The sequence below is a fragment of the Ovis aries genome, chromosome 2, assembly GCF_016772045.2.
Source record: "Ovis aries strain OAR_USU_Benz2616 breed Rambouillet chromosome 2, ARS-UI_Ramb_v3.0, whole genome shotgun sequence".
In the NCBI taxonomy this organism is placed as follows: Eukaryota; Metazoa; Chordata; class Mammalia; order Artiodactyla; family Bovidae; genus Ovis; species Ovis aries.
In genome coordinates this window covers 112,471,010-112,598,948 of record NC_056055.1, presented here as the reverse complement: position 1 = coordinate 112,598,948, position 127,939 = coordinate 112,471,010, and the positions used below count along the sequence as shown (strand labels likewise).

The 127,939-nt window shown below is 43.1% G+C and overlaps 1 protein-coding gene across 1 annotated transcript; it reads left to right on the top strand.

The window, feature by feature from the left end:
• Positions 1-33,110: 33,110 nt before the first annotated feature.
• On the top strand, positions 33,111-119,506 carry ANXA10 (annexin A10). The gene is made up of 12 exons (XM_042243572.1): positions 33,111-33,288; positions 77,581-77,662; positions 86,128-86,222; positions 97,105-97,218; positions 99,061-99,151; positions 100,591-100,670; positions 110,053-110,106; positions 110,191-110,284; positions 111,146-111,241; positions 111,753-111,811; positions 116,553-116,675; positions 119,172-119,506. Exons 1-12 carry the CDS (start codon positions 33,271-33,273, stop codon positions 119,238-119,240), a joined length of 975 nt encoding a protein of 324 aa, XP_042099506.1. The 5' UTR covers positions 33,111-33,270; the 3' UTR covers positions 119,241-119,506.
• The last annotated feature ends 8,433 nt before the right edge of the window (positions 119,507-127,939 follow it).

Sequence of the window (127,939 nt, the reverse complement as noted above, 5' to 3'; positions counted from 1 at the left end):
AAATCCATGTGTTTTCCTGGCAGCTCTGAGGCTGCAATTATCTAGCTTCCACAGGTGGAAAATACAGCTTTGGCCATAAAGGCTCAGTTCCCAGGTTCACAAAAGCATGTGTTTCCTGGCTCTTTCAGAGTTGTGTAAAGACACACTCAGGACACACTGCACCACTCCATGAGAAAAATGGCAGAGGAGAGTGTTCTGTGACTGTTGACTGCCATACCTGCTGTTACTATGATTAGGTGAAAATCACTAGAAATTACTGTCAGATGAGTTCCCAGCCTGAAGTTGGCAGCATCCTTTTTATTTCAGACAACTCAAAATCATGGTGAAAGCTGTTGTTGAAGAGAATAACGAACCAATGTGTTTTACTGCAAGTTTAAGGCTGCAGCTATCCAGCTTTCATAGTGGGAAAATACTTCTTTCGCCATCAGACCTTATTCCCAGGTTCACAAAAACATGTTTGGTGCAGTTTCAGAGCTGTGTAAAGACACTCCTCGGATACAATGTACCACTCCATGAGAAAGGATGTCAGAAGAGAGAGTTCTGTGGGTGTTGACTGCCATACCTTCACTTCCTAATTAGTGAATCTGTACTTCAAATGACTTCCCGGCAAGAAGTGACACGCAGACTGTTCCTTTCAGAAAACTCAAAACTAAACCAAAGTTGTTGTGGTAATGGAGAAAGAAATGAATAAGTGTGATTTTCTGGCAGGATTGAGGCTGCAACTATAAAGCATTCACATGGAAAATACTTCTTTAGTCATCAGAGCCCAATTCTCAGGTTCACAAAAACATGTTTTCTGGTGTTTTCAAAGCTTTGTAAAGACACAGCTAGAAAACACTGTACCATTCCATTAGAAAAGAGGTCATGGGAAGGTGTTCTTTGAGTGTTGATTGCCACGCCAGTTGTTACCTGAGAGGGTTAGCAGCCTCTGTAGGAAGGCCAGAGGTCCCTAATTAGCAGGAGGAAACAAAATGCAAGTGACAGACATTTTTTTCCTTCTCTGTACAAAGTTATAGGAAACTTCTTCTAATCGTGTGTTGCCATGATGACACCTGGTTCCACCTGAACTTAACTTTTCTCAGACCTTCACCTAAACAATGTGTTTTCCTTATGGAAATGTTCTTTTTAAACTATGTAAATAAAACTATGTATTTGCTTTAGAATCTGTCTTTAACATTCATGTCAATTGTTTTACAACCAGAGATGACTCCCCTTGTGCCAATGCTATCTCAAAGTGTATGTTGTGGGAGAGGGACCTAGTGCAACTCTCTTAGTCTCAAGGTGTTTCTTTTATCTGGTTAGCAGCTTGCTAACAGGTATAAAACACCTAAAAAACTAGCAAGGGGGCACTCTTTCTGTCCCCTTCTGATGTCTATGTCTGAAGCTTTCTCTATCTCTTTTATACTTTAATTAAACATTGACACAAAAGCTCTGAGAGATTGTGCTTTGTCTCTGGCTCCTGACCAAATTCCTCTCTTCCAGAGGTCGTAAATCCTGGCATCATTCATGGCTCATAGCCACAACCTTTCATACCCTGATTAGTTGAAACAGTACTGTCAGGTGACTTCCCAGAAAGAAGTAGCAAGCAGCCTATTTCTTACAGATAATCCAAAAACTTGACCAAAGCTGTTGTTGGAATGAAGAGAAAAATGAACAAGAGTGAACTGGCTTCCACAGGCGGAAAATATTGTTTTTCCCATAAGGGCCCAATTCCCAGATTCACAAAAGCATGTTTCTTGGCTATTTCAAACTCTTGGCTAGTACAAACTCTACATCCCTACTTTTGAGGCTGAAATATGGAAAATTTCAAATTTTAGGTGGGAAACTGCACCACATGTTTCTGGGATGAAATATGGAAATTCTCGTTTCGGGCATGAAAATTTGCACTCCATGTTTCTAGGTGAAATGAGGAGAATTTCATATTTCAGACAGGAAACTCTATAGCCCAAGAACCTGGGCTGAAATGCAGAGAATTTCATATTTCAGGCAAGAAATTCTGTGCCCCGAGTTTCCAGGCTGAAATGCGGAGAATTTCATGTTTCAGGCAGGAAACTCAGCACCCCAAGTTTCTGGGCTGAAATGCTAAAGGTGTCACATTTCAGGCAGGAAATTATGTGCCCCAACTTTCCAGGATGAAATTTGGAGAATTTCATAATTCAGTCAGGAAACTCTGTGCCCCCAGTTCCCAGGCTGAAATACGGAGGATTTCATTATTCAGGCAGGTAATTCTCTGCCCAAGTTTCCAGAGTAAAATGCAGATATTTTTAATATTTTATACAGGAAACTCTGTGCCCCAAATTTTGGGGCAGAAATGCATAATGTGTCATACATCAGGCAGCAAACTCTATACACCAAGACTCCAGGCTGAAATGCAGACAGTGTCATATTTCAGGCAGGAAACTCTGTACCCCAAGGCTGAGGGCTGTAATGTGTAAAATGTCATATATGTCAAGCAGGAAAATCTGTGCACCGAATTTCTGAGCTGAAATGAGGAAAGTTTAATACTTCAGGCAGGAAACTGTGCCCCAAGTTTCCGGGCTGGAATACAAAAATTTCATGTAACAGGTGGGAAACTCTGCCCCAATTTTATAAGCTGCAATATAGAAAACCCCATATTTGGGGCTGGAAAATCTGCTCCCCATGTTTGCCAGTGAAATGAGAATTTCATTTTTCAGACAGGAAACTCTGTGCCCCAGGTTTCCAGACTGAAATGTGGGAAATGTCAGATTTCAGGCAGGAAACTCTATGCCCTGAGTTACTGGCCTGAAATGAGGAAATTTTATTTCAGGCAGAAAACTATGCTCCCCAACTTTCTAGGATGAAAGGTGGAGAATTTCGTATTTCAGGCAGGAAAATCTGCACCCTGAGTTACCAGTCTGAAATGCGGAAACTGTCATATTTAGGCATGTAACTCTGCGCCCCAACTGTAGGGTAAAGGAGTCAGAGAAGGCAAGGTTTGGAAAAAGAATGAGAACGACACTGTACCAGAACACATCACCTTTAATGAGGCGAGAAAGAGCAGCAATCACTAACCCAAGAAAAGAGCAAGTATATATAGGCATATATGTAGAAATCTACTGTCTTAAGGGGGCCTGTTCTTCTCCAAAGTTGTTCCGGTTAGTTATCTCTTAAATGGCTGTGGCAAGGAATTCTGGAGATCAGCCAGAGAGGCTGGACTGGCTGGGAGCTGGTCGTAATCAGCCTTAATGTCCATTTTTCTCTTCAGGTGAGAGAGTTCTTTGTTTTGCATAGAATGGTGGGGAGGACCCGGAGGGGAGTTTTAACTCCAGGCGATTTTGAGCCGTGTAACTTTCCTTCGCCTAGAGCCCACAACATGCTTCACAACAACAAAAAAGCAGCCACCTCAAGGAGACACCCACACACTTAACGGGGAACTAGAGAGTAGCCCCCACATGCAGCAGGTAGACGAGGCCTGAGTGCAACAATGAAGACCCAGAACAGCCAAACATAAAGTAGAAACCAAACAAGCAAACAATAAGAGGTCCGTGATATAACTCTTAAATAGCAAAACTATGACTGTCTTGAAAAGAATGAATAACACATTTATTGATTAGAGTGACCTACTGTGTGGATCACAATAAACTGTAGAAAATTCTGAAAGAGATGGGAATACCAGACCACCTGACCTGCCTCTTGAGAAACCTTTATGCAGGTCAGGAAGCAACAGTTAGAACTGGACATGGAACAACAGACTGGTTCCAAATAGGAAAAGGGGTACGTCAAGGCTGTATGTTGTCACCCTGCTTATTGAACTTATATGCAAAGTACATCAAGAGAAACGCTGGGCTGGAAGAAGCACAAGCTGGAATCAAGATTGCCAGGAGAAATATCAATAACCTCAGATATGCAGATGACACCAGCCTTATGGCAGAAAGTGAAGAGGAACTAAAAAGCCTCTTGATGAAAGTGAAAGTGGGGAGTGAAAAAGTTGGCTTAAAGCTCAACATTCAGAAAACGAAGATCATGGCATCTGATCCCATCACTTCATGGAAAAAGATGGGGAAACAGTGTCAGACTTTATTTTTGGGGGCTCCAAAATCACTGCAGATGGTGACTGCAGCCATGAAATTAAAAGACGCTTACTCCTTGGAAGGAAAGTCATGACCAACCTAGATAGCATATTTAAAAGCAGAGACATAACTTTGCCAGCAAAGGTCCATCTAGTCAAGGCTATGGTTTTCCTGTGGTCATGTATGGATGCGAGAGTTGGACTGTGAAGAAAGCTGAGCACCGAAGAATTGATGCTTTTGAACTGTGGTGTTGGAGAAGACTCTTGAGAGTCCCTTGGACTGCAGGGAGATCCAACCAGTCCATTCTGAAGGAGATCAGTCCTGGGTGTTCTTTGGAAGGAATGATGCTAAAGCTGAAACTCCAGTACTTTGGCCACCTTATGCGAAGAGTTGACTCACTGGCAAAGACTCTGATGCTGGGAGGGATTGGGGGCAGGAGGAGAAGGGGATGACAGAGGATGAGATGGCTGGATGGCATCACTGACTCGATGGACATGATTCTGAGTGAACTCTGGGAGTTGGTGATGGACAGGGAGGCCTGGCGTACTGCAATTCATAGAGTTGCAAAGAGGCAGACACGACTGAGCGACTGAACTAAACTAAACAGAACCTACTCTAAGAAGGGAGTTTAAAAATAAATCAGTTTAATGATCTTTGCTAAGTGTTTATCTGCTTTTAAAAATTAACTTTCTGTTCAGCAAATATTTTCTATTGATCAATAAAGTGTGCTATTACTAAATTACATTCTTTACAACAGAAAAAATACGTTCACATGAAATTTATGAAAATGGGAAAGTCTCTTTAGAGTTCTGTGGTAACAGAAGGGTTTGTATACTAGAGGAAGTGTGCATCATCTCCTAAGGTGGTTTCACACCCACGAGATACAGTCCACATGTTCTCCAGCAGCCCCCAGACCCCTGGGCATCGCTAATGTTTTTCTCCATTTGACAATGTGCTCAGTCGCTCAGTCATGTCCAACTCTTTGTAACCCCATAGACTGTACCTGGCCAGGCTCCTCTGTCCATGGGATTTCCTAGGCAAGAATACTGGAAGGAGGTGCCATTGCCTTGGAGAAGGCAATGGCACCCCACTCCAGTGCTCTTGCCTGGAAAATCCCATGGACGGAGGAGCCTGGTGGGCTACAGTCCATGGGGTCGCTAAGAGTCGGACATGACTGAACGACTTCACTTTCACTTTACACTTTCATGCATTGGAGAAGGAAATGGCAACCCACTCCAGTGTTCTTGCCTGGAGAATCCCAGGGATGGGGGAGCCTGGTGGGCTGCCATCTCTGGGGTCGCACAGGGTTGGACACGACTGAAGCGACTTAGCAGCAGCAGCAGCAGCAGCAGCTATTTCCTTCTCCAGGGAATCTTCTTGACCCAGGAATCAAACCTGGGTGTCTTGCATCTCCTGTACTGGCAAACGGATTCTTTACCACTGCATCACCTAAGAAGCCATAGCATTCTGTTAGAAGCTTAACACAAATCCCCTGTGTGACAGAAGTGGAGGCCAAATGTAAACCGACCAGCTGTTTATACGTCGACGAAGTCTCTCTTTACCACCCCCTCCAAAGCCTTCCTGTCACTTGGAGCAGGACCCACAGTCGTCACAATAAATAACCTGCAAGCCTGTGTCTCCTCGATCCTGCTTCCTCTCACTGGCCCCAGACGGACAGGCTTCCTTGCTGGGCCCCTGCCTCCAAGTCTTAGCAGGTTCTGTTCCCTCTCTGAGAACACGCTTCCACAAGTGTCCCCTTGTCTCTGGCATACACGGAGCTCCTACATTCTCAGGCTGTTGTTCAAATGTTACCTTCTTAGAGAGATACCCTTAGCCATCTTTACACTGTATTATCACCAGAAATTCCCCAAATCGCTTCCCTGCTTGTTTTGTTCACAGTACTTAACGACGTATATCTCTGCAGTTTCCTTTGTTTATGGATTTATTAATCCCCCATTTTCTCGTTCTCCCCACTGGACCTTGAGCTCCATGAGGGCAGGTTTTGATTGCTTATCCAATGCTTGCAAACCTAGAGCCTACACAAGTGCCCTATATGCAGTCTTTTTTTTTTTAATGTGGTATAGCTGTCTTACAATGGTGTGTTCATTTCTACCATATAGCAAAGTGAATCAGTTATACGTATACATCACTCAGTCAGTTCAGTCGCTTAGTCGTGTCCAACTCTTTGCAACCCCATGAATCGCAGCACGCCAGGCCTCCCTGTTCATCACCATCTCCCGGAGTTCACTCAGACTCATGTCCATCGAGTCAGTGATGCCATTCAGCCATCTCATCCTTTCGGCCCCTTATCCTCCTCCTCCCAATCCCTCCCAGCATCAGAGTCTTTCAATGAGTAAACTCTTCACATGAGGTGGCCAAAGTATTGGAGTTTCAGCTTTAGCATCATTCCTTCCAAAGAACACCCAGGACTGATCTCCTTTAGAATGGACTGGTTGGATCTCCTTGCAGTCCAAGGGACTCTCAAGAGTCTTCTCCAACACCACAGTTCAAAAGCATCAATTCTTCGGTGCTCAGCTTTCTTCACAGTCCAACTCTCGCATCCATACATGACCACAGGAAAACCATAGCCTTGACTAGATGGACCTTTGCTGGCAAAGTTATGTCTCTGCTTTTAAATATGCTATCTAGGTTGGTCCTAACTTTCCTTCCAAGGAGTAAGCGTCTTTTAATTTCATGGCTGCAATCACCATCTGCAGTGATTTTGGAGCCCAAAAATATAAAGTCTGACACTGTTTCCACTGTTGCCCCATCTATTTGCCATGAAGTGCCATGACACTTACCAGATGCCATGATCTTCGTTTTCTGAATGTTGAGCTTTAAGCCAACTTTTTCACTCTCCTCTTTCACTGTCATCAAGAGGCTTTTTAGTTCCTCTTCACTTTCTGCCATAAGGGTGATGTCATCTGCATATCTGAGGTTATTGATATTTCTCCCGACAATCTTGATTCCAGCTTGTGCTTCTTCCAGCCCAGCGTTTAGTGTACTTGTAATAATTCAACAGTCATATACAGCAATTCAATAACACTTTAAACTTTGTTCCATGCATTATAATAACTCCATTAGACTCCAAAGCAGCAGTCTAGTGAACAGACTGAAATAAATATCATCCTTAATAAATGTGGTGACTGTGATCTAGTTCTTGGTGCCTTGGTTTCCTAGTCTGAGACATGACCATTCCCATCTCACTGGATTGCATGAAGATTAACAGGATATTTAAACCTCTACCTTTCCATCTTGTGTAGAAGTGAAAACACACATGCCAGTCACAATGCTCATGAATGGACATTGGTCAGCTGAACACACCACATTCTCCATGACTCCCAAGGTAGGAGCCGGGAGCATGCTTTGTGTAATGATGGACTTGTCCCATGCCTTCCACTCCCCACTCCACGGCCTGGTCTTGAAAACTTGTCCTCAACCACCTCCAGGCAGCAGCAGCATCTGTTAGTCATGCTTTAATACACCTTCTCACCATCTCAGATTCACATGTAGATCAACATAAATCCACCCCACCAAGATTCTGTGTTTGTTGTCATAAATGGAAAAGAGACACTTTCTAACAGGGTTACATGCGGTGATCAGGAATATTCTAAATAGGGCTCTCTCATGCCCACAGTCCCATACCAGCCTCCACAGAATGGAAGAACAAGAAAGACCTCAGCTGCAAGCAGGACTGCCTAATGGCAAAAGTGAGTATCTTGTTCACCAGCAACCGTGTTACAACAGACTGTTGGGGCAGTGACATAAACTACATTATGGTGCACATTAAACTGGAGGAGGCAATGGCACCCCACTCCAGTACTCGCCTGGAAAATCCCATGGATGGAGGAGCCTGGTGGGCCACAGTCCATGGGGTTGCTAAGAGTCGGGCATGACTGAGCGATTTCACTTTTACTTCTCACTTTCATGCTTTGGAGAAGGAAATGGCACCCCACTCCAGTGTTCTTGCCTGGAGAATCCCAGGGATGCAGGAGCCTGGTGGGCTGCTGTCTATGGGGTCACATAGAGTAGGACACGACTGAAGTGACTTAGCAGCAGCAGCAGCAGCAGTAGCACATTAAATTTTAAAAAAAAAATCTCTTCAGATCTACAAGAAATATGGTAAGAAAAATGGGCTAATCATATGAACTATTCATATAAGTGCATGTGCGTGCTCAGTATCTCAATCATGTCTGACTCTTTGTAGCCCCACGGACTGTAGCCTGCCAAGATCCTCTCTCCATGGAATTATACTGGCAAGAATACAGGAGTGGATTGCCATTTCCTCCTCCAATTCATACAAGAGTAAAAATCAATTAATGTGAAAGTGGAAAATTGATACACACAATTTCAAAATGCAAATAAAAAGTGCAATGATATACAGTTTGACTCAAATTTAATTAGAAGGAAAACACCCATAATAGCAAGAGTGTCTTGAAGGAAGATAGATTCAGTTCACTAATTGTCAGATGGCAAAAATTTCAAAAAAAAAAAATAAAAATTGTTTCTCTTATACAAACAAATAAAATAATGTACCCTATGACTTAGCATCATGCTTGTAAGAACTTAACCTAAGAAAATAATATAAAAAGAAAGTTTAGTCAAACAATATTTATAATAGAAAATGTGCTGGAAAAAAAGAGTAGTCTAAATATTATAAAGTATATGATAGAATATTACTCAACTATTAAAATAATAAATATAAGACTCATTTTGGAGCATGAAAAGTATGTGTGTCATATGTTAAGTAAAAAAGTAAATGTTTCCCTAATTACCTCTATAGAGAATAATATGTATCCAAGAACAAAACAGGGAACAAAATATACTAAGATGTGATTAGAAAAAAGGACATGGAAGCAACCTAGATGTCCATCAGCAGATGAATGGATAAGAATGCTGTGGTACATATACACAATGGAGTATTACTCAGCCATTAAAAAGAATATATTTGAATCAGTTCTAATGAGGTGGATGAAACTGGAGCCTATTATACAGAGTGAAGTAAGCCAGAAAGAAAAACACCAATATAGTATAATAACACATATATGTGGAATTTAGAAAGATGGTAACGATAACCCTGTATGTGAGACAGCAAAAGAGACACAGATGTATAGAACAGTCTTTTGGACTCTGAGGGAGAGGGAGAGGGTGGGATGATTTGGGAGAATGACATTGAAACATGTATAATATCATATATAAAATGAATCGCCAGTCCAGGTTCGATGCATGATACTGGATGCTCGCGGCTGGTGCACTGGGACGACCCAGAGGGATGGTATGGGGAGGAAGGAGGGAGGGGGGTTCAGGATGGGGAACACGTGTATACCTGTGACGGATTCATGTTGATGTATGGCAAAGCCAATATGATATTGTAAAGTAATTAACCTCCAATTAAAATAAATAAATTTATATTGAAAATAATAAAATTTAAAAATATTTTTTTAAAAAAGGATAAACATTATGTTGCTACTTCAAAATCCACAAGAAAAATAAACACAGTATTTGTTCATAAAGACTTTCCATACAGTTTAATATCTTGAGGGTGTGGGGTGCCTATTACAGCACCGACCATGTCTCAATTGACAGCACGGAGTTAGGAAAGACTTCAGGTCTGTTATGACTACTCAGAGTTACATGTGTTCTACACACTTTGGTGGCCTCAGAAGTGCTGCACTCTCTGACGGTGGGTCAGGACAATTCTCCCTTCCCTTAGCAGAGATTCATACAGGGGTGTGCCCTCTGCATCACGGCAGAAACTGCAGGAAGTGGGGGCCGTGGGCACAGATGCACAGGCTTCTGCTTGGACAGTGTCCATGCACAGCACGTGGTCCCCAGGGTGGCTCAGAAGTGAGCATGTGCCCGTCTGCGCAGCACTGTAACTGTGCAGCTGGCTGTCCCTGGGTTTCTGTAGTTACCCTTCCCCCAGGTGAGCAGAGACTGACTTCTGCTAGTGAGGTTATTTTGACAAAACAAGTATTCCCCCAGCCCACTCTGGCATCGCAAGCTGAGCTATGTGTCACAGTCTGTGGCCCCGAAAGCAACAAGCTGCTTCTCTTCAGTGTTGTTTTCTCCCCAAGAGACAAAGCAGCCACGGGGGCGACTCAGACCCATCCAGCTGTTCGCCGGGGCTGGGATCTGCCCCCCTGGTCACTGATAGGCATCCTCCCCACAGTGGGTGCCACGTTGGTGCCAGTTCCTGCCAGGGATGTGGAGAGAGGGCATTGGGTTCCTGGCCCTCTCTTCTTCGCTGCTTATTTCCCCAAAAACAGACGTCTCTGTTAATTAAGCTCTAGAGTGGAGTTTGCCAGCTGCACACGTTGCAACTGGTTACATAACTGAGAGGATTCAAAAGAGGCCACAGAACACACACCCCTCCCCATAGGTTTTATTTTTTATTTTGCTTTAAAGTTTTTAATTTGAAATATAGTTGATTTGCAATGCTGTGTTAGTTTCTGCTGTAGAGCAAAGTGATTCAGATATATATATATGTGTATATATATATATATACACACACACATATGTTCTTTTTCATATTCTTTTCTGTTATGGTTTACCCCAGGATATTGAGTATAGTTCCCTGTGCTGTACAGTAGGACCTTATTGTTTATCTATCTTGTATACAACAGTATGCATCCGCCAATCCCAAACTCTCAGTCCATCCCTCCTCACCCCCCACCTCTTGGCGGCCACCAGCCTGTTTTCTGTCTGTGAGTCAGTTCCTGTTTGTGAACCATACTTGAAACAGAAACAGGTGTTAATAAAGGTGAGTTGTTGTTTAGTCATTCAGTTGTGTCCGACTCTTTGTGACCCTGTGAACTGCAGCATGCCAGGCTTCCCTGTCTGTTACCATCTCCCACAGCTTGCTGAAACTCATGGCCATTGAGTCAGTGATGCCATCCAACCATGTTGTTCTCTGTCATCCCTTTCTCTTCCCGCCTTCAATCTTTCCCAGCATCAGGGTCTTTTCCAACAAGTCAGTTCCTCGCATCAGATGGTCAAAGTATTGGAGCTTCAGCTTCCACATTTGTCCTCCCAATGAATATGACTGGTTTGAGCTCTTTGCAGTCCAAGGGACTCTCAAGAGTCTTCTCCAAAACCACAGTTCAAAAGCATCAATTCTTTGGTGCTCAGCCTTCTTTAAGGTCCAACTCTCACATCCATATATGACTACTGGAAAAACCATAGCTTTGACTAGACCAAACTTTGTCAGAAAAGTAATGTCTGGTTTTTAATACACTGTCTAGATTTGTCATAGCTTTTCTTCCAAGGAGCAAGTGTATTTTAATTTCATGGCTGCAGTCATCATCTGCAGTAATTCTGGAGCCCAAGAAAATAGTCTGTCACTGTTTCCACTTTTTTCCCCATCTATTTGGCATGAAGAGATGGGACTGGATGCCATGATCTTAGTTTTTTGAATGCTAAATTTTCAGCCAGCTTGTTCACTCTCCTCCACCCTCATTAATAGGCTCTTTAGTTCCTCTTCATTTTCTGCCATAAGGGTGGTGTCATCTGCATATCTGAGGTCATTGATATTTCTCCTGGCAATCTTGATTCCAGTTTGTGCTTCATCCAGCCTGGCATTTTGCATGATGTACTCTACATAGACATTAAATAAGCAGGGTGACAATATACAGCCTTGATGTACTGTTTTCCCAATTTGGAACCAGTCTGCTGTTCCATATCCCATTCTAACTGTTGCTTCATGACCTGCATACAGATTTCTCAGGAGGTGGGTAAGGTGGTCTGGTATTCCAGAAAATTCTTAAAGAATTTTCCACAGTTTGTTGTGATCCACACAGTCAAAGCCGTTAGTGTAGTCAATGAAGCAGAAATAGATGTTTTTCTGGAACTCTCTTGCTTTTTCGATGATCCAACAGATGGATCATCTGTTTTCCAGTCTTGTGGCCACTGCTGAGTTTTCAAATTTGCTGGCATATTGAGTGCAGCCCTTTAACAATGGATTGAATTTGAGCAAACTCCAGAAGATAGTGAAGGACAGGGAAGCTTGGCATGCTGCAGTCCATGGGGTCACAAAGAGTCAGACATGACTGAGCTACTGAACAACAGCAACAGGCAAAGGGGGCCACAGTGAGGCCCTGCCTTGAAAAACTGTCTCAACCTGGGCAGATCTGGAGAGGAGTTTTATAGTGACAGTTCAAGGGGGGGGAGTGCTGACAAGAATCAGACTGTGTACAAGGACTGCAGTCCTTTAATCTGGCCTCAAGTGGCCTCCTTAAGAGCTTCTCAAGGTCATCAATCTGTGATGTTCTCTGAAGTGAAGAATGCTAACATATTATGTCTATTGGGAGTGCTAGGAAAGATTGAAGGCAGGAGTAGAAGGGGCAACTGAGGACGAGATGGTTGGATGGCATCACTGACTCAATGGACAAGAGTTCGAGCAAACTCTGGGAGATGGTGAAGGATAGGGAAGCCTGGCATGTTGCAGTCCATGGGGTCACAAAGGGTCGGACAGAACCCTGAGTGACTGAACAAAAAATGTTCTGCAGAAGAGCTCAAAGATTGTTATCTGTATCCCTTGAGGGGAAACCAAGACCTGCTCCAAAGCTGCTCCTTTGTTTCTCGGCTGCTCCTCCCTTGTCTCTACATCCACCCCCTTCCCTGAACAGCATCTGTTTGTATCTTCCCTGTGGGACTCAGGGAAGGTCATGGAGGCTGGAGTCTGTTCCCTACAAACAAGAAACGGGGGGACCAAGAAAGGCTTCTGTGCACAAGAGCTCCCAGGGTCTTGCTCATTTCCTGTTACAGATAAGAGTGTGGCTTAAACGCAGTGATGTATGAATCAAAGGGGTGTGTGAGTGTGTGTGTGTATGTCTGGCTGTTTCATCCACCAGACTGTATTGCTGGAACAGACGTGATGCTGGAATGGAAGGTCTTATCTCACCTGAATGACTGGGGGGGATGGTATCCTGCCAATCTGGTCTTCATTCTCATTTAACAGGGCTGGGTAATGGTAACTCTGACAATTCTCTCAGCCCACTCAAGTGGCTAATTTAAAACATTTAGGAGAGACCAGGGTTGGACACCTGAGGGGCATACAGAAATTTTGATTTTAATTAAAGTTCTTCTAGAGGCAGGTACATCAATACCCCAAAATTCCTCATTTAATGTTCTGTGAGAAAAGCTGAAGAACCCTGGATGTGTCATCACTGAAGACGACACAAATCTTAATAAATACTGGCCCCTGGGCCACAACAGTGCAGAGTGTGACAATGAATATTCAAACTGGGGGACGTGCTAAAGGAGACTGTGGTTCTCTGAGGAGGTTGGTCAATGCTTTCTCTCCATTTCTACTCACAGAGAAATTCAAAGACAAGCTGCATTCATGTGAGATGGATGGGAAAATACACTTGCACTGTGTTTCCGTGAGGGTATTTAAATTGTCCTGTTTCCAGAACTTACTCATCTTAAAGCTGGAAGTCTGTACCCTTGAGTGACATCCCCTATTTCCCGCTCTCAGCCCTGCAATCACCATCCCACTCTCTGGATCTCTGAGTCCACGCACGAGATCGTGCAGTGTGGGCCTCTCTCTGACTTACTCCACTCAGCAAATGCCCTTTTGCCAAAATGGCAGAGTCTCCCTCTTCCTCGTGGCTGAATTATAATATTACATATCACATCTTCTTTACCCACTCATCCATTGACAGACTCAGGCAATTTTTTATTTTGATCACTGTGAATAAAGCTGCAGTGAACGTGGGGGCAGGTGCCGGGAGCCAGCGTGAGGAATCCCACCCGTGATAAGGTCATGCAGCAGAGGCCTGATGGGCAAGGCGAGTCAAGCCTCAGGGTTTCCCCCTGGTATTTCCTGAGCACGTACCCCCCCCCAAAATAAGAATCTGCCTGCCTTATTGTACTGTACTTTTCCACTCTTCTGACACATTCTGGAAAAAGTTAACTTAGGGCTTTAGTCTTCTGCATTTGAAAGGGATGTTTCAGTTCAAACCCCCTCTGATAACTCTCTAGTTTGCCTAACAGGTTCCCCTGGACTTCTTACAGCTTGTGAATTGCTTACAGCCCCCCAACCACGAGAGGCACAAAGCTTAAAGCATCTTAAAGATACAGAGCATTTTCTAAAGAGCTAAAAATCATATTGGTGACGGATTTCACTGTTGACTCAATGATTGCTGCCAGGCCTCCACATTCTTTATCTTTTAGGCACCTGGGAGGATATTAATCAATGTAAATGGGATATAGAAAAAGGTATATAGTAGTTTTGATGTTAGCAACACTAGACTTTTGAGTTAATTACTTTTCTTTTGTTATAAATCACTGTACTCCTTTCACGTGTTATAAATTGCTGTATCTTTGCTATGTAAGAATGTAACTTTATTTAGTGTTTAATGAGAGTGGCACCAAACTTTGGGAAGATCAACACAAATAAGTCTTCTGGTTAACAAATCCTTATCAGAAAAAAGGCTGTAAAATGTTAATTGGCCCTTTTGGCCGGAAGATGATGTAAATCACCTAAGACTTGTGTATACAACTAGGTGTGCGGAGAGAAAAGCCTGGTTTTGATAAAAGTCTGGGCTGCTAACGCAGCATAATTTTGTATTATCGATTGATCTCTAAGTACAATCAAAAAGGTATAAAAGGCCTTTCTAGACAATAGAGGCCAGGCAAGTCATTGGAAGGACTGGTTTCCCCGTGTCTCCTCTTTACTCTAATTTCAGGCTGAATTCCCATCTGGGGTGTGGAGGCTCGCTATGTCTACTTACTTGCCCTGGCTTCTAAGATCCACATGAGAGGGAGCCCAAGGTGGGGCACCCCCCGCTATTCAAGAGGATGCTGGTGGCCTAACATAGATGGTGCAAGTTCCTTGTCTGGAACTTTATTGGCTTTCCACATAAACCAAGTTATTCAGCCTCTTTTCTCCACTAATTTTCCTACTACACTATTCTTTCCTAATCTAATCTTATATTTCTAATTAAATAAATTTTTCCTCGCCTACTCCATCTCCCCTTTGAATCACCCTGGATCCACCAGGGCTGGACCCCGGTAGGCAGATATCGCCTCGATATCTATCCTATTTTCATTTCTTTATATGTGCACCCAGGAGTGGGATTGCCGGGTCATACGGTAGCTCTGTTTCAGTCTTTTGAGACGCCTCCACACTGTTCTCCATGGTGCCTGCACCAGTCTACGTTCCCACCACCAGTGCAGGAGGGCTCCCTTTCTCCACACCCTTGTCAGTATTCATTACCTCTGGTCTTTTGATGATGGCCATTCTGACAGGTGTGAGGTGATAGCTCATTGTGATTTGGGTTTGTACTCACCTGATGATTAACAATGTTGGACACTTTTTCATGCACCTCTTGACCATTTCAAAGAAGGCAATGGCACCTCACTCCACTACTCTTGCCTGGAAAATCTCATGAACGGAGGAGCCTGGTAGGCTGCAGTCCATGGGGTCACTAAGAGTCGGGCATGACTGAGCGACTTCACTTTTGCTTTTCACTTTCATGCATTGGAGAAGGAAATGGCAACCCACTCCAGCATTCTTGCCTGGAGAATCCCAGAGACAGAGGAGCCTAGTGTGTTGCCGTCTATGGGGTCACACAGAGTTGGACACGACTGAAGCGACTTAGTAGCAGCAACAGCTTGGCCATTTGTATAATTAACTCTTTCAAGAAAATGTCTATTCAGTTCCTCTTTCCAGTTTTTAATCAAATTGTTTGCTTTTTTCCTGCTGAGTTGTATGAATTCTTTACATATTTTTGCCATTAAAGATAAACTTGATTCAACTGAAAGTACAGTTATTTATTACATTATTGCTATGTGTATTTCTCAATCTGATCACATCTCCTGAACCCTACACTAAAACTAAATTAGAAGTACTGGTTAGCCATACAGTACCAGAAGAGGCTGGGTAAACCAACTAAAGAACAGGGCTCAGTAAAACCCATGAAATGCTCAAACATCTCTAAGACGGGGGTGACTAGGGCATGCCTCAGACAACCAGAAATAAGTTATTGGTCCTGCCAACTGCAAAATCAAAGTGAAGGCCACGAAAATTGATTGTGTGGTTTCTAGAAAAACCACATAATAACATCTGAGAGATTTATCAGCCCCTATTCATAACACTGGGACTTCCCTAGGAGTTCAGCTGGTAAAGAATCTGGCTGCAGTGCAGAAGACCTGGGTTCGATTCCTGGGTGAGGAAAATCCCCTGGAGGAGGGCATGGCAACTCACTCCATTATTTTTGCGTGGAGAATCCAATGAACAGAGGAGCCTGGCAGGCTACAGTCCATGGGGTCACAAAGAGTCAGACACAATTGAGCAACTAAGCACAGCACAGCATTCATAATATCCTGGATATAACATCCCTGGTGGCTCAATGGTAAAGGATCCATCTGCCAAGCAGGAGATTCAGGAGACACGGGTTCAATCCCTGGGTTGGGAAGATCCCCTGGAGAAGGGCATGGCAACCCCCTCCAGTGTTCTTGCCTGGAGAATCCCCATGGACAGAGGAGCCTGGCGGGCTACAGTCCACGGGGTCACAAAGAGTCAGACATGGCTTAATGACTGAGTACACATGCACACATTCATAAAATTACCAAGGGAAAAAAATCAGATTTGAGTGAGGCTTTGAGAAACAAGACGTTTTGCTCTTTTTCTTAGGCCCCCAAAGAACCACCGCACAATCAAGCCCTCTGTAACTCTGCTCTCCCACTGTTCCCTGAAAGCTGGCTGGAACAGAGATGACGCAGAACAACTAGAACTCTTACGCTCTTGGTGGAAATACCTCATGGCACTGCTTGGGACGACAGTCTGTCAGACTCTTATAAGCAACTACTTAGGTTTTACTCTAAGATTTTACTCAGGAGAAATGAAAACTGATGTTTTCACAAAATCCCATGTATCAGTGTTTTTTGGGGGGGCCGTGCCATGCAGCACACAGGACCTTGGATTGCCAGCCAGGGCCTGACCCCAGGCCCCGCACTGGGAGCTCAGTCTTCACTGCTGGACTGCCGGGGAGTCCCATCAGTGTTTCAGCACCATCATACTAGCCAAAGCTGTAAAGAAGACATATAGCCCTCACTAGGTGAAAGGGCCAGCAAAGCCTGGCACATCAATGACAGAACACTCAGCCAGAAAGGAGTGAACTATTGATACGTGCAAGAGCATCCCAGAAGGCTACACACTGCGTTCATTATCCCACTTACATAGCGTTCTGGGAAAGGCAGCACTCCAGTGATGGCTAACAGGTTAGTGATCGTCAGAGGATGCTGGGAAGGAGGGAGACTTTTGAGGTGACAGATTTAATCTCATTTGTGGTTATGGTTACCTGACACTGCACCTGTCAAGTATAGTTCAATATTCGCTGGCCTACACACCAAAAGGAGCAAGTATTACTGTATATAAATTTAAAAAAAAAAAATCTGTGTTATGTGCTAAGTTGCTTCAGTCATGTCCAGCTCTTTGCGACCCCATGGGACTGTAGCCCGCCAGCCTCCTCTGTCTATGGGATTCTCCAGGCAAGAATACTGGAGTGGGTTGCTATTTTATTCCTCAGGGGATTTTCCCAACCCAGGGATTTAACCTGTGTCTCCTGCTTGGCAGACAGATTCTTTACCAGTGAACCACTGGGGAATTAATGTTATGAACACTGAGCTGTGCTTAGTCGCTCAGTTGTATCCAACTCTTTGCAACCCCAGGGGCTGTAACCTGCCAGGCTTTTCTGCATCATGAGATACAAGAATACTGGAGTGGGTTGCCATGCCCTCCTCCAGGGGATCTTCCTGACCCAGGGATCGAACACACATCTCTTAGTCTCCAGCAGTGGCAGGCCAATTCTTTACCACTAGCACCACCTGGGAAGCCCAGATAAATCTGGTAACATGGATATTACCTAAAAATCAAAGCTGACTCAAGCACTTGGCAAAAGCTTGACACTGCCACCCAGTGGTGTCCACCGGTACTTGCACTAGACAGTAACCTGATGTAATTCCCCAGAAACTGTGACAACCCCTGGACTTGCTTCTGTTACCAGGGCCCACTACAAAGGACATACATGCATTAGGAGACTTGAGGTGTCCATCACTGTGGGTTATGTCACATCGTCATCCTACAGGGAGGGAAAGGGAGAGAAGGATTTAATGAAATTCATTGTCTTTGAAAGAAAAGGTACATTCAAGAACATACAACGGGGTTCAGTTCAGTTCAGTCGCTTAGTCGTGTCCGACTCTGTGACTCCCTGCACTACAGCATGCCAGGCCTCCTCCCTGTCCATCACCAACTCCTGGAGTCCACACAAACCCATGTCCATTGTGTCTGTGATGCCATCAAACCATCTCATCCTCTGTCGTCCCCTTCTCTTCCTGCCCCCAATCCCTCCCAGCATTAACATCTTTTCAAATGAGTCACCTCTCCACATCAGGTGGCTAAAGTATTGGAGTTTCAGCTTCAGCATCAGTTCTGCCAATGAATTCCTTTAGGATGGATTGGTTGGTTCTCCTTGCAGTCCAAGGGACTCTCTCAAGAGTCTTCTCCAACACCATAGTTCAAAAGCATCAATTCTTCAGCACTCAGCTTTCTTTATCGTCAAACTCTCACATCCATACATGACCACTGGAAAAACCATAGGCTTGACTAGACAGACCTTTGTTGGCAAAGTAACGTCTCTGCTTTTTAATATGCTATCTAGGTTGGTCATAAATTTCCTTCCAAGGAGTAAGCGTCTTTTAATTTTGTGACTGAAGTCACCATCTGCAGTGATTTTGGAGCCCAAAAATTTAAAGTCTGACACTGTTTCCACTGTTGCCCCATCTATTTGCCATGAAGTGCCATGGCACTTACCAGATGCCATGATCTTCGTTTTCTGAATGTTGAGCTTTAAGCCAACTTTTTCACTCTCCTCTTTCACTTTCATCAAGAGACTCTTTAGTTCTTCTTCACTATCTGCCATAAGGGTGGTGTCATGTGCATATCTGAGGTTATTGATATTTCTCCTGGCAATCTTGATTCCAGCTCATGCTTCTTCCAGCCCAGCGTTTCTTATGATGTACTCTGCACAGAGTATCAGAGCATCGGAAAAAGCAATGGCAACCCACTCCAGTACTCTCGCCTGGAAAATCCCATGGGCGGAGGAGCCTGGTGGGCTGCAGTCCATGAAGTCGCTAACAGTCGGACACGACTGAGTGACTTCACTTTCACCTTTCACTTTCGTGCATGGGAGAAGGAAATGGCAACCCACTCCAGTGTTCTTGCCTGGAGAATCCCAGGAACGGTGGAGCCTGCTGGGCTGCTGTTTATGCGGTCGCACAGAGTTGGACACGACTGAAGTGACTTAGCAGCAACAGCACTCTGTGTATAAGTTAAATAAGCAGGGTGAGAATATACAGCCTTGATGTACTCCTTTTCCTATTTGGAACCAGTCTGTTGTTCCATGTCCAGTTCTAACTGTTGCTTCCTAACCTGCATGCAGGTTTCTCAAGAAGCAGGTCAGGTGGCCTGGTATTCCTATCTCTTTCAGAATTTTCCACAGTTTATTGTGATCCACACAGTCAAAGGCTTTGGCATAGTCAATAAAGCAGAAATAGATGTTTTTCTGGAACTCTCTTGCTTTTTCCATGATCCAGTGGATGTTGGCAATTTGATCTCTGTTTCCTCTGCCTTTTCTAAAACCAGCTTGAACATCTGGAAGTTCACAGTTCACGTATTGCGGAAGCCTGGCTTGGAGAATTTTGAGCATTACTTTACTAGTGTGCGAGATGAGTGCAATTGTGCGCTAGTCTGAGCATTCTTTGGCATTGCCTTTCTTTGGGATTCGAATGAAAACTGACCTTTTCCAGTCCTGTGGCCACTGCTGAGTTTTCCAAACTTGCTGGCATATTGAGTGCAGCACTTTCACAGCATCATGGGGATTGGAGGGGGGCATATTAGGGGACCTCATCACGTGGATGTTCAGGAGGCTGGTGTTCCTCCAGGTCTTCCATTTCCCTGTGGACTGTTGAAAGAATGTCACCGAGTGGTCCCTTTCCTGTGACACCAGCAGAGACACTATCCACGTGGCATGGATGGTGGACAGTCATTGACCATCTAGAGGGGGAGTCCCCAATCTCCAGGCTGTGGTTCGGCACTTCCTGTCATCATCAGTAGTGGGATTAGATTAAAAATAAGGTGCACAGTAAATGTAAAGCTTGAATCATCCTGAAAACACCCCTTATCCCCAGCTGGTGGAAAAACTGTCTTCCAGAAAATTGGTCTCTGGTGCCAGAAAGGTTGGGAACCACTGATCAAGATGACAAACCTGTGCTCCATCTAGAAAACAGTGCTCTGCTGACGTGCTGATGGCATTACACTAACTGAAGGGGTAAAAGAGAAACCCTCTGTGTGGGCAAAATTAAGCAGTGTTCCTTGCACCATCAGAGGAAATCGCCAACAGCAGAAGCGGCTTTTGCCACTTGTTGGGGAGGAGCCATGAGGTTGTGATGCTGTCTAGAAAATGGGCCTGGGACACCTGAAAGGAAAAGAAGCCCGAAGCAGGGGCTGCATTATGAAACTCCTTACTGCATCGCGGGCGGGAGTCCCGCTGCAGAACTTCCAAACTAACCCCAGACAACGCCCACAACAACCAGGAGCTGCTGGTGCAGGCGAGTCAGCCTGGCTCGCCTCCATAACCAGAGACAGACAGATCTCACCAGAAACTTCTAGCAAAGTCTCCCAAAGCAACACACATCCACAGGTGATGGTCCCATCTGTGGGTGTCGCATCCTCCCATGTGGGGGGCCTCGATGGAAGCCCATAGTTTGCCTGGACTCTCCTGCCTGACACTCCAGGTCGTTATCTTCACTAAAACCTCATACAAGGATGCTCCACAGAGCATCAACCATCTGAATCTCATTTTCCATCTATTCAACCCCAACTGTATTATGGAGAAATAATAAAGCCTACTTCATAGGGTTGTTTATAGGAACAAATTAAACTATTTAAAGTGTTTAGAACAAAGCTGGCACATTTGGTGCTGAAAAATATTCACTTTTATCACTGAAACAAGGGCATCACTGCCATCATTAATAATCTCCCAAGGCAAACAACAATACATGCCTAGATATGTAAATTCCAGCTTGTGTATTTCTTAAATACTTCACAGTCACACATCAAAATGAAATATCATTTTGCAAAAAACATATTTGCTATTTCAATGGATAAGACTAGTGTGTGTGCTCAGTCGCTCAGTCATGTCCGACTCTTTGCAACCCCATGGACTGTACCCACCAGGCTCCTTTGTCCATGGGATTTCCCAGGTAAGATGCAGGAGTGGGTTGCCATTTCCTACTCCAGGGGATCTTCTTGACCTAGGAATCAAACCAATGTCTCCTGCATTGCAGGTGGATTCTTTACTGCTTGAGCCAGCAGGGAAGGATCTCTATATGATGCCATGAACTTTATTTACTGATTTCAAGAAAAGTTAAGTCATGGTTATGGCTCTGCTTTGTCCACATCTGCTCCTTGAGAACTGATACTCGTCCCTAGGACCAGCTCCAGCATTCACATGGGAGTCAGACGCATCTTGTGTTTCCATTTGAAAACAACCAAAAAAGGTACTGGGGCTTCCCTGGTGGCTCACTGGAAAAGAATCCGCCTACCAGTGCAGAAGACGAGGGTGCAGTCCCTGGTCTGGGAAGATCCCACAAGCTGCAGAACAACTAAGCCCGTGTGCCACAACTACTGAGCCTGTGCTCCAGAGCTCGGTGCCGTAGCAAGAGAAGCCCCTAAAAAGCGAAGCCTGCACTCTGCAACAGAGCGGGGCCCCCACTCTCTGCAGCTCAAGAAAAGCCTGTGCAGCAACGAGACCCAGCACAGCCAAATAAATAACAAACAGTGTTTCAAAAAGGTATTGATAAACCAAAAGGAAAATATCCTCCAGAAATACCTGATACCGCTTTTCAATACACATTGCTTTTAATATTAATTTCACATGAGACCCATTTACCATCATAATATTTCTCCTTCTTTAATGAAAATTATTCTCTGACCTATAATCTCTGTGAAATATATGAAAATTACTATTCCAGAAATTTGAACTTTGTTCCAAATTAATATATATAACAAATGTGTTGCTGCTGCTGCTGCTGCTAAGTCGCTTCAGTCGTGTCCAACTCTGTGCGACCTCACAGACGGCAGCCCACCAGGCTCTGCCTGGGGGTTCTCCAGGCAAGAACACTGGAGTGGGTTGACGTTTCCTTCTCCAATGTGTGAAAGTGAAAGTGAAGTCACTCAGTCGTGTCCAACTCTCAGGGACCCCATGGACTGAAGCCCACCAGGCTCCTCCATCCATGGGATTTTCCAGGCAAGAGTCCTGGAGTGGGGTGCCATTGCCTTCTCTGAACTAATGTGCTAGAATCTAGTTTTCAAAGTGGTAAAAATAATTTTGTAGTATGTTACTTTTTTCTTTGAGTTTTAACTAAATTTCTTATAAGGTTTTGAGTCTCTGATTTGAAAAATAATTTAAAACAAGTTATTTTTATTCATGAATTCTGTTGCTATAAAATGGAAAGGGTGAATGCAAATTTCCAATTAGAGGCAGCCTTAAATGGACATTTGAATATTAATCTATGTCCAAAGTGCAGAGATAAAGATAATTTTTAAAATCATATTTTTTCATTTATGCATGACATAGATATCTATTGTATATTCTATGTGAATTCGCTCACAAAATTGCTTTAGATTGAAGAACAATACTCTGTCCATATATGAAATTGACAGTGACATTTAGAGTTGGACAAATGCAGTTTATACAAGGAAAATCTATTGTTATAACTGATAAGCAACACAATTCAGGAAAGCTAATATTTCCTGTTTTGCTTCAGAGAGAGTCTTGAGGTTTACAAAGATGGAGGTTTCAGGGATTGCTAGCTAGTATAACCAATGATAACATTTTTAAAGTCCTGGAAAAGAGTATTCCTGAAAAGTAGACGAATTTGGATGGCCTGTAACTTTGGTCTTTACACTAACAGGTGACCCGAATGTACCATACCTGGTGAGAGCACGGCCACACGGGGGCATCCAGCGGCCACCAACAGGACCAACTGCCTTGCCCTCGGTTCCAAATCCTTAGAAAAACAAATTTATTCATTCAAAAATATTTTGGGTGCTTTATGTATATCATATATAAATATACATGAGCTTTCCTAGTGGCTCAGATGGTAAAGAGTCTGCTTGCAATGCAGGAGACATGGATTTGATCCCTGAGTTGGGAAGATTCCCTGGAGGAGGGCATGGCAACCTACTCCAGCATTCTCACCTGGAGAATCTCCACGGACAGAGGAGCCTGGAGGGCTACAATTCATGTGGTCACAAAGAGTCAGACATGATGGAGAGGCTAAGCACAGCACAGCACAAGCTTTATACAGAGGATGGATAAACAACAAAGTCCTACATACAGCAGGGGGAATTACATTTAATATCCTGTGATAAGCCAAAATGGAAAAGAATATAAATAAAAGGTATATGTATGTGTGTGTGTATATATATATATATACGTATGCACATATGTATATATAACAATCACTTTTCTGTACAGAAGTAATTAACACAACACTATAAATCAACTCTGAAAAGTGAAAGTGTTAGTCGTTCAGTCACTGCCGACTCTTTGGGATCCCATGGACTATATAATGCCAGGCTCCACCGTTCCATGGGATTTTTCAGACGAGAGTACTGGAGTGGGTTGCCGTTTCTTTCTCCAGGGTATCTGCCCAACCTAGGGATTGAACCTGGGTCTCCTGCATTGCAGGTAGAGTCTTTACTGTCTGAGTTGTACTCATTATTATACTACTTCAGTTTTAAAAAATCAAATTAAAAAAAGAAAAAGAACAGGTTGGCCGGGTTAAGATATTATCAGGAAGCAATGTTCAAGCAGAGGTCTCAATAAGAAGAAAGAACCATGCTTGCCCAATATGGGCACAGGGGTCCACATAAATGAAGAACAGCTTTGCATGTCAAGTTAAGGTTCTGAGCAGGAGGCGAGTTTGGTGTCCACAAGCCCTCCAGGAGACGGCCTTTAGTCTGGAAGGAAAGGTGGATGGGCAGGCAGAAAGGCTCAGGGCAAAGCCATGCACAGCCTGGCAAGACGGGGGCAGAAGATGGGTTTCATTTGAACTGTCAGTCAGGGAAGGCTCTTAAAGGGGTAAGAGAGGGATCTGACTCTCTGGTTCAGCATGCAGACTGGACCCTGCAGAGCTGAGCAGGTCATCAAAGCCACTCTGTGAGGATGAGGAAGCACAGGTCTAGCTGGCGTGAGGGGAGATGCCGACCCAGGTTAGGACACACGGCAGGGCGGTGTCAACAGGACCTGCTGGTGATTCAGGGTATGTACACAAGGGCTCTGAGGGTGAGACCCAGATCCTGGTTTGAGCAGCTGGTTGGGTCATGGGAGGAATGTGTTGGCTTTGACTCATATGGGAGGGTGGGCTGCATTGAGGTGAATAAAAATGCCTGGCCCTTCTTGATACATTAAACAAATTTATTGGAGTATAGTTGCTTTACAATGCTGTGCTAGTTTTTGCTATACAGCAAAGTGAATCAGCTACACGTATACACATATCCCCTCTTTTTTGAATTTCCTTCCCATTAGGGCACCACAGGCTTTCCTGGTGGTTCTGACAGTAAGGAATCTGCCTGCAATGCAGGAGACCCAGGTTAAATCCTGTGTCAGGAAGATCCCTGGAGAAGGGAATGGCAACCCACTCTAGTATGCTTGCCTATAGAATTCCATGTACATGGAGTTGCAAAGAGTCGGACACGACTGCATGACTAACACTTTTACTAGGTCACAGAGCACTGAGTAGAGGTCCCTGAGCTATACAGTACCTTCTCATTAGTTACCTGTTTAATACATAGTGTCAATAGTATACGTGTGTCAATCCCAATCTCTCAATTCATCCTCTCTCCCCCTCTTTGGTGTCTATACATTTGTTCATTTGTTCCCTATGTCTGAATATATATTTCTGCTTTGTAAATAAGATAATCTATATCATTTTTTTCAGATTCCATATGTATGCATTAACACATGGTATTTGTTTTTCTCTTTTTTAGACATTCAAGTGAGGGTGTTGAATAAACATTTTGGAGTTCAGGGCCAACCCGAAAATTGGGACTCCTAAGTAGATAAATGGTTTCAAAGCTCAAGGAATTAAATGAGATAAATTAGGGCAAGTGTTTACACAGAAGCAGAAAAGGACCTAATACTAATCAGGGGACATTTCCAAATAGGGAGGTGGGGAAGAGGAGGTGTTCACAGAGCTGGAGACTGAGACAGTGAGACCTGTGCAGAGTGAGGCAAAGTACCCCTCACTGCAGTCAAGGGGTAACGCCAAGGGCTTTGGAAAACCAGCTTCACTGGGTTAAGATTAATTACTTTCTTGCAAGTGTTCACTGCTGTTCTAATTCTGTGAAAGTCTAAATTATATGCTTGTTTTCAAACATTGTATTTAGCTACCAATACATCTAGTATTACCAGTGTCTGATTTCTGTCCAATTTTCAAGTACTTTCAAGATTTAAAGATAACCAAGAAAATTAAGCATTGTTATATAGGTCTTTGATACCAGGTGACAATTTGAGTGAAAATTTTCCTACTTTTCCTATTTGTAGCATTGTGTTTCCCCAGTTATGTTTGATTTTAACTCTGACAACAAGATATATCTAAGAAAGTAAGAAGAGCAAAATTAATAGTCATTAGGGAGGTCTCGCTTTTCAGTGTATTTATTAGGAACTGAGATGATGATAATAATAATTGAAGAGCAAATCCTTCTGAACCAAATTTGTCAACGTGTAAACTGGTAAATATTTCAATGAGACATTCACAATGTTCACATTACTCAGAGCTTCACAGCAGTAAATTACGTTCTTGTAAAAAAAGCAAACAAACAAACAAACAAACAAACTTCTCTTGTTCCTACTACAATACAGATATGAATATGCTTTGCAAGGCTTACCCTCTTTTAAAACATTGGAATGCTTGCTGGTTTACTATTATTCTCTCATTCCAGCTACCAGCAACATTCACCCACAGGGATTTGAGAAAATCATTTATTTATCTCATTATAATACAATATACCTGAAAAATATTTATATTTTTGACCAATTATGCACTAATACTCTAAGGAAATCTCTTTAAAGAAAAATTTTAATATTTAGATTATGTTCACAGGATTTTTACTGATTACATCCTATGCATAAAGAGAGAACATCCAGGACTTTCCTGCTGGCCCAGAGGTGAAGAACCCACCTGCCAACGCAGCAGACACAGGCCCAGTCCTTGGTCTGGAAGGATTGCACATGCTTCAGAGCAGCTAAGCCTGGAGCCACAACTCCTAAGCCTGTGCTCCAGAGCCCAGGAGCCACAGGAGATGCCACAGAAATGAGAAACTCACATACCACAACTTCAGAGTAGACCCTGCTCACCACAGGTAGAGAAAAGCCGATGCAACAAAGACCCAGAACAGCCAAACATGAATAAATAAATAAATAAATGTTTGTTTGTTTGTTTTTAACAGAGAGACACAGAGAGAGAGACAGAATGTCCAGGAATGTTGTCCTAGAAAAATGGCTGTGTAGATTCAACCACTGTCGATAAAAAAATTACAGTAGATAACAATTATAGAGCCAGATGTAATAAAAAAAGTTGAAAATGTAAAGGCAGTAGAAATTATCCAAAATCAGATAGAGGTTACAGGAAATTTTGCTCTAAAAAAAAAAAAAAACAGTTCTTAAGAGTAAAAAATGTGTTTGCAACAAAAAGAATACAGGTGTAGCAGCTGTGATGGTGCACAGGCGCAGCCAAGAGGAGCTACCCCAGGCCCGAGGCTGGGGGCAGCGGCTGAGAGGAGCTATCCCATGTCCAAGGAGTGGCTGGGAGGAGCTACCCCATGTCCAAGGTCAGGGGCAGCAGCACAGAGGAGTTACCCCATGCCCAAGCTCAGGGACTGCAGCCGAGAAGAGCTACCCCACATCCAAGGTCAGGGATGGCAGCCCAGAAGAGTTAGCCCACTTCCAAGGTAAGGAGCAGCGGCTGCACGTTGCTGGAGCAGCCATGAGGAGATACCCCACATCCAAGGTAAGAGAAACCCAAGTAAGAGGGTAGGCACTGAGAGGGGGCATCAGAGGGCAGACAGATGGAAACCACAATCACAGACAACAGGCCAATCTGATCACACTGACCACAGCTTGTCTAAATCAATGAAACCTAGGAATAAGCCTACCTCAGAGACATTACTTTGCCGAGTAAGGTCCTCTAGTCAAGACTATGGTTTCTCTAGTAGTCATGTAAGGATGTGAGAGTTGGACTATGAAGAAGGCTGAGCGCTGAAGAATTGATGCTTTTGAACTGTGGTGTTAGAGAAGACTCTTGAGAGTCCCCTTGGACTGCAAGAAGATCCAACCAGTCCATTCTGAAGATCAGCCCTGGGATTTCTTTGGAAGGAATGATGCTAAAGCTGAAACTGCAGTACTTTGGCCACCTCATGCGAAAAGTTGACTCATTGGAAAAGACTCTGATGCTGGGAGGGATTGGGGGCAGGAGGAGAAGGGGACGAGAGAAGATGAGATGGCTGGATGGCATCACTGACTCAATGGACGTGAATCTGATTGAACTCCAGGAGTTGGTGATGGACAGGGAGGCCTGGCGTGCTGTGATTCATGGGGTCGCAAAGAGTCAGACACGACTGAGTGACTGAACTGAACTGAACTGAACTGAAAGACACATAAGACCTGTATGCAGAAAACGCTAAGACCCTGATGAAAGAAATCAAAGACAACACAAACGGATGGAAAGACATACCATGTTCCTGGACTGGAAGAATAAATATTGTGAAAATGACCATGCTACCCAAAGCAAACTACAGATTCAATGCAGTCCCTATAAATTACCAAAGGTATTTTTTTTTCAAAGACCTAGAACAAATAATTTTACAATTTGTTTGGAAGCACAAAAGACCCCAAATAGTCAAAGCAATCTTAAGAAAGAAAAACAGAGCTGGAGGAATCAACCTTCCTGGCTTCAGATATACTACAAAGCTACAGTCATTGAAACGGTATAGTACTGGCACAAAAATAGAAATACAGATCAATGAACAAGGTAGAAAGCCAAGAGATAAACTCATGCACATATTGGCACCTTATCTTTGACAAAGGAGACAAGAATATACAATTAAGAAAAGACAGCCTCTTCAATAAGTGGTGATGAGAAAACTGGACAGCTATGTGTAAAAGAATGAAATTAGAACACTTTCTAACACCATACACAAAAATAAACTCAAAATGGATTAAAGATCTAAATATAAGGCCAGAAACAATAAAACTCTTAGAGTTAAACATAGGTATAACTCTGTATGACATAAATCACAGTAAGATCCTCTATGACCCACCTCCCAGAGTAATGGAAATAAAAACAAAAATAAGCATATGGAGCCTAATAAAACTTAAAATGTTTTGCACAGCAAGGGAAACTACAATCAAGATGAAAAGGGAGCCCTCAGAATGAGAGAAAATAATTGCAAATGAAGCAACTGACAAAGGATTTATCTCCAAAATATACAAGCAGCTCATGCAGCTCAATATTGGAAAAACAAACAACCCAATCAAAAAATGGGCAGAAGACCTAAACAGACATTTGTCCAAGGAAGACGTACAGATGACCAATAAACACATGAAAAGATGTTCAACATCACTCATTATTAGAGCAATTAAAATTAAAACTATATGAGGTATCACTTCACATGGTTAGAATGAAAGTTTTAATCACTCAGTCAGGTCCAACTGTGACCCCATGGGCCCCTAACCCACCAGGTTTCTCTGTCCATGGAATTCTCCAGGAAAGAATCCTGGAATGGGTTGCCATTTCTTTCTCCAAGGGATCTTCCTAACCCAGGAACTGAACCTGGGACTCCTGCACTGCAGGCAAATTCTTTACTGTCTGAGGCACCAGGGAAGCCCTCGGTTAGAATGAAGTGAAGTGAAAGTCGATCAGTCGTGTCTGACTCTTTGCGACCCCATGGACTATACAGTCCATGGAATTCTCCAGGCCAGAATACTGGAGTGGGTAGCCTTTCCCTGCTCCAGGAGATCTTCCCAACCCAGGGATTGAACCCAGATCTCCCGCATTACAGGCAGATTCTTTACCAGCTGAGCCACAGGGAAGCCTAAGAATACCAGAGTGGGCAGCCTACCCCTTCTCCAGTGGATCTTCCCAACCCAGGAATCGAACTGGGGTCTCCTCAATGAAACCAAGCCATGCCTGCAGGGCAACCCAAGACGGGTAGGTCATGGTGGAGAGATCTGACAGAATGTGGTCCACTGGAGAAGGGAATGGGAAACCACTTCAGTATTCTTGCCTTGAGAACCCCATGAACAGTATGAAAAGGCAAAATGATAGGATATGGACAGGGAGGCCTGGCATGCCACGATTCATGGGGTCGCAAAGAGTCGGACATGACTGAGCGACTGAACTGAACTGAACTGCATTGCAGGCAGATTCTTACCAATGGAGATATCAGGGAAGCCCTTGGTTAGAACGGCTGTCATCAAAAAATATCTACAAACAATAAATGCTGGAGAGGATGTGGAGAAAAGGGAACTCTCTGGCGCTGTTGGTGGGAATGTAAATTCATATAGCTACCATGAAGAACAGTATGGAGATTCCTTTAAAAACTAGGAATAAATCAACATGACCCAGCAATCCCTGGACATACACCCTGAGAAAACCACAATTCCAAAATACACGTGTACCTCAATGTTCACTGCAGCATTATTTACAATAATGCTGGGCACAGAAGCAACCTAGATGTCCATCAATAGCTGAATGGGTAAAGAAGATGTGTTACATATATACAATGGAATATTACTCAGTCATGAAAAGGAATGAATCTGAGTCAGTTACAGTGAGGTGGATGAACACAGAGTTTGTTATACAGAGTGAAGTAAGTCAAAAGAAGTATTGTATATGTGTGTGTCAATCAGTTGTGTCTGACCCTTTGCGACCCCATGGTCTGTATGTACCCTGCCAGGCTCCTCTGTCCATGGGATTTCTCCAGCCAGAATACTGGAGTGGGTTGCCGTATCCTACTCAAGGGTATCTTCCTGGCCCAGGAATCACACTTGCATCTCTTACATTGGCAGGCAGATTCTGAGCCACCTGGGAATATTAAAGCATATATAGAGAATCTAGAAAAATCGTACTGATGAACCTACTAGAGAACACACTTGTGGATACAGGGGAGGAAGGAGAGGGTGGGACAAACTGGGAGAGCAACACCGACATATCCGCCCTACCATGTGTAAAACAGCGAGTAGGGGGCTGCTGTGTAGCACAGGGAGCTCAGCTCCACGCTCTGTGATGACCTAGTGGGGTGGGATGTGGGGGTGGGAGGGAGGCTCGAGAGGGAGGGGATATATATATATAATTATCAGTGATTCACATTGTTCTGAAACCAACAAAACATTGTAAAGCAATTTCCGCCCGGAAAAAAAGAAGTGTGAATTTGAAGCTTTCAGACCTCAATTTGTGGCTTTTTGATTCTTGATCTTCTCAACCCCCATAGCTGCTGCTGCTGCTGCTAAGTTGCTTCAGTCGTGTCTGACTCTGTGCAACCCCGTAGACGGCAGCCCACCAGGCTCCCCCATCCCTGGGATTCTCCAGGCAAGAACCAGAGTGGGTTGCCATTTCCTTCTCCAATACATGAAAGTGAAAAGTGAAGTCGCTGAGTTGTATCCGACTCTTAGTGACCCCATGGACTGCAGCCCACCAGGCTCCTCTGTCCATGGGATTTTCCAGGCAAGAGTAGTGGAGTGGGGTGCCATTGCCTTCGCCACCCCCATAGCTACAATGATGCAAATCAGCAGAAGAAAACTATGGTATCAAGGGACAGCAAGGGAATTCCAGAAAAACATCTACCTCTGCTTCACTGACTACACTAAAGCCTTTCACTGCATGGATCACAACAAACTGTGGAAAATTCTTCAAGAGATGGGAATACCAGACCATCTTACCTGTCTCCTGAGAAACCTGTATGCAAGTCAAGAAACAACAATTAGAACCTTGTACGGAACAACTGACTGGTTCAGGATTGAGAAAGAAGTATACCAAAGATGTTTATTGTCACCCTGTTTACTTAACTGAGATGTTAAGCACATCATGTGAAATGCCAGGCTGGATGAGTTACAAGCTGGAATCAAGATTGCTGGGAGAAACATCAACAACCTCAGCTATGTGGATGATACCACTCTAATGGTAGAAAGTGAAGAGGAACTAAAGAGCCTATTGATGAGGGTGGAGGAGAGTGAAAAGCCAGCTTAAAATTCATTATTTAAAAAACTAAGATCATGGAATCTAGTCCCATCACTTAATAGCAAATAGAAGGGGGAAAGGTGGAAACAATGACAGATTTCCTCTTCTTAGGCTTTAAAATCACTGCCACTGGTGACTGCAGCCAAGAAATTAGAAGACAATTGCTTCTTGGCAGGAAAGCTGTAACAAACCTAAAGAGTGTCTTAAAAAGCAAAGACATCACTTTGCCAACAAAGGTCCAACTAGTCAAAGCTATGGTCTTTCCAGTAGTCATGTACAGATGTGAGAGTTGGATCATAAAGGAAGTTGAGCAGTGGAAAATTGATGCTTTTGAACTGTGGTGCTGGAGAAGACTCTTGAGAGTCCCTTTGACAGCAAGGAGATCAAACCAGTCAATCCTAAAGGAAATCAACCCTGAATATTCATTGGAAGGACTGATACTGAAGCTCCAACACCTGTGCCACCTGATGGGAAGAGCCGACTCGTTGGAAAAGATCCTGATGCTAGGAAAGGTTGAAGGCAGAAGGAGAAGGGGGTGACAGAGAATGAGATGGTTGGCTGGCATCTCTGATGCAATATACATGAACTTGGGTAAACTCCAGGAGATGGCAGGGGACAGGGAAGCCTGGCATGCTGCAGTCCATGGGGTCTCGAAGAGCCAGACAGGACTTGGTGACTGACTCACAACAACAACAAATGAACACTGGGTTGTTCACTAAGTGGCAAGTAGCAGTAAAATGCTGTAATACACATTTATTTTGTGATTTGGGGGAAATCATGTATGAAACATATGCTTACAGGTATTTCCTAGCAATATGTTGGACTTTGAAGCTGATTTTAAAATGTTTCCTCAAAATGTAATAAGGCTAAATCCTAAAATAATGTATATACATATGAAAGTGTATAAGTGAAAGTGAAAGTCACTCAGTCACGTGTGACTCTTTGTGACCCCATGGATTATACATGGAATTTTCCAGGCCAGAATACTGTAGTGGGTAGCCTTTCTCTTCTCCAGGGATTAAGCCCAGTTCTCCCAAACTGCAGGCAGATTCTTTACCAGCTGAGCCACAAAGGAAGCCCAAGAATACCAGATTGGGTAGCCTATCCCTTCTCCATCAGATCTTCCTGACCCAGGAATCAAACCGGGGACTCCTGCATTGCAGGTAGATTCTTTACAAACTGAGCTCTGAGGGAAGCACAAGTGTACAAATGATGGTGCACGTATATGACTTATCCAAAACTTCTCCTGATGGGTAATCATTTCTTTCCTAAATAAACTATTTTTTAACATAAGACACATAACAGTTTAACATATTTAGTGAATGGTATGTGTGTTAGTCACTCAGTCGTGTGGAACTCTTCGCGACCCCATTGACCGTAGCCCTGCCAGGCTCCTCCATCCACGGGATTTTCCAGGGAAGAATGCTGGAGCGGGTTGCCATTTCCTTCTCCAAGTGAATGGTATAGATGCATATAAAACCTAGCCATGTGAAGCATGAAGCTAGAGGCTGGAGGAACTGAAAAAGTCTGAGTGTTAAAAACAACAGAGCAGAAAATAAATCATTAACTACGTGGTTAATCAACCCACTTTCCATAAGTCACCAGCTTTCTCAAAAGATTACACTGCTTTGATTGGTTTGATAATTAATGTTTCTTAAATCAACACAGAGCCAGGGGCTAAGCTACCGATTCTGTTTGTTTTGTGCATTAATTCTGCCTGTGACTGGTGGCTCAGTATATTAATAAACGCTTGTCCATAACTGACCCTCTGTTTTCTTGCTTGAGAAACCAAAGTGGACAGTGGACACACTTAAGTTGGATTGAACGGTGAACTTGAGTTCTTTCTAGGGACACGGTGAAACAAGTCTATTCAACTGACCACACACTAAACACCTTTTGATCTGCCCTGAAGTTAAACATTATCATCAAAATGTTTTGCGGAGACTATGTGAGTATAATGGCGATTTCCATAAAACTTTATAGTTTTTTGAGATGTGTAAACCTTGTTTACAAAATTTCATTTGTGGTTCTTGACATTTTCAACAAGAAATATTGGTGTTTTGATTTATCTTCATTAAAGTGTTAATGAGTAGGTGTCCAATGTAACTATTAAACAAAGTCTGTGTTATTAAATATCAAATTCGTGCTAGTTTTGAAATAATGTATTGTTCTCTAGAGGCAATTCAGTGATCCCTACTTTCTAAAGTTACCTGACTCAGAATTCTAACTGAAGTAGTAATAAGCTATTTTTGTCTCCATACTTATTTCTCTCTATAAGAAACTAAAAGTAAGCCTGATTGCTAATTTTTATTTAAAATCTATGGTATGTTCAGAAAATATAGTTGTTGTTGTTTTTTTTAATTTTTATTTTTACTTTATTTTACTTTACAATACTGTATTGGTTTTGCCATACATTGACATGAATCCACCACGAGTGTACATGAGTCCCCAGACATGAACTCCCCTCCCACCTCCCACCCCATATCATCTCTCTGGATCATCCCCATGCACCAGCCCCAAGCATCCTGTATCCTGCATCGAACATAGACTGGCGATTCGTTTCTTACATGATAGTATACATAATTTAAACAAATGTAAGACTTAGTTTAGTCATTTTATTTTTTTCCTTGTCTGGGTCACTTTGATCCAATTACTCTAACAGTCCATGAACTTTGGAAGAGCCTATAGAGACACTGAGTTATTTAAATATACATCATTTGAAAAGATATCCACTTCACACAGCCTTGGAAATTATATATACTTTTGTTGAGGATTTTCTAAAAATGTGTATCATTAAAAATTCTTTCCAGAAGCCTTTTATTTTAGTGCAAAAATTTTATGCAGGAAAAGAAAACAATTATTTGGTTAAACTTTGGCACAAATATGATGTTATTTACCTATTTACAAAATATTAATCCCTAGAAATTTTTATTTACTTATATTGCTTTTCAAATTAAGTATTGAATGGAACCGAAAAAGTAGCTACTTTCCATCACTGTTGGTTCATGAATCTTAATTTTATCTTGAGATTTCAGGATCTTATTTGCAGGTGAAACTTCCTTTATCATCTTATTAATTGTAAGGCAGTTACATTCTACTATAGAAACAGAAGTTGTTACATAATTTAGGCCAGCACAGTAAATGATTTAATTTGTAAAAGAAGTTATTTTCTCCCAATTATTACTTTCAAATAATTGTATGTGGATGACTAGAAATTTTCTCCCTTTTTTTCATTCAAGTACAATTATTCGGGAGTAATTAAAACTATATTCTGTGTGGTACATATGGTTTTATATTAATATTTTATGCCAATCTATCAAAAGATATATTCATAAAATATTTAAATTACATTTCAGAGACTACTAAAAGTTACCAATGATAACAAGCTTTTAAAGAAATGCAGTGGTTTGCCATGCTTCTGTAGATAATCAGAGATTAAAGAGTTGGATTTCAGCAGACCTAAACTTTCATTTTAAGTGTTCTGATCATCTATTTCAGAGATAAATATTAGGTTTTATGAGTTATCTCAGAAAATTTTGATGATAAAGGGTTTTACATAATCATGTTATATTTTCATATTTATATTCTTTAGGATATACATTTATAAATCCAGTTATATATATATCCTTAAGATTTATGGACTAACTGGGAAGAATTGGATATTAAAGAGGCCAATATATGAGGTCAAGTTCACCTGTTTAGTCTCCATTCTGGGTGTGTGTCCTTCAGCAAAAGGCAGGCTTTTGCACAATAAGTAAAAGTCCTCAAGTCATAGGGGAGATAGTTACTGACTGGGTTGCTTATTAAACTATTAAGTTTTAACTAAAGTTAAATTATCGACTGAGCCTTCTTCTCAGCAGCTCTGATTGAATGACACCTGAATTCACCCCCTTGGTATAAACACCAAAATAATGCATTATGCCAGTTACAAAACATAGAAAATTTAAACAGAAATCAAGCAAGAGGCAAGAATTAGAGAAAAGCAGTTATATTTCTATAGGAAAGAAGCATATTCACTCCTTGAAAATTACTTTCCAGAATTTTGGAGTTAGATGACCCTCAGGGATTAAAGTAATTCAAGTGGGTTAGTTACATCAAGAAGGTAAATTCACCTTCCTGTGAGTATTTTACAGGTGTGCTTGACTATAAAACTGTTAAAAGCAAGATTTAATGAAATGATGTTGGCAAGCCTGGAATTGTTTTGATTCACTACTTAGCCAGATATAAATCACCCGTCAGGAAGGTGGTATGTCTTGGAGTGGAAGAAATTTCACTGCAGAGCGTTACCAAAAACATGCCCAAATCAGTATCTAAACCAGGTCTCTCTGTCGCTGTAACTCAAGCTCTTATCCACAGAAAAACACTGTCTCTTCCACATACATCGCCCTGATTCTTCTACCAAAACTGTTGGCTGTTTTTGTCCGGTTTTGTCATCGACTGATTTCCCCTTTTTGTATGTGTGCTCAGTCAGTTAGCCATACCTGACTCTTCTCTGACTCCATGGACGGTAGCCCACCAGGCTCCTCTGTCCACGAGCTTTCCAAGGCAAGAACAGTGGACTGGGTTATCACTTCCTCCTCCATCATTTTGTACAGTAGCATTTTATTTATTATAGACTCCTTTATTTGGTAACACTCTTCCTTTTTGCCTCAAAGGAAATTTTAGTCCTTTTCCTTTCCTTTTGACAACTTTCCTATTTCTACCACATTTATTGACTCTGAAAAAAGTTAATCATAGAAGACCACAAGCAATATAATATGTTGAGCACACATTCCATACTTGAATTTACATTTAATTTTACACAGAGAGAAGTTATCACTATTAAAATTTCCCGAGTCTATGACAAACAGCAGGAGCTTTGCGTGCCTTGTCTGATGGGACAGTCACTGTGAATCTTTTTACAAGAATACTCCTGGACAGGCAAAGGTCCTTCCATTCTTCCTGGAGGCTCCAGACATTCTGCTCACTGGTTTTAAACATATTGTTTTTAGGTTTCACAACCTTCAAGGAAAATTTTATCTATCAGTTTCCATATGAATATACTGAGGCTTAGAGAAATTAAATAATTTTTCCAGGAATGAAAAGGCAGGAAGTGGCGAAACAGAATATAACTCCAAAACCGTATCCATCACACATACACAGCTAGAAATTAAAACATCTAAGTGTGACTGCTGTGTGTTAGTCACTCAGTCGTGTCTGACTCTTTACAACCCCATGGACTGTCACCCTCCAGGCTCCTCTGTCCATGGGGATTCTCCAGGCAAGAATACTGGAGTGGGTTGCCATGCCCTCCTCCAGGGGATCTTCCCAACCCAGGTCTCCTACACTGCAGGTGGATTCTTTGGATTCTTTACCAGCTGAGTTACCAGGGAAGCCCCTAAGTGTGATTATCCTACATAATTAGAGGTTACATTATAAAGGAAAGAGCAGACCCTTTGTCAGTCCAATTGAGAGAGGAAATTAGCAGCAGTATTTTCACAGAGATGCTGTTTCTCATAGATTTGCTTCCAGAATGGCCTGAGAACAGTCTGACAACAGCAGCTGAGCTAACGTCTAGAACGGGCAACCAGGCGGTCTGCATTTCAGCCCAACTAACATGAAACAAGGCTCAGTATTAAAGAATCCACCTGCCAATGCGGGAGGCACAGACTTGGGTTTGATCCCTGGGTGGAGAAGATCCCCTGGAGGAGGAAATGGCAGTCGACTCCAGTATTCTTGCCTGGGAAATCCCATGGACAGGGAAGCCTGGCAGGTGACAGTCCATGGGGTCGAAAACAGTCAGACATGACTGAGGACTGAATAACAGCAACATGAATTAAATGCACGGCTGCTCAGGTGTGAATGGCAGGTGGGGAAGGCAGAATGGGCAGTAAATCAGAAGCAAGTCTGGGCTTTCAGTCCAGGAGGGCCTTCAGGCTGAGAAGGCCTCCCTCTCTTGCAGGCAGAAGCTGGGAGGAGGAAGATCTTTTTTAAAAAAATTTTATTGGAGTACAGTTGATTCAAAGACAAGAGCATTTTAAAAGCAGATTTTTCCTATAGAAAGGAATTCCTGAGAGAAACATTCCAAGCTAGAAATGTGATTTTGACTGCTTATCTACAGTATGACTTACTGAACAAATAATAAGAAAAGGTTACTCGTATCGCGATTGCATTTTACTATCACAGGACTGTGTTGTCTGAACTTGCCATGCTAGGCTTTAACAAGACTTATGACTCATGTGGGTGAGGGCCTCCACTGCAACTGAAGCTTCTGTTCAACTCATACATACTGGACTGGAAAAGTCTATGCAGTCACGTTTTCCTTGTAGTCCTTTATCAGCATGTTGCTAATAAGTATTATTATTATTGCTAATAATATTTCAAAACTCTAGCAGTTACGGGTTGCTTTACTGTAAGAGCAGGGCAAACAGAAGTGTAGGATCACTGCTGAACAAGCGCTCAGGGCCGGCTTCACCCCCAAGGCTCTATGCTGAGGACCATCTACTCAAGCTTTGTTGTTTGGTCACTCAGTTGTGTCTGACTCTTTCCGACCCCATGGACTGTCACCCGCCAGGATTCTCTGTCCATGGGATTTCCCAGGCAAGAATACTAGAGTGGGTTGCCATTTTTCACCTCCAGGGGATCTTCCCCACCCAGGGATTGAACCTGCATCTCCTGTTTTGGCAGGCGGGTTCTTTACCACTGAGCACCACCTGGGAAGCCCTTTCTTAAGCTGTCTGCATCTCAATTTTTCTACCTGTGAGATGGGTGACATGGGCTTCTCAGGTGGTGCAAGTGGTAAAGAACCTACCTGCTAATGCAGATTAGGCATAAGAGACGTGGATTCCTTCCTTGGGTCAGGAAGATCTCCTGGAGGATGCTATGGTAACCGCCTTCGGTATTCTTGCCTGGAGAATCCCATGGACAGAGGACAGAATCCCGTGGCTGCGGTCAGTGGGGATCACAAAGAGCTGGACATGACTAAGCAACTTAGCACAGCACACAGCACAGCAAAATAGGTGGTAAAATAGCACCTGTATTATATGAGTCTTTCGAGGATTACTTGGCAGGTAATGCTCTGAGAAGACCTGGAGCACAAACACACCTGGAAACTATTATTAGCAGTTTTATTAAGTAGCTGTGCCAGCATTTGTACCCAACTGATGCAGAAGCCCTGGCTCTCAACATCCCAGCACACACAGCTTCTAGAGAGAAGGTTAAGTCTGCACCATTACTAACACGCTCATACACATAGACACACACACACACATATGTATATTCGTATATATGTGTGTAAGTATTCATAACATTCATGAGCAAATTTGAATACCAGAATAACTCCATTCCAGTACTCTTGCCTGGAAAATCCCATGGACGGAGGAGCTGGTGGGCTGCAGTCCATGGGGTCACTAAGGGTCGGACACAACTGAGCGACTTCACTCTCACTTTTCACTTTCATGCATTGGAGAAGGAAATGGCAACCCACTCCAGTGTTCTTGCCTGCAGAATCCCAGGGACGGGGGAGCCTGGGGGGCTGCCGTCTATGGGCTCACGCAGTCAGACACGACTGAAGTGACTTAGCAGTAGCAGCAAAAGTTCCAAGGGTGGAAACAGAAATATATTCTCTTACATGAATAAATTATCTTTACTGTAAATAGCTTCTACCATGCTAAAAAGGTTTTCACAATCCCACTTCCTTCGCCAGTTATTGCAAACTCTTTTTTATGTCCTCCAAAGTGTATTGTACTTGTGTTACCCAGCTCCTCGCCTCTGAATCTCCCTGGCTCCATCCTACTTGGGCTGTCACCCACCCCCTCTACCTGCAGGGTCCCGTAGAGGTTGGCAGTGACCTCCATGACCTGACCTATACCCCATTCTCTGCCTTCCCTTGCAGACATATGGGTGAGGTCTAGCTTAGGCTCTGCCAGGGAAAGCCCCAGGGCTAAACCCTCGAACTTATTTATAGCCACTTCTTCGGTCATTGCATCCAATCTACTGGCTTTAATTACAATCTACACACAGAGCCTTCTTGGAATGTACATCTCATCACCTGTGCCTGAATCCCAGATTCATACAAGCGGGTGTCTACTCAGGAAGTGAAAACTCACTCCATCCTTTGTTTAGGTCAGAGGAAAAGAAAGGTGAAAACTTGGAAATCAGAGTTACTCCTGACTCCTCTGGCTCTCATGAGTTTGTGTGTGCTCAGTCATGTCCGGATCACTGTGACAGCGTGGATTGTCGCCTGCCAGGCTGCTCTGTCCATGGAATTATCCAGCCAAGAATACTGGAGTGGGTTGCCATTTCCTTCTGCAGGGGATCTTCCCAACCAGGGAATCTTCCCGACCAGGGATCAAACCGAGTCTCCTGCACTGCAGGCAGATTTGCTACCACTGAGCCACCTGGGAAGCCCCTCTGTCTCCCTCACACCTCACAATGGTCCACCAGCAGAACCTGTAGGCTCTACAGTCACAGCATTCACTACGCGACACCTCTCACCATCCTCTACAGCCAGCCATCCACACCACCATCATCATTACCTGATGGCTTCCTGAAGCTGCCTCCTACCTGGACTCCTGCTTCTATCTCTGCTCAAACTTCTGGGTCTTGTGGACGCAACAGTGAGTACAACTGTCAAAAACATGAATTTCACTAACGACGAATTCCATTGATGATGGTGTAGGGACCACCATCATTCTGGAGTGAGTTACAGAGGAGAAGGTAGAAACATTAAAGAGGAGCATGGAAACAAGCTTCTGGTCTTGGTTTACAAGTTATTATTCACTGTGATAACAGTTTCATGTTGTAGCATCATTTTCAGTTTCCAGAGTGCTTACAGTGTACAGACTACAGGGTCTATGGAAGATAAGATACCTTTCTCACATACCTCTCTGGACATGCTGACTTCTTGTAAATGTCCAGGTTTCCAGGTGATTGCAAATTATCAGGGAAGATATTTTGGCATTATACGTCTACTCTCATTAATACATGGTGCTCATTCCCCCAGCATTAGGGCAAAGCCAGAACCAACTGCAAATATAAATAGCACTAGGACTTGTAAAACCCAAGGAACAAGAAGAGTATGGTTGATGACAACTTTATTTTATGCTTTCGAATTAATCAGCCCACTTAACAAACAGTACAAGAACGTCATCAGATTATCAAAAATCACTTTCAAAAACTATACTTCTTTTGTTAAGTCTTGAGATTAAAGACTGAAGCAATGATGACTGAGCAATGAGACTCATGGTTACTCTAATGAGTCATGCATTCCGAAGATAACAGGAAGTGGAGAAAGCAGATAGAGAGATAGTTTAGAGGGCGTTACCGGCTGATACTTCATTGCTGTAGCACTACCTTTAGACCAATACCCAGCCCTCTATCTACCACTAATTTCTGCTATCAGTGCAAACTTCTTGTAATCATTGATCAAAAGCAAAAAGATTATGGGAATTTTAAAAATGTATTTCAGAGTTCACATTGTCAATCTCCCTCCTTGAGCCTCTTTGGAATTGTCTTCAAGAATTCATAATACTCTGCTTATAGCCTGTGGACATGCCTTTCTCATCCAAGGCGTAGTAAAGATTGCTTTTTAAGACTCATCTTCTTTGTCAGCATCCCGTCTTACTGACACAGGAAAGAGAGTGGGTCACATCTGAGGCCCTGGGATGGCTGCCAAGTGTGGCTTCCTGGCTTAGAGCAGGAGAGAATTCAAGAGTGAGCCATGGTAAAGTGTGTGTGTATGTGTGTGTGTGCATGTGTCTGTGTTCAGTCGTGTAAAGTTTTAGCCAGGGAGATACACACTCCACAGACAGCATGTGGGTCATCTCAGAGGGCAAGAGCAGGCCTTGCCTTGGGGGGAGTCAGTTTTTATAGCAGTGGGAAATTTCATAGGCTAATGAGTTGGAGGAGTATTCCAGTTATTTGGGGGAAGGGGCTGTGATTTCCAGGAATTGGGCCACTGCCCACTTTCTGACCTTGTGGTCATGGTGCCAGGGGTGTGTCACCCAGCTTGCTGTTGTATTCCAGTGAGTGTGTACTGAGGCTCCAGGTCGAGTGGAGGTCAACCATCCACCACTGTGTGCCTATTTGGGTCTAGCTGGTTTATGTCATGTCTTTGGGCTCTGTCATCCCTTCAAAGGTTGAGCCCTGCACCCTCCTGTCTCATTATCACTGTACAGAGTTGTGAATATAGTCTTTCTAAATTATGCTTTGATTTATGTAACCTTCAGACATCCTGGTCACTACACTTGAAGGAACCAGGAAAATAAGATGCTAACAGACCATGACATGTATGATGTACAAAAGAGTGATTCTAGGCTATTTGTGCATACGATACTGTGTGTTACAGGGTCCTGTTAGAGAGAAAGTGGGAATCAGTTTCACTCATAGGCCACTCTGGATTATCTTTTCAGTTTATTTTGTGGCAATTTGTAATAAAGTAACAAGATATGAGTGTATTTTATTATTCTATTTATCAATTACAACCTTAGTGCTGTTTAATTTTTAAGTGAGAAGGATTAAAAACATGGAAGAAATATTTTTTCAAGTTATAAAAAAAAGCACATTAACCCCAGGAGACATATTGTTCTAAGAAATATGTATTAGTTATGGTTTAAAAAATATATGAATCTTATTGTATTCTAGAGTTGGATGACTCCTGTTCTCGTCATCACTATAAAAGTAATCTGCTTGAATTATTGTTCGATTCTTTAGAGGTACTGAATATACATGTACATTCTACTAAGCTTTCATTTCATACTGTTCATACTGCTCATGGGGTTCTCAAGGCAAGAATACTGAAGTGGTTTCCCACTCCCTTCTCCAGTGGACCACATTCTGTCAGACCGCTCCACCATGACTCACCAGTCTTGGGTGGCCCCACACAGCATGGCTCAGTTTCATTGAGTTAGACAAGGCTGTGGTCCATGTGATCAGAATGGCTAGTTTTCTGTGATTATGGTTTCAGTGTGTCTGCCCTCTGATGCCCTCTCGCAACACCTACCAACTTACTTGGGTTTCTCTTACTTTGGATGTGGGGTATCTCTTCACAGTGGCTCCAGCAAAGCGCAGCTGCTGCTCCTTACCTTAGGCAAGGGGTATCTCCTCACTGCCATCCCTCTTGACCTTGAACATGGAGTAGCTATTCTCAGCCCTCCTGCGCCCGAGCAGCCACTGCTCCTTTGACGTGGGGTTGCTCCTCTCAGCCACCTCCCCTGACCTCGGGCATGTATGAAAAGGCAAAATGATAGGATACTGAAAGAGGAACTCCCAGGTCAGTAGGTGCCCAATATGCTACTGGAGATCAGTGGAGAAATAACTCCAGAAAGAATGAAGGGATGGAGCCAAAGCAAAAACAATACTCAGTTGTGGATGTGACTGGTGATAGAAGCAAGGTCTGATGCTGTAAAGAGCAATATTGCAGAGGAACCTGGAATGCTAGGTCCATGAATCAAGGCAAATTGGAAGTGGTCAAACAGAAGATGGCAAGAGTGAACATCGACATTCTAGAAATCAGTGAACTAAAATAGACTGGAATGGGTGAATTGAATTCAGAGGACCATTATATCTACTACTGTGGGCAGGAATCCCTCAGAAGAAATGGAGTAGCCATCATGGTCAACAAAAGAGTCCGAAATGCAATACTTGGATGCAATCTCAAAAATGACAGAATGATCTCTGTTCGATTCCAAGGCAAAACATTCAATATCATGGTAATCCAAGCCTATGCCCCAACCAGTAATGCTGAAGAAGCTGAAGTTGAGCGCTTCTATGAAGACCTACAAGACCTTTTAGAACTAACACCCAAAAAGATGTCCTTTTCATTATAGGGGACTAGAATGCAAAAGTAGGAAGTCAAGAAACACCTGGAGTAACAGGCAAATTTGGCCTTGGAGTACAGAATAAAGCAGGGCAAAGGCTAATAGAGTTTTGCCAAGAGAACGCACTGGTCACAGCAAACACCCTCTTCCAACAACATGGGAGATGACTCTACACATGGGCATAACCAGATGGTCAACATCAAAATCAGACTGACTATATTCTTTGCAGCCAAAGTTGGAGAAGCTCTATACAGTCAGCAAAAACAAGACTGGGAGCTGACTGTGGCTCAGATCATGAACTCCTTATTGCCAAATTCAGACTTAAATTGAAGAAAGTAGGGAAAACCACTAGACCATTCAGGTATGACCTAAATCAAAATCCTTATGATTATACAGTGGAAGTGAGAAATAGATTTAAGGGACTAGATCTGATAGACAGAGTGCCTGATGAACTATAGACTGAGGTTCATGACATTGTACAGGAGACAGGGATCAAGACCATCTCCATGGGAAAGAAATGCAAAAATGGCTGTCTGGGGAGGCCTTTCAAATAGCTGTGAAAAGAAGAGAAGTGAAAAGCAAAGGAGAAAAGCAAAGATATAAGCATATGAATGCAGAATTGCAAAGAATAGCAAGGAGAGATAAGAACAGCCTTCCTCAGCGATCAATGCAAAGAAATAGAGGAAAACAACAGAATGGGAAAGACTAGAGATCTCTTCAAGAAAATTCAAGATACCAAGGGAACATTTCATGCAAAGATGGGCTCGATAAAGGACAGAAATGGTATGCACCTAACAAAAGCAGAAGATATTAAGAAGAGGTGGTAAGAATACACAGGAGAACTGTACAAAAAGAGAGCTTCATGATCCAGATAATCATGATGGTGTGATCACTCATCTAGAGCCAGACATCCTGGAATGGGAAGTCAAGTGGGCCTTAGAAAGCATCACTACGAACAAAGCTAGTGGAGGTGATGGAATTCCAGTGGAGCTATTTCAAATCCTAAAAGATGAGGCTGTGAAAGTGCTGCACTCAATATGCCAGCAAATTTGGAAAATTCAGCAGTGGCCACAGGACTGGAAAAGGTCAGTTTTCATTCCAATGCCAAAGAGAGGCAATGCCAAAGAATGCTCAAACTACCGCACAATTGCACTCATCTCACATGCTAGTAAAGGAATGCTCAAAATTCCCCAAGCCAGGCTTCAGCAATACATGAACCATGAACTTCCAGATGTTCCAGCTGGTTTTAGAAAAGGCAGAGGAACCAGAAATCAAATTGCCAACATCCGCTGGATCATGGAAAAAGCAAGAGAGTTCCAGAAAAACATCTATCTCTGCTTTCTTGACTATGCCAAAGCCTTTGACTGACTGTGTGGATCACAATATACTGTGGGAAATTCTGAAAGAGATATGGGAATACCAGACCACTTGACCTGCTTCTTGAGAAACCTATATGTGGGTCAGGAAGCAACAGTTAGAACAGGACATGGAACAACAGACTGGTTCCAAATAGGAAAAGGAGTACGTCAAGGCTGTATATTATCACCCTGCTTATTGAACTTATATGCTGAGTACATCATGAGAAACGCTGGGCTGGAAGAAGCACAAGCTAGAATCAAGATTGCTGGAAGAAATATCAATAACCTCAGATATGCAGATGACACCACGGTTATGGCAGAAAGTGAAAAGGAACTAAACAGCCTCTTGATGAAAGTGAAAGAGGAGAGTGAAAAAGTTGGCTTAAAGCTCAACATTCAGAAAACAAAGATCATGGCATCTGGTCCCATCACGTCATGGGAAATAGATGGGGAAACAGTGGAAACAGTGTCAGACTTTTATTTTGGGGGCTCCAAAATCACTGCAGATGGTGATTGCAGCCATGAAATTAAAAGATGCTTACTCCGTGAAACGAAAGTTATGACCAACATAGACAGCATATTAAAAAGCAGAGTTATTACTTTGGCAACAAAGGTCCATTTAGTCAAGGCTATAGTTTTTCCAGTAGTCATGTATGGATGTGAGATTTGGACTGTAAAGAAAGCTGAGCGTCAAAGAATTGATGCTTTTGAACTGTCGTGTTGAAGAAGTCTCTTTAGAGTCCCTTGGACTGCAAGGAGGTCCCACCAGTCCATCCTGAAGGAGACTAGTCCTGGATGTTCATTGGAAGGACTGATGCTAAAGCTGAAACTCCAATACTTGGCCACCTCATTTGAAGAGTTGACTCATTGGAAAAGACTCTGATGCTGGGAGGGATTGGGGGCAGGAGGAGAAGGGGACGACAGAGGATGAGATGGCTGGATGGCATCACCGACTCGATGGACGTGATTTTGAGTGAACTCTGGGAGTTGGTGATGGACAGGGAGGCCTGGCACACTGCGATTCTTGGGGTTGCAAAGAGTCGGACATGACTGAGTTCTGAACTGAACTGAAGCTTTCATTTAGTTGCCAGTCTCAAAATGTCATTGTTTTAAAGGGTAAATTTAAAAAACCAATAGGGTGCATAAAGATAGAGGCACTGTACATAGGGCCACACACCTTCTGTGTACCTTTCATCACCTTTGTACTGACTGCTGTGTGTTTAATCAAGCATGTAACTCATATTTTATAAAGGCAAATATTCATAGTGAGTACAGTAGTCCCTTCAAAGCAAAGTTGGGTCAGATTTATGAACCCTCAATGACACACAAATTACTGGTTTTGAAGTGAGAATTCTTGGTGCAGCCAAGGTCACACCTGAACCTACGATGATTTAATGACCTACAAAAGCTCCTGGAGACCTCAGTCCCTGCACTTCTTCTCTGTTTCATTTGACACATTCCAAACACCATAGGGTAACCGAACAGGGATGTGTCAAGTTCTCCTTCAAGAGGAGGTCAGTGACTTCTGATTGCCTCCCTTAGTGAACTTGGTCTTTCTCTCACATATAATACTGATTTGGAGTAATTTGAATGCTTCAGAGATTGGAAATGGTTTCAGAAAATGTTATTTTAGTTTTTACAGGCCAAAATAAGTACAAATAATAGCCCTGCCAGGGAGGAAGAATTTTCCATCTGTCTATGTTCTTCTGGCTGGTCTAGAATTAAATGGGCATGAGACAGATGAACAGGAGAAAATCACACAGAAGTTGAAAAGTGTTCTGGTCCTTTAATGGACTGGAACCTGGTGTTCAAGATCAACAATAAAAAAGTGAAAAAGAGAAAGAAGCTAATATTCCCTGGTTTACATAGAGAACCAATAAAACCCTTGAACAAGGCTTGCACTGCTCACGAAGGCACAGGGTGTCCTCTCGAATAGGTCTTGAAAGCCTGGGCAGGAGAGTGACCTCGGTGGGTTTCCACACTCCAGAGAATTAGCCAGAGGGAGGGAGGGAGGGAGAGAGAGAGAGAGAAAGAAAGACACGGGGACCCAAGCCTCTGGTGGAGCAAGGATGCTTTAATGATCTTTCTGTTAGTATATATAGGCTGTTGTATAAGGAATTTCTTTTTACAATAAAGATCAGAAAACCAGATGTATAGCAACTGTTATCAAGAAAACTAGGAATTAACAATGGTCATAATATCAGAAGACAACCCATATCTCATGAAAGAGGGTCGTGACTAAGCAGTTTTGTCGTAAGGAGAATGTTTACTGAAGGTAATCCATGCACGCATTTTATCTCATGACCTCAGTCCTAGGAGCAGTGTGCCGCTCCACTAGTTACCAAAAACTGATAAGGAACAGAGGATTTATGAGAGACAGAAAACAGCACACAGGAGTCCTCCTGTTAAACGTTCTCTGACAGAAAAGCATGTATACCTGGGAAAGAACCAAGAAAATTGAGTCACTCGCCAAAATGGCTGAGACCCTCAGCTTAAACAACATCTCAGCTAAAGATAAAGAGGATGTTGGGGGTAGGGGGTTGGTACCTCAGAGAAGGAAAGGCAATTCACGTGGAGATGGAAAAGCACATGTTTGGTAAACATGTGTTAGCTGGGCCAGCAGAGACAGTGGGACAGAAGGAATGCTAACAGGCTTTTGCAGACACCTCCCTGTCCACACAGCTGGTTCACAGTACAGTTACCTATGGTGACTGGTTTCTCTCTCTAGCTATCCATCATCTGTTTTCATATTGATACATTCAATCTAATTCAGGCTCCACATGTCAACCTCCTCCATATTTATAACTGAAACTATCTAAAAGGCACCTGCTCATTTCTTTAGCTCTATCACACATGTACATGAAGACTTCCCTGGTGGCTCAGAGGAGGACAATCTGCCAGCCAATTCAGGAGATGCAGGTTTGAGCGCTGGGTCAGGAAGGTCCCCTGGAGAAGGAAATGGCAACCCATTCTAGTATTCTTGCCTGGAGGATGCCATGGACAGAGAAGCTTGGAGGGCTGCAGTCCATGGGTTGCAAAGAGTTGGACACGACTGAGCAGCTGAGCACACACCCATGCAAACACATGTCCATGACATTTAACACATGGTAAGCTGCCAGGAAGAGGACACTGTCTGGGTTCCTTTCACCCTGAATGTCAGTTTCTGGTCAAACACTGTTTTCCCAAGTGACTTAGGGCTCTTTCTTTCTCCCAATCCACTTCACTGTGGTTACAAGGTTCACATGCAATTTAAACAGCTTTGCTACAATCTGTGTTCCCTGTCAGGTTCCTTTCCATCATAGCTCATTTTGTTAAATTCATGTGTGGTAAAATATGTTCTTTGCAGTATACAGTTGTAAGAGATTCGAGTTATTGATCCAATATATTTCCTTATAGACACTTCCATCACCCCAAACACCATACACACTTTCTGTCAGGAGTCAACAAAGACCCCAGCCCTCAAACCCTGGCAAACATTGACCTAGTTACCCTCACTCTAACTAGAGTTTCCAGATTTTCACATAAATGGAATCACAGACTATAAAATCTTTTAGATTTTGCTTCTTTCACTTAGTAGAATGCATTTAACATATATCCAATTTGTTGAATGACTCAGAGGTTGTCGTTTTATGGCTGAAAAGCAGTATTGAATGGGTGTTCTGCAGTCTGGTTATCTATTCAGTTTGAAGGACATCTGGCTTGTTTTCAACTTTTAGCAATTACGATAAAGCTTCTAAGAACACTTAAATTAAGGTTTTTGAATAAACATGGGGTTCCATTGCTTTTAGACAAATATCTAGGACTGAGATCATCAGGCTGTATGATAAGACTGTGTTTAAACTTAATAAGAAACTGCCCAGTTGTTATTCCTCAGCAGCCCACAGTTTTGCCTTCCACCCAGCAATGTATGCAGCAATATCTCACTGTAGCTTTATGTCAAACTTTTTAACGTAAATGATGTCAATAGTTTTTCATATACTTATTTACCATACCGTCATTGAAAATGTGTCTGCTTATCTCTTAGTATCTTTAAGTGTTAGTCACTCAGTTGTGTTGACTCTTGTGACCCCATGGATTGTAGCTTGCCAGGCTCCTCTGTCCATGGGATTCTCCAGGCAAGAACACTGGAGTTGGGTTGCCATTCCCTTCTCCAGGGGATCTTGCCAACCCAGGGATTGAACCCAGGGCTCCTGTATTGCTGGCAGTTTCTTTACCACTGACCCATGAGAGAATGATTTACAAATATTTTCTCCCATTCTGTTACTTGTCCTTCCCCCCAACCCCTCACCAAACCACATGGCTTGTGGAATCTTAGGTTCCCAACCAGGTTTCAAACCCATGCTCCCAGCAATGGAAGCATGCAGTCCTAACCACTGAACAACCAAGGAATTCCCTGTCTTCATTTTTTAACATTTTTCACAGAACAAAATTTTCAGTTTTGACAAAATTCAATTTATCTTTTTGTCTTTATAGATTACATTTTTGTTGTCGTGACTAAAAACTTGACTAACCCAAAGTCATGCAGATTTTCTTCTATATTTCCTTCCAGATATTTCACACACTTAACATGTCTATTTAGGCCTAAGATAAAGTGGGGGTTAATTTTTGTGTAAGGTGGGAGGTATAAGTCAAGCTTAAATTTTCAGCATATTGATGTTCACGTTCTATAGGCCCATTTCTTGGGAAAACTATTCTTTCTCCATTGAACTGCTTTTACATCTTACTCAAGATTATTTATCTGTTACTTCATTCTCTATTCTGTTTCATTCATCTTATTTTCTAGAACATTAGCCAATATCACAATCTCATTCATACTGTGACTTCATAATAATTCTTAAAATCAGCATTATTCCTCTAATTATGTTTTTCTTTTTCAAATCTGTTTCAGCTGTTTTAGTTTCTTTGATTTCTGGTGTAATAAAATAAACTGATTTTTGAACATCAAATCAGTCTTGCATCCTTGGAATAATCCTTATTTGGTCATGCTACTTATTGTTTTTACATATTGATGCACTGGATTTTCTTAGACTGGGCACTTTTGCATCTATGTTACTAAGAGTTGTTGTTGTTCACTCATTAAGTCGTGTTTGACTCTTTGTGACCCTATGTTCTGCAGCATGCCAGGCTTCCTTGTCCTTCACTATCTCCAGTGTTTGCTCAAACTCATGTCCATTGAGTAGGTGATGCCATCCAACCATTTAATCCTCTGCCACCCCCTTCTCCTGCCTTCAGTCTTTCCCAGCATCAGAGTCTTTTCCAATGTGTCAGTTCTTCACATCAGGTGGTCAAAGTATTGGAGCTTCAGCTTCCGCATCAGTCCTTCCAATGAGTATTCAAGGTTGACTTCCTTTAGGATTGACTGGTTGGATCTCCTTGCAGTACAAGGGATTCCCAAGAGTCTCCTCCAACACCACATTCAAAAGCATCAATTCTTCAGCACTCAGCCTTCTTTATGGGCCAACTCTCACATACTACTGGAAAAACTATAGCTTTGGCTAGACTGACCTTGGTAGGCAAAATGATGTCTCTTCTTTTTAACACACTGTCTAGGTTTGTCATAGCTTTTCTTCCGAGGAGCAATTGTCTTTTAATTTCACGGCTGCAACCACCTACTAAGTTACTGTTCTGTAATTTTCTTTTCTTGTAATGGTTAGGTTTGGGGTTAGTGCAATTCTGGCTCCACAGAATGAGGTAGAAAGTGTTCTCTTCTATTTCTTATAAGAGAATTTGTGAAATTGGCTGTTATTTATTCCTTGAATGATTGATAAAAATCTCCAGTGAAACTATGTGCCTGAAGTTCTTCCTCTGGATGCAATACTAACTATGAATCTGGGAAAGTGAATAGGATCTGGCTATTCATCTTATTTGTTTTTCTTGAGTAAAGCTTGATAGCTTTTCTCTACCAAGGAAAAGGAATTTAAATTATCATATTTATGGGCATGGAATTGTTCTTAATATTCGTTTTTCATAATGATGTCTCAGCTATATTTATATTTATAGTTTGTATTTTTTTCTGTTTTTGTCAGCCTGGCTGGAGTTTTAGCAATTCTACTGTTGTTCAGAATACAAGCTTATGATTCCTTTCTTGCATTTCATTTTTTTCATGTATTTTTCTCTTCAGTTTTATTGATTTCTGCTGCTGCTGCTGCTAAGTCGCTTCAGTCGTGTCTGACTCTGTGCGACCCCATAGACTGCAGCCCACCAGGCTTCCCCGCCCCTGGGATTCTCCATGCAAGAACACTGGAGGGGATTGCCATTTCCTTCTCTAATGCATGAAAGTAAAAAGTGAAAATGAAGTCGCTCAGTCATGTCTGACTCTTAGCGACCCCATGAACTGCAGCCTACCAGGCTCCTCTGTCCATGGATTTTCCAGGCAAGAGTACTGGAGTGGGGTGCCACTGCCTTCTCTGTTATTGATTTCTACTTTGTCTTTATCATTTCCTACCTTCTGTTAATTTTAGTGTAATCTTCCACTATCTTTCCTGTTTTTTATCATGAAATCTTAAATTTTTAATTTGATATTTTTTCTAACATCTGCATTTAATGCTATAAGTGTTCCTTTAATAACAGAAAGAAACTGAGGAGATAGTCAACTTTGTTCTTCCTGCCTAATTTTGATCAGAAAAATTCCATGAAGTCTTGAAAACTGTTAGGCTCAGTGATAAACTTGTTAATGTTACACATTAGAAACAATTACAGATCAACAATATTTTAAAGCTTTTATTATTAATTTCTGAGATAAAAAATGGAAAGTACTACAAATTTATCTGTGGTTACCTATAAGACTTACAGTTTTCATTTTACATCTCAACAAAGTTAACATTTCTAATTTTATATAAAGTTGATTCTTGAAAATGGTAGAGTCCCATGAAACTCTCAGAAGAATAATGAAAACCTAAGTGGAGTTACAGGTTGAAGCTAATGGTTATAATGAGGAATAGGATACACCCCCAGTGTTCAGAGCAGCACTATTTGCAACAGAAAAGACATGGAAACAACCTAACCGTTCATCAACAGATGAATGGATAAACGGGATATGGTACATATAAACAATGGAATATTACTCAGCTGTAAAAAGAATAAAGTAATGCTATTTGCTGAAACATGGGTGGACCCAGAGATTATCACACTAAGTCAGACAGAGAAAGACAAATAATATATGGTATCACAAATATGCGTAATCTAAAACAATCTCTTTAACAAGTGGTGCTGGGAAAACTGGTCAACCACTTGTAAAAGAGTGAAACTAGAACACTTTATAACACCATACACAAAAATAAACTCAAAATAGATTAAAGATCTAAATGTAAGACCAGAAACTCTTAAACTCCTAGGGGAGAACATAGGCAAAACACTCTCTGACATACATCACAGCAGGATCCTCTATGATCCACCTCCCAGAATACTGGAAATAAAAGCAAAAATAAATGAATGGGATCTAATTAAAATTAAAAGCTTCTGCACAACAAAGGAAACTACAAGCAAGGTGAAAACACAGCCTTTGGAATGGGAGAAAATAACAGCAAATGAAGCAGCTGACAAACAACTAATCTCAAAAATATACAAGCAATTTATGCAGCTCAATTCCAGAAAAATAAATGACCCAATCAAAAAATGGGCCAAAGAACTAAATAGACATTTCTCCAAAGAAGACATACGGATGGCTAACAAACACATGAAAAGACGCTCAACATCACTCATTATTAGAGAAATGCAAATCAAAACCACAATGAGGTACCACTTCACACCAGTCAGAATGGCTGTGATCCAAAAATCTGCAAGCAATAATGCTGGAGAGGGTGTGGAGAAAAGGGAACCCTCTTACACTGTTGGTGGGAATGCAAACTAGTACAGCCACTATGGAGAACAGTGTGGAGATTACTTTAAAAATTGCAAGTAGAACTACCATATGACCCAGCAACCCCACTGCTGGGCATACACACCAAGGAAACCAGAATTGAAAGAGACACATGTACCCCAATGTTCATCGTGGCACTGTTTATAATAGCCAGGACATGGAAACAACCTAGATGTCCATCAGCAGATAAATGGATAAGAAAGCTGTGGTACATATACACAATGGAGTATTATCCAGCCATTAAAAGGAATACATTTGAATCAGTTCTAACGAGATGGATGAAACTGGAGCTGATTATACAGAGTGAAGTAAGCCAGAAAGAAAAACACCAATACAGTATACTAACACATATATATGGAATTTAGAAAGATGGTAATGATAACCCTGTATCCGAGACAGCAAAAGAGACACAGATGTATAGAACAGACTTTTGGACTCTGTGGGAGAGGGAGAGGGTGGGATGATTTGGGAGAATGGCATTGAAACATGTATACTATCATGTAAGAAACAAATCACCAGTCCAGGTTCGATGCATGATACTGGATGCTTGGGGCTGGTGCACTGAGACAACCCAGAGGGATGGTACGGGGAGGGAGGAGGGAGTGGGGTTCAGCATGGGGAACACGTGTACACCCGTGGCGGATTCATGTCAATGTATGGCAAAACCAATACAGTATTGTAAAGTAAAATAAAGTAAAATTTAAAAAAAGAAATGTCAAACATCCCACCCCCAAAAAATAAATAAATAAAGACACCAATTTAAAAAAAAAAAAAAAAACGAATCACCAGTCTAGGTTCGATACAGGATACAGGATGCTTGGGGCTGGTGCACTGGGATGACCCAGAGAGATGATATGGGGAGGATAGTGGGAGGGGGGTTCAGGATTGGGAACTCATGTACACCTGTGACAGATTCATGTCAATGTATGGCAAAGCCAATACAGTATTGTAAAGTAAAAAATAAAGAGCAAAAAAAAAAAAAGACACAAATGAATTTATTGACAAAACAGAAACAGACTTACAGACATTAAAACTAACTTATGGTTACTGGGGGCAAAGGGGGAAGGAGGGATAAATTAGGAGATTGGGATTAAAATACAGACACTACTACATATAAAATAGGTAACCAGCAAGAAGCTACTGTATAGCACAAGCAACTACACTCAATAATTTGTAATAACCTATAAAGGAAAGGAGAAAAGGAAAGATACACTCATTTGAAAGCAGAGTTCCAAAGAATATCAAGGAGAGATAAGAAAGCCTTCTCAGTGATCAATACAAAGAATTAGAGGAAAACAATAGAATGGGAAAGACTAGAGATCTCTTCAAGAAAATTCGAGATACCAAGGGAACATTTCATGAAAAGATGGGCTCAATAAAGGACAGAAATGGTATGGACCTAACAGAAGAAGATATGAAGAAGAGGTGGCAAGAATACACAGAAGCACTGTACAAAAAACATCTTCACAACCTAGATTATCACGATGATGTGATAACTCACCTAGAGCCAGACATCCTGGAATGTGAACTCAAGTGGGCCTTAGGAAGCATTATGAACAAAGCTAGTGGAGGTGATGGAATTTCAGTGGAGCTATTTCAAATCCTGAAAGATGATGCTGTGAAAGTGCTGCACTCAATATGCCAGCAAATTTGGAAAACTCAGCAGTGGCCACAGCACTGGGAAAGGTGAGTTTTCATTCCAATCCCAAGGAAAGACAATGCCAAAGAATGCTCAAACTATTGCACAAATGCACTCATCTCACAAGCTAGTAAAGTAATGCTTAAAATTCTCCAAGCCAGGCTTCAACAGTATGTGAACTGTGAACTTCCAGATGTTTAAGCTGGTTTTAGAAAAGGCAGAGGAATCAGAGATCAAATTGGCAAATTCCTTTGGATCATCAAAAATGCAAGAGAGTTCCAGAAAAACATCTACTTATGCTTTATTGGCTATGCCAAAGCCTTTGACTGTGTGGATCACAACAAACCATGGAAAATTCTTCAAGAGATGGGAATGCCAGACCACATGACCTGCCTCTTGAGAAATCTACATGAAAGTCAGGAAGCAATAGTTAGAATTGGACATGGAACAACAGACTGCTTCCAAATTGGGAAAGGAGTTTATCAAGGCTGCACATTGTCACCCTGTTTATTTAACTTATGATGATGTTAACCTATGATGCAGAGTACATCATGAGAAATGCTGGGCTGGATGAAGCACAAGCTGGAATCAAAATTGCTGGGAGAAATATCAATAGCCTCAGATATGCAGATAACAATACCCTTATGGCAGAGAGCAAAGAAGAATTAAAGAGCCTCTTGATGAAAGTGAAAGAGGAGAGTGAAAAAGTTGGCTTAAAGCTCAACATTCAGAAAATGAAGATCATGGCATCTCGTCCCGTCACTTCATGGCAAATCGATGGGGAAACAGTGGAAACAGTGAGAGACTTTATTTTGGGGGGCTCCAAAATCACTGCAGATGGTGACTGCAGCCATGAAATTAAAAGACAATTGCTCCTTGGAAGAAAAGTTATGACCAACCTAGATAGCATATTAAAAAGCAGAGACATTACATTGTCAACAAAGGTTCGTCTAGTCAAGACTATGGTTTTTCCAGTAGTCATGTATGGATGCGAGAGTTGGACTGTGAAGAAAGCTGAGCACTGAAGAATTGATGCTTTTGAATTGTGGTGTTGGGACAAGACTCTTGAGAGTCCCTTGGACTGCAAGGAGATCCAACCAGTCCATCCTAAAAGAGATCAGTCCTGGGGGTTCTTTGGAAGGAATGATGCTAAAGCTGAAACTCTAATGCTTGGCCACCTCATGTGAAGAGTTGACTCATTGGAAAAGACTCTGATGCTGGGAAAGATTGAAGGTGGGTGGAGACGGAGACGGCCGAGATGAGATGGTTAGATGGCATCACCAACTCAGTGGACATGAGTTTGAGTAAACTCTGGGAGTTGGTGATGAACAGGGAGGCCTGGCGTGCTGCAATTCATGGGGTTGCAAAGAGTCAGACATGACTGAGTGACTGAACTGAACTGCACTGATAAGGGGAAGGAATCTTAAAAAAAGAAAAAGATATATGTGTACGTATAAATGAATTACTTTGCTATACAACTGAAACACAACATTGTAAATCAACTATATACTTCAATAAAAAAGCAACTACCTCTGATTGACATGATACCTCATTCTTCAAAATAACTCAGGTGAACACAGCGTCTATATAAGCTCCATAGTGTGTGGATCAAGGGTGTTGAAGTAACGTGCAGTCAAGATGCCCTGTGGCCACAGAGGATGCCTCTGGGGCCACTGTGGTAGGTTTGTGTATCTGTCTGCTTTCAAAGTTCCTGTTACCCCCTGAAGGAAGACATGGCGCCAGAGCCCTTCAGATTAACTCGGAATTAACGCACCTGCTTTGTGGCCCTCACTTGGCTGGTGGTAAACGCACTCACGCCTACCTCCCCTCCAACTCCGGATGGAATAAACACTTGAGGCTGGCAGTCCCAGGAAAGCCGCCCTCCCCACCTCGGGCAGCTGGGCAGTCTCAGCTTTAGGCTTTGTCCAGTGTGAGTCGCTGTGTAGTCAGGACTCCATGATCACGTTCAAGTTCTGTAGTGGCTCCCTTGGTAAAGACACCCCAACCCTGGAACCCTTCACCTTGGTTCCCATGGCAACGCAGAGGGTCTCAGGACACTGTCACCTCCAACCAAGTAATCCCACCTCTAATCCCATCTCTAAATGTGTTAGTCTCCTCAACACATGTTCTCACTCTTCCCCTCTCCTAGGTTGCTGAGTGGCTGAGTTACAAAATGGGCATCTAGAACCTTCTCTGCCGCCCCAGACAGGTGCTCCACTTCACTCTGCAGTGTGGGTGCTAATGGTGGCCACTGCATTGCCAGAAAATCACAGCCTCAGTGAAAAGGGCACAATAAAGCGACCAGTGTTAAAATCCTGCAATTATGTTGCTGTTCTTTAATTGCTAAGTTGTGTCTGACTCTTTGTGAGCCTGTGGACTATAGCCCGCCAGGCTCCTCTGTCCATGGGATTCCCCAGACAAGAATACTGGAGTGGATTTCCAGCTCCTTCTCCAAGGGATCTTTCAGACCCAGGCATTGTACTTTAATCTCCTACAATGACAGGCAGGTCCTTTACCAGTGAGCCACCAGAGAAGCCCCAAATCCCACTATTAGTGTTATACAAACATCTTGACTGTTTGCCACATTTTCCCTATGGTTTGTCTATCAAATGAGTATCTATCTCTACCAAATTTCACTTTCCAGAAAGATTAATATATGCCTTCTGTGGTGCAGCCCACACCACAGACTCCTATCCAGCACACCCATATTTATGTGGCAGAAATCTTTCCTGTAATATAAGACATCACATGAATGTTAATGGATTTTAGTCTCCTCAACACATGTTCTCAAGTTTTTCAAATTACCTTAATACTAGTACTGCTCTAACACTTACATTTCTGTAGCTTTTACATTTTTAAAGTAAGAAAAGTAACATAAAAACATGCTAAATGCAATTTATAGCAAAAAAGAACACTGTACTTAAGTATCTATTAGGAAAACTGTAGGTGCATTACCAACACTTTAAAGTGTAAAAGTGACCAATTGAGTATTATTTTGAAAAATAAAATAAAACTGGATCCCCCATTGGAGCAGGTGGCTGTCATTTTCTGAATAGATCCTAGTATCACTGTGGGGTTTGACACTTGGCTGACAGGTTACTATGAAGATTAAAAATAGGAGCAAATTTACCATAAAATTAGATTCTGAATTATCTTTTCCTTCCTAAACATTTGAGAGTTCTGAGATCTTTTCTTCACAATGAGATCATTATATTGATTGCTATTTATCAGAACATTGATCAATTTTTTCAATTAAAAGCATAACACTATTTTAATCCAATTAAACCAGGTATTCTTGAGAAATTAAAAATTACCTTTAAATACTTAAAACAATTTAGTTCAGTTCAGTTCAATTCAGTTGCTCAGTTATGTCCAACTCTTTGTGACCTCATGGACTGCAGCATATCAGACTTCCCTGTCCATCACCAACTCCCGGAGCTTGCTCAAACTCATGTCCGTCAAGTCAGTGATGCCATCCAACCATCTCATCCTCTGTCATCCCTTTCTCCTCCTATCTTCAATCTTTCCCAGGATCAAAGTCTTTTCCACTGTCAGTTCATTGCATCAGATGGCCAAAGTATTAGAGTTTTCAGCTTCAGCATCAGTCTTTCCAATAAATATTCAAGACTGATTTCCTTTAGGATGGACTGGTTGGATCTCCTTGCAGTCCAAGGGACTCTCAAGAGTCTTCTTCAACACCACAGTTCAGAAGCATCAATTCTTCAGCACTCAGCTTTCTTTGTAGTCCAACTCTCACATGCATACATGACTACTGGAAAAACCATAGCTTTGACTAGATGGACCTTTGTCAGCAAAGAAATGTCTCTGCTTTTCAATATGCTATCTAGGTTTGTCAAAGCTTTTCTTCCAAGGAGCAGTCGTCTTTTAATTTCATGGCTGAAGTCACCATCTGCAGTGATTTTGGAGCCCCCCAAAATAAAATCGCTCACTGTTTCCATTGTTTTCCCATCTATTTGCTATGAAGTGATGGGACCAGATGCCATGAGCTTAGTTTTCTGAATGTTAAGTTTTAAGCCAATCTTTTCACTCTCATCTTCCGCTTTCATCAAGAGGCTCTTTAGTTCTTTTTTGCTTTCTGCCACAAGGGTGGTGTCATTTGTGTATCTGAGGTTATCGATATTTTTCCTGGCAATCTTGATTCCAGTTTTGCTTCATCCAGCCCAGCATTTCTCATATAAGTTAAATAAGCAGTGTGACAATATACAGCCTTGACATACTCCTTTCCTGATTTGGAACTAGTCTGTTGTTCCAAGTACAGTTCTAACTGTTGCTTCTTGACCTACATACAGATTTTTCAGGATGCAGGTAAGGTGGTCTGGTATTTCCATCTCTTGAACAATTTTCCACAGTTTGTTGTGATCAACACAGTCAAAGGCTTTGGTGTAATCAATAAAGCAGAAGTAGATGTTTTTCTGGAATGCTCTTACTTTTTTACACAATTTAAAAGTACTTTATCTAACCGTAAAGTTAACTAATGTCTTCCTGATCCCTTACTATGACATCATCATGCCTTTCATTAAGGAAGTAGAGACCTGTGAACCAACTGATATGAAACCAGAGAGGTACCAAGCGGTCCTTTTGTCTTCTTCATCTTCGGTGCAATGACGGCAGAGGCACAGCTAATGTCTACAAAGAAATCTTGTAGTAATGAATGGCTTCCACCTTTACTATGACTCCATACTTTATCTTCACTAATATTCTCTGCTTTTGTGTTTTGTGGGTTTGTTTGTTTTCCTTTGTTTTAGATGTATACATCTTCATTCACAGAATGAAGCAGAACTGCTTTGCAGGATATTTATTAAAAATAATTCAAAGCAAAAATTGCCCTAAACTGGCCATTACTTTAACTGTGTAAAATGTGTTAGTCATATGTTGTATCTATCGAAATTATTATGAAATCCTAAAATCTTTGCCTCAAATTTTCCTTAATAAAGAAATATAAATTTCCTTTATTTTATAGCTAAACAACTTATTTACAGATTATCCATCCAGTATTTTATTTAGCTGAGAATTCTTTACAAACCATATTCTCTTGCTTTAGTTAATATTAACTAAGAAAAAATAAAAAAAAATGTCAACCAAGCTAGAATCAAGCATTAATATAAAGGTAAAATCTGGTGGGAAAAGAGTATCATGATTCTTTTTCCACAACAGTCTTTCAGGGTTTAAAAGGAAGTAAAATGGTATCCCAGAAAAGCCACTCTTTTTCTCATTAACGTGTCAAGAACAGGCAGTTAACCAGATAAAGTTATCACTGATCTCTGTTACAAAGGTAAAAAATTTCTAATCACCAGGAGCCTGTTTCTATTTGTGAAACAGATTACTGTGCTTTGAGACTGCTGGTACAGTTCATTTCAATTCAGTCACTCAGTCGTGTCCGACTCTCTGCAACTCCATGAATCGCAGCACGCCAGGCCTCCCTGTACATCAACAACTCCCGAGTCCACCCAAACCCATGTCCATCGGGTTGGTGATTCCATCAAGCGATCTCATCCTCTGTCATCCCCTTCTACTCCTGCCCCCAATCCCTCCCAGCATCAGAGTCTTTTCCAGTGAGTCAGCTCTTCGCATGAGATGGCCAAGTATTAGAGTTTCAGCTTTAGCATCATTCCTTCAAAGAACACCTAGGACTGATCTCCTTTAGGATGGACTGGTTGGATCTCCTTGCAGTCCGAGGGACTCTCAACAGTCTTCTCCAACACCACGGTTCAAAAGCATCAATTCTTTGGCGCTCAGCTTTCTTCACAGTCCAACTCTCACATCCATAAATAACTACTGGAAAAAACATAGCCTTGACTAGACAGACCTTAGTCAGCAAAGTAATGTCTCTGCTTCAGAATATGCTATCTAGGTTGGTCATAACTTTCTTTCCAAGGAGTAAGCATCTTTTAATTTCATGGCTGCAATCACCATTTGCAGTGATTTTGGAGACCAAAAATATAAAGTCTGACACTGTTTCCACTGTTTCCCCATCTATTTGCCATGAAGTGATGGGACCGGATGCCATGATTTTCGTTTTCTGAATGTTGAGCTTTAAGCCAACTTTTCCACTCTCCTCTTTCACTTTCATCAAGAGGCTTTTTAGTTCCTCTTCACTTTCTGCCATAAGGCTGGAGTCATCTGCATATCTGAGGTTATTGATATTTCTCCTGGCAATCTTGATTCCAGCTTGTGCTTCTTCCAGCCCAGCGTTTCTCGTGATGTACTCTGCATATAAGTTAAATAAGCAGGGTGACAATATACAGCCTTGACGTACTCCTTTTCCTATTTGGAACCAGTCTGTAGTTCCATATCCAATTCTAACGGTTGCTTCCTGACCTGCATATAGGTTTCTCAAGAAGCAGGTCAGGTGGTCTGGTATTCCCATCTCTCTCAGAATTTTCCACAGTTTATTGTGATCCATACAGTCAAAGGCTTTGGCATAGTCAAGAAAGCAGAGATAGATGTTTTTCTGGAATTCTCTTGCTTTTTCCATGATCCAGCGGATGTTGGCAATTTGATCTCTGGTTCCTCTGCTTTTTCTAAAACCAGCTTGAAAATCTGGAAGTTCACAGTTCACATATTGCTGAAGCCTGGCTTAGAGAATTTTGAGCATTACTTCACTAGCATGTGAGATGAGTGCAATGGTGTGATAGTCTGAGCATTCTTTGGCATTGCCTCTCTTTGGCATTGGAATGAAAACTGACCTTTTCCAATCCTGTGGCCACTGCTGAATTTTCCAAATTTGCTGGCATATTGAGTGCAGCACTTTCACAGCCTCATCTTTCAGGATTTGAAATAGCTCCACTGGAATTCCATCACCTCCTCTAGCTTTGTTCATAGTGAAGTCAAGTAAGGCCCATTTGACTTCACATTCCAGGATGTCTGGCTCTAGGTGAGTGATCACACCACCATGATTATCTGGGTCGTGAAGATCTTTTTTGTACAGTTCTCCTGTGTATTCTTGCTACCTCTTAATATCTTCTGCTTCTATTAGGTCCATACCATTTTTGTCCTTTATGGAGCCCATCTTTGCATGAAATGTTCCCTTGGTGTCTTGAATTTTCTTGAAGAAATCTCTAGTCTTTCTCATTCTGTTGTTTGCCTCTATTTATTTGCATTGATCGCTGAGGAAGGCTTTCTTATCTCTTCTTGTTATTCTTTGAAACTCTGCATTCAGATGCTTATATCTTTCCTTTTCTCCTTTGCTTTTCACTTCTCTTCTTTTCACAGCTATTTGAAGGTCTCCCCAGACAGCCATTTTACTTTTTTGCTTTTTTTTTCTTGGGGATGGTCTTCATCCCTGTCTCTGTACAGTGTCATGAACCTCATTCCATAGTTCATCAGGCACTCTGTCTATCAGATCTAGTCCCTTAAATCTATTTCTCACTTCCACTGTATAATCATAACGGAATTGATTTAGGTCATACTTGAATGGTCTAGTGGTTTTCCCTACTTTCTTCAATTTAAGTCCGAATTTAGCAATAAGGAGTTCATGACCTGAGCAACAGTCAGCTCCTGGTCTTGTTTTTGTTGACTGTATAGAGCTTCTCCATCTTTGGCTGCAAAGAATATAATCAATCTGATTTTGGTGTTGACCATCTGGTGATGCCCATGTGTAGAGCCTTCTCTTGTGTTGTTGCAACAGAGTGTTTGCTATGACCAGTGCATTCTCTTGGCAAAACTCTATTAGCCTTTGTCCTGCTTCATTCGTACTCCAAGGCCAAATTTGCCTGTTATTCCAGGTGTTTCTTGACTTCCTACTTTTGCATTCTTGTCCCCTATAATGAAAAGGACATATTTTTAGGGTGTTAGTTCTATAAGGTCTTGTAGGTCTTCACAGAACCATTCAACTTCAGCTTCTTCAGCATTACTGGTTGGGGCATAGGCTTGGATTACCGTGGTATTGAATGGTTTGCCTTGGAAACGAACAGAGATCATTTTGTCGTTTTTGAGATTGCATCCAAGTACTGCATTTTGGACTCTTTTGTTGACCATGATGGCTATTCCAATTCTTCTAAGGGATTCCTGCCCACAGTAGTAGATATAATGGTCATCTGAGTTAAATCCACCCATTCCAATCCACTTTAGTTCACTGATTCCTAGAATGTTGACATTCACTCTTGCCATGTCTTGTTTGACCGCTTTCAATTTGCCTTGATTCATGGACCTGACATTCCAGGTTCCTATGCAATATTGCTCTTTACAGCATTGGATCTTGCTTCTATCACCAGTCACATCCACAGCTGGGTATTGTTTTTGCTTTGGCTCCAACCCTTCATTCTTTCTGGAGTTATTTCTCCACTGATCTCCAGTAGCATATTGGGCACCTACTGACCTGGGGAGTTCCTCCTTTGGTATCCTATCATTTTGCGTTTTCCTACTGTTCATGGGGTTCTCAAGGCAAGAATACTAAAGTGGTTTGCTATTCCCTTCTCCAGTGGACCACATTCTGTCAGGCCTCTCCACCATGACTCGCCAGTCTTGGGTGGCCCTGCGGGCATGGCTTAGTTTCATTGAGTTAGACAAGGCTGTGGTCCTAGTGTGATTAGATTGACTAGCTTTCTGTGATTATGGTTTCAGTGTGTCTGCCCTCTGATTCCCTCTTGAAACACCTGCCGTCTTACTTGGGTTTCTCTTACCTTGGACATGGGGTATCTCTTCACGGCTGCTCCAGCATAGTGCAGCCGCTGCTCCTTACTTTGGACGAGGGGTATCTCCTCACCGCTACCCCTCCTGACCTTGAAAGTGGAGTAGCTCCTCTCAGCCCTCCTGCACCCATGCAGCCACTACTCCTTGGACGTAGGGTTGCTCCCGAGACTGCTGGTTACCAACCTCTAAAAATATAAAATTAGTGTAGAGTGGCTGAAATCACCATTCATCTAGGAGTAGCCTCGTTTTGTAGAAACTGTTATAATAAATCCATGAAATTCAATTCTTCACTCATTAACTGCAACATAATCTCTATCTTAAGATTGAAATTCAGGACTCCACATGTTCCTTTAGTTTGAGCTATGGATGCTATATTGAATTTGCTTCCCAATTAACCTTTAAAAATTTGAAGTTATGATATCTTTTATTCCCTCTATACTATGTAATGGGCACTAGGGTTTTTTTAATCTTTTTAAAAGAGACACAAACAAATATGAAAGCAGCATTAATTTTTTTAATATAAGAACAAAGAGTTTAAAGAAAAAGAGAAGAGGAATGAGAAGTAAGATATACACGGAAAGATCTGGGTTTAACGTCAGAACACTATTATTCTTGTTTGCCAATTATTAAGCCAAGGATGTAATACAAATATTGAGTCATCATTTTCATATGTAATGTAGAACAAGGAACACTTGCCTTGCCTGCTACAGCCTTGTTGATAACCTCAAAGCAAATAGAGACCATAAAGACACTGTTTAAACTGCAGAGTAGGCAGGCAGAGAGCAAGAGGTACAGAGGCCTCCTTCACCTCAGAACACCAGGATCTGCAAACCCATACTTTGTTCTGTTTGGGATGTGGATTTCAGGTCTCTTTGGGCTTCCCAGGTGGCGCTAGTGGTAAAGAACCTGCCTGCCAATGCAGGAGACACAAGAGATGTAGATTCGATCCCCAGGTCAGAAAAATTCTATGAAGAAGGAAATGGCAACCCACTCGAGTATACTTGCCTGGGAAATCCCATGGAGAGAAGAACCTGGTGGGCTACAGCCCATAGGATCACAGAGGTGGACATGACTCAGCACACATGTATGAGTCAGTTCAGTTCAGTTCAGTCTCTCAGTCGTGTCTGACTCTTTGCAACCCCATGAATCGCAGCACGCCAGGCCTCCTTGTCCATCACCAACTCCTGAAGTTCACTCAGACTCACGTCCATCGAGTCAGTGATACCATCCAGCCATCTCATCCTCTGTCTCCCACTTCTCCTCCTGCCCCCAATCCCTCCCAGCATCAGAGTCTTTTCCAATGAGTCAACTCTTTACATGAGGTGGCCAAAGTACTGGAGTTTCAGATTCAGCATCATTCCCTCCAAAGAAATCCCAGAGCTGATCTTCAGAATGGACTGGTTGTATTTCCTTGCAGTCCAAGGGACTCTCAAGAGTCTTCTCCAACACCACAGTTCAAAAGCATCAATTCTTTGGCGCTCAGCCTTCTTCACAGTCCAACTCTCACATCCATACATGACTACTGGAAAAACCATAGCCTTGGCTAGATGGACTTTGGTGGCAAAGTAATGTCTCTGCTTTTGAATATACTATCTAGGTTAGTCATAACTTTTCTTCCAAGGAGTAAGCATCTTTTAATTTCATGGCTGCAGTCACCATCTGCAGTGATTTTTGAGCCCCCCAAAATAAAATCTGACACTGTTTCCAATGTTTCCCCATCTATTTGCCATGAAGTGATGGGACCGGATGCCATGATTTTCGTTTTCTGAATGTTGAGCTTTAAGCCAACTTTTCCACTCTCCTCTTTCACTTTCATCAAGAGGCTTTTTAGTTCCTCTTCACTTTCTGCCATAAGGGTGGTGTCAGCTGCATATCTGATGTTATTGATATTTCTCCCGGCAATCTTGATTCCAGCTTGTGCTTCTTCCAGCCCAGCGTTTCTCATGATTTACTCTGCATATAAGTTCAATAAGCAGGGTGATAATATACAGCCTTGATGTAGTCCTTTTCCTATTTGGAACCAGTCTGTTGTTCCATGTCCAGTTCTAACTGTTGCTTCCTGACCTGCATACAGGCTTCTCAAGAGACAGGTCAGGTGGTCTGGTATTCCCATCTCTTCCAGAATTTTCCACAGTTTATTGTGATCCACACAGTCAAAGGCTTTGGCATAGTCAATAAAGCAGAGATAGATGTTTTTCTGGAACTCTCTTGCTTTTTCCATGATCCAGCGGATGTTGGTCATTTGATCTCTGGTTCCTCTGCCTTTTCTAAAACCAGCTTGAACATCTGGAAGTTCACGGTTCACGTATTGCTGAAGCCGGGCTTGGAGAATTTTGAGCATTACTTTACTGCCAGGGTCCAGCCCCGGTGGATCCAGGGAATTCAAAGGTGGAGATGGCATCAGCGTCCTTGGAAAAATACATATTTAATTACAGATATATAGAGAGATTAGAAACGGATAGTGTGGTAGGAAGATTAGTGGAGAAAAAGAGGCTGAATAACTTGGTCTACGTGGAATAGTATCCATGCTCCAGATAGGAATTCAGCCTGAAAAACAGGGAGCAAGAAAGAAATGACATGGGGGAATCACTCTTTCCGGAAACTGATCCGATTTCTTTATTTTGGGGTTTGCTTATATACCTTTTGTTACACATAGGGATGAATACAGAGTCATGCGGGGGTCAGCAGTGCTGACCTTTATCAAAATCAGGTGCTTCACATAAAAAGGTCTTAGGGATTTTATGATCCTTTCTTTCTGATAACCGAAAACTTATTTTCTCCAAGGGTGTTTTTTCTTAAACCAGGCACCACCCTCCAAATAAAGTTACATTCCTATAGGATGAGGGTGTAGTGAGTTACAATCAAGAAAGGAATTTATTTATCCCAAGGTTAGCATGATTAATCTTCAAGGTTAATACTTATTTCTCCTGTATGCTTAAAGGTTAATACTTATTTCTCCTATATGTTCGTTATATTCATTATAAGGGCAGGGAATATGGAGACTTAGCAGCAAACATCAGCTCAACAAATGAAAATCCTTTCACCAATGCTCCCCTTAAGATCTAGTCTTAAGATAGTGATAAAGTTTTTTACATAGCAAGGACACAGTGATTTATACATAGCAAGGACACAGTGATTTATAACAAAGCACAGTGATCTATTACAAAAGAGAAAATTCATTAACTCAAAAAGTCTAGTATTGCTAACATCAAAAACTACTATATTTCCTTTTCTATATTCCAAATACATTGATTAATATATTCCCAGGTGCCTAAGGATATGGAGGCCTGACGGCAATCATTGACTCAACAAGAAGAAGAAGCCCTATGCTAATTAAGACTCTCAAAATACTCCAAAACTCTCTGTGCTGTTTATGGTTAAGAGGTAGTAAACAATCATGTGCATAGTGGCAGGGGTATGGATAATCCTGTCACACAAGCTAGTCTGTCAGCAGAGAGGTTTGACCTGAGACATCCTTGTCCCACCCAGAGCAGGGAATTAGCAGCAATTATTGACACAACAAATGAAAAACCCTTCACCAATATAATTCCTAACCAACCCACTATACTAATAATTTCCAACTCCCCAAAAGAATTTGCCTTTAGTTAAGTCTAAAACATCTCATGCCTCTCAGATTGGGAGGTTGTAAACAATCACATGTGGCCGGACGAACCTATACAGGTGGGCTAGATAACCTTCAGAGGAGTCCGTAAGCTGAAACATTCTTGTCACGCCCAGGAATTTTTATTGCCTTGGAGCTGCAAGTTAACTTCTTCTCTGAGAGAAATGGTGACGGGGGAGAGCCCCCCGTAAAGTCAGAGGTGTAGGTGAGAGCATAAAACAGACTCTGGTTTTGGGGTAGATGCTCGGGAACAGGGGGTTTCCTGAGGCTTGATCACGCCTTTGCGTATGCCAAGCCTCCTTCCTCATGACCTTCGCCATGGGCGGAGTTCCTCACGCTGGCCCCCGACACTTTACCAGCACGTGAGATGAGTACAATTGTGCAATAGTTTGAGCATTCTTTGCCACTGCCTTTCTTTGGGATTGGAATGAAAACTGACCTTTTCCAATTCTGTGGCCACTGCTGAGTTTTCCAAATTTGCTGGCATAATGAGTGCAGCACTTTCACAGCATCATCTTTCAGGATTTGAAGTAGCTCCACTGGTATTCCATCACCTACACTAGCTTTGTTCGTAGTGAAGTCAAGTAAGGCCCACTTGACTTCACATTCCAGGATGTCTGGCTCTAGGTGAGTGATCACACCATCGTGATTATCTGGGTCGTGAAGATCTTTTTTGTATAGTTCTTCTGTGTATTCTTGCCACCTCTTCTTAATATCTTCTGCTTCTGTTAGGTCCAGACCATTTCTGTCCTTTATTGAGCCCATCTTTGCATGAAATGTTCCCTTGATGTCTCGAATTTTTTTGAAGAAATCTCTAGTCTTTCCCATTCTGTTGTTCTCCTCTATTTCTTTGCATTGATCGCTGAGGAAGGTCGCTGATGTATGAGTCAGGTCTCTTTAAATGATACAGATGAGAACTAAGAGTGTTAGGATACCTTATTATTAATTAGATTATTTGTAAGTCAGGTTGAGTAGTATTTTTAGAGCTACTGCATAATTTTATCTTCAAATAAAAGAACAGAAGAGACTGTAAGCTATTTCCTATAGACTGGTACACTAGGAAAAGGAGTTCTCTAGGCAAGAACACCGCAGCAGGTTGCCACGCCCTCCACCAGGGGATCCTCCCAACACAAGGATTGAACCCAGGTCTCCCGCACTTCGGGCAGATTCTTTACCATCTGAGCCACCAGGGAAGCCCATAGGAAAAGGCAAATCGCCAAATATGTAAAACATGATTCCATTTGGACAAACACAATTATATATAAAGATACGAAAAGCACAAGAAGAGGACTTGGCAGATATTTCCTTTTGTTGTTGCCACTAAATATTTACCAACAGTTTGTAGACAATGAGATCACAAATGATGTTTTAACTTTTGTCAGAGATGTTCTTATTTGCTAACATGATTATACTAAGTGTAGGTTAATTATTTAATGATAAAATATTCCCACTGGAATCTGTTCCATGCATGGAAGGAAGTAGGGGGGATGGTTTTCAAAGTCTGTGACTCAGTGTTTAGTTTAAGCTCATTTGTATCATTTTTTCAGATTCCATATGAGTGATATCACACAACATTTGTCTTTCTCTGACTTACTTCACTCAGGACAGTGTCTAACTCCAACCATGTTGCAGAAAATGCCATTTTCTCATTCCTTTTTTATGGCTGAGTCATCCTGAACTGTATATATGTACTACATCTTAGAAAACAAAGGCTAGGGCTAGGGGTAGGGTTAGAAAACAAAGCCTGTATATATTTTATATATATATATATATATATATATATATATATATATATATAAAATATTCCATTCACACATTAGATGTAATCTCTATCTTATCATAATATCATATAGATATCATAATATCATATAGATATCATAATATCTATCAATATTCCATTGTGTATAGGTACCACATCTTAGAAAATAAAGCCTATTTCTTTCTGAAGTAAGTTAGAAAGAGAAAGACAAATACTATATATTAATGCACATATGCGGAGTTTAGGAAGACAGCACGGACCATCCTATGTGCAGGGCAGCAAAGGAGACACAGACGTAAAGAACAGACTTTTGGACTCAGTGGGAAAAGGCAAGGGAGGGATGATTTGAGAGAATAGCACTGAAACATGTACATTGCTGTGTGTAAAATACATGACCAGTGTGAGTTCAACGAATGACGCAGGACGCCGGAAGGCAGTGCTCTGGGACAACCTAGAGGGAGAGGGTGGGGAGGAAGGTGGGAGGGGGCTCAGGATGGGGGGCACATGTGTACCTGGGGCTGTTTTCTACTGACATGTGGCAAAAACCATCACAGTATTATACTTATCCTCCAGTTAAAATAAATAAATCAGTTCAGTTCAGTTCAGTCACTCAGTCATGTCCAACTCATTGTGACCCCATGGACTGCAGCACGCCAGGCCTCCCTGTCCATCACATGAGTCTACCCAAACCCATCGAGTCGCTGATGCCATCCAACCATCTCATCCTCTGTCATCCCCTTCTCCTCCTGCCCTCAATCTTTCCCCAAATCAGGGTCTTTTCAAATGAGTCAGCTCTTCACATCAGGTGGCCAAAGTATTGGAGTTTCAGCTTCAACATCAGTCCTTCCAGTGAACACTCAGGACTGATCTTTAGGATGGACTGGTTGGATCTCCTTGCAGTCCAAGGGACTCTCAAGAGTCTTCTCCAACACCACAGTTCAAAAGCATCAATTATTCAGCACTCAGCTTTCTTTGTAGTCCAACTCTCACATCCATACATGACTACTAAAAACTATAGCCTTGACTAGATGGACCTTTGTTGGCAAAGTAATGTCTCTGCTTTTTAATATGGTGTCTAATTTGCTCATAACTTTCCTTCCAAGGAGTAAGCATCTTTTAATTTCAAGGCTGCAGTCACCACCTGCAGTGATTTTGGAGGCCAAAAAAATAAAGTCAGCCACTGTTTCCACCATTTCCCCATCTATTTGCCATGAACTGATGGGACCAGATACCATCAATCAATAAATTTTTTTTAAAACCCACAAACTTAAGGTGACCAAAGTGGAAACATTGGGGATAGTGGTAAATTAGGAGCTTGGGACTGACACATACACACTGATATGTATAAAAGAGAAAATCAACAAGGACCTATCGTACAGCACAGGGGAACTCTACCTAATACTCAAATGAAGAAAGAATCTGAGAGAATGAATACATGCATATGTATAACTGAACCACTTCGCTGTTCCTAAAACTAACCCAACACTGTGTATGAAGCATATTCCAATATAAATTAAATTTTAAAAGCACACAGAGGGGAAGGGTGGATTCAGACTGGAGTGGGTGCCAGTCTGCACCCATCATGAAGTTTGTGATCTTGAACAGAAAGTGACCTAAGTTTCACGCATCTTGTGTGTACCTCTGATTGTTCCATTCCTGGGAGTTAGAAAAGGCATAAATTACCATGACTCTTGAGACATACTGGAAACTCAGAGGGTGCCATTATTTCTGGATTGAGGTGCTAAGAGTATGGAATTACTTCTGTTCTTCACATCACTTCCTTCCTTCCACTGTCAGCTTTACTGGGCTGAATCATTCTTACTATGATTTGAAAAGGGTATGTAAGTGGTAACTTCTTCTTTTGCCCTTTCTTTCAATTTATAGGTCACTGGGTTTAAAACTTTGAATCCTCAATTGTTTCCTCTGAAGTCTGGAAAGGCTGATCAAATAAATGCCTTCTAAAATTTAATTTTATGAGGGAGAATTCGGATTCCAATTTGATTATGTCCCTTGTAAGCAACTGGAATATGTATAAATGTTGTCCCTTAAGTGCTGACCTTGATATTTTTCATTAGTATTCCCTGAGACAAGATGGTCCTTCTTTATCACAAGGATGTGATCCTTTCACTGCTTGAATTTTTTATGATGCATTTCTCTCTATTTTTAATTATTTTATTTTATTTTTATTTTATATAGTGATATATTATTTTGCTATTGTTATGTATTTATTATGATTATATTATTTATTAGTTTTATTTTGTTATTTCTTATTATTGTTTTTCTTCCATAGTTATGCTCTCTCCTAGGGATGTATACATTAAATATAATGTCCTAAATTATGTCTCTATATCTTATTGTTTCTTCTGTAATTCATAATCTCAACCCTATGTCTTTTTTCTGTTTATTCTGAAAGACCCTGAACAGAGTTTCCAAATAGCAATAATCTTCTTACAATCGTCATTAATTGGCATCAGTCACATGAAATCCTTCCAAGATCTTTTAAACTATGAAACCTAGTCTTTCTGGTAACTTCAATGACAGTCTTTATTTACTTACAAAACAGTAATAACCCATTGCCTTTTATTCATCCAGACAGAATGTTATTTCAGATTTCCTCATTGTATCATATCAAATGCGGGCTTCCTAGAAATGGCACCAAAGCACTCCAACAATAAAGCAGATTGAATAGAAGGGGAAGTTCTACGCTGACAGTCTTAACAGCATCTCGAGGTGCAGGGGAAGGCTGGATATTTATGAATTCGGGGGGCTGGCTTAAGGGTATCATTTGACGAGCGGCTGGGGTTCCTAATGGATTGAGCAAGTTCGTGAGATAAGAGTTCAGGCTGGGAGGACACAGGCACAGGAGGATTCCAAGGTGAAGCCTTCATTTTGTGTTACTTCTGTAACAAAGTATCAGAAAGCTGGAGAAAATACCAGTGTATCCTCTGACAGCTCTGAAGTCAGGAACCTGAAATCAGTCTCACCAGGCTGCTGTGCCCAGGGCTGGGTCCTCCTGGAGCCTCTAGGAACAGGGTCTCTTTGCCCTTTCAGCAGCTAGAAGTCACCTACCTCCCTGCACAAGTGCCCTTCCTTCATCCTCACAGCCTGCATCGCGGCAGCTTGCTGTCAGCTTCATGTCATCTGCTGTAGTCAAATCTCCCTCTGCCTCAATAGGTAGGGCTATATTCAGGGCCCCCAGATAATCCAGGATACTCTCCACTTCAAACCCTTTCACTTAATCACACCTACAAACATGGGAGCATCTTAGATTCCTGGGATTAAGAATTGAATATTTTGAGGCTTCAAGAGAAAGCAGTCACTTGATGCCATCAATTCATTCTGAAGAGGGTAAGTTTTATAATGTTCTATTACATACTATTAAGATAATGTTCACAATACCTGTTATTCAGATAAAGTTATCTTCAGTTACATCTTCTTTCATAACTGTTTCCTCAAAATATAAAGTCCTGTGAAGGGAGACACTCTTGGACCACAATCATCAGAGACCGTGTGGTTGAATCCAGGTTCTTCCATCCTTTTCTTAAACTCCTAACATCCATCTACTAGTTGTACAGATCTTACAGAAACTAATTTAGTAATCGGTTCATAGTCATAAACACTTCTGCATCAATTTCAGAATATAACTCAGCCTATTCTGAAGGAGATCAGCCCTGGGATTTCTTTGGAAGGAATGATGCTAAAGCTGAAACTCTAGTACTTTGGCCACCTCATGCGAAGAGTTAACTCATTGGAAAAGACTCATGCTGGGAGGGATTGGGGGCAGGAGGAGAAGGGGATGACAGAGGATGAGATGGCTGGATAGCATCACTGACTCGATGGACGTGAGTCTGAGTGAACTCGGGGAGTTGGTGATGGACAGGGAGGCCAGGTGTGCTGCGATTCATGGGGATGCAAAGAGTCGGACACGACTGAGTGACTGAACTGAACTGAACTGATCTTAATATCAGGGAAGATCCCTTCGAGGAGAGCATGGTGACCCACTCCAGTATTCTCGCCTGGAGAATCCCACGAACAGAGGAGTCTGGCGGGTTACAGTTCATAGTGTCACATAGAGTCAGACACAACTGAAATGACTTAGCACATCTTAATATCAGGAGCTATGGTAGTCATCAGATCACGAAGCTTTATTTTTATTACATGCTAGATGCATATTTCCTTGGGCTTCCCAGGTGAGTTCAGTGGTCAGTTCTGATGAGGTGGATGAACCTGGAACCTATTGTACAGGGTGAAGCAAGTCAGAAAGAGAAAGATAAACACCGTATTCTAACACACATACAGGGAGTACAGAAAAATGGTACTGAAGAATTTATTTACAGGGCAGCAATGGAGAAACAGACATAGAGAATAGACTTATAGACTTGGGGAGAGGAGAGGAGAGGGTGAGATGTATGGAAAGAGTAACATACAAACAAGGAAACTATGTAAAATAGACAGCCAACAGGAATTCGCTGCACGGCTACGGAAACTCAAACAGGGGTTCTGTAGCAAACTAGAGGGGTAGGATGGGGTGGGAGCTGGGAGGGAGGTTCAAAAGGGAGGGGGTATATATATATATATGTATGTATATACCTGTGGCTGATTCATGTTGAGGTTTGACAGAAAACAACAAAATTCTGTAAAGCAATTATCCTTAAAAAAAAAAAAAAAAAAAAAAGAATCCACCTGCCAATGCAGGAGACACAGGAGACCCAGGTTCAGTCCCTGGATTCGGAAGATCCCCTGGAGGAGGGCATGGCAACCCGCTCCAGTGTTCTTGCCTGGAGAGCCCCATGGACAGAGGAGCCTCGTGGGCTACAGTCAGGTCGCAAAAGAGTCAGACAACGACTGAGTGACTAACGCGGTTTGTGAGGTCACTGTTAGACGTTCTGTTCTTAAATGCACGTCACTGGCCCAGCCACTGGATCTATTTTTGGCTGTCTTTCTCTAATTTCCTCAACCCCTCCTTCACACACACACACACACACACACACACACCCCTTTCTTGTTCTATTAGAACTGGCTTAAGAGTAAGAATTTATGCTTTTAGAGTTTTGGTTTTACCCACAGAAACCTTTGCAAATAGGGACATTTTCCCTGGCAAAAAGAAATGAATAAGGGGCCTCAACAGTACATGTTATTTTATTTTACATCAACTCCAGCTCTAATGGAAACAGCACCAGCCAGGAAGGTAAATTTGGAGCTGAGTGTGGGCTTCCTGACACACGACTCACTGGGCCCCAGCGCCTCCTCACCTGTGAAACACTTGACACCCCAGTCACCCAGGAAGCCCGGGTGAAGGGGGGCGGAGCACAGCCCGCTTGTGTGAAGAGCAGATTCTGAAGCTGGGAGATGCATGCAGATGCCTTTGGGTCCATACCCTTTTCTAATTAGCATTTTACAAACATCCTCAGGGCCCACTTCCTGAATAAGGCGCTGCCCTAAATGCTCTGAAAAGCAGGAAGTGTCACTGCCCTGCAGAAACTGAAAATTTGGAGGAAAAGGTAAATGCAAAAAAAGCAAGGCCATGTTTAATAACAAAAGTCAGCCACAGGTAATATACAATAAAATCAGGGAAAGCGCCACAGTACAGGCGCAATCTGGGCTGACTCCAGAGTCTGGGAGGAAAGAGTGTAATTCTGGGTCACCTCCATTCTCGTGACTTGTTGTGTCTCTTCCTAAACTGACACCTGGAAATCCAAATATTCTTCCTTTATTCATGAGAATGTTCAGTCTCTAGCCTTGCACGACCAGTCAAGTTCAGGTCCATCCTCAGCGAAATGCAGGGAGTCCAGTTACGGAGACTTGGTGCTCTGGGAACTCCGGGAGAGTTGAGAGGAACATTTCCCTCTGTGCCGCAGTGCTCCGGCCCACTGATCCCAGCTTGGGTGTGTGCTTCCGTCACTCTGAGTATCTGGGATGTGGCCAGGGTCCTGCACAGCGCTGCAGGCGTGGCTTTCTCTTGGTATTTTGAAGGAAGGAGGGAATTAGGATCGTTTCCTAATGGGGTACCAACCACTGGCAAGGGATGGCACACGGCTGCACTCGAAGGGCGCAGACACTCCTGGGGGGAAGGGAACGTCAGGAGGGACTCCTTTACTCGTGGCTTGAAGCCATCAGTCAAATCCTGAGTGGACGCTCCCCAGAGTCACGGAGGAGTCTGGGGATGGGAGTGGGTACGGAGGTGGGCACGGGTGGGTGACAGCAGTGCCCTAGGGCTGCAGCGTGGGGCTGTTGTGTGCGGGAGCTGAGAGGTTCAGGAGAGAGGAAGTCAGGCAGGAACCGCCACAGACAGCCTGGAATGGTGCGCAGAGCTCTGCTCACGCGGTTGAAACCTCTGGACTTTGGTCTATTCTCAGTCACGGGCAGAGTCGCCGTGGACACTGACTGATGCACCGAGGTTCAGGCTCTTGCTCTACCCCTCACACTTCTGCTCTGCCCCCGGGGTGTGAGGACATGCTCTGCTGACGCCCTGCAGCGTGCTCAGGCCAGCCCCAGAGGTTGTGTGCGTAAATCCCAGTGTCCCGGGATGTTTCTCTCACGTGAACAGCATCCCCACTGTGCACCAGAGCAGAAAACTAGCATGGGAAACCCGGCTCTGGGCGGGGGCACTTGAGGCAGAAGGATAGACGGTGTGTCTGACCCGCAAGGGACCTCTCTGGCTGCGGGGACAGCTCGCTGGGTGTGTGTGGGCGGGGGGGGGGGGGGGGGGGGGGGGATGCTGGGGGAGGGAGGAGCATCAAGGAAGCAGGAGCAGAGGCTGAGATAAGGGGACCTGAGGAAGGTGTTGCCAGGAGCAGAGGGGCTGAAGGACACGCTCCTGCAAGGTGGGAGACAGCGGGTTAATCACCCCATGGTGTGGTTTGCCTCCAAGCCACTGAAATTGTTCAGAACGTTCTTGCAGACAGGAGTGACAGGTGAGTGGGTGCAGGGTGTTCAGAACTGAGTCAGTGGAGACCAGGGACCAGTGCCCCAAAGGTGACAATATGCCCATGAATGAAGACCCAGGACTCCTGAAGGGTTTCCCACAGGGCTCCAAAAATGCTCAGTTCCCTGGAGATCTAGGGATCCCTATGACACTGAAACTACGCTGAGTCATTCACTGAAACCCACCTACTGGCAGGCGCCAATCAGGCCAGCTGACATTTCAGAGCCGAAACTCTTGAGGCTCCCAGGTGGTTAGTGTGCGGTTGACGCAAAAGGCAGAGGAGAGAAAGGACTTAAGAGTGGGTGCTGAATAAGGAGCAACGTGGGTTTACGGATCTTGGCCCCTAGGTCAGCTGTGAAGAGATGAAATACGCACTGATCCATGCACCTATTGGGTTAAGATGTTTTTATCAACTTCATGAGCCATCTGTGAGTCTTCCAGTCTGTATTCAGTTCCAGATAATAATTCTGAAATTCTTCTGTCAGTTGAAGAAATCCATTCATTATTCACTCAGGAGAGTAGGTTCTGGAACCAATTTTAAATTTACAAATTACTCATAACCTTCTGCATAGTGAATTGCTGAGGCAGTTTGTTCTGTCTTTTTAAAAGGGAGTATGTTTCATTCCTTTGTCAAAATCTAAACTCACAAATGAGTAGAAATGAAGATCATATTCTGCTTACCTTGTGGTAAGAATTCAAGTGGAAATGACAGGCATTAGGACTTATTTTTAAGTGACACTATGTCTAAATCTGTCCATTTTCAAGGCAAAAAAAATTTTATCATAGATGCATTATTTTTTATGTCACATTGGAAAGTGTCCACTTTTTCAAAATTTCCAATTTGCTCTAAGATGTGAACAAATTAGGAACACATATATAAAAAGGGACTTCACTTTAAGAGGCATACATGCTGAAAAATACCTAACATAACGGTCTCTCTCTCTTTCAGAAGGTTAAATTACAGTGATTGGGTTAACTTAAAATAGACCTCAAAAATCAGTAAGTAAAATTACACTTGGTCAGATAAGTGATCTGTATTCATCAAGAACACGCCATCTGCTTCAGTTCAGGTGCGCATTATACCTGCCAGGGGACTCAGAATTAGACACCCCTACAATCTCTATTGGGCTTCCCAGGTGGTGCAAGTGGCAAAGAACCTGCCTGCCAATGCAGAAGATATTAGAGATGCCGGTTCGATTCCTGGGTTGGGAAGATCCCCTGGAGGAGGGCATGGCAACCCACTCCAGTATTCTTGACTGGAGAACCCCATGGACAGAGGAGCCTGGCAGGCTACAGTCCATGGGGTCCCAAAGTCAGACACGACTGAAGCAACTAAACAACGGTGGCAGATGTGCCAACTAACTGTACTGAGGGGAGCACTTCACAGCACACACAGACATCACAACACGTTGTGCACAATGCCACATGTCAGTTACTTCTCAATGAAACAAGGAAATATGACCGTTAAATGAGGAGGCCAGCATTCCAAGGAACCCTAAGTAGGTGCCTTACATGAAACAATGTTGCTGACTCCAGCTTAACTGAAACACAATAATTGATATGAAATGAATATGACGATTCAATATGCTATCTAAATGGGCATGAATGACAAGAGCTCACTAGAAAACTGTCGTTTGAATTACTGACCATTCACAATTTCTTTTTTACTTTTAGTGTTGAATTTACTTCTAAAACATTTTTAGTGTTTTCTAAGACGAATAGATAAGGAGAGTACTTTAAGTGGCAAGAGATGAGAAGTGTAAACAGAAAGAAAGAATTTTTGCATTATATGGTAAAAATACGTTGTATTAGTAGTCTGTGTGAGGATTTAAAAAAAACTATGAAGAAAAAACTGTGGATTTTTATTTCTCATACAAATTTTGTCTAACAAATCACTATAGACAGTTCAAGAGGAGAAGGGGGCAACAAAGGTTGAGATGGTTGAATGGCATCACTGACTCAATGGACATGAGTTTGAGCAAAATCCAGGAGATAGTGGAGGACAGGGAAGCCTGGCTTGCTGCAGTCCATGGGATCACAAAGAGTCAGACACAACTTAGCGACTGAACAGCAACTTTCCTTATGTATTACTTTTAGAACTCTGTATGTGTGTGTGCCTTTTGTTTCTTTTGCAAAATATATGAATAGTTTCATTTTATAGCACTCACTCCAATGCTCTGTATGTATGTGTAAGTAGCCTAGGCCATCTCATCTCTGAAGGTACAAATGTCCATCACAAATCCCATGGACGGAGGAGTGAATGAAGCCCCATAATAGAGTTCTCTTTTCAGTTTCTAAGTAGTCTCCAATTCCTAAGAAAATGCTTACTGTTTACTAAGAAGACATGTATTTATTTGATTCTTACACTTTTATACTATCAGTTCTAGTTGCTCAATTTCTAGATCCCAATACGGGAGAGAACAGGGGATTGAAAAGAACACAACTGAAAAGAACACAAAGTCACCGCAACTGACATACAAGTAACACATCTGTTTAAAATACCCATGTGTGTGTCTTAGAGTAATTCAAACATATATAATGTACTTTTGTTTTTATTTATATGAAAAACACGCTGAAGTCTGTGGTGAGAATTACCCAACTCTTCTCTCTCTTTGACCCTCCCCATCAGGTTCAGGGTACCATCTTCCCAGCTCCGAATTTCAACCCCGTGCTGGATGCTGAGTTGCTGGGAGGCGCGCTCCAGGGATTCGGTGAGTCTGGGGATGTCTAGCTCCTTTGGGGTCATTTTTTCTGTGGTTTGACCTTATTTTATGACTGTGTGTGCATGCTCTCTTAGTCGTGTCTGACTCTGCAGCCCCATGGACGGTAGCCCACCAGACTCCTGTGCCCATGGATCCTCCAGGCAAGAATACTGGAGTGAGCTGCCATTTCCTTCTCCAGGGGATCTTCCCAACTCAGGGACTGAACCCGGCTCTCCTGCACTGCAGGCAAATTCTTTACCATCTGAGCCCCCAGGGAAGCCCTACAGAAGGCAAACACAGCTTCGAACAAAAAGCTGGGCAAAGAAATAGAATAAAAAATAGAAAAGATGACCAGAATTGCTTCTCACCATTGCACATCTGATCAATATATCTTTGCCTCAAATTCTTAAGCGTCTCACCACTACTACTCAATGAAATTCTTAAGTCAAAAACTTTATCTGGGATAAGCGTCCTTTCTCACTATGTCGTTTCCTAGCCTGCTACCTTTGCGACCTCCATATTCGGCTAAACCAGCCCTCTTTCTGCTGTTTCCCGGAGGCAGCTCCTCTACATCCTGCAAACTGGCCCAGCACCCCCCACCCCACCCCACTGTTCCCCCACCCCACCTGGAAGGCTGTTTTCTTCTCCAATCCACTCGACATTCAAATTATTGTCTTTCAAGAGCCCCCTCAAGTGAGCCTTCCTCTTTATAGCCCTTCCTTGTCCTCCAAACTCATCAGGCCAGATGCCTCCTCTCCATGGCCCTGCCCCCACCCCCTCACCCAGCCTGTCCGCCTCTGTCAACTGCAGACCAGTCTGTGAGCTCCCAGGGTGGGGAGGTTGGGTCTCCCGCCTTAGAAGTGCATGTCCAGTGAACGAGCAAGAGTTTAGGAAAGAAATGTAGAGAGAAGGGGGAAGTTGTTGAGTCTTTTTTGAAAAGAGATTTAATCTTTAAGATTCAACACAGAGCTCTGAGACGTCAGCCTGTGCTAAGGAGACGGCTGGTGAGCAGGGAGATAAACACTGACATCAGAACGTTTGCACCAGACAAAGCCTTTCAGGAGAAAGCAAACTGTCAGCTTGGAAGACAAGGTTGCTTTTATGAGAGCGATGCTATGTGTATGTGTGTGTCTGGGTGTCTGTGTGTCTGTGTGTCTGTGTGTGTGTCCACTAGCAGGACCCCAGAGGAAAATAATAAAGACCTTGAATATGCTCTGCAGTCCACTTTAAGACTCTGCACTGCTTCCATGCCTTTTGAAATATCAATCATCACTAGAAGAATCTAAAGGCAGGGTAACAGAAAGTTATGGATGGATTCTTCCTTCTGGAGAATATTTTGCTTTAAAACTATAGATCAGAGCAATCTACTCGTTGAAAAAAAGTTTTTTTCTTTGCAACAGTTTCAGTTTTCTTGCCATTGCAATTTTAGGGTCAGAATTCAGATTCACTTTGACCCTTGCAGCTTTTTGCTTGTCAGTGTTTTAGCTGAAGGATTCCAGGAGGTTCTGCATGTGACAGCACAGGCATGCTTCAGGGTGACGGAGCAAGGACACAGGTCAACATGCTTGGAAAGTCAAGCCATCTTGATGCTCCTGGCAAAGTTCAACCAAAAATGACAAATGCAAGTGTTCTCCTTGGCTACTGTGGGTTCTTTCCAGCTTTGCTGAGACATAACTGACATACAACAGTGTAATCAAGGTGTATGTACACATGATGATTGGACATGCCTGTCGCTAACTGGTTAACCCAGTAAGGTTAGCTTACACATCCTTCTCATCACATAATTCCCATTTTTGTTACTCTGCTGAGAACATTCACTGATTACTCTCTCAGCAGCTTTCAACGATGCAATGCAGTACTGTTAACTGTAGTCTTTTCCTTTGCAGAAGCTTTTGAGTTTGATGTAATCCTACTTGACAATTTTTGGCTTGGCTCTGTGTTTTATTGATACTTAGAAAAATCAGAAAGCAAAAATATGGTCCGATGCGAATGAAAGGGAGTTGTTTTAATAAAATGTGTCTTACAGTGTATAACAGTTCACCAAGGAGAAGCAGTGCCTCCCAGGTAATGGTCTCTAACAGTGCACTTGCCAAGCCCCAGCTGTGACCAGCTGTTTCCCCAGCCCGTGCACGCTTAGAGCACAGAGCACCTGTGTTTATTTTGTCTCAGTTAGCACATGTAACTTCCAGACCATCCCTGTCAGATCCTGGACAACGGGAACCATCTTTGACCTACATGCCTAAATCACGGCAAAACTGCCCGCAAGACAAAACAAATCTCTGTGGGACCCTCGGTGCTACTTAAATTAGATCTACCACCACCTGCCCCTGCCCTTACTCAGCAATAACATGGTGTGAGCTGTAGGGTGTGTGTAGACACTATTTATACAAGTGGAGGAAGTGTCCCTTTACACCTCGTGGCTGAGTTTTCCTGTGTCTCCCCGGAAGCAACCATTCAGCATTTACTAATTCATGTTCATGCTGACTTTGTAGAAACACATCATGAATAACAAGAATCAACCATACATCATACAAGCCCATAAAATTGGTAAGGATCATTACACTATGCTTTTCTGTTAAACCATCAAGTAAGAATTATTTAGAAATTCCTGGCCCTAATGCAATAGGACAAGAGAGAGAAAACGACATACTGTCTAAAGAATAAGTCAAAATTCTTTGTTTCTGCAGCAGACATTATCAGCAAATTTCAAAATCCAAGGTAATCCAGTAAAAAATTATTAGAAGTATGAGAGTTCAGGAGAAGGAAATGGCACCCACTCCAGTATTCTTGCCTAGAGAATCTCATGACAGAGGAGCCTTGTGGGCTGCTGTCCATAGGGTCACACAGAGTCGGACCAGACTGAGTGACTTAGCAGCACCAGCAGCAGCATGAGAGTTCAATAATTTTTCTGGACACAAGGTCCACATAAAGTTCAATATCATCTATTTCATTAAGGAATTATTCTGTTAAGACCAAAATAAAAATAATATAACTTGAAATATTGATAGAAATACAAATATGAATAATTTTAACCAAAGAAAATTTCTTGTAATTTGCAAAAACTATACAAATGTTTACTTAGTCTTTTAGAAAAGAAAAACACAGAAATAATTCAACAGATATGTTAGTGACTTCTCTAAGTTGGTTCCTAAGCTTACAGTTATTTTAATTGATATTTGAATAACATGTTTTGAGATCCATATGAAAATAATTTTAAAAACTTCTAGAAGAATAAATGAGCCAGAATTGCTATGAACTCTGAAAAATGGAGAGTAATTCAGAGAGGTGTATTGTGGATATCCCAACAGGATAAAAACAAAAATCACATTATAATAATTATGTGTGATGATAGCAAAATCAATATGCATATATAACTGAAAAAATCTTATTTGTTGTTGTTCAGTTGCTTAGTTGTGTCTGACTCTTTGCCACCCTATGGACTATAGCACACCAGTTCACTGTCCATTACCATCTCCTGGATCTTGCTCAAACTCATATCCATCGAATCGGTGATGTCATCCAACCATCTCATTCTCTGTTGTTCCTCTCTGCTCCTGCTCTCAATCTTTCCCAGTATCAGGATCTTTTCCAATGAGTCTGCTCTTCACATCAGGTGGCCAAAGTATTAGCGCTTTAGCATCAGTCCTTCCAATGAATATTCAGGATTGATTTCCTTTAGGATTGACTGAATTGATCTCTTTGCAGTCCAAGGGACTCTCAAGAGTCTTCTCCAACACCACAATTCAAAAGCATCAATTCTTCAGTGCTCAGCCTTCTTTATAGTCCAACTCTCACATCCATATGTGACTACTGGAAAAACCATAGCTTTGACTAGATGGACCTCTGTTGGCAAAGTAATGTCTCTGCTTTTTAACATGCTGTCTAGGTTTGTCATGAAAAGAGCAAGCGTCTTTTAATTTCATGGCTGCAATCACCATCTGCAGTGATTTTGGAGCCCAGAAAAATAAAGTCTGACACTGTTTCCATGGTTTCCCCATCTATTTGCCATGAAGTGATGGGACCAGATGACATGATCTTAGTTTTTTGAATGTTGAGTTTTAAGCCAGCCTTTTCACTCTCCTCTTCCACCTTCATCAAGAGGCTCTTTAGTTCCTCTTCCATTTCCACCATAACGGTGGTATCATCTGCATATCTGCGGTTAATGATACTTCTCCCAGCAGTCTCTATTTCAGCTTGTGTTTCATCCAGCCTAGCATGTTGCATGATGTACTCTGTCTAAAGGAAATCAGTTCTGAATATTCATTGGAAGGACTGATGCTGAAGCTGAAGCTCCAATACTTTGGCCACCAGATCCGAAGAACTGACTTATTGGCAAAGACCCTGATGCTGGGAAAGATTGAAGACAGGTGGAGAAAGGGACAACAGAGGATGAGATGGTTGTATGACATCACTGACTTGACAGACATGCATTTGAGCAAGATCCGGGAGTTGGTGATGAACAGCCTGGCATGCTGCAGTCCATGGGGTCACAAAGAGTTGGACAGGACTGAGTACTGAACTGAACTGAACTCTGCGTAGAAGTTAAATAAGCAGGGTGACAATATACAGCCTTGACGTACTCCTTTCCCAATTTGGTACCAGTCTGTTGTTTCATGTCCAGTTCTAACTGTTGCTTCCTGACGTGCATACAGGTTTCTCAGGAGGCAGGTAAGGAGATCTGGTATTCTTATCTCTCTAAGAATTTTCCACAGTTTGCTGTGATCCACACAAGCAAAGGCTTTAGCATAGTTAATGAAGCAGAAGTAGATGTGTTTCTGGAATTCTCTTGCTTTTCTGCAATCCAATGGATGTTGGCAATTTGATCTCTAGTTCCTCCGCCTTTTCTAAATCCAGCTGGAACATCTGGGAGTTCTAGGGTCATTATGTGAAGCCTAGCTTGAAGGGTTTTGAGCATAACCTTGTTAGTACATGAAATAAGTACAATTGTGCAGTAGTTTGAGCATTCTTTGGCATTGCCTTTCTTTGGGATTGGAATGAAAACTGACCTTTTCCACTTCTGTGGCCACTGCTGGGTTTTCCAAATTCGCTGACATATTAGTGCAACACTTTGACAGCATCATCTTTTAGGATTTGAAATAGCTCAGCTGGAATTCCATCACCTCCACTAGCTTTGTTCATAGTAATGCTTCATAAGGCCCAACGTTGATATTTTAGGAATTAATGAACTAAAACAGATTGGAATGTGTGAATTTAATTCAGATGACAATCGTTTTACTACTGTGGACAAGAATTCCTTAGAAGAAATGGAGTAGCCCTCACAGTCATCAAATGAGTTCAAAATGGAGTACTTGGGTATAGTCTCAAAAACTACAGAATGATCTCTGTTCATTTCCAAGGTAAACAATTCAATATCACAGATATACAAGTCTATGCCCCAAACACTAATGCCAAAGAGATTGAAGCCTATGAAGACCTACAAGACCTTCTAGAACTAACACCAAAAAATAAATAAGAATGATGTCCTTTTCATCATAGGGCACTAGAATACAAAAGTAAGAAGACAAGAGATACTTGGAGTAACAGGCAAGTTTGGCCTAGGAGTAAAACTCACAGAGTTTTGTCAAGAGAACACACTGGTCACAGCAAACGCCCTCTTCCAACAACACTAGAGACAACTCTACACATGGACATCCCCAGATGGTTAACACCAAAAAACCTTCTACTTATTATTAAAGCTACATTCATTTTGGATCACGCGGTCAACAGACTCCTCTGGAACCATCTCACATACCTTGGGTCCAGGATGTAACCCGGGAGCCTGGGCAACCTGCTGCTCGGTGCCACTTCACTGCAGGCTACCTTTCTGTCACAAATCTGAAATTCCAGTCTTTGGAGAAGATTTTCTACCCCTCTACCTCCACTCTGCCACTGCCAGACCCTCTCTCTCACATGAACAGACACCCCGCCCCACACTGGGTCTTCAGAGACCCGCCATCCACCTTTACCCAAACCTCACCCTTGCTCACTGCACGTTTCCACAGCCGACTCACTACCTTCCTATGAGCCCAGCATTTCCAGGATGGCATTAAATCCCCAAAACACGATCTGCTTAACATCCCAGCACTTCAACTCGCTTTTCTACTCATCTCCATAATTTGTCAGAGAAAAATTATACCACACACAACTCAACAGGCCAGGATGCCCTTACCAAGCAGAGACCAGCCCTAGCTCCTCTGGGACAAAGGCCTGCGAGGTCTGAGCCCTGGGCTGAGCTAGGGAGTGGTTCAGAAGACACAGGATGGGGGCCCAGTCATGCAATGAGGACAGCTAAGTCTGCCCAGTGGTGCTGAGGGTGCCGCCTGCCACAGAGCCCAGGGACAGCAACTGTTATACTTGCAACTACAGCTCAAAAGGGTGGGTCCTAAGCCCTGAGGAAGGCATTTCTAGCCTTCTAGCAAGTGGTTGGGAGAAGATTTACATCTCAAAGAAGTAAAGAAAGCATTTACAACCACAAGTTTTCCAAAGTAAATGCTCTCAGAAAAAAGGAAAGCAAAGATCAAAGGCTGATGATAGGAAGAAGTCTATCTAAATATTGGTCAAGCTGAGGGCTCGCTGGGGTCTTCCTGGTCACTACTGTGACTGCGTGTGTGCATGCTAATCTGCCCAGTCGTGTCCGACTCTTTGCGACCCCATGAACTACAGCCCGCCAGGCTCCTCTGTCCATGGGATTCTCCAGGCAAGAAAAATGGAGTGGTTTGCCATTTCCTTCTCCAGGAGATCTTTCTAACCCGGGGATCAAACCTGCATCTTCTATGTCTCCTGCACTGGCAGGCGGACCACAATTATAGCTAAATCTCCCTGCAGCGATTGTACATCCCAGCATTTTACCAGGTCGATGGGTTGGTGGAGGAGGAAGCGCGGGCCTCAGAGCCTAGGAGCAGAGCCTCTGTTACAAGCAGGGGCCTGATTCCTTCCTCTCACAGCTCCCTCCCCCAAGGCTCTTTCTTCTCTGGAGGGTCTGCACTGAGTAAGGGGCAGATGGGTCCCTGAGCAGAGCAGCTGAAGTTTGTCAGGTGGGTTAAACTGGAGCTGTGTCTTCCCTGATACTCCAAAGACAGAGTTAGTGGCAGGAGCTGAGCTCTGCAGGAGTAGGAGAGAGGGTGAGCACATCTGTCACTCTTGAGGTCAGGGAGACTAGACCCCGCCCCACCAGGCACAAGTGTGCAAGAAGGCTCCTCAGGGGTCAGAAAGGGAGGGGCACCATCCCATAATGTTGTTGTTTAGTCGCTCAGTCACGTTAGACTCTGCAACCCCATGGACTACAGTACACCAGGCTTCCTTGTCCTTCACCAACTCCTGGAGCTTGCTCAAACTGACGTCCATTGAGTCAGTGATGCACCCAACCATTTCATTCTCTGTTGTCCCCTTCTCCTCCTGCCTTCAATCTTTCCTAGCATCAGGGTCTTTTTCAATGAGTTGACTCTGTATCAGGTGGCCAAAGTATTGGAGCTTCAGCTCCAGCATCAGCCTTTCCAATGAATATTCAAGGTTGATTTCCTTTAGATTGACTAATTTGATCTCCATGCTGTCCAAGGGACTCTTCTTTTTTCTTTTTTTTTTTTTTAAGGGACTCTTAAGAGTCTTCTCCAGCACCACAGTTTGAAAGCATCAATTCTTCAGTACTCAGCCTTCTTTATGGTCCAGCTCTCACATCATAATAAGTGCTGTCAAACCTCCCACAGTCTTCTGTGCTACAATCCATCTTGGCTAAAAGATGAGCATATATATGGGGAGGGCCCTGGGACAGGTCAGATGTGGGGAAAGAGGCAAGATAACTGGCCAGAGAGGAACAGAGCCCTAGAAAAAGTGCCCCAGATGAGTGATTAAAATTATGTCTCTGGCACACACCTCATGAGGGACTCTGCTGCTCTCTTCTCTAGGTCTGTGTCTCTGCTTTGCTCTTGCTCTACATGAACTGCTTCTTTGTTCGCTTTGCACGAACTGTGCTGCCAATAAACTCTATGCCTGCTTCACCCCATTTTTGTGGGAAATTCTTTCTCCAAAAAAGCCAAGGGCCCTGGTGGACTCACCTGCTGCCGGCAGGACTAGAGCAGTGACTTTCCTCTCAATGCACATCTGTTGTAAGTCATTCAGAGACGTGTGGTGAGAAGGACATGGGGTCTGTTCAAACCAGATCAGTGTGGAGTATAGGGAAGCCTTTTGCTGGTGGGGTAGGAGGGGAGGGGAGAAAGGCCACATTGTCTCCTCCCCTCTATTTTTATTGAATCTTTTAAAAAAGAAAAGTCTGTAGCACCAGGAAAGGGGGAGACAGAAGGCACCTCGGCCACGGCAGGGGTACCCTGAAACTTCCACTCAAGCTGGGCCTTCTCCCTCCACTGAGAACACCAGGGGACGAGCTGGCCCACTGGCCTGACCGCTGCACCGTGGGCCCTCCCTACCTGCAGCGTGGCACTCACAGCACTCACTCACTCGCCGACACAACTCTCTTCCAGGCTGTGACAAGGACCTGCTGATTGACATCCTGACCCAGCGCTGCAACACCCAGAGGCTGCTGATCGCCGAGGCTTACCTGGGTGCCTTCAGCCGGGTGAGCCCCCCAACCCCTCTCGTTTCCATGCGAACTTCTGAGACACCTCCAAACAGGGTCTGGTATGCTCTCCAGTCTCTGATCACAAAGGTGTCTGACTTCATTGAACACTAGAGACAGTTCCTCTGCCTCAAACACGTGGCACAGAATGTGGGAAAGAGACACATCAGAAGTGCCTGTGCGTGATGTGTGACCCCACCAGCCCTTTCTGAGAAATCATTCACTTTGTAGCGTAGAACCTCTCACAGCCCAACACCACCAGCTGGTCCAATTAGGCACTGCCTGGGAACACCCCGTGTTCAGCTCCAGGGAAGGCACATAGGGACTAACGATCCAGGCCCAGAAAGAAGATCTTTCCCTCCAGTTCTCCCGAGATCCTCACCCGCATCTCTATCCAAGTGGCTTCCCCACTAGCTTTTCCTCCCAAATCTACAGTTAGAGACCATTCGAAAAGAATGGTGCTCAAAAATAGTTTCAGGCAATAGAACCATCCAGAATACTTTACGTAATCATGCACTGGTTTCGAAGCAGGTGCCGTTAAGGATTTCTCTCCTTTTTTGTACAGTTAAACCACAGAATAAAAATGAAAATTCTTCAGTCCAAAAGGACCTGGAATAGCAATTACTTTTTGTCAACTGACCATTATCGATGAAATACCATCATAACTCTTCCTCTGTAAGACTAGTTCTTAAGGAATTAGTCCATCTCCAAACCTCAGGCTCTGAACAACGACAGTACACAAACAAAGGTGTTCTCTGCTTTAGAATGAATGACATCTAAAAACCACCACTGCTCATGAAATTAGCTGAATTAAGCCATAGTAGGAAATCAGTTGGGTTTTTTTTTTTTTCTAGGTAAAACTATTCCTTTTCTTATGTTCCTATGATACCCGGAGTAGTTTTCCTTTGAAAGAAAATATAAAAGCTATACAAGTTGCAGCATCAGTCACCCAATATTGCTGTAATATGCATACTGCTGTAAGAGAGGTCATTTTCAGTAACTTCTTATCCCAAAAGTTTACATACATCTGTGCTTTTCATAGATAAGGTTAACTTCGGTAAAAGCAATACTTTATCACTCTCTACAAAATGGCCCTAAAACAGACCAAGAAAAAACTAAGAAACGAGGCATCTGCACCTTCTCAGACACCGGATCCTCCAGGGAAGAGGCCTTACCACACACCCAAGGTCTCAAAGTGGTCAGATGCCCTGTGCTAGGGCCCCAGGCCTCCAGGGAACTTGAGGACCCTCAGAGGAGCCTGCTGGGGCCCCTTGGCTCAGAGAGACCCCATCAGGTCAGTTACCTAGTCACTTGTACTGCCGTGGGTCCCTGGTTCACATGGTCCCGATTTGGGCATTCCCACATGGTACCCAATGGATGTGGAAATGGTCCCCCCCTCAAGCTGCTGCCCCAAGACCTTACACTGGGTATCCCTAAACTGAAGGCAGGAGGAGTCCAAACCTGAAACTCCACTGTCTCGCTTTAATACAGGAGCATTATTGTCGATTCCCCCACAAAGTACCCATCTGTGCACCGAATTCAACCCATCCTCCCACCCCTCTCACCAAGTGCCCAGCATCTGCACTCTGACCCTCACACTGGGCTGGCCACCTCTTGCTCTGCCCACTGCAACAAGAGGAGGCCCTGCAGGTCTGCAAACTGCCGGGCCAGGACTCCGTGCGCTCTCCCAGGACCTGCACACTCAGGCAGCCCCAGACAACCCCCCCCCCCAAGACTGCCACACCACATCCTCTCCTGCTGGGGCACAGGCCTGGCTCCCCACCTCTCCCTCCTCGCCAGGTGTGCGGACTGACCTTCCCTCCCACCCCTCAGCCCTCACCTCCTGGAGTCAGGGATCGGGTCCAGCCAGGGTCTGATATAGAACAGGAACTGCATTCACTGAAGTCCACTCTGCCTGTAAATAAAAAGGAGGGGAAAAAAATCACATTAGGGTACACTTAACAGTTAAAAAAAACACTGACAAACTGCCTCAATGTCCCTTTTCCTTCATTTCTTCCTCTGGCTGCCCCCCAGTCACCCTGCCAGACCTTGGGGATGGCTTCCTGACCGCCCCCACTGCTCACGTTCAGAATGACTTCTTCCACCTGGACAAGGCTAGTTTTCCCTTCCTGTGGGGGAGCTGATAGATTTCCTGTATGTTAACCATTGATTTTTATTAACGTGAATAACAAAGATGAGAGGAAATTACTCTCTTAGCTGCTGAATAAGGTACAGTTCTGGGCACATTCCCTAAATACTTCTTACTATTTGATACTTTACATTAGAGACGAGCTGCTGATACTAGTCTTGAGACACACAGAGAAGCCTTGGAACACCGCCGACACACTGGTCAGTGTGAGGAACGCGGCACTCCAGACCCTTACCCAAAGCAGTTCTCCCCAGGGCAGTGAAAGCTGGGACCTAACATGCCCCTGGGCTGGGAGGGACTGCCCCAGCTGAAGGGCTGGGCAATCTGACAGTGGTTCCTAGAGGGGGCAAGGTCACCTGAAGTGATACTCCAGGATACAAACTGGTGCAGCCACTGTGGAGAGCAGTATGGAGATTCCTTAAAAACAGTTAGCCTGTGATCCAATAACCCCACTCCTGGGCATATGTCTGGAGAAATTCTAATTTCAAAAGATACATGCATCCCAGTGTCCATAGCAGCATATAGTAGCCAAGACATGACTTTTATATATAAGACAAACTAAATGTCCAATGACAGAAGGATGGATAAAGAAGATGTGATATGTATATACGTACAACGGAATATTGCTCAGCCATAAAAAATGAAATAATGCCATTTGGAGCAACATGGATGGACTTAGAGATATTATCATACCAAATGAAGTAACAGAGAAAGATAAATACCATATAATATCTTAAACATAGAATATACTTAAACATAGAATCCTTAACATAACTGAAACATAAACTTAAACATAGAATCCTTAAAATAATACAGATGAATCTCCATAGAATACAGAAACAGACTCACAGACATAGAAAACAAACATATGGTATCAAAGGGGAAAGGTGTTGGGGGGGATAAATTAGGAGTTGGGGATTAACAGATAGACACCACTGTAAATAAAATAGATAAACAACAACGGTTTACTGTATAGCACAGGGAACTCTACTTAATATCTTGTAGCAACCTATAACGAATCACTCTGCTGTATACTTGAAACTAATACAACATTGTAAGTCAAATATATGTCAATATAAGTAAATACGTTTTTTAAAAATTTACTTACCAGTGCACAGTGACAAAGCAGCTTGCACAAGCGTTTTTATAATGTAATATACAATTTCCCGAGTGTTTACAGGATGACTACTGGGGTCGGCAGAATGAAGACAACTTCTCAGTCACACTTCATACAGGTCTACAACATGGCTTCAATAGCACGTATCTTTTCACAACAGCAGGAAAAGCGATAGAAGTTAAAAACATATTCCAACAAGCAGAGTGCGGGCCATCCTCCTTTCTCTTGCCCTGAGTGCACACATTTAGGTAAAGGAGAAAGGGAGAAAGAAAGGGAACCGCCACGTCACTTTTAGCTTAAGTGGCGCTGTCGGAGCCGCTGCGGCGCCGCCCACCTGCAGCGCCAACAGATCCGCCTGAACAGCGCCCTCCCACCGGCTTAGTTTAGGCCCAGGCCGTGAAGCCCACGGAGTCCCTTTGGGGCGAGTCTTTGGCAAACAGGAAAGAGCAGCAGTCAGGCTGGGAGAGGCACCCTGAGAAGACTGCATCTGCAAAGCTGGGTCTGCCCCTCCAGAGAGCATTTAAGACGCTGACTAGATGACACAGTTGAAGGCTCCGCTCTGAGCTTGAGAAGCTTGGCTACTTCAGCATGTGACTCGATACCTATTTTCCCTAATGAAACCACTGTCTTCTGATGTCCTGAAAAACGAGCCACCACTACAGCGAGCTTCCCAGGTTGTACTAGTGGCAAAGAACACACGTGCCAATGCAGGAGACTTCAGAGATCCAGGTTCGATCCCTGGGTCAGGAAAATCCCCTGGGGAAGGAAAGGGCAACCCCCTCCAGAATTCTTGCTCGGGAAATTCCAAGGACAGAGGAGCCTGGCGGGCTACAGTCCGTAGGTCGCAAAGAGTCAGACACGACTGACGCAACACACAGATGCACGCATACCGTGTTAGAATGAGCTAGTGCCCTGGAGAGAAGATGAAGCCTGGCGGTAAACGGGGCATACTGCGAACGGGACAGCAGGCTCTATGAAGGAGGCCGACGGCGCAGACAGCAAAGGCACACACGGGTGACAGGGCTGGGAAGCCGGGGCGCTGAGGGGGCCTGAAGACCCAGGAGCTGCAGGAAGCCGGCTGGGTGGGGCCGGTGGGGAGCAGGGACAGCAGCAGCAGGAGGTGAGGGCAGGGATGTGACCACCACAGGCCCACTGAGCGCCCTGGAGACCGTCACATAAAACACCTGCACGCTTGCTATTTTCTGAGCTGAGCCGCACAACAGGGGTTGTAATTCGTCCCGGAGTTTGGCGTGGGTAAGGGCCTTTCTGCGGAGAAGGGGCTAGCTGATGTGCACGTTCCAGGGTCACCTGTCAGGTGTGCTGGCAGGGCAAACGGGAGGGCACCGGGGGCCCCTGCGGGGGCCTGGGCACTGACCGCGAGCGATGACCACGAGAGGCGAGGCTGCAGGGGCCACTGGGCATAAAATCGTCAGTTTGGGGGTGCATTCGTAAGGCAGGGGCCATGGCATCGCTGACACCTGGATACTGTAAAGGCTGTGAGAAATACAAGGGAACAGACAACCAATGAGGTGGCTGCTGCTGCTGCTGCTATGTCGCTTCAGTCGTCTCCGACTGTGCGATCCCACAGACGGCAGCCCACCAGGCTCCCCCGTCCCTGGGACTCTCCAGGCAAGAACACTGGAGTGGGCTGCCATTTCCTTCTCCTATGCATGAAAGTGAAAAGTGAAAGTGAAGTCGCTCAGTCGTGTCCGACTCTTAGCGACCCCACGGACTGGAGCCTCCCAGGCTCCTGCGTCCATGGGGTTCTCCAGGCAAGAGTGCTGGAGTGGGCTGCCATCGCCTTCTCCTATGCATGAAAGTGAAAAGTGAAAGTGAAGTCGCTCAGTCGTGTCCGACTCTTAGCGACCCCACGGACTGGAGCCTCCCAGGCTCCTGCGTCCATGGGGTTCTCCAGGCAAGAGTGCTGGAGTGGGCTGCCATCGCCTTCTCCGGGGCGGAGAGAAAGAAAAAAGGGGGGAGAGAGAACACAGCTAGTACCCGCCATTTTAAACCCACAGCAAATTACCTAATATTTTTTGGGGAAAAAAGACCTTTTGAGTGCCTCATACCAGCCAGAAAACATGCTAAGGACTTCACCTGAGCAAACACTGTCTAGTAAGGTCCACGCTGAGGTGGGAGCTGTCCTCGCTATGCAGAGCGGCCCGGGCAGCTAGGCGAGCCACCCGCAGCGCAGCTGATGCTCCGCCGTGACTGAACCTAGGCCACCTCCCGCCCGGGCGCCACCCGCAGCCTGTTTCACCGAAGTGCTCTGGCTTCCTCGAGGTCCCTGATCAAATCCGTGTGCTACAGCCATGCGCACACACGCACATGTGTACGCGCGCGCGCCGGCGCACAGCTCCTCCGCGCCATCTAGCGGCCGCGCCGAGCCTCACCGGGCTGTGGAACCCGCGCAGGTGTTCAGGTTAGAGCCCACTGCGATCACAGGGAAAGTAAGGGGAAGATGCTGTTACGAATTTTCGGAAGGAATAGGGGCCCCAGAAATGACTGAAGATCAGATGAAAGATTTTTCCATGCCCAAGCCATTGCCTGTATGTTTTACGTTTAATCAGTAAATTTAGCCTTCTCCTCCCACGTTCATTCCTTCATCCTCCAACTTGTTACAGGTTCGTTTATACAGGGTGTACACCATAAACTCTGCACATCTGACCACTCAGCACTCGGCCAGATTTGGGGACATTTGTGATAAAGCCATTTCTTGTTGTTTAGTCGCTCAGTCGTGTCCGATCCTTTTTACCCCGTGGACTGTAGCCCGCCAGGCGCCTCTGTCCATGGGCTTTCCCAGGCAAGAAGACTGGAGTGGGTCTTTCCTTCTCCGGGGGCATTTTCTCGACCCAGGGATCAACCCCACCTCTCCTGCATTGCTAGAAAGATTCTGTACCGCTGAGCCAGCTGGGAAGCCTGAGACAGACTTGGGGGGGCCATAAATTCATGTAATATGGCCATTCATCTAGTGTAATAAACTCAAGGGTGGAGCTGCCGTGGCAGAGAAACAATCAGCTTCCCTGAGGGCCAGAGGAAGGCTCGCAAAGAGTTGCTGATTCTACCGTTTCCATCTGGCCCCCTTTGAACCTTTGAGGCACGGCACTGAATTTAATTTTTTTTTTTTTACTGGGGTATTAGGACAATATTAGTTGCATAAATTGAGAAGTCTTCTTTCACCCTCTGCTTTCTACAAAATATTGTGTAGAAGTGATTTTACTTCTACATTAAAATGTGTTATAGATTTTATGAAGTGACTCCACTTGGGTCTAGAGATTAAAGAGGGTGGATTACTTGTGAATCCAGTTTTGGGGTTTTTGTTGTTGTTGTTGTTTGTTTGTTTGTTTTTGTTTATATAAGGAAATTTAGATTGAGTTTGAAATTCTTCTTGACTATTTTGGTAATTTGTGGCTGTCAACAAATTTATACTTTTCAACTAAATTTTAAAATATAGTGGTGTATCTTTATGTTTTTATCCAGATATATGCCTAGGACTTGGCTTTCAAGATCATATGGTAGTTGTATGTGTTTAGTTTTCTGAGGAGCTTCCATGCTGTTCTCCATAGAGGCTGCACCAATTCCTATTCCCAGCAGGAGTGCAGAAGGGCTATCTTGCCACCCTCCCCCAGCAAACTGAGCCTGGCTCTGCTCGCCTGTCGTGACACCGCCACAGGCGGTCTCTAGGGACGCAGCAGCCAGGTGACAGGAATGACCTCCAGGTGCTGAGTGCAGCCTCTCCAGCAGGTATTATTGTAGGCTTTATGATGATGGCAAAAAGACACATGCACCCCAGTGTTCACAGCAGCACTGTTCACAATAGCCAGGACATGGGAGCACCCTAGATGTCCATGGACAGAGGAACGGGTAAAGCCGATGTGGAATGTGTGTGTGGTATGTATATGGAATATTGCTCAGCCATAAACAACAATGAAATAATGCCACTGGCAGCAACACAGAGACCCAGAGAGCATTATACTTAGTGAAACAAGTCAGAGAGAGAGGACAGACACTGTATGACATCACTTATGTGTAGAATCTGAAAGAGGACACAAATGAACTTATCTACAAACCAGAAACAGACTCACACGCGCCGAGAACAGGCTTGGGGTGGCCAAGAGTAAATGTGGGGGAGGGATAAATTAGAAGGATGGGATTAACACATACACATCACTATATGTAAAATAGATAAACAACAAGGACCTACTGTATAGCACAGGGAAATTTAGTCAACATTTTGTAATAACCTAAAAGATTATGAAAGAAGAACATATAAACATATATAAACATATATAAACATGTATAAACATGTATAAACATGTATAAACATATATAAACATATATAAACATATAGCTTAATCACCTGAAACTAGCACAACATTGTAAATAAATCATATTTCAACTAAAAATATATACAGTGGTATAAATGTGTTCGTAATATTCTCTTTTTCCCATTAATATCTGTAGTATTTGAGTATGTTACTCTTACATTGCCAATATTTTTGCATTTTCTTTTTTCTTGTCAGTCTAATTAGAATTTTATTAACATTCAGAAAATTAGGTTTTGATTTCATTGACAGTTTTAGCATTTATTAATTATCTGTTTCATTGAATTATGATCTTATTCTCATTTCCTCCCTTTTTTAAAATTTAAAATATATGAATATGTATTTCATACATGTGTAATACAGTTACATTAATCCATCACAGTCTGCATTCCATCCTGTCATTTCCTGCCTTGTTATACTGGATTAAATGTATTCTTTTCTTTCTAGTTTTCTTGAGGTGGAAGATTAGGTCATTGACTTCCTGTTTCTTTTCAAATATAAATATTTAAAGCTAAAATGTCTGTTCAATCACTGTCTCAGCTGCATGTCACAAATTTTGACCGGTTACATTTTCAGGTTCATTAAATAAAGTATCTGGGATTCTCCAGATACATCTTTATTATGAGTTCGCAGTTGATTTTGCTGCAGTGGGAGAGTAAACTCACCAAGAGACACGTCGTGAGCCATGCTGAAGAAAGCGTGTCACCCTCATGCTGTTCTGACGATGCAAGGTCCTCGCTATTGCAAGGATGCCCACAGGCACCTAGAGGCAGGGAGAAGTGAGAGATTAGCACCATGACTGTGGAGGCAGACAGGCCAAAATCCACAGGGCAGGCCAGCCGAGACCCGGGCCAGCTGGAGGCTCAGAGAGGGTAGGAGCCTGAGGTCAAGGACCAGCTGCTGGCAGAACTCTTGAGGGAACATCTTCAGCAGACTGAAGGAGTTGCGCCCACATAGTGGAGGGCAATCCACTCGACTTGAAGTCCACTGATTTCAATGTTACTCATCTAAAAACACCTTCACAGAAACATCTAGAACAATGTTAATGGCCCAGCAAAAGTGAATAAAGTTAACTATCAGAAGCGACTTCTGAATGCCCATCCCAAAGCAACTTCTCATCTGTCTCATGTCCCTAAACCTGTAAGGCCATTCTGACCTCTTATCTGAATTTTTAGAACCCTCTTGAACTAGTGTTTAGGATCTTATGATGTAAAAAATGACGATCAGAGTCTTCCAAAGCATCAGCTCACATTTCCACTTACATTATGTCTGGAATGTTTGCGGATGTGGATCCTCTTGAAAACAGAGACTGTGTGTTGTTTTTCTCCAGCTCCTACCATCTTGTCTGAGAAAAAGCAGAAATAAAAACCCACTGAGTCCACTGCTGCCTTTCCTTCAAAACGATGCGCTGAGCTCATGTGGGCAGGAGAGCAAAGTCTTCACAAGCTCGTGTGCTCACGACGGCTTTATCATTGCTTTGGCCTGCCTCCTGACAGCACACAGGACTGTTACAGAAATTAGAAACAGTTGACGCCAAAAGACAAGGAATTGACTGGAATACTGGCGATCTTATAAGTCTTATATATACTCCAAGACCAGCCACAGCTCCAGACATTCAACAGACTGCCTTGACCTGAGCAAAAATTCAATAGATTCTCTGTGTCATCAGTCACCACCTTGTGGGTGATGCTTTTCTTTGCTGAAAAAGAAACACAGGAAATATACTGCCAGATTGTACCAAATAAAATGAAAATTATGACACTTTTGTTTTTTACTGTAACAAAGTTTATTGTGCCTTATTGAATTACCTTATAATTATCTTACAATTCATCTCATAACTAAACTGTTGCATATTTTAACATAAAACTGAATATATACTGTACGTTTTAACAAGAAATGGTACATTTAACAAATCTTTCAGGTATCTTTATAACCCTAGAAAACATAAATTGGACATATTTTATATTTTTAAACATCTGCTCTATATGAGTAAAATGAAAACTAAATTAAAACCATCAGTTTCATGCCTTTAGAGCTGTATTTCAAGGACAAAAACCTAGCATGCTTGTTTTTCTTTTTCAGGTGACTATTTGAAGAAAGTTGCCAGACTGCTTACTTAACTCATTTACGCAAGCTTTTTGGCAACAGTATAACCAGAAAGTCTTTACTGAAAGACACTGCTACAATGATAAAACAAAATGCATATTTTCTTTAAGGACTAATATTTCATTAATTCCACACAAAACTATTACACTCCCTACTGAAATGCTTTCAGTTTCAACTTTTATTTATTTTAAACTTTTCAGATTTTAACTTTTATTTATGAGCTCAGAAGAGGGGTTGTGTTGGGATTAAAGAAGTATCATGGTTCTGTGTTTGTGTGACTAGAATATCCATACAGATGATGTCTGGTATGAAGATATGACCACACACTCATTTTCTTTTTTTTCTTTTTTAAAATATAAATTTATTTATTTTAATTGGAGGCTAATTACTTTACAATATTGTATTGGTTTTGCCATACATCAACATGAATCCACCACGAGTATACACGTGTTCCCCATCCTGTACCCCCCTCCCACCTCCCTCCCTGTACCATCCTTCTGGGTCATCCCAGTGCACCAGCCCCAAGCATCCTGTATCCTGCATCGAACCTGGACTGGTGATTTATTTCATATATGATATTATACATGTTTCAATGCCATTCTCCCAAATCATCCCACCCTCTCCCTCTCCCACAGAGTCCAAAAGACTGTTCTATACATCTGTGTCTCTTTTGCTGTCTCGCATACAGGGTTATCATTACCATCTTTCTAAATTCCATACACGTGCGTTAGTATACTGTATTGGTGTTTTTCTTTCTGGCTTACTTCACTCTGTATAATAGACTCCAGTTTCATCCATCTCATTAGAACTGATTCAAGCGTATTCTTTTTAATGGCTAAATAATACTCCATTGTGTATATGTACCACAGCTTTCTTATCCATTCATCTGCTGATGGACATCTAGGTTGTTTCCATGTCCTGAATGTTATAAACAGTGCTGCAATGAACATTGGGGTACACGTGTCTCTTTCGATTCTGGTTTCCTCGGTGACATCACTCATTTTGAAACCCTCAAGTCCATCATCTCGTGTAACCTACCTACACACATGTGAACCCAAACCAAACTAGCTGTTATGGGAAGGGGCAAGGAGAAGGGAATCCTGCTAGAAGACGTTCTGCAATTATCCCGTTTTCCCCACAAACTTGGGAAGTGGTGTAATCCAAGTATTTGCTTTCCCTGCACAGGACCTGGTCGGGGACTTGAAGGAGAAGCTTTCCAATCACTTCAAGGACGTCATGGTCGGCCTCATGTACCCCCCACCCTCGTATGATGCCCACGAGCTGTGGCATGCCATGAAGGTAGAGCGGGCCACCCTGTGATACTGCCACGTGTGGTCAGGGAGGGGAGGAGGCATGTCAGCAAGGAAGACACAAGAGAAACGCCTGGGGAGAGGGGGTCGTCATGAAAGGAGGAGGCCTCCATAGCCCAGCAGCAGGATCACTTGACTCTTCTTTTGAACAAACTCAGACCCATGACCCTGCCCTGTGCAGAGCTGCCAAGAGGAATGAGGAAATGAGGTTCTTTGGGGGCTGTCTGCATTTTTCTCTTCCCGAGTATGGCTTTCAGCTTCCCTGATGGCTCAGTGGTAAAGAATTCACCTGCCAATGAAGCAGGCACATGTTTGATTTCTGGATCAGGAAGAACTCGAGGAGGGCATGGCAATCCACTCCAGTATTCTTGCCTGGAGAATCCCATGGGCAGAGGAGCCTGGCAGGCTACAGTCCATGGGGTCACAAAAAGTAGGACACAATTTAGTGACTAAACAGCAGCATCAGCTGGTTTGTCTTCCTATGTTACATGGAAATGCTAGCATTCTTGTGAATCTCTTTAAACTATTGTATAAATTGGGCTCATAAAGTAATGAGTCAGTAATGCTGAAGCAGAGAAAAAACATAGAGGACATCTATATTTCTGTGACCCTAAATCAGTCCTTTACCAAAACTACTGCTCAAATGTAGCAAAATCTTGCTTCTAAAGGATCAGAACAATTCTTTCTTACAGGCCGGTCATGAAAGAAACTGACTACAGATTTGTCAGAGGTTTGTTGGCTACAGAAGGGGAACAGACGACTTTTCACATCTTTCCAGATCTTTCCAAATGCTGAATGAGACACCTGTAGAGAGGGTGCAATCACTCCAGGGGGATGCCTGCCAATGACCTGATTTCCCCCATCTGGGGACAACACGAAAAGGGAAAGGGAGAAATCAGGGGACCTGGGTCATGGCTATCGTATGCACAAACCAGCACTGTTGTTTGTTTCAGTCGCTAACTCATGTCGGGTTCTTTGTGACCCCATGGACTGTAGCACTCCAGGCTCCTCTGTCCATGTGATTTCCCAGGCAAGAATACTGTAATGGGCTGCTATTTCCTTCTCCAAGGGATCCTCCCAACCCAGGGATCAAACCAGTCTCTTACTTGGCACGTGGTTTCTTTACTGCTAAACCACCAGGGAAGACCAGTAGGTCATCACAGGCCTTATATAAAATATGAATTTCAACTAATGTCTTTTTAAGTGTTGCGTATGTCAGTCCATGCCTCCTGCAAAATGATGTAACTGAAAACCTAAGGAGAAAGTCCTATGTCAATGTTTAGATGAAACTGTTATATTTTTTCAGTGTCTCATAAAATGGTATGGATTTCTGAAGCTCTCTGAAAAAGATGTGTTGTCTTTCAAATCACCATCAGGGAGGAATATCCTATGACTGGAAGAGGCTGCAGAGAGTACTCAGTCCAAATATTCAGGCAAATGATACAAAACTCCACACCTGGGAAGAGATGGGGTGAGGTCTCTGAAACCATTCTTGGGGAATTAGGGACCCAGAATCAAGTACCAGTTTGCCCAAGAATTGACATTCTAGCAGCAAAGAAAATGAGTGTCATGAGTGCTGTTTAAACGTCTTTTCCCACATGATTTAGAGGTGCCCATGCTGTTTTATTTTATGAGGGAACTCATTTCAGATGATACTATCTTCTTGAAAACCACGCACCTAGTAGGTCCCGAAGCCAAACGGAAGCAGGCCCTCCTTCACCCCGTGCACACGCCCACCCTCCGCTCCTCTCGGAGCACCAGGGCCACCTGCGTTCACTGCGGGGCTGCTCCCCTGCAGGCGCCTCAGCTGTCTCTTGCTCTGTCCTTGCAGGGAGCAGGCACTGATGAGAGCTGCCTCATTGACATATTAGCTTCGAGAACAAATGGAGAAATTTTCCAGATGCGAGAAGCCTACTATTTGCGTAAGGAAATATACATTTGTACCTATGTTTTACATTATAAACTTATATTTTTCAAATAACAGGCAAAATATTCCAGTTTATATATTTTAAAGAATTCTCTAAGACAGTCACACGTGAGATATTGCTTACGCAAGACTAATGAATTGTCTAAGTAGAGTTGGTGATTAGGGCACTAAAAACAAAGCAATCCCAAGATAATTGAGTGAAGCAAAGTTTCCAGGAAAATAACGATGAGTTTCTACAAGGTGGACTTTAGTTTAGGACAGCGAGCACTCAGGACGGTGGCTCAGGGAGACCTTGTCTCTCACCCAAGAGGGACAGTTATGAAGACAGAACAAAGCAAAATGTAATTATCACTCAGTGAATTCTACAAATATAGGCAACAACTTCACTTTTCATAAACCTCATAATCACTGAATCCACCTCAGAATCTGATTTTTATGCATTTTAAAAGCGGAAAGGTTAACGACTTTCATATTCAAAAAAGCTTTAAGACCTTAAGTTCCATTGCATCATTGTGACATTGAGTGTGAACAAAATGTTCCAGACAATCAGCTCCATCGCACTCAAACAAAAACAAGACTTTCCCGGGGGAGAGAATTAAGACCCTTCACTGAAAATATTAAGACTGGACAAAGACTTGGTGGACCACTGGACCAGGCAGTGGGCTAAGGAAAGAGAAGACAGAGCCCTGAATTTTAAGGGTTACAGAATGTGAAATGATTCTCAGTGTTGGTTTTCAATTTTGGGATAGAGATAGTATTTTTTTTTTAATTGTTGAAACTTTTATTCCAGTAATAATCACAGTGTATCACATTTACAATTTTACATTAGACCTAGGGGTTGTTTCTTTTCTTTTTTTTAATCTTTTTTTTAATTTTTTTAATTTTAAAATCTTTAATTCTTACATGTGTTCCCAAACATGAACCCCCCTCCCACCTCCCTCCCCATAACATCTCTGTGGGTCATCCCCATGCACCAGCCCCAAGCATGCTGTATCCTGCATCAGACATAGACTGGTGATTCAATTCTTACATGATAGTATACATGTTAGAATGCCATTCTCCCAAATCATCCCACCCTCTCCCTCTCCCTCTGAGTCCAAAAGTCCGTTATACACAGCTGTGTCTTTTTTCCTGTCTTGCATACAGGGTCGTCATTGCCATCTTTCTAAATTCCATATATATGTGTTAGTATACTGTATTGGTGTTTTTCTTTCTGGCTTACTAGAGATAGTATTTTTATAAGAAAGTAGACTTGGGCCTGTGTTATCGTTGAGATCAGTTTTGTTGGGTGGAGTGTTCATGGGCCTCACGTGAGCAGAAGGTGGTAGAAGACCAAGAAATGTCACCCTATGGGAGCAGCACTGACCTCTGCGAACACAGGGAGGCACGGTTCCGTCGTGACTAACCCTTCCACATGGGTGTGCTCTCCCCTAGAATACAGCCGTGACCTGCAGGAGGACATCTACTCAGAGACCTCAGGACACTTCAGAGACATGCTCGTGAGCTTGGTCCAGGTAGGAGATTCCTAGATTTGCTCCACTTTGCACTACTGAAATGTTTCATTTTCGAAAAATAGGACAGGAAACTCCAGTAATAACAGTTACTGAATGCCAGTAAATTCAAGGCACTACAATGGAAACTTGGGTTGAATATAGAGACAAACCAGTATGAAAGAGACACCATCTCTGTCCTCAAAACAGTCTACGCTAAGCAAAATGATCACAGTTTTAGATAAATGCGTGGCTGATTGTATATTACGAGGGAACCAACAGGCTGACAGTATTACAGTTACAATTAGAATGCGCACACCGCCTAAGGTATCAGGAGCCCAGGACCCACCCAGCTGGTGAACAGTCAGAACCACCAGACGAAATACAAGAAACTGGGATTCAGGAGCCTCCCGTATGACTTTAATTTAAGAGGTTCTGGTTTATTGAAAACAAAAACCAGTTTTCCCTACTTAGTACAAGTGTTAATCATTCAGTCATGTCTGACTCCTCTGTCCATGGAATTAACCAGGCAAGAATACTGCAGTGAACTTTCGTTTCCCTCTCCAGCGCATCTTTCCCACCCAGGGATCAAACCTGTGTCTCCTGCATTGCAGGGGGAGTCTTTACCATCTGAGCCACCAGGGGGCGCTCCGTAGCAGCTCTTTATGTCCGTAATTCCATCTTCTGCTTGAGTTTGTATTGAGCGAATTGTTCAGACACAGCCTCAGTGTCTGATGACATGGCGCAGGAAGCCAGAGGCTTGAATTTAGACAAGCAAAGTTGCCACTGTCCCTCTGTGTCATTAGTCAGATTGCTGACCAGCCATCTTCTAGCAGGGAGTAGTGGATGGAATTCCTGATGTTCCAGCCCAGGTTATAGAACTTACCGAATGAAAGAGAACAAGCGGACATCGGCTCAGGGAAAACTACAGAAAATCTCCCACCATTCTGGAAAATAGTGACAGTGTTAGTTGCTCAGTCATGTCCAGCTCTTTTGCAACCCCATGGACCATAGACTACCAGACTACTCTGTCCATGGGATTCTCCAGGCAAAAATACTGGAGTGGGCTGCCATTTCCTCCTCCAGTATCAAACCTGTGTCTCCCACATTGGAGGCATATTCCTTGCTGTCTGAGCCACCAGGAAATTCCATAGTAGACAGACCCACAGCCATATACTAATTTTTCTTTCTGAAATTGAAGGTTCAAATCTGTAGTTTGGGAGATTTTTTTTTTTTGATTCTACAAAACTTTGTTTTTAAAAAATGGGCAGTTTTATGTAGTACTTTGCATGAGAAAGGTAAAAATTAAGAATTATTTCTACCCTGGCTAGAACTAGTCCGTGTATAGCAAAGAGTTAAAATGAGAAAACAACTATTGACAATGATTTTTTTCCTTTAAAATACCAACGGCAGTGTGCAAATTTAAATACCTACTTTATTTTCCTTCTTAAACTTCAATTTTGTTATCTTTCTCATCCAGGGTAGCTTCACATATCCAATCAAATGTGTGTTTATTGTGATTAAAAGCTTCATATTGTACTTCACAGTATTTGGTATCATTCAGTTAAAAAATTAATAAGTACATCAGCCTGATTTTAACACCAACTGAGAATTTCATTCATTGCCAAGCACCAAGAATTTTTTTTAAACTTTTTTTGTGCCCAAGTTGCTGTCATTTTTATTTTTTTAATATAAATTTATTTTAATTGGAGATTAATTACTTTACAATATTGTATTGGTTTTGCCATACATCAACATGAATCCGCCACAGGTATACACGTGTTCCCCATACTGAACCCCTCTCCCTCCTCCCTCCCCGTACCATCCCTCTGGGTCATCCCAGTGCACCAGCCCCAAGCATCCAGTATCATGCATCGAACCTGGACTGGCGATTTGTTTCACATATGATATTTTACATGTTTCAATGCCATTCTCCCAAATCATCCCACCCTCTCCCTCTCCCACAGAGTCCAAAAGACTGTTCTGTACATCTGTGTCTCTTTGCTGTCTCACATACAGGGGTATTGTTACCATCTTTCTAAATTCCATATATATGCATTAGTATACTGTACTGGTGTTTTTCTTTCTGGCTTACTTCACTCTGTATAATAGGCTCCAGTTTCATCCACCTCATTAGAGCTGATTCAAATGTGTTCTTTTTAATAGCTGAGTAATATTCCATTGTGTATATGTACCACAGCTTTCTTATCCATTCATCTGCTGATGGACATCTAGGTTTCTTCCATGTCCTGGCTATTGTAAACAGTGCTGCGATGAACATTGGGGTACACGTGTCTCTTTCAATTCTGGCTTCCTCGGTGTGTATGCCTAGCAGTGGGATTGCTGGGTCATAAGGCAGTTCTATTTCCAGTTTTTTAAGGAATCTCCACACTGTTCTCCATAGTGGCTGTACTAGTTTGCATTCTCACCAACAGTGTAGGAGGGTTCCCTTTTCTCCACACCCTCTCCAGCATTTATTGCTTGTAGACTTTTGGGTCACAGCCATTCTGACTGGTGTGAAATGGTACCTCATTGTGGTTTTGATTTGCATTTCTCTGATAATGAGTGATGTTGAGCATCTTTTCATGTGTTTGTTAGCCATCTGTATGTCTTCTTTGGAGAAATGTCTGTTTAGTTCTTTGGCCCATTTTTTGATTGGGTCGTTTATTTTTCTGGAATTGAGCTGCAGGAGTTGCTTGTATATTTTTGAGATTAGTTGTTTGTCAGTTGCTTCATTTGCTATTATTCTCTCCCATTCTGAAGGCTGTCTTTTCACCTTCAGAGATTCTACTCTCTAGGATGATAACATCAATAGAGAACACAGAGCTTGGCTTTACATTGCCCAACAGGAGGCTTCTGCGTGAGCTTCTGTGTGTCTGACTCTGTGACCCCATTGACGTGCAGTCCATGGAATGCTCCAGGCCAGAATACTGGAGTCGGTAGCCTTTCCTTTCTCCAGGGGATCTTCCCAACCCAGGGATCAAACCCAGATCTCCTGAATTGTAGGAGATTTACCAGATTCTTTACCAGATAGCAGATTCTTTACCAGCTGAGTCACAGGGAAGCCCAGGAATACTGGAGTGGGTAGCCTATCCATTCTCCAGCGGATCATCCCACCAGAATTGAACTGTGGTATCCTGCGTGCAGGTGGATTCTTTACCAACTGAGCTATAAGCCTATTTAAATTTGTGACAGAAGTTGAGTCTTTTTATGTGAAAAAAGTGTTTAATAATCATTATTAATAGTAAAAATAATCTCATTTGGCAAAGCGTCAATTGAATATTTTCTAACTTATAAATGTTGTAAGATTAGTTACAAGATTCTCTCAACTTAGAAGGGTCATCATTTCTTGACTTTCTAGGACTGACACTCCATAATGTAAATTAAAGCAACAGTTTCCAGTCAGAAATTCATATTGGCATTAGTACTGCCCCAACAGAATAAAGAAAACAGTGCTGCTATAAATCCACAAGTTGCATCTAAGGGCAAACATATCTTTATTTTCTTAGTATCCAAACAGAAATGTATTTCAATTTGTTAAAGAAAAATATAAGTAGGGTAAAAATGCATTCTGTAAGGACTATTTTGTATTCCACTAGGGCTATATCTCAGTCCAGACTCTCCTTCCAAGTCTGGCTTCTTTTCTCTCTGGTCCACAGTTGATCCCACAGTAACATGGCGCCTGCTTTGTAAATAAGTTTATTTGTACCATTTCTTAAGATTCCACATATAAGTGGTCTCATGCGATATCTGTCCTTCTCTGACTCACCTTCACTCAGTAGGACAATCTCCAGTTCCCTCCGCGCTGCTGCAGATGGCATTATTCCATCATCGTCAAGGCTGAGTAGTGTTCCGCCATGCGTAGGCACCACGTCTTCTGTATCCATTCATCTGTTGACGGACACTTCAGGTGTTTCCATGTCCTGCTATTGTGACTAGTGCTGCAGGGAACACCGGGGTGCGTGTATCTTTTTGATATGTATACATGTATAACTGAATCACTTTGCTATACACCTGAAATTAACACAACGTTATAAATCAACTAAACACCAACAACAAAAAATTTAAGGCAAAAAAACAAAGATAACTGCTGGTCCGCATCTCAGAGCCAGCTGAGGGAAGCGTGCTGACGGCACCTCCTCCCTGGAAGCTCAGACGGGCCCTGTGGCTGGGCCAACACTTCACGTCTGCTGAGTAAGAGCCCAGCCCCAAAACAGGGAAGCACAATGGTAAACGGCATTGCTTCCACCTTGTCTGACTCCTCTCCACTTCTGTTTCTATTTGGTGAAATTCCAGTGATCAAGTGCGCTGCCTCTCAGAATCTCTGCCATTCTTCAAAGGCTGAGCTACAAAACACCTAAAAGTAACTGATACCCAAGAATGAGGATTTTTATAAAGCAAATGCTCTATATTCCAGGAAAAACAAACAGTTCTGAAAATTAAACATGAGAGAAAATAAGTCACAAAGGGAAAAAATCAGTGCACAATATTTTCCCTTAGCAAAACTGCAGTTCCTTTCTCTTGAAATTAAACAACGGTGCTTTATTTTTTATAGAGTACATGTGTACATGCAATAATATTATCTGTACAGACACACATATCTTGAAATAACACACAATTTGTTTTATCACTGGCTTTCACCGGATTTTGATTATGACTTTACAGGATAAAGTATTACCTCTGAAGTTCAATTTCTACAGTTGGAACTTAAGTGTGTGTGTTTAACCTTAAAATAGCTTTTCAGAGCATTAAAATTGTCCTTTCAACATAGAATATCAAAAATGAGGAGAGTTCTATATTTCATAAGAAGCCAAGGAAAATTAATAATGTGTACTTAAATACTATATATTTAAGAGGTTTCACAGTATATTTCTCTTAAAATGTAAAACATACCTTATAACACAGATTTTACAGAAGTTACTTAACTCACAATTGAAACTGGATATAAGAAACTTATAAAAGCCATAGTAAAATATCCTTTACTAATAGTCTTTTTCAAGATCAGGAGTCCTGTGTAATGCTTAGTAAAATGTACAATTTCTCATAAATTTTTAAATTTGACCACTGGCTTCTGATTTCTATACTCATGACTCATTTTGGAACTCCTAGTTTAGGATTTGAATCCATAAACTTAGAGCACTGGAAAAATGTGAAAAGTGAGTTAGGGAACTGATGAAGTCCAGCATGTCCACTGACCACGAACTCTGGTATATCCCATGCCAGAGAATCTGTCTAGATATTCACAGAAAGGAAATGGAGTTGCATCCTACAGGTTTGTGAAACTGCGAGTAGATAATAACTGAAACAGCCAGCTGACGGAGAGGCTGTCACAGGACCATGACCCTTCTCTCCCCCCAGCTGGGATCCTTGTTCTCTGCCTCAAGCTCTCTCCATAGATAGATGATAGATAGACAAATAGGTAGATTAGGTAGATTCCTTAGATAGATGATGACCGATGATAAATGATACATAGAAAATAGACTCACGCTCAAACCCATGTCCATTGAGTTGGAGATGCCATCCAGCCACCTCATCCTCTGTCATCCCCTTATTCCTCCTGCCTTTAATCTTTCCCAGCATCAGGGTCTTTTCCAGTGATTCAGATCTTCACATCAGGTGACCAAAGTGTTGGAGCTTCAGCTTCAGCATCAGTTCTTCCAGTGAAATCAGTTCAGTTCAGTTCAGCCGCTCAGTCGTGTCTGACTCTTTGGGACCCCATGGACCTCTCTGTCCATCACCAACTCCCAGAGTTTACTCAAACTCATGTCCATTGAGTAGGTGATGCCATCCAACCATCTCATCCTCTGTCATCCCCTTCTCCTCCCACCTTCAATCTTTCCCAGCATCAGGGTCTTTTTCAATGAGCCAGTTCTTCACATCAGGTGGTCAAAGTATTGGAGTTCCAGCTTCAGCATCAGTCCTTCCAATGAATATTCAGGACCGATTTCCTTTAGGATTGACTGGCTTGATCTCCTTGCAGTCCAAGGGACTCTCAAGCGTCTTCTCCAACATCACAGTTCAAAAGCATCAGTTCTTTAGCTTCCAATTAAAATAAATAAATTTATTTAAAAACAAAAACAAAAGCATCAGTTCTTCAGCCCTCAGCCTTCCTTATGGGCCAACTCTCACATGCATACATGACTCTATGGACTTTGGCAGCGAAGTCACGTCTCCCCTGTTTAATATGCTATCTAGGTTTGTCATAGCTTTTCTTCCAAGGAGGAAGCATCTTTTAATTTCTTGGTTGCAGTCTCCATTGCAGTGATTTTGGAGCACAATAAAATAGATGATGATAGGTAGAAAATAGAAATATAGATGATAGGTAAACAGATATATTAGATTCCTTAGATACAAGATGATAGAAGGTAGAGAGGTAGAAAGTAGATAGAGAGATAACAGATACTGTTTGTAAAACAAGCAGGTATTATCTATGTATCTTTGCCTCTCAACTCTGCTATAAGTCAGTGTGTTTCCTTGGGTTTATCATTTTGCTTTCTTGAGATTCCAGAGACATACTCCGTAAATTAATGGTCATGAAACTATTCTTCTCTCTGTTCCCTCCCTGTGCCCATGTTCTAAAATTCTCCAACAGTTATAATCACATCCGCCTCCTCCCTCTGCATCTTCACATTGAGAATCAAAGGAAAGACCGTCCATGGACATTCAGACACACTTGGGTTTTTTTGCGAATTAATAGAGAGTGGGGATTGGAAGCTTGAAGGTATTCATGAAAGGTGCAGTGTTTAAATTATTGTCATATTTTCTGGGAAAGAAGTGCTTTTACTTAATCTACAAACAATTTTCCAACAGGGCGATTTCTAATAAGAAAACCACTCGACCAGAAAATGCTCTTCTTGAAATGAATGCCAATCACTGAACTTAAATTCACAGCACTTCCTCTGCTCTGCTTCTATTAAACCAGACTTACGGGAGATCTAATTATCTGTCAAATAATGAAGAATTAGTCACTTAGAGGTTATTTAATCCGCATGCATGATCACACACAGATGACAAGTGTCTCCACAGAGAGGAAGAGGGTCCTCTGCCGGGAGTCCCCTCTGCCGCTCCACAGGCGGCTGCCCTGGGGCCTCCGGCGACCCACTACCTGCAGCCCCCGGGACCAGCTGCAGCTGCTGTGCTTGCTAGACTTGAACCCCCTTAATTTCTTCCTGTCATGAGTTTATTCTGTTCCTAACCCAAATGCTTGTTTATGCCATTTCTCTGGCATTTGCATCCCCTAACAGGCTACCGTCTTAACTTGGGCTTTTTATGTGACCAAATCTGCTTGGTGGGAAAAGCTACATCACACATTAGCTGATTGACATTTTCTTAATCTACCCATCTGCTTTAAGTGCTTTTGGCAATTAATTGCACAAGAAGTACACATATGGGCCCCATTTCAAGGTAAATGTCCAAAATTCTTACCTCTCAAAAAAAATATCAGATGCACAGAACTGCAGAAAATTCTTAAATATTTCTCACAACTTAGCTACATCGTGTGATTGGAAATCACTGAAAACACTTCAGTGATCCAGAAAATCTTCCCATCTCTACCAACTGATGTTTAATTTCTGTGACATCGAAGGTATTTATCTTTCCTTCCTTCGTGTAGTATTGATTCAATGAGTATTCATCAAAAGCCTTCAGTGTGCCAAGGACAACTGGGAATTATCAAAAAAGGCAAAGACCCCAGTCTTAAGAAGCTTGCATTTTAGTGGGGAGATTCAAACAGGAGAAAGCTAATAAATCGGTGCATTTCCCAGCATGTTAGCTGATGAAGAATACAGCAGGGGAGGGGATGGTGGGTCAGTTAAGAGGTGCCACAGCTCAGTCAGAGCAAATTCCACTGGGAAGATGAGCCTCAGTTGGTTAATGTATAGCCCTTCTTCTGTTTCAGTTTGGTCAGAAGCCAGGTAACCTCTGATGATGGTCTGGCCTCACCTCTGCTCTCACTGAAGAATCCCCTCCTGTCCAGCTGTGCCCCCAACACGGTTCCAGCCACTGTGGTCTGCCTCATGGCCCGGGGCTGCCAAAGGGTCTGCCTGCTGTGGCCGTAAGCCACTGCACCTGTCAGGGTCCCCCGTGTGCTTCTCAGCCAGCAGTCAGGGTTCTCCATCAAGAGTGGGTGAGACTCTTGGGATCATTGACGGGACTCCCGGATGGAGATAATGCACAGAGATGTCTTCAGGGCCCTCTGCCCTGTCCTGTGTCACTGAGTTCATTTGCAGAGTCCAAAAAACAATAAGAGCAAAAGACAGGGTACTCAGTATTCCCACAAAGTTCAAAAAGCACGTTTCCTTCAGGTCTCCCAAAGGAAGCATGAGATAAACTGGGTCATCACATGTCTCTCCCACCTCTCTTTCCTCTGTGTCGTCATGACCCTCAGGGATCAGAGGACCTTGCACTGGTGAGCCCTCCTTCCCTCCTCTTAGGTCAGCTTGGCCGTGTTTGTTCTTTCCTTATATGATAAAGAGGCAGGGGTGAAACAAATGTACAAAATACTCTCTTCTCACTGCACAAAATCTGGATTTCATGATTATTTTCCTGCTGCCTATGTGTGATGTTCCGCGCCAGAGGTCCATTATTAACTCATGCTTTCTTTGTGCGTTTTCCTCCTGACAACATTAAATCCTGTCTCTACCAGCCGGCCAGACAGCAGACGCTGTTTGGAGGGAGGAGAAGATACTGCACAGAGGGCTGGCAAAGTGAAAAGCTCATCAACTCCGAAGGATTACCTTGGCTGCAAAGAAAAAGAGAAAAGTGCCCACATTTTTTTAAAAGACCAGCATCTTATAAAGTATCCAAGACATGTAGAGTAACTCTTACTAGTGAGAGAACTTTCTTAGGAATCTCCAGTGTGTTTGGTGGTTCAAAGGCTTGTCACCCCGTTATCCTATGTTCAAGAGGGAGCAATATCTGTATACACATGGCTGGTTCACTCTGCTATACAGCAGAGACTAACACAACATTTTAACAACTGTTGCTGTTGTTCAGTTGCCATGTCACGTCCAACTGTTTGCAGCACCACCAACTGTAGCACACTAGGGTCCCCTGTCCTTCAGCATCTCCCAGAGTTTGCTCAAGCCCATGTCCATTGAGTCGGTGATGCCATCCAAACATCTCATCCTCTGTCATACGCTTCTCCTCCTGCCCCCAATCCCTCCCAGCCTCAGGGTCTTTTCAAATGAGTCGGCTCTTCACATCAGGTGGCCAAAGTATCGGAGCTTCATGGACGGATGACAGTGGAGAGTTCTGACAAAATGCGGTCCCCTGGAGGAGGGAATGGCAAACCACTGCAGGATTCTTGCTGCAAGAACCCCATGAACATGAACAGTATGAAAAGCCAGCCATGTTCCAATTTAAAAACAAAGGACACTTACAAGGGAAACCTGTGCTTGCTTCCCAGGGAACCAGGGAGGAAGGATACACAGACCCAGCCACGGCCACTCAGGATGCGATGGTAACTAGGACCTGGGGCAGCTGTGGGGGCTTTGTCCGGCAGCCCGGGGCTGTGGTGCTAGCGGGCGGCCCTGCGGCGTTTCAGGTGCTGTGGGAGGCCTGCCAGCAGAGGACGGGGGAGCACAAGACGCTTCTGCAATTGATGCTGTGTAACAAGAGCTACCAGCAGCTGTGCCTGGGTAATGTCCTCCTGTTTTATAGCTCCTCTCCGATTATGTATAAGAAGCAAGTAGGTAATTGAGGGGAAGGGGGTGTTACAAATAGAGGAAAGCCAGTTCTCTCAAGGCACCTAGTTTAGATTATGTTTGTACAGACATGCCTCATCCATTAACACTGCTAAGGAAGGAAGTTTCTGTAGAATTTTATTCTTCCAGTAACAATTATAGCAGTTCCTGGGGTTGCAAAGAGTCGGGCGGGACTTAGCGACTGAACAGCAACAACCTTTCAGTACTAAAGCTTTGAAAGCCATCTCTGGTTCTGGTGAAGAATTTACATGTATCAGCTGTGTCCTGTTCAGTGCGTCACGTGTTGTCTCAAACAGAATATGCTGAACATAGGTTAATAAGTCTGGACGGAACCAAGGTCATTGTTACTGAAACTGTGATTCACGCAAAGCTGCCGTATTGGTTTTAAAGGTGCTTTCTTTGGTTTTCCCCAAACTGCTGGATACCTTTCTATTTCTCTTGTTTTTCAACTGTTTTTTTTTTTTTTTTTTGGCTGCACCACGTGGCATGAGGGATCTTACTTCCCTGACCAGGGATCAAACCCGCATCCCATGGAGAGGAAGCTGGAGTCCTAGCCACTGGACCACCAGGAAAGTCCCTCTTTCTCTCATTTTTTTACAATACTTTTTTTGTGTTTTTTTCTACTATCCATAACACACAGAAGTCTATAATAATTTAAAAGGTGGCCCACTCCAACCCAACACTTATTTGCACATATCTACACTTCATTTGCCTTCCTGTGTATAAGCAGTCAAATCAATGCCTACATTTAAAATTTATAATATTCATAATAATCTTTGAATCAATTTGTTAAAGTTTTCCAGGAATTTCAAAGTATTTCTGGGCAAGACATAGTAGACGCCATTAATGAATGTTACGATGGATACTTTCGAGAGCTGCTAGTAGCAGTTGGTGAGTAATAATTTACTTGATACATCAAGGGTCGAGTAGCTCTGACTGACATAAAGATGTATTCAATTGAATTAAAGTGACTGAGTTAGTTTCCCTTGAATTTAATTATTGAGACAAGACATTTCTCTACATTCTCTGTAGAGAAAAAATACATCAGCTCCTGATACAATGGCAAGCTGTCTTTCATGAACCTATACTCTTCCTAAGAGCTGTCAGTGTTCATAGTAGGAAACCTTGACTTCTCAGGTCATTGGGATCTCACATCTTTAAAGTCATCGCATACATGCTAATTTCCTTCCCTTGCAAAGAGGTTATGGTTTTACCACTATTTGAAATGTTGACATTGTAATATAGTGTACAATGAGCGATCCCACAGAGAACTCACAAAATATCAGTTTTCCAGGATTATAACTGGAAAAAAAAAGCATTCTCATCATTTCCCAAATTTTGAAAAAAAAAAAAAAGTACTGTCACTCTCAAACTTTCTTCTTTTCTCTCTGTTTTTTCCTAGTTCTCTGTATTCGAGACAAACCAGCCTATTTTGCTTACAGATTGTATAGTGCAATCCATGTAAGTATGAGCCACATATTTTTAATATTTCTCCAGAAGTCATGTATACTTTCTCAAAGGACTAGTTTTACTTCAATCATTTAAGTATTGATTCCCATTTTTGAGTTCGTATGCAAATATATTACCTTCAAAGTAGATATGCTCAAGTGAAAAGATATTTTACACACCCAAATGAGACCCATCAAGTAAAAATAATGCTTTGCTTTCTATATCAAATGGAGGTGCCTAAGAAGTATTTCTTAGCGCCTTTCCCCCCAGGAGGTGTGCTTCAGCATTTTTTTAGCATCTGAAGAAACTGAAAGGCCAAATGCTTTCACAGCTTCCAAAGAAACTCCCCCTCTGCCACCAGCCACCTCACACTCAGGCAATCACATAGCACATGGAGTCAAGCAGAAAGTGTCGCAGCGCTACAGACTTTCCAGCATGGCGGTTTCTTTAAACCACTTAAAAGGCAACAGCCAGACAACGATGAACTCTAAACCTGTATTTGTAATTAAGTACAAATGTTTTTACTTTCAGGTGATAGTCAGTTGCACATCCTTTGGTGCATTCGTGTTCAAAGAAACAAATGCTTCCATGCCTGAGGCAATGCATACTGCATCCACAACATGCATGAGACACTGAGAAACTGACCAGGTCTGATGCAAGTCGTTACACACATCACAGCCCTGAAAACCCCATGAAAATCACTTTAAAAATTCAGCAGTAGAGTAGTTTTAATAGAGTGTTTTATCCTCCAAGTGATTTTTAGAGACCAGCTTCTTAGAGGTAGCCAGAACGTGTGGATAACATGCTAATCATCAAGAATAATTTATTTACTTACAGTTATGTACAGTATTTTTTATTATGTACAAGAACCTCTGTATCCTCGGAACATAGGAGGAAGATTGACGCTCACAGTCCCCTGCTTCTTTGTTATTCTATTTCCAAGAAGAAAACCTGATTGGATTAAATATCTGTCTAAAAGTGTAATGGGCAAGGCTATTGAGTGACTTGAGAAAGGAAGCGCTGTCTGCTGTCACCCTGTTTGTTTAACCTATACGCTGAGCACATCATGAGAAATGCCAGGCTGGATGAGTTACAAGCTGGAATCAAGAAAGGTGGGAGAAACATCAACAACCTCAGATATGCAGATGATACCATTCTGATGGGAGAAAGTGAAGCAGAGCTAAACAGCCTCTTGATGAAGGTGAAGGAAGAGCGTGAAAGAGCCGGCTTAAGACAAAGTATTAAAAAACAACTTAGATCATGGCATCCAGCCCCATTACTGCATGGGAAAAGGTGGAAGTAGTGACAGATTTCCTCTTCTTGGGCTCTAAAATCACTGCAGATGGTGACTGCAGCCATGAAATCAGAAGACGATTGCTTCTTGGCAGGAAAGCTATGACAAACCTAGACAGTGTTTCGAAAAGCAGAGACATTACTTTGCCGACGAAGGTCCATATAGTCAAGGCTACAGTCTTCCCAGTGGTCACATATGGTTGTGAGAGCTGGATAATAAAGAAGGCAGAATGCCAAACAACTGATGCCTTCAAACTGAGGTGCTGGAGAAGAGTCTTGAGAGTCCCTTGGACAGCGAGGAGATCAAACTCGTCAATCTTAAGAGAAATCAACCCGAATAATCTTTGGAAGGACTGATGGTGAAGCTCCAGTATTTTGGTAATCTGATGGAAACCAGATGACTCATTGGAAAAGACGCTGATGCTGGGAAGGATTGATGGCAGAAGGAGAAGAGGGCATCAGTGGATGAGATGGCTGGATGGCATCACTGACTCAATGGACATGAACCTGGGCAAGTTCCAGGAGATAATGACGGACAGGGAGGCCTGGCGTGCTACAGTCCGCGGGATTGCAGAGTCAGAAACAAATGGGCAACTGAACAATTGGGTGACTGGATTTACCCTTTGACTCAGCAGTAAAGAATCCGCCTACCATGCAGGAGCCAAAGGAGATGCAGATTCAGTCCCTGGGTCAGGAAGATCCCCTGGAGGAGGGCAGGGCGATCCACTCCAGTATTCTTGCTGTGAAAATCCCAGGGACACAGAAGCCTGGTGGGCTCCAGTCCATAGATTTGCAAGGAGTCAGATACGACTAAAGGGCTTAGCATGTACATTGGATGACTTCGACTCTTCTTTCTCCAACAAGAGTAAAGCTTTGCTCGTGAATGACCTTGGGAAAATAATCACATTACTGATTCCGATTATGCCCCAAGTGAGAGCCCCCTAATAATAAAAACTGCTTTGCTGAGGTGTGTCAGTGCAAAAAGGAAGGGGTGTGTACTCAGCGTCGCAGGTATGGAGGAGAGGCCTGTGTTCCAGCAATCAGAGATCTCATGCACAGGACCACGTCAAGTCAGGGCCCTCCAGTGTCAAGTTCAGGGGAAAGCTGTTTTCACCAGCCCTCACCAAGGAAAGCATCTCTGATTTTCTCCAACACACTCTAATCACACAACTTAAATACAGAAACTTGGTTAACCATTCATTTTCATCACTTCAACTCATGGTAGAGCTTGTTAGTAGTGCATGTGTGTGCCTGCCTGCTCAGTCGTGTCCGACTGTTTTCAACCCCATGGACTGCAGTCCCCCCAGGCTCCTCTGTCCGTGGCATTGTCCAAGCAAGAATACTAGAGTGGGTTGCCATGCCCTCCTCCAGGGGATCTTCCTAACCCAGCAATCAAACCCATGGTTCCTGAATTGGCAGACAGATCACTGAAGAAAACGAAAGTTGCTCAGTCATGTCTGACTCTTTGTGACCCCATGGACTATACAGTTCATGGAATTCTCCAGGCCAGAATACTGGAGTGGGTAGCTGTTCCCTTCTCCAAGTGATCTTCCCAACCAAGGGATCAAACCCAAGTCTACTGCATTGCAGGCGGCTTCTTTACCAGCTGAGCCACCAGGGAAACCCAAGAATACTGGAACCTATCCATAAAACTGGATCTCCCTGTAGCTCAGACATAAAGAATCTGCCTGCAATGAAGGAGACCCGGGTTCGATCCCTGGGTCGTAAAGATCCTCTGGAGAAGGGAATGGCAATCCACTCCAGTATCTTGCCTGGAGAATCCCATGGAGAGAGGAGCCTGGTGGGCCACAGTCCACGGGGTCACAAAGAGTCGGACACAACTGAGTGACTAACACTACATAAAACACTCATACCTCAAAAATTAGCTGATCCTTCCTGGCCACTAGGTGTCACCATCACTCCATTTGAACAGGCAATTTGAACTTGCTTTGTGCAGAGGTATTCTTTCTGAAGCTAGTACACAGAAATTAATTTTTGTGCATTTTTCAATACTGGAGATTAAATCAGCAAGTATTTCAAATACCTGGAATTCTTATTTTCACAGTTTACCACAATAAGCAGATGATAAAAACATAATCGTCTTTCTTTCGGACTTACTTCAGAAAGAAAAATACCAATACAGTATACTAATGCATATATATGGAATTTAGAAAGACGGTAATGATGACCCTATATGCGAGACAGCAAAAGGGACACGGATGTAAAGAACAATCTTTTAGACTCTGTGGGAGAAGGTGAGGGTGGGATGATTTGAGAGAATAGCATTTAAACATGTATAATATCATATGTGAAACAGATCGCCAGTCCAGGTTCGATGCATGAGACAGGGTGCTCAGGGCTGGTGCACTGGGATGACCCTCAGAGATGGGATGGGGAGGGAGGTGGCAGGGGCTTCAGGATGGGGAACACATGTACACCCATGGCTGATTCATGTCAATGTATGGCAAAATCAATACAATATTTTAAAGTAATTAGCCTCCAATTAAAATAAATTAATTAATTTTAAAAAATATAATCTTAGAGACATACCAATGGTTCATCAACCAGAGCTGGGACCACCTCCCAACCCAGGAAGAATGTTTACATAGAGAGAGCAAATGATCACATCTGCATCCTAAAATGCAGCATCTGGGAGACGATGAGGAGGCTGGCCAGGTTTAAAGAGAGAAGTATAGAGTCACAGAGGTAGAAAACAGACTCATGCTTACCAGCAGGTAAGAGGAGAAAGGGATCAATACAGGAATTTGAGATCAACATATACACACTACTCTATATATAATCAGAGAAGGCAATGGCACCCCACCCCCATTACTCTTGCCTGGAAAATCCCATGGACGGAGGAGCCTGGTAGGCTGCAGTCCATGGGGTCGCTAGGAGTCAGACACGACTGGGCGACTTCACTTTCACTTTTCACTTTCATACATTGGAGAAGGAAATGGCAACCCACTCCAGTGTTCTTGCCTGGAGAATCCCAGGGACGGGGGAGCCTGGTGGCTACAGTCCACGAGGTCACAGAGTCAGATATGCTGGGCAACTTAGGTTTTGGTATAACTGATTCACTTTGCTGTAGACCTGAAACTAACCTTGTCAATCACCTATACTCCAATAAGAATTAATTTTAAAAATAAATAAAAATAAAAGGGAAGATTATTGCAGAACCTGGTGAAATGAAAAGGGCCAGCCTCAAGGCTGTGACCCTGGAAACAGAGATGACAAGGCACTGGAAAAGCGGAGGAGATGGACCGCTTCACTGGGTGTGCACCGCCGCCAGGGGTGGTCACATTGCTGAGGCGGAGTCTGAGTCAGTGCTCACGGGTGCCAGCACCACGGTCTGAGGAATACAGGACACGGTCACAGAAAAGAGATGTTTATTCAGACGGACTGTCTTTAAGGTGCTGCTTCCTCATGGTGGTCACCCCCACTTGGCTGTGTCTCTTAGGACTTCGGCTTCCATAATAAAACCGTGATTAGGATTCTAATTGCCAGAAGTGAAATCGACCTGATGACCGTAAGGAAGCGGTACAGAGAGAGATATGGGAAGTCCCTTTTCCACGACATCAAGGTAAGTCTCCTAATCGTCATCTACTTGCACCTGTACTTCATCCTTCTTGAAACTGAAACGAGAGCCTAACTTTAGATAACTTCAGGGTGGAATCTAAAAGTTCAGTCAAGGGGTCGTCTACATTAGTGGGTCAGGCAGCCTCAGAGCATCACTAGGTGAGAAAACCCCTTCTCCTCACTTACCCCTCTTTGATGTGTTTTAAGCAAGTCAGTGGTCTGGTCATGAGCGCTATTCATCCCCTGATCGGGTGATGAGGCCTTAGCACCAGCACCAGAAGACTGCATTCTGCAGCGGGAGCACGTTAATTGAAGAGCGCCTTCTGAGATCAGCCGCCAGAGGGGAGGGCAGCCAGTCGGGTCCCCGCATGTGCTGCGGCCGTAACGTTCTGCGCACGCGCACCCATGAGCCCTGGAGGGTGCTGACGCGATGACTCCGAAGTCTGCAGCCTGGGGTCTTCACTCTGACTCATGTAGACTCTACCCTGGATCCTGATAAAGCCCAGCCAAAAATGTCAGCATATGTAGGCCCATCTATGTAACTTGGGGACACAGTGGAAAATGAAAATGTTTGACCTGTGGTTCGAAACAGTATAAAGAACTCCAAGATGGCACCCAAGCATAGGGGCCTGTAATGTATCTTAAGGTATATTTTGAGCACAGCTGGGTCCTCTGGGCTTCCCAGGCAGCTCAGTGGCACAGAATCCACCTGCCAAGCAGGAGATCGGAAGATTCCCCTGGAGAAGGGAATGGCAATCCACTCCAGTATTCCTCCCTGGGAAATCCCATGAACAGAGGAGCCTTGCAGGCAACAGTCCATGGGGCTGGAAAGAGTCGGACATGACTTAGCCACTAAACAAGCCCTGTTGTCTTGTCCACATTGTTCCTTGAAAATTTCCGTTGCATAAAATAGCTTTTTAGTTCACTGAAAGACCCAGGAGAGACCTGACAATCAGAGGACTAAGAGACCATATAACCCAGGAGGCCCTGCAGGCCTCAGGAAGTCGAGAGGGTTTCAGAGGAAGGATTATTGGAGTACTTGAGAGACATCTTCCTTCTTTGTCTCTGATAAAACTCTTCTCGCATCCACCTTCAAAGCCCAAAACCTTTAGTGAAGATGAACGTTTCTCACTGAGAAACGCGTAACTCATTTTCTCGGTGAGTAAACTAGCTCAACTAGTAACTATAGTTACTATACAGCAGTTAACCATGGCCACCTCAAAATCTACTAATATTCACAAATAATTAATGCAACTTTGTGCATTTACAGCAGTGAAATATAAGTAACAGCTGTGTAAGAGAACACGAACATGAGAGTTGCCTTTTAACAAAGATAAGTTTTATAATACTTTAATTACTATCATTTTTGAAAATAATGTAGAAACTATAGAAGATGATAAAAGGATTTAAATTGCCCTAATGTGGTGCTGGAGAAGACTCTTAAGGGGCCCTTGGACTGCAAGGAAACCAAACCAGTCCATCCTAAAGGAAATCAGTCCTGAATTTTCACTGGAAGGACTGATGCTGAAACTGAAGCTCCAGTACTTTGGCCACCTGATGCAAAGAACTGATTCACTGGAAAAGACCCTGATGCTGGGAAAGATTGAGGGCAGGAGGAGAAGGGGATGACAGAGGATGAGATGGTTGGATGGCATCACAGACTCAATGGACATGAGTTTGAACAAACTCTTGAGAGATGGTTAAGGACAGGGAAGCCTGGCGTGCTGCAGTCCATAGGGTTGCAAAGAGCTGGACGTGACTGAGTGACAGAGCAACACCAAATTATTCACCACAGATAACCAATAGTAAAGTTTTGTTGTATGTGTTTTCTTTTTAAAACTATATGTAAACATCAAAGTTTTACTACTTAAAGAAATATTTCTTTAAATCATGGGTCCCATTGTATATGTTGTAAAGAGCATAAACTTCCCTATATTATTATATATTATCTTTTACTTTTTCACTATTGTACACAATATGTTTTGGAGCACCAATTGGGCTCATCAACAATTGATCATTATTTCCTTAGGATAGACTTCTTGAAATAGAATGACTGCCTTAATGAGTATAAATATCTTTAAACCATTTGAGACATATTGTCCAGTGTGCCCTCTAGACTCTACACTAATTTGTAAGAACATTAGGACACCTCTTTATCTAAAGGTGAGGAGAAGAATTAATTCTACTGCTAAGCATTCTTCTTTATAAAAACATATTCAGGCCCACATGCAACGATGAAGACCAAGCACAGACAAAAATAAATACATAAAAACCATTAGGGTTTCATCAGCTTTATATAAACCCCATTCTATTGACTATGACCATGTCATTACTTTTCAAGAACCTCCACTGGGAAGAGTCCCCAGGACACGTTACATCAGGATGGAAAAATAATTTTTCAGATGCTAATGGCCCATGGTGTCTCACTGTATAGTTCAGAGGAATTATGCTTCTTTTTATGACATTGTGTTTCAAATACCTTATACGTGCTGCTTTTCAGGATTTCGCATCAGGGCACTATGAGAAGGCTCTGCTGGCCATCTGTGCGGGTGATGCAGATGACTACTAAGTGCAAAGGAGAACCTGGAGTATGCCGTCATCTTCACAGACACGCCACATATAGGTTGTGATTAACTTGCCTTTTACTATGAAATCATAGAATCATATTTTCTTTTCTCTCTTTAAAAGTATCTTAAGAATAATTAGTATCAATAGGTTCTTCAAGGAAAACCTATTGATGAAAGTATATGGGATTGGATTTGCACATATCTAAATCAGCAATTTGTTAAACTGTGTATACTGGAATAATAAAGGAAATCATTGTATTGAAATATATGTTACTGAATGTGAAGGATCAGTTTCTACAAGAAGTGGGTTGGCTTATGTCTGTCCCAGCGGGAGACCAGGACAACCAGTGGGCGGCCATCCCCTCCCCCATTCAAGACTCTGGGCCAACTAAAGTAAGTGAACATTTAAAGCCCTTTTAAATGAAAGCAAAGACATAAGGCTCACTTGATAAAGAATCTGCCTGCAATGCATGAAACGCAACAGATGCAGGTTTAATCCTTGGGTCAGGAAGATGCCCTGGAGAAAGGAATGGCAACCCGCTCCAGTATTCTTCTCTGGAGAATCCCATGGAGAGAGGAGCCTGGTGGGCTACAGTCCAAGGGGTCACAAAGAGTTGGACACAGCTGAAGGGACTAAACCACCACCGCAAAGACACAAAACAGTAGCATGCAGCCAGCTTTGTGCTTGTCAAGCTGAGATGTGTGAGAGACATAAACACAGGCGTGTGTGTGTGTGTGTGTTTGACAGCCACCTTAGTGACAGCAGCTCATCCCAGGTACTGTTTTCCTTGGCGTTGGTGTTGAACCAGCCACTTACTCCAGCTGCTTCAGAGGAGTCCTTGCTCCCGGTTTCCATCTTCACTGCTCAACAGCAGCAGCATCAGGGTCTCTGGAAGCAAGCACATGATTGGCCCCATCAGTGAGGCTGATCCCTTTGGTGTCTAAAGATTTGGTAAATTAGGGGAAGCAGAGAAAAGGTACTCACAGAGTCAGATTTGGGGAGAATGGAGCTTGAAGCCACAGTGTAGCAAGAACAGAATCGGGGACAGGGATGGGTGAGCCCACGACAGAGGGGCACAGTCCCAGAATACATAGTGGTACAGCGGGCACGGGGGCGGGGGGTGAGCATACAAACGAGACCCTGGAGGCAGCAGGTGAGGAAGGCCAGAAGGGAGATGAAGACAGGCAGGCAGAAACCTAAGTGACGTTCACAGGAGTGTGTTGTTCCCCAGGGAGCACACTTTGCAGGCTCACAGCCCAGTCCCGGGAGACCAGCCCCTCTGAGCTCAGGGATATAGTGCACTTGCTCAGAACTGGGTTCTGCCTCAGGGGAGGGTGCAGGACGTGTAGAAACAGTTCATAATTAGACTTCTGAAACTACTTTCAAGACTTCAACTGGTTGTCTTGATGCATATGATGTTATATAATTTCAACCTGGGTTTTATTTCCATTAAAAAAAATCATTAGCATTTCAAGCCAAAGTAGGGTGTGGAGAAAAGGAAACACTCTTGCACTGATGGTGGGAATGTAAATTGATACAGCCACTATGGAAGACAGTATGACGATTCCTTTAAAAAGTAGGAATAAAACCACCATGTGACCCAGCAAGCACACACCTAGGCATATAGCCTGAGGAAACCAAAACTGACAAAGACACGTGTACCCCATCGCTCACTGCAGCACTGTTTACAATAGCCAGGACATGGAAGCCACCAAGATGTCCATCAACAGAGGAATGGGTAAGGAAGTTGTGGCACATATACACAATGGAATATTACTCAGCCATAAAAAAGGAACACGTGTGAGTCAGCTCTGATGAGGCGGATGAACCTAGAACCTACTACACAGAGTGAAGTAAGTCAGAAAAAGCAAGATAAATGTCATATTCTAATGCATATATACAGAATCCAGAAAAAATGGTAATGAAGAATTTACTTACAGAGCAGCAATGGAGAAACACACATAGAAAATGGACTTATGGACATGGGGAGAGGGAGGAGAGGGGGAGTTGTATGGAAAGAATAACATGGAAACTTACATTACCATATGTAAAATTGATAGCCAACAGGAATTTGCTGCGTGGCTCAGGAAACTCAAACAGGGGCTCTGTATCAACCTAGAGGGGTGGGATGGGGAGGAAGATGGAAGGGCAGTTCTTAAGGGAGGGCATGTATAGCTGATTCATGCTGAGAAAACAACAAAATTCTGTAAAGCAAGTATCCTTCAATAAAAAATTATTAATTTAAAAAAACACTCCTTGAAAAAAAATTTTCACCTTCCAGTTCCAATTCGGTCACTCAGTCGTGTCTGACTCTTTGTGACCCCATGAACCACAGCACGTCAGCCCTCCCTGTCCATCACCAACTCCCGGAGTCCACCCAAACCCATGTCCATCGAGTCAGTGATGCCATCCAGCCATCTCATCCTCTGTCGTCCTTTTCTCCTCCTGCCCTCAATATTTCCTGACATCAGGGTCTTTTCTAATGAGCCAACTCTTCACATTAGGTGGCCAAAGTATTGGAGTTTCAGCTTCAACATCAGTCCTTCCAATGAACACCCAGACTGATCTCCTTAGGATGGACTGGTTGGATCTCCTTGCAGTCCAAAGGACTCTCAAGAGTCTTCTCCAACACCACAGTTCAAAAGTATCAATTCTTCGGCACTCAGCTTTCTTTATAGTCCAAATCTCACATCCATACGTGACTACTGGAAAACAATAGCCTTGACTAGATGGATCTTTGTTGACAAAATAATGTCTCTGCCTTTTAATATGCTGTCTAGGTTGGTTATAACTTTCCTTCCAAGGAGTAAGCGTCTTTTAATTTCATGACTGCAGTCACCATCTGCAGTGATTTTGGAGCCCCCCAGAATAAGGTCCATTGTTCCCCCATCTATTTGCCATGAAGTGATGGGACCAGATGCCATGATCTTAGTTTTCTGAATGTTGAGTTTTAACCCAACTTTTTCACTCTCCTCTTTCACTTTCATCAAGAGGCTCTTTAGTTCTTCACTTTCTGCCATAAGGGTGGTGTCATCTGCATATCTGAAGTTATTGATATTTCTCCCGGCAATCTTGATTCCAACTTGTGCTTCCTCCAGTCCAGCATTTATCATGATATACTCTGCATATAAATTAAATAAGCAGGGTGACAATATACAGCCTTGACATACTCCTTTTCCTATTTGGAACCAGTTTGTTGTTCCACGTCCAGTTCTAACTGTTGCTTCTTGACCTGCATACAGATTTCTCAAGAGGCAAGTCAGGTGGTGGTATTCTCATCTCTTTCAGAATTTTCCACAGTTTATTGTGATCCACATAGCCAAAGACTTTGGCATAGTCAATAAAGCAGAAATAGATGTTTTTCACCGTAAGACATCTTTATATACATTGTTCAAGGAATTGTGAAACTTATAGTTTTGCTAAGTAATATCTTTTGTGTCTTTGGCATAGTGTGGAAAAAAAAAATCTTTAGACTTAGGTAAGCAGATTTCACTGCAGTAAGTGGAAGAGGCAAACACAAAGGGAAAACGCTGACCATGGGTGTGCAGGGTCTCAAAGGTCAGCAGGAAACAGCTTCGATTCACAGGGCTAGTACACGAGGCTGGAGAGGAGCAGTGTGGGAGTGGGGGGCGTGGTGTGATGGCACCGTTGACCTCACAGTGACCCTCACAGGGGCTGGGTGGGGACAGATCTTGGGTCCCCTCCAGGCAGCTTTTAGGAGGAGCCTGAAGGTGGGTTATATATAGTTCAGGGACCTGTGGGGTAGACAGGAGAAGACTAATACCTGTAGCAAATGTTCGTCAGGTTGGTCAGCAGGGGAAATCAGTCCAGCTCATCCTAAATGAGACAAAGCAGAAGAGTGTGGAGGGCATGTTGAGGATGGTCGTGGGTAAGGAGGAGTCGCTACAAGCCCCATCTTAGCCATGTGGGAAGGGGTGGTGACCCTATCCTGACACACAAGGGGGTATCTGGGCCAGCTGAGTTTCCCAGGTGCCCAGGGCTCAGGAAAACTGGACACAGTCAGGGCCTTTCTCTTCTCCCAGGTTTTCTGTCAAAAGTGTCACCGAGTTGTTTAAATGCCAGCACAACACGGCTGTCCTCGTCTTCGCATAACTCACTCACCGAGGTCCTGTGCTAGAGGGGGCGTTACCGTTAAGGCAGTGGCCGCTTGTGCGTACCGACCTCCAGCGGTCACAGGAAACCCAAACACAGGGAGGGGCGTCTACCCGAAGGCCCAAGTGACCAGCGCGAACACAGGGAGGGGCGTCTACCCGAAGGCCCAAGTGACCAGCGTGAGGCCTCTGATTAGCTGAGACTTGTCACCCATGTTCAACCTATAGAAAAGAGCCAGCAACGTAAAAGGAATGTGCTTTGTTTGGGTGTGTTCTTAGTCTACAGCTGAGAAAAGATAAATTAGCACTGAATTGCTGGCATTTCCAGAGACAAAATAAAACTTAAATACTGAATCAGAAAAGAGGCTAGTCGTTTGGCTAAAAAAAACTGACTTTTAGTGTTCTTATATTATAGAACATTATTATAACCAAAGTTGTCATCGTACATGTTAAAACAGTGCCAAACTGGGATGTCTCAGAAGATGGAACAGAGGCAGAATGAGGGCCTATCCCTGCAGAGAAACATCAGAAACGCAAGCAAAAGTTGCCGGAATCAACCGAGAAGTGTGGGAAATTAGCTGGGATTTAACTCAGAGTCAAGGACACAGTGGGGAAAGCAGGAAACCACTGAGACATTTTTATTCACCATCCCCCTCCCTCCAACCAGCTTAGCATCAGACTTGAAGACAGTGGCTGCGTCCCGCTATGGGATACTGGCCCCTGTCTCCCAAATATGTCTGTCCTAATCCATCAGCGGAGAAGGCAATGGCACCCCACTCCAGTACTCTTGCCTGGGAAATCCCATGGACAGAGGAGCCTGGTAGGCTGCAGTCCATGGGGTCGCACAGAGTCGGACACGACTGAGCAACTTCACTTCCACTTTTCACTTTCATGCATTGAAGAAGGAAATGGCAACCCACTCCAGTGTTCTTGCCTGGAGAGTCCCAGGGATGGGGGAGCCTGGTGGGCTATCGTCTATGGGGTCACACAGAGTCGGACACGACTGAAGTGACTTAGCAGTAGCAGTAGCAATCCATCAGGTTTTGAAATGAAAAGGCCAGTTTTCATTCCAATCCCAAAGAAAGGCAATGCCAAAGAATGCTCAAACTACTGCACAACTGCACTCATCTCACACCCTAGTAAAGTAATGCTCAGAATTTTCCAAGCCAGGCTTCAGTAATATATGAACCGTGAACTTCCAAATGTTCAAGCTGGTTTTCGAAAAGGCAGAGGAACCAGAGATCAAATGGCCAACATCCACTGGATCATGGAAAAAGCAAGAGAGTTCCAGAAAATCATCTATTTCTGCTTTATTGACTATGCCAAAGCCTTTGACTGTGTGGATCACAATCAACTGTGGAAAATTGTGAAAGAGATGGGAATACCAGACCACCTGATCTGCCTCTTGAGAAATTTGTATGTAGGTCAGGAAGCAACAGAACTCGACATGGAACAACAGACTGGTTCCAAATAGGAAAAGGAGTACCTCAAGGCTGTATACTGTCACCCTGCTTATTTAACTTATATGCAGAGTACATCATGCAAAATGCTAGGCTGGATGAAGCACAAGATTGCTAGGAGAAATATCAATAACCTCAGATATGCAGATAAAACCACCTTTATGGCAGAAAGTGAAGAGGAACTAAAGAGCCTCTTGATGAAAGTGAAAGAGGAGAGTGAAAAAGTTGGGTTAAAACTCAACATTCAGAAAACTAAGATCATGCTATCTGGTCCCATCACTTCAGGGCAAATAGATGGGGAAACAATGGAAACAGTAGCTGACCTTATTTTGGGGGGCTCCAAAATCACTGCAGATGGTGACTGCAGCCATGAAATTAAAAGATACTTACTCTTTGGAAGGAAAGTTATGACCAGCCTAGATAGCATATTAAAAAGCACATACATTACTTTGCCAACAAAGGTCCATCTAGTCAAGGCTATGGTTTTTCCAGTAGTCGTGTATGGGTGTGAGAGATGGACTGTGAGGAAAGCTGAGTGCCAAAGAATTGATGCTTTTGAACTGTGGTGTTGGAGAAGACTCTTGAGAGTCCCTTGACTGCAAGGAGATCCAACCAGTCCATCCTAAAGGAAATCAGTCCTGGGTGTTTATTGGAAGGACTGATGTTGAAGCTGAAGCTCCAATACTTTGGCCACCTGATGTGAAGAGCTGACTTATTTGAAAAGACCCCAGTGCTGGGAAAGATTGACGGGAGAAGAAGGGGATGACAGAGGATGAGATGGTTGGATGGCATCACTGACTCAATGGACATGGGTTTGGATGGACTCCGGGAGTTGGTGATGGACAGGGAGGCCTGGCGTGCTGCAGTCCATGGGGTCGCAAAGAGTAAGACATGACTGAGCAACTGAACTGAACTGAACCTGTTGGGAGCTGCAGCAAGGACTGAGGTGAGGTGCTGGTCTCTGTCCATGTGAGCTCAGAGCCGTCCCAGCTGCCAAGGGAGAAACATGACAGTCGAGGCCAAAAAACTGAGCAACGAACACCTCGGAGGACAACCTGTCTGCTTCCATCGCTATTCAACATTCTACTGGAAGTACTAGCCAGAGCCCTCAGGTAAGAAGAAAAAGAAGGAAAGGAAGAAATGAACTCTATTCACAGGTGGCATGATCCCGTATGTAGAAAATGCTGAAGGATTCACAAAGTAACTATCAGAGCTAATAAACAACTTTGGCAAAGTTATAGAGTACAAGCAAAAAAATTGAAGGTGTTAGTCAGTCACTCGGTGGTGTCAGACTCTGTGATCCCTCAGTGCTCCTCAACGTGATCTACAGATTCACTGCAATCTCTGTGGAAACCTGTACAGCTGTTTTTGCAGAAGTGGAAAAGACTATCCCCAAATTCATGTGGAATTACAAAGGACTTGGAACAGACAAAACCATATTGGACACAAAGAAAGTTGGAAGACCCATACATTTCACAAGCTACAGTTATCAAACAGGGTGGTGAAAGTGAAGTTCGAGTGTCAGTCGCTCAGTCGTGTTTGACTCTTTGCGGCCCCATGGACTGTATGTAGCTCCTCTGTCCCTGGAATTTTCCAGGCAAGAATACTGCAGTGGGTTGCCATGCCCTCCTCCAGGGGATCTTCCTGACCCTGGAATTGAACCCGAGTCTCCTGCATTGCAGGCAGATTCTTTACCATCTGAGCCATCAGGGAAGCTCGAGCAGGGTGGTACTGGCATGAGAACAGACAGGTAGACTAATGGAAGAGCACCAGGAATTCAGAAAGAAGAGCACAGATATCTGTCAGCTGAGTCCTGACAGGCACCGTCACCATTCCATGGAAAAAGAACTGAACAGACTTTTCTGGGGCAACTGTGTAGCCACGTGCAAACAAATGAGGTTGGAACCTTCTCTTATACCACACACCAAAATCTATCCAAAAATGGACTGCCAACTCAAAAAGAAAAGCTCTTAGAGAAAACATAGGGCTAAGTCTGCATGACCTTGGATCTGGAAAAGGATTCTTAGATATGACACCAAGAGCAAGAGTAACAGAAGGAAAATTAGAAAGGTTAGATTTCACCAAAACCAAAATTTTTTGTGCATCGAAGGACATCACCAAAAACAAAAAGAAGAAGAAGAAAAGATAACTTACAAAGTAGGAGAAAATATTTGCCAATCATATACCTGACAAGAGTCTAGTATTAGAGGATATACAGAACACACAACAAAAGGAAACTAACGGACACGCAAAGTGAGCAAAGGACTTGAAGGCACATTTCTCCAAAGACGATATGCATCTCTTTCATAGCATAAGACTAAGTTCAAATTTTTTAGTGTTTAGGGAAATGTAAATTGAAACCACAGTGAGATGTGGATCACTTCACACACACTAGAACGGCTATAATATTTTCAAAAAGAAAAAACAAGAGGAGTGAGCTTGTAGAGAAAGTAGAACCCTTGCACAGTGCAGTTGGCGGTGTAAAACGGTTCCGTTGTGGAAAATATTTCAGCGATTCTACAAAAGTTGAACGTGGAGTTAATGTATGGCCTAGTAATTCTACGTCTGGGGATACACACAAAAGAATTGGAAACAGGCCCTGAAATAAATCCATGTACACGCGTGTTCTTGGCAGCACCATTCCTAGCAGGCAAAAGTTGAAGCAACTCAAATGTTCATCCACCAGATAAACCAACTGTATATATACAAACTCAACTCTAAAGGAAATCAACCCTGAATATTCATTGGAAGAACTGATGCTGAAGCTCCAATACTTTGGTCACCTGATTCAAAGAGCCGACTCATCGGAAAAGACCGTGATGCTAGTAAAGATTGAAGGCAGGAGGAGAAGGGGACGACAGAGGGTGAGATGGCTGGGTGCATCACCGACTTGCTGGACATGAGTTTGAGTAGACTCCAGGAGTTGGTGATGGACGGGGGGGTCTGGAATGCTGCAGTCCATGGGGTCACAGAGAGTCGGACACGACAGAGCAACTGAGCAACAATAACGACTGATAATGTTACAACATGGTGAACTTCAAAAATCCCCAGTGAAAGATGTCTGATACAGAAAGTCACATAACTGTAAAACCACTCATATTAACCACCCAGACGAGTTAGATCCACAA

Coding starts and splice junctions, on each gene's coding strand:
- ANXA10 (XM_042243572.1), top strand. Junction 97,219..99,060: donor AGCTGTGGCATGCCATGAAG/GTAGAGCGGGCC, acceptor CTGTCCTTGCAG/GGAGCAGGCACTGATGAGAG. Junction 111,812..116,552: donor GATTGTATAGTGCAATCCAT/GTAAGTATGAGC, acceptor TGTGTCTCTTAG/GACTTCGGCTTCCATAATAA.